This window comes from Podarcis tiliguerta, assembly GCF_965153285.1.
Source record: "Podarcis tiliguerta genome assembly, chromosome: 12".
Lineage (NCBI taxonomy): Eukaryota > Metazoa > Chordata > Lepidosauria > Squamata > Lacertidae > Podarcis > Podarcis tiliguerta.
In genome coordinates, this window is record NC_139545.1 from 15312937 (window position 1) to 15457115 (window position 144179).

The 144179-nt window shown below is 44.9% G+C and overlaps 3 protein-coding genes and 1 long non-coding RNA gene across 10 annotated transcripts in view; 2 read left to right on the forward strand and 2 right to left on the reverse strand.

Moving 5' to 3' along the window:
- The first annotated feature begins 14472 nt into the window (after positions 1-14472).
- On the forward strand, positions 14473-69711 carry ZNRF2 (zinc and ring finger 2). Of its 3 annotated transcripts, none has more exons than XM_083405205.1 (5): positions 14487-15374; positions 42028-42123; positions 60224-60329; positions 61279-61361; positions 64989-69711. In XM_083405205.1, exons 1-4 carry the CDS (start codon positions 14924-14926, stop codon positions 61334-61336), a joined length of 711 nt encoding a protein of 236 aa, XP_083261331.1. In that variant the 5' UTR covers positions 14487-14923; the 3' UTR covers positions 61337-61361; positions 64989-69711. The 3 variants fall into 3 exon arrangements, with proteins under 3 accessions (XP_083261332.1, XP_083261331.1, XP_083261330.1); XM_083405204.1 differs by having other exon boundaries at positions 14489-15374; positions 61279-61357; XM_083405206.1 differs by lacking the exons at positions 61279-61361; positions 64989-69711 and adding an exon at positions 55445-55517 and having other exon boundaries at positions 14473-15374.
- A 24614-nt stretch (positions 69712-94325) lies between these two features.
- NOD1 (nucleotide binding oligomerization domain containing 1) lies at positions 94326-135101 on the reverse strand. 5 transcript variants are annotated; one of them, XM_083404693.1, is made up of 12 exons: positions 134420-135101; positions 127893-128232; positions 122990-123164; positions 119219-121022; positions 117829-117912; positions 116270-116353; positions 114460-114543; positions 113519-113602; positions 107480-107563; positions 99742-99825; positions 97624-97707; positions 94326-94569 (listed from the first exon to the last, which is right to left on the reverse strand). In XM_083404693.1, exons 2-12 carry the CDS (start codon positions 128106-128108, stop codon positions 94497-94499), a joined length of 2856 nt encoding a protein of 951 aa, XP_083260819.1. In that variant the 5' UTR covers positions 128109-128232; positions 134420-135101; the 3' UTR covers positions 94326-94496. The 5 variants fall into 5 exon arrangements, with proteins under 5 accessions (XP_083260819.1, XP_083260821.1, XP_083260823.1 ...); XM_083404695.1 differs by having other exon boundaries at positions 134322-134840; XM_083404697.1 differs by having other exon boundaries at positions 119219-121018; positions 134420-134688.
- On the forward strand, positions 134814-137212 carry LOC310660557. Its single transcript, XR_014503511.1, has 2 exons — positions 134814-134933; positions 136788-137212. It is a non-coding gene; the product is annotated as an uncharacterized lncRNA (long non-coding RNA).
- The window catches only part of GGCT (gamma-glutamylcyclotransferase), a gene marked incomplete at its 5' end in the record, with an annotated part of 10441 nt that continues 2815 nt past the window's right edge, over positions 136554-144179 (reverse strand). Inside the window, 2 exons of the mRNA XM_083405219.1 lie at positions 136554-136721; positions 141930-142065. Coding sequence (XP_083261345.1) covers positions 136575-136721; positions 141930-142065 — 283 coding nt within the window. The 3' untranslated portion in view covers positions 136554-136574. The remainder of the gene's footprint in view (positions 136722-141929; positions 142066-144179) is intronic.

Below are 144179 nucleotides of genomic sequence, written 5' to 3' on the forward strand. Positions count from 1 at the left end.
CAAAACTGAACTGAAGGATTCAGCCAGCCTGCTTATATAGAGCTCCGCTACATCGCAACAGTAACCGCTTTCTGTAACTATCCAATCACTGAACGTCACTTTCAATCCCTTATTTGCATATGTGGACCTGAGTGAAAACTATCTACAGTACCCCCCTGCTGTCCCAGGGTGAAAACTTCAGTACATAACAGAATCAGCACTGGAATTAACAGAACTGAACCCATTCACACAACTGAGTGTGAGGTGACTAATTTTCCACTTGGACTCACAGCCTGTCTGAAAGCTAGTCCAGAGGAGCATTAGGTTTATGTGCTTCCTCTCCTCTCTTTTCTTCTGGTGCAGCTCCAAGGAGATCGCTTTGCCCAGCATTGTCCGCAGCAGGACAAATGGTGGCTAATTTAAACTATGGTTTGTTCAAACAAGGGACGCGGGTGGCGCTGTGGGCTAAACCACAGAGCCTAGGACTTGCTGATCAGAAGGTTGGCGGTTCGAATCCCCGCGACAGGGTGAGCTCCCGTTGCTCAGTCCCTGCTCCTGCCAACCTAGCAGTTCAAAAGCACATCAAAGTGCAAGTAGATAAATAGGTACCGCTCTGGCGGGAAGGTAAATGGCGTTTCCATGCGCTGCTCTGGTTCGCCAGAAGCGGCTTAGTCATGCCGACCACATGACCTGGAAGCTGTACGCCGGCTCCCTCGGCCAGTAAAGTGAGATGAGCGCCACAAGCCCAGAGTCGTCCATGACTGGACCTAATGGTCAGGGGTCCCTTTACCTTTACCTTGTTCAAACAAGCCAAGAACAAGCCACGGTTTAAAATCCTAGCTTGTTTGAACAAACCATTCTTTAACATCTAAACAAACCACTGTTCCCTGTGCAGAAAATGAAGAAGGAACTGGAGATAGTTTAAAATGGAAGCAGGTGCTTCTGCTCTCCCCCTCACAGCTGCACCAGGGAAGAGGGTGTGGAGGAGTAGGTTCATGGATGTAAAATCCCTGCATGCAGGGCTGGCCCGTCCCAGTTTGCTGCCTGAGGTGAGACAGGAAGGTGCTGCATTCCCCCATCGCCACCCCCTGCCTCGCTTACTGAGGTTATGCTGCAGCGGGTTCTGTCAAGATCCAATACATTTCCAAGCACAGTTCAAAGTGTTGGTGTTGACCTTTAAAGCCCTAAACGGCCTCGGCCCAGTATACCTGAAGGAGCGTCTCCACCCCCATCGGTCAGCCGAGGTCCAGTGCCGAGGGCCTTCTGGCGGTTCCTTCACTGCGAGAAGCAAAGCTACAGGGAACCACGCAGAGGGCCTTCTCGGTAGTGGCGCCTGCCCTGTGGAATGCCCTCCCACTAGATGTCAAAGAGATAAACATTTAGAAGACATACCTGACATTTAGAAGACACCTGACATTTAGAAGACATCTGAAGGCAGCCCTGTTCAGGGAAGTTTTTAATGTGTGACATTTTAATGTATTTTAATGAAGCTGCCCAGAGTGGATGGGGAGACCCAGCCAGATGGGCGGGGTATAAATAATATATTATTATTATTATTATTATTATTATTATTATTATTATTATTATTATCTTGCTGGAAGCCACTGCCACCCCGCAGCCCCAGTGTATAGAATGGGACAAATCAGTCACAATTAAGTTACATCTACAGTGGTACCTCGGGTTACATACGCTTCAGGTTACAGACTCCGCTAACCCAGAAATAGTGCTTCAGGTTAAGAACTTTGCTTCAGGATGAGAACAGAAATCGTGCTCCGGCGGCATGGCAGCAGCAGGAGGCCCCATTAGCTAAAGTGGTGCTTCAGGTTAAAAACTGTTTCAGGTTAAGTACAGACCTCCGGAACGAATTAAGTACTTAACCCGAGGTACCACTGTAATTGCATTCAATGGGACAGCTAAAGCATGACTAACTTCCTCGAAATCCACATCCCCTCCAACATTACTCCGTTGAAAATAGGGACATATTATTATTATTATTATTATTATTATTATTATTATACCCCACCCATCTGACTGGGTTGCCCCAACCACTCTGGGCAGCTTCCAACATATATTAAAATCATCATAAAACATTTAACATTCCCTATACAGGACCACCTTCAGATGGCTTGGTCTTCATATAACTCCATACCATCTGACATTTCTCCAATGAAAATAGGGACGTCCTAAGGAAAAGCGGGACACTCTGGGATCAAATTAGAAACCGGGACGGCTTCTGTAAATCCGGGACTGTCCCTGGAAAATAGAGGCACTGGGAGGGTCTGGATCTAGCCCAGTGTACAGTGGCGTAGCGTGGGGGGTGCAGGGGGGGCTGGCCACACCGGGCACAACATCTGGGGGTTAGGGTTAGGGGGCGCAAATCCACGGGTTAGGGGGCGCAAATTACTTGCCTTGCCCCGGGTGCTGACAACCCACGCTACGCCACTGCCAGTGTATTATCCTCCCCAAGCTACATTTTTATGCACTTTACCTGTGAGTGATTCTGTCTTAGTGTGCTTAACCTATGTTATATGAAACTGGGACTAAAATAGCAGGTTGGCTTTCTCTTTCTCATGTGGTTGAGCGTGAGCTCAAGCTCACTGAATTCTGGTTGTATTTCTGAACAGCATAGCATACAGTTAAACAGAAAGATGCTGCTGTAGCATTCGCTTCCTTTTTTTGCTTCCACAAAATATATGTAGAATATATGGTTATTGTGGCCAGAAAAAACATATTCAAAGAATCGGCTCATAAACAAGGTTCCTACCATAAAATAATGGGAAACAAACTATTGGATTATGCTATTATGTCTAAATTGAAAAGCTACGTGAGACAGAAAGGAGGAACAGAGAGGAGGCAAATGTAGAAAACTGGTTACTTCTTAATTAATTGTTAGAGGACCAGAGGACAAATTTCAGTAGATGTTACACAGTAAGTCAATGTACTATGATTTATTTTGCAATTCTGCATACGGTCACAAATATAGTAATATTAAATCTTGTATATGCGAGTACAGTACTATATATAATAAAAATCCAATTTTAAAAAGAAGGGATGTAGGGACAATAACTCAGTGGCTCTGCTTTCCCCACCTTCCCTCTATGTCAATGAGTAAATGAGAAGACTACTGAATTAACCCAGCTATTGCCTTTGTCTCCAACGGTGGCTGGGAAGGTAATTTACCAGCTATTCTTTCTGAAATCCGAATGTGTAACTCGCCAAACCTATTATCACTAGGTGTCAGTGTGGAGTAATTTATTGCTCCCCTTTCTCAAGGGGAAAAAACCCATTTTCTGTATTTGCTAGAACGCTAGACTGGTCTAGGTGGTCTGCTGCAGAAATATCTCTCTCTCTCTCTCTCTCTCTCTCTCTTCCAACAAGCACTCTCTATTTACTATACTAGTTACCCATATACCTAATCCATTCTAAACACTTTTCTCTCCTAGGACATCACAGCCCACGTTGGAGAGAATAATATGCATGTATTAATGAAAGTTTCCTCAAACACACATTACAGACTTTCACAATTGGAAATTGAAATATACTCGGAGTCAAGAGTGGATTTCATGCTCTTTATTCAGCTCATAGCGGTGAGGAGGAATGGAAGTTCCCCCAGAATGTCTGCTTTATATACATTATTTACACAATGGGCCCCACGTGATTGGCTAATTCCGGGGTTCTCCTGTAGGCCAATCAGGCTGTGGATTCACTTCCATCTGGAGCTGGATTGGGTGGCTCCTGCAGACCAATCATACCGCTGCATTGTTCTAGGACCAATCAGACTGCTGCATTTGGATCCCATTCAGCTTGGTACATAACACATTCTAAACACTTTTCTCTCCTAGGACATCACAACCCACGTTGGAGGGAATAATATACATGTATTAATGAAAATTTCTTCAAACACACATTACAGACTTTCACAATTGGAAATAAAAATGATATAAATCCTAAATGGATCCCCTTTTCATATACCTTAAGGGGGGGATTAGATTTCTGCTGACCCCCCCCCCCAATTCATCTGCAGCCCTCTGCAATATACCTCACATCATTCCCAAGGACCCCCAACCTCTAGGAAGAGATTGGGAGGGAGGGACTTTAATGGGAAAGGGGATGCAGGAAAGCCCCATTCTGTGAACCTCCATAGTCCCTAAAATGACTGGTGTCTGCATAAAGATGTTATGGGAAAGAAGAGTTTGAAGAAGAAGAAGAGTTTGGATTTGATATCCCGCTTTATCACTACCCTAAGGAGTCTCAAAGCGGCTAACATTCTCCTTTCCCTTCCTCCCCCCACAACAAACACTCTGTTGAGGTGAGTGGGGCTGAGAGACTTCAGAGAAGTGTGACTGGCCCAAGGTCACCCAGCAGCTGCATGTGGAGGAGCGGAGACGCGAACCCGGTTCCCCAGATTACAAGTCTACCGCTCTTAACCACCACACCACGCTGGCTCTTACATTGTCACATTGATTTAAAAGGAAATAATATTCAGACAAGTGTGCTTAGCCTTAGGATCATGACTTGCAGAGCAATCCTAACCCTGGTGGGGCACGATGAACTGGCATCAGTGGCGTAGCGTGGGGGGTGCAGGGGGGGTCGGCCGCACCGGGCACAACATCTGGGGGGGCACGCTCGCACTCGCAGCTCTCTGCCCCTACCTGGCTCACTCACTCACTCACTCTCACTGCAGTGCTGGCTGTGCGAATCCGATCCGAGCCGCAGGGTCGCCGGCCACTGTGGAGGGGAGGGTGCTAGGCGTGCGGTGCGGTGCGGAGAGAGAGCAAGGGACGATCTGGGGGAGGGACAGTGCAGCGGGGGGGGGGCGCAAATTACTTGCCTTGCCCCGGGTGCTGACAACCCACGCTACGCCACTGACTGGCATAGCCACTGCCGGATACACAGCTCTGGCCAGGATGGAAAGCAAGCAAACCCCAGTCTGTGCTGCACTAGTATTGAGCTGGGGCAGTGATCAGGCCTGATCATGTCAAGTAACAGCACTGGGGCTGGCGCTGGTTCCAACGGATATGAGGCAGGTTTTGCCCCTCCTTGCCCCATTTTGTAGCTTTCCATGGCAAAAGATTCCTGCCCTGGAGAGGGTTGGATTAGACAACCCTCGTGGTCCGTTTCAATTCTACGATTCTATGATTCTTTGACTCTCACTGGCAATACTTCTGCCCCTGTGGGGCAGATCAGGGGTCTGCATTGAGCCTTAAAGGTTCTGCTATAACAAGTCAATATGCTCAGATTGTGAATGAACTAACCTGAGATGCTGCTTTGCAGAGAATTCTGTTTAACCATAAAGCTCATCCACTGATTCAGTTTCTCTGTTGCTTGGGTGCTGATTTGAGTTTCATTTTTTGAAAAAAGTGACTAAGAAGTGTAATATTGTATAATACATAAGTACAGTGGTACCTCGGGTTACAGACGCTTCAGGTTACATTCGTTTCAGGTTACAAACTCCGCTAACCCAGAAATATTACCTCAGGTTAAGAACTTTGCTTCAGGATGAGAACAGAAATATGCTCCAGCGGCAGCGGGAGGCCCCATTAGCTAAAGTGGTACCTCAGGTTAAGAACAGTTTCAGGTTAAGAATGGACCTCCGGAACTAATTAAGTACTTAACTTGAGGTACCACTGTAAATAGCAAAAAGCAGTGCAGTCAAATATCTCACTTCCCTTATTTTTTGTCTCTCAAGCAGTATCTTAAGCATAGCTGTCAACTTTTCTTGCGAGGAATCCTAATCAGAATAAGGGAATTTCCCTTTAAAAAATGGAAAAGTTGACAGCTATGGTCTTAAGAGTGATATTTGGTCTCATAGCTTGCCTGAAAGTTTTGGCTATGTCAGTGCTGACAACTAGAAAGCTCACCAGACGGCCTGGGGCAAATTATTAACACAACCCACCATACCGGATTGCTGTAAAAACAAATAAGATAAGCTTGCATTGTAAACCCACCTTGATCCCTTGGGCATGGGAGCAGGGAAGGGAGGGTAGATGTTTTGCTCACATTCCTTTCTTGCTTTTACTCTTTCGTTCTCCGTTTTTGGAGGGGGGGGCGTGTTGTAGGAAGTGAATAGAAAAGGCACAACCGTTTTGTCCCTGGATACTGGAAATAGCCCTCAATGTTCCCTTTATCAAACAGCGCATTTCTGAAACCTTACTCAGCATGGTGAAGGTTAGGCATTTTACACAACCAAAGCTGAGATTCTCAGGAAGGCAAATTGCTGTGCCCTGTGCTGAATTAATCGTCATAGTCCCCCCCCCCTCCCCTTTTATTTCTCTTTTCCTGGAACCTGCCCGAAAAGGTCTGTCTGAGGTCACTGCACTTTTTATAGAACGGGAACTAATCCAGAGTGCGCCAGTTAGACTGGTGACTGGGAGCGGCCGCCAGGACCATATAACACCAGTCCTAAAGGATCTACATTGGCTCCCAGTACGTTTCCGAGCACAATTCAAAGTGTTGCTGCTGGCCTTTAAAGCCCTAAACGGCCTTGGTCCAGTATACCTGAAGAGCATCTCCACGTCCATCAATCAGCCCAGACACTGAGGTCCACCTCTGAGGGCCTTCTGGCGGTTCCCTCGCTGCGAGAAGCAAAGTTACAGGGAACCAGGCAGAGGGTCTTGGTAGTGGCGCCCACCCTGTGGAACGCCCTCCCATCAGGTGTCAAGGACTATACAACTTTTAGAAGACATCTGAAGGCAGTTTTTAATATTTGATGTTATATGATGTTTTTATATGTTGGGCGGGGTATAAATAATAACATTACAGTGGTACCTCGGGTTACATATGCTTCAGGTTACATACGCTTCAGGTTACAGACTCCGCTAACCCAGAAATAGTACCTCGGGTTAAGAACGTTGCTTCAGGATGAGAACAGAAATCGTGCAGCAGGAGGCACCATTAGCTAAAGTGGTGCTTCAGGTTAAGAACAGTTTCAGGTTAAGAACGGACCTCTTTGGTCCAGTCACTGTCTCTCAGATGAACCTACCTCAAAGGATTATTGTGAATATAAAATGGAGAGTGCGACAATTGTGAACACCACCTTGATCTCTTTGCAGAAAAAGAGGGGCTATAAATGTAATCAAACAACAACAACAGATGGAGTAGGAAAAGTTGGGAGTGTGGCCTTGTCAGTTTTCAGGGCACAACACTTAATGCTGAATGTATTAAGAGCCCTTCTTGCAGGTTTGATCTATTATTTTACTTGTCAGACTGCTATTACCCAATAATTGCATTGCTGTTTTTTACACAAAAATGTAATATTCCACAAGCTGCTATGCTCAAAGAGCCACATGGACAGCATTCTACAGCTCTTAATGATACGGTTGCAGAAGAGCTTGTCAACAGCAGGGACATGAACAAATTGGCTAAACATACGTTCAAAACTCTTGGAACAAGGACCCCTCCTTTGGATTCTGATAAGAGGGTAGAATAACATTTGACAATAATGCTTTGCATACCCTCCAAGTGTCCCTATTTTCCAGGGACGGTCCCAGGTTTAAACAAGTGGTGATCGACTTCTGTCCTCTCTCCCATGCTTTTCAACATCTACATGCAGCCGCTGGGAGAGATCATCAGGGGGTTTGGGCTGGGTGTTCACCAGTATGTGGATGATACCCAGCTCTACCTCTCTTTCAAATCAGAATCAGTGAAGGCAGTGAAGGTCCTGTGTGAGTGTCTAGAGGATGGATGGTGCCTAACAGATTGAGATTGAATCCTGACAAGACAGAAGTACTGTTTGGGGGGACAGGAGGCGGGCAGGTGTGAAGGATTCCCTGGTCCTGAATGGGGTAACTGTGCCCCTGAAGGAGCAGGTGCGCAGCCTGGGAGTCATTCTGGACTCACAGCTGTCCATGGAGGCACAGGTCAAATCTGTGTCCAGGGCAGCTGTTTACCAGCTCCATCTGGTACGGTACGTAGGCTGAGATCCTATCTGCCTGCGGACTGCCTCGCCAGAGTGGTGCATGTTCTGGTTATCTCCCGCTTGGACTACTGCAATGCGCTCTACGTGGGGCTACAACTAATCCAGAACGCGGCAGCTAGACTGGTGACTGTGAGCGGCTGCCAAAACCACATAGCACCGGTCTTGAAAGACCTACATTGGCTCCCAGTACGTTTCCAAGCACAATTCAAAGTGTTGGTGCTGACCTTTAAAGCCCTAAACGGTCTTGGTCCAGTATATCTGAAGGAGCGTCTCCACCCCCATCGTTCTACCCAGACACTGAGGTCCAGCACCGAGGGCCTTCTGGCGGTTCCCTCACTGTGAGAAGCCAAGTTACAGGGAACCAGGCAGAGGGCGTTCTCAGTAGTGGCGCCCACCCTGTGGAACGCTCTCCCATCAGATGTCAAAGAGAACAACAACTACAGTACCAGACTTTTAGAAGACATCTGAAGGCAGCCATGTTTAGGGAAGCTTTTAATGTTTGATGTATTACAGTATTTTAATATTTTTCTGGAAGCCGTCCATGGGTGGGGTATAAATAAATTATTATTATTATTATTATTATTATCATTATCATCATCATCATCATCATCATCATTATGGGTTGATGGCGCCTGTGCACATGCGCACGGGCGCTCCTCTGACCTGGATGTGCGCCGGAAATAGCAGGAGTGCCAGAAATAGCATGTGTGCACGGGCACTCCTCCTACCTGGAAAAGTTAATGTCACTCCTCCTATCTGTGACATTAACATCTGAGAGTGCTGGAGGTGAAATAGTTAAACAACTCTGGGGTTGCGGCGCTCATCCCGCTTTATTGGCCGAGGGAGCCGGCGTACAGCTTCCGGGTCATGTGGCCGGCATGACTAAGCCACTTCTGGCGAACCAGAAAAGCGCACAGAAACGCCGTTTACCTTCCCGCTACAGTGGTACCTATTTATCTACTTGCACATGACGTGCTTTCGAACTGCTAGGTTGGCAGGAGCAGGGACCGAGCAACGGGAGCTCACCCCATCACAGGGATTCAAACCTCTGACCTTCTGATCAGCAAGTCCTAGGCTCTGTGGTTTAACCCACAGCGCCACCCGCAGCTGAAAGGGAATTGGATCTGTCATGTGTGTCTCTGCTCTTTGCCACCCATGTCCTGCCCATGACTCTGCCATGTCTCCCCCTTTCCATCACAGTATCTTCGCCAGTTAAACCACTGTGCCAGCGGACTAATTCTGCAGTCACATCTGGGGTGTGGTGAGGCTTCCACTGATTCTCACGGCAGCCCAGCTGGTGGATCCTTAGTATAGGACCGGGCCTTAATGATAAAGCAAACCTCTTCTTTTCCAGCATGTGATAAATTCAATTGGAATTGAAGCAGCTTAGTCCTACCCATTTTATTGAGAATGAAGCGCTTGAAGAACACACAGAGTGTCTTGGGTTATCCTGATGATTCAAGATAAAGCATCATGTTCTGTTGCCTTTTGCTTTGACAGAATATAATTACCTCCTTCCCCAGGAAATTAGGAGAGTCAAAGAATAAAAAAAGATTTTCCAAAGAACTGTTAATTTTACAAGTAAATCATGAATACACGCTCAAGGAAGAAGAAAGAGTGGAAAATGGCTTACACCTACATTTTAGAAGAATTTGTGACTTTAGCTTAATAAAAATAGTTCCAATTGGGACAAAGCAGTAACCTGGCTCACAGCTTGGGCCTTCTACTTTGTACCAGAAGATACTAAAGGGCACGGCAAGTAATTTTTTAATTTTTATTATTAATAATTTATTTACAACATAGTTCACAACACTCATACACACAAAGAAACCCACCGCCATTGAAAATACAATCATCAAAATGAAACTCCTATCCCCTCACACTAAGAAAACACAACACAAAAATAAAAGACTTCCTTTATCCTGTAAATGGCCTCCTCATTTACTTCTTGTATACTGTCTCTTTTATATGTGATTATTACAATTTTTCCTAGTTATGATTTAAAAAACCGCAAAGTCTCCTGTAGAAATTAATTGAAACAAGTCCAGGTGTATATTTTGGGGCACTGTATGGTAAAATGGGACGCGGGTGGCGCTGTGGGTAAAACCTCAGTGCCTAGGACTTGCCGATCGCATGGTCGGTGGTTCGAATCCCTGCGGCGGGATGAGCTCCCGTCGTTCGGTCCCAGCTCCTGCCCACCTAGCAGTTCGAAAGCACCCCTAAGTGCAAGTAGATAAACAGGTACCGCTTTATAGCGGGAAGGTAAACAATTGGCACAAATTCTTTTTTCCAATTTCTGGCAATTAAGGTCCTTGGGGCGTGGCAAGTAATTGATTTAGTGTTGCAGATGGCAAACTCAAAGGAACATGGCAGGCAAGTTGGTAGCACTTTCATGAAATGGAAACCAAAACCAGGGGCATTACTATAACCAAGGACCATATATGCAGAATGCAGTGGCTGTTCTTTCTTTTGCAATGGGACATATTTTCGCAAATACAGTTTGTTCACATTGCCATAGGAACATAGATAATAACTTACTCAATTACTGTGTCTCAGAGGTCTCCAATAAAGTTTTTATATTCGTCTAAACGCTGCAGGATAAAGCATGAAAGATGCTCAATGTCTTTGAAAACCAGACTTGTGTAAAAAGGCAGCTCTACCCCCTTCATCTTGCTGAATTTTCCATTTCAGGGGATGTAATTTGGGTTTTGCTATACAGCTAGCTAATATGAAAGTGCAGCCTTTAATTTTTAATTAACTTATGCAATAACTTCCACCATGACTCAAACACCCATTATCAAGCTTTAAAACTGAAATGTCATTCTCCCAATAGGATAACTTTGCAGATCATTTCTTTGCCATGCTTTTGAGACGTCTATCTCGAAGACAAATTTTGTTCAGTGTCGTTCGGCATATATACAGTACTGTACAAAAATGTAAGCATAAGAAGCTACAAAAGAGTTGCAGCAGCTGAAGCTAGGATTTCCTAGTGAATGAACAAACTCTGAACCCACAAACAGTGCAATCCTATAGATATTAGCTTAGGTTCACTGGATTTCCTGTTCCCAGGTAAGCACAAATAGGATGGGAGTCTTGCTAGCGCAAAACTTCTTGCTTATACCTCAGGGATAGATCCTAGATTGGTTTTTGGGATTCAGTACACTGGAAAGTCTTGCAGTTTCTCTTAAATTAATTCTCTTAAATTAACACCGCCATCCCATTGGAAGTAAGGCCAGTTTGTGCTAATGGTGCACAATTTTTGCTGCATGCTGTACAGATATTCAGTGTGTTTGGTCCAGTGGCGTAGCGTGGGTTGTCAGCACCCGGGGCAAGGCAAGTAATTTGCGCCCCCTAACCCGTGGATTTGCGCCCCCTAACCCCCAGATGTTGCGCCCGGTGCGGCCGGCCCCCCCTACACCCCCCACGCTACGCCACTGGTTTGGTCTTTTACAGCCACCAGCAGACCTGGTGAGGCTGTTGGGAAGTGACCACGCCTAGTGAGCTTAGGGAGACATGGCCACGTTGTTATGGTTTCCTTCTCATCCTCTTCCCTTGCAAAGGCATTGTGGACACTTAAGCATTACAGTTGCACAGATACTTAAAAGGTAAAGGTAAAGGGACCCCTGACCATTAGGTCCAGTCGCGGACGACTCTGGGGTTGCGGCGCTCATCTCACTTTATTGGCCAAGGGAGCCAGCGTACAGCTTCCGGGTCATGTGGCCAGCATGACTAAGCCGCTTCTGGCGAACCAGAGCAGCGCACGGAAACGCCGTTTACCTTCCCGCCAGAGCGGTACCTATTTATCTACTTGCACTTTGACATGCTTTCAAACTGCTAGGCTGGCAGGAGCAGGGGCAGAGCAACGGGAGCTCACCCCGCTGCGGGGATTCAAACTGCCAACCTTCTGATCGGCAAGTCCTAGGCTCTGTGGTTTAACCCACAGCGCCACCCGCGTCCCTGCACAGATACTTAGCACCCATCAAAACTGAGAAGCATCTTAGTTCAGAATTGCTTCTACGTCGTACCTTGGTTGTCGAACACCTTGCTACTCAGACGTTTTGGCTCCTGAACACCGCAAACCAGGAAGTGAGTGTTCCAGTTTGCAAATGTTTTTGGGAAGCCAAACGTCCGACGCGGCTTCTGATTGAGTGCAGGAGGCTCCTACAGCCAATTAGAAGTCGCGCCTTAGTTTTCGAACCGTTCCGGGAGTCGAATGGACTCCCAGAACGGATTAAGGAATTAGGAGCGTCAGAAATAAATGGCATGAGCATGCACAGAGTGCACTTCCCTGACCAAATATGTTTGACGATTCCAGAACATCCATTGCTGGCCAAAAAGAAATGTGTGTCCCACGATGCCTTTGAGGAAGCGGCTGGGAATCGTGAGTGGGCTACTGCTATTGTACTCATGCCCTGCTTGTGGACTTCCTCATAGCCTCCTGGTTCTCCACTGTGAGACGAGACATAGACCTGACAGACACAGACCTGATAGACACAGTCTGATCCAACAGGGCAATTCTCATGTTTCTGTGTTCAGATATGTAATTAGGGTTTCCAGAGCGAGACTCCAAGCAGGCTTGAACTGCAGCACTTTGAGAAATCCAGCAGCGGTGTATACCTATCACACCTGGCAACGGTTTGTCACATGCTCAGCCCACCCTTCACCCAACAGCTCAAACCTGTTCAGTGGTTTTGGCGAAGATACAGCAAACCAGCCCAAGGTCACCCTGCGGGGGCCAACCCAAGCTCTGCAATGTAACCACAACCCCTCCCCTCCCTCATACCAGTAAATACTTAATTACCACTACGTAAACCTGCTGTTTAAGAGTTGTCAACTTCTCCCCCACCCCACCCCACTTTCTCTACCTTTAACAGTTAGTTGCCTGAAAGACAGATACTTTGACTGTGAGCCCTGGAAGATCTGCTCCCTGCCTTACGGGCTTTTTCCCCACCTGGCTTGGGAGGGCAGGTCCCTGACTCCAGCCACAAAAAAGAAGGCTTCTGAACAGACTCTTGGCCTGTTGTTATGGCTACTATTGATATTGATCTTTTGTAACTTTATTTCAGCTCTTCTTATAAATTATGTGGAAATTGTTCAGTTTGGCTGAACAATTTGATGTATGTTTCAATTTGGTTGTGTGCATTTTGATGTTTCTTTTACTGCTGTGAGATGAGCATTGCTGTCAACCTTCCCTTTGTTTGTGGGAAATTCCCATATTCCCAGCACCGTTTCCCGCTACTTCCCGCTGCTATCCCGATTGTTAGATATCCCATAGATTGTCCCCAGGACTGGTGAGGCTGCTGATCCCTTATTTTCGAGGCTGCTGATCCCTTATTTTCAAATCTGAAAGTTGACAGCTATGGAGATGAGCGCCACAACCCCAGAGTTGTCCGTGACTGGACCTAATGGTCAGGGGTCCCTTTACCTTTACTTTACCTTTGGTTATGTTTGTATTTATGTGATTCCCACCCCCCGCTGCAAGTCTCCTTGAGCATGGGTTGAATACAAATAAAATGATGCATACAAATAAAATGATGTATGTAAGTATGTATGCCAGGGGTGCCAACTCTAATCAAATATTGGGGGGGGGGGAGACAAATAAGCCCTGCCCGTGCTGCATAATTGATCACATGACAGGGAACACACCCACAATTTGAACGACAATGTCCATCAACCTGGAGGAGGGCCCTCACATATTTTATTGGGAGGGGAGCAAAGGGACCTCAGCCCCCTAGGAGCTGGCTTTTATGTATACAGTGGTACCTCAGGTTAAGTACTTAATTCGTTCTGGAGGTCCGTACTTAACCTGAAACTGTTCTTAACCTGAAGCACCACTTTAGCTAATGGGGCCTCCTGCTGCTGCCGTGCCGCTGGAGCCCGATTTCTGTTCTCATCCTGAAGCAAAGTACTTGACCTGAAGCACTATTTCTGGGTTGAGTCTGTAACCTGAAGCGTATGTAACCTGAGGTACCACTGTATATTCCAGGGGTGCCAACTTGAACCAAATATTGGGGGGGGGGGGCAGGTAAGCCCCGCCCTGCATAATTGATCACATGACAGGGAACACACCCACAATTTGAATGACAATGTCCATCAACTTGGTGGGGCAGCCCCCTCAAATTGGGAGCGGGGAGCAAAGGATCCCCTAGGAATTGGCTCCTAGGTAGATATGCTAAGCATCTCTCCCCCCCCCCCCCATTTTATTGGGAGTTACTGAGTGGTTTTTGTTTTTATTTCGATTGTGTGTTTGTGTCCAGATTTTATCCTGTGAACCAGCGGGTGTAGGGCAGTATAATAATAATGATGATGATGATGATGATGATGATGATGATGATGAATTTGAGTACACGTCTGTGGCGGGAAAACCCACGTCGGGAAGATGACGTCCTCCTCAGCTCCGGCAGGCCAACCAGCGGGCCCAGCCGCCCTGGCGGCCCCTCAGAAGCGGGCGGCGCCTGTCACCTCCCGGCGCTGAACGGAGGCAGGAGGCGGAGCGGGAGGCGGCGGCCCTCGAGCCTCTCTCCCGCCCCCTTCCCATGATGGCGGCGCGGCGGCGGCGGCGGCGGCCGGGCCAGCTAGCGAGGGAGGCGCGGCTGCGCAGAGGTGCCGCCCCCCTCGCCTCACACTTGAGCGAGCGCGCGAGCGGCCTCTGAGGGGAGCGACGGGCCGCCGCCGCTGCTGCCGCCTCTTTCCTCACACGACGACCACCGCGGCAGCGACGATGGCGGGAGCGGCGGGGCCGAGGGCTTGGGCAGCGGCTGCGTTCCCTGGCAGAGCGGTCCTGGCTTCCCCGTCGTCCTCTCCCTCGCCTGTCGTTCTTCTGAGGGACTCGCCGCGGCGGAGGCAGCGCCGCCTCAGCGCCGGGCCCGCCCGCTGAAAGCCGCGGCGGCTCTTCTCCCTCAGCTGCCGGGTCCGGGGAAAGAAGGAGCGAGGGCGGCGCGCTTTCGCCTACCCCGCCCCGCGCGGGGAAGCAGCCGAGCCTGAGAGGAACCCCAGGCAGACGGCGACGGCGAGGAAAGGCGGGCCATGGGCGCCAAGCAGAGCGGCCCGGCCGCCGCCAATGGCCGGACCCGGGCTTACTCCGGGGGGGACTTGCCTTCCAGTAGCGGCGTCGGCGGCGCCAACGGGCGGCCGGCAGGCGGCGCGGCGAGGTACACGCACCTGGCCCCGGGAGGGCAGCACCACGCGGGGCCCGGCGGCTCGGCCAGCGGAGCGGCGGTGGCGTCGGCGGCGCCCCGGAGCAGGTCTCTAGGCGGGCCGGGCGCGTCCGGGGCTCGCGCGGCTCATTCTGCCTTCAACATCCCCAACAGCAGCGGCCTCTACGGCTCGCAGGACTCGGTCAGCAGCACCCCCGAGGAAGGGGGCAGGGCCGCGGCCGGAGGAGGAGGCGGCGGTGCTGGAGGAGGACACGGCAGCGGCGGGCCCCGGCTCGTCATCGGCTCGCTGCCCGCCCACCTCTCGCCTCACCTGTTCGGAGGTAAAGAGAACGCGGGGGAATGGCACACGTGTGGATGGGTGGATGCGTGAAAGAGAGGAGCGGAAAGGGGAGCAGCGGCGGCGGCCGGGGGTCGGTAGAGCGCGAGGCTCTGAAGGAGATCAGCGTCGAGGGTTCGAGCACATAGATGTTTGCATTGCAAAGGGGGTTGGGCTGGATGACCCCCGAGGTCCCTTCCGACTCCTACGATTCTTACAAAATGAGAGTTGACAGGATCGTAGAGTTGGACTGGACCCTGAGGATCAACTAGTCCAGTGCAGGAATATGCAGCTGCCCCTTACCGGATCGAACCTGCACCATGGATGTAGCCAGGATTTTTTTTTGGGGGGGGGCACCTTTGTTAGGAATGCCAGAACCTCAGTTAGTTAAGGATTTTTTCTTGATTTGGGGGAGCAGCTGCCCCCCCCCCCATGTTTGCAACCTTGGCTTCTCAGCACCATGCTCTAACCAACTGAGCTAGTGCTTAGTCTAGACCAGTGGTTCCCAACAGTTTTTTGGCCATGCCCCTCCTAAGCATCTCTAAAATCCTGATGCCCCCCCCCCCCATATAATTCTTATTATTCTAAAAGTGAACTCCCATTCACGTGGAGGAAGCCTAAAAGGCCATTCACTGTTAATAACTCATTCTCAAATTGCCTCCCGGTGGGGCGTGTGCCCCATGTTGCGAACCAAGATTCTAGAGCGACATTTCTCACCCACCCATGCCGAAATGTGCTTGATTTTTGAGGGTGGGGGACTGCTAGTTTGGTGACTGTTAGTTAGGGCTTCCTCTGACTTTGTGCTTGCTGTTTTGACTGTACATCTTCTCTCTAAACGTCGCTGGTGGTAGAGCCACCCTACCCACATGTGTGTTGTAGTGGATAAAGTGCTGAACCATGGACACCCATGTTGAAATCCTTGCTCAGCCATGAAGCTCGCTGGGTGACCTTGGGCTAGCCACTGACTCACCACCTGACCTACCACGCAGGGTTGTTGTGAGGAGGAAATGGAGAGGGGGGGAAACCACCTTGAGTTCTTGGGAGGAAAGGTGGTATATAAATGTAACTGTCATAGGATTGTAGAGTTGGAAGGGTCATTTAGTCCAACCACCTACAATGCCGGAATCTCAACCGAAGCATCCATGACAGATGGTTACCCAGCCTCTGCTTAGAAACTTCCAAGGAAGTTCACCACCTCCTGAGTGAGTCTGTCCCACTGTTGAACAGCTCTTACTGTCAGAAAGATCTTCCTTTATTCTAAAGTGAATCCGTTGGTTGGAGTTCCCAGCCTCCTAAGCAGAATAAAACAAGCTTACTCCCATCTTCCATGTGACAGCCCTTTAGATACTGGAAGGTGGTCACCTCTGTCTCCTCTTTATCATGTAAATGTATACAGAGGAGTTGTAAGTCCACTTGACAAGCAGTAGCAAGGTTTCTATTGTGGGGGGGATAAGGCTGCTGCTGGTTCCATATATGGTTTGGGATAAAACCCACAGAAGTCAGTAGGGCTTGCTTCCTGTTAAGTTTGGCCAGGTTTGCTGACTTAACAGCAGCACAGCTCTATGCATGTCTGCTCTGAAGTTTCACTGAGTTGAGAGAGACTCGCCCCCCAAGTAGGTGTGCCTAGGATTGCAGTTTAAGACAGTAATCCTTCGCATACATAGTAGGGAGCAAGGTCCATGGAATTTACTTCTCAGCAGATGTGTGGAGGGTTGTTTGTGTTCTCACCTAATGGCAAGGTGCTTTGCATGGATTTTGCTTGCTAACTTCATCTGAAGAATGCTGCAAAGTTTCACTGTTTCATCGACTGATTTTCTCCTTTTTGTGCTTCACATATAACACAGTGTTACAAGGGTGGCAGGTGGGCAGGGGTGTATCTCACAGATTTTTGCTGCTTCCTGCTTCTTTGAAGTAATTACTGAGAAGTTTTTTCTTAAATTCAGCAGATTAGGAAAATTCTTTTGCTCTCTGACCAGTGTGTGTCTTCTGCTTTGTTGGTTTGGATTTTAAAATGCCCTTGAAACAGGAACTGGAAAAACTAACTTTCAGCACTATACAATACCGCAAGTATTTATTTGGCCCACAACTTCAATAGCTGTTAGTAGTTCTATAATATTTCCTGCCAACTATTTATATAATTAGGGCTTAATTGGATAATGTATTTGCACATCCATGCAGTGTATTTAAATCTGACCAAAGTCTCTATTTAGATGCTGATGCAAGAATAGAAGCAGTTTGTTTCTAATTTTATGTTAATGAATTTGGAGGGTGTTTACAATTTTTTATTTTAAAAGGTTTTATTGGAGTTGCAGCAGATTTGAAACAAAGTTTCTGTTCATCGGCAAAAACATTCAGATGGGGTAAGAGCAGTTCTAGTAACAAAAGTTGTACACAGATCTAATTCTGTAGTGTAATTATATAGAAGTGTAAACTATTGAAAAGCGGGTAAAATTGAAGATAGTGAAAGATAAAAACTAATTGTGCCATTTTACAACAAAATCTTATGTGCATATATACGGTACTTGGAATGAAATCCAATTGAGTTCACTAGGAATTCAGCTTAAAAATAATATTGGTTTTTAAAATTTACAAGGTAGCTTGTTATAATTAATATGACATTAATAAGAATAGGGCAAATTTTGGTTCCGAATTCATGCAGAAATACTGCATTTTCTTGCAGCCCTATCTTTATAACAGTTCACCTAGCCTGGGGGTGGGTAACATGTTGAACCAATCTCTATTTGGTTGTGTCTCTCGCTTTTAATGGTGCTGACCTGTGTGAGGTCTCTAAAACCATAATTGTGTGTTGAGGAGTCTGTGAGAAGCCTGTATGATAGCAGTCTTCTGTAGGCTTGCATAGGAGAAGCAGCAAGGTGCTTGTTTCATCTTGTGAGCAAATAGGATGATGTAAAATTCATGAGACATCCTTTTCAAAACTGTGGGGTTCCTAGGATAAATGATGGTAGGTGCAACGGGCTGGGTCAGTGTTGCAGCTATGTTTTAGGAAATACCTCTGATCAACATCTTAATGTCCAGAATGCTTTCTCTTTTTTTTAGAAAGAGAAAATATATAACCAGAAAATTAATAATATAATATAATACTTAACCCACCAAAATTGGGCAATCTGCATAGGTAGGCAGTCTTGCTCTGTGCAGTGAGCTGCTTCGTATTGCAGTGCTTTGAGTTTCAAGGTTTCCCTTCTAATAAAACTTTGGAATGTAATTCTGTACATGTATATGCAGACGTGCCATTTAATTCAATAGGACTTACTCTCAGGTAAGAGGTATAGGACTGCAGACTGAGGGTTGCTTATTTTAATGTAGTATATCCTGTGCTTTCCCTGTATGCATAAAATAAACGATAAACATGTAAGAGTTTCAATCAGCAGCTTTTATGCTTCTTAGCTATAAATATAACTGTTTTCTTGTAGTTTTCTGGTGAATTGAACTGCTTTAATGATGTGTAAATAACTGCTTCTTAGGATATCTTGTTACTGGAGATATCCTTATTTTAAAGCTTTTGATAAGTGGAATAGGATTGTTCAAAAGTAGATCGGATGAAAAGCCTTTTCAACATCTGCTGACCACATACATGTGACATAGTTATTCAATAGATAGATTATAACGTTGGCTGCCTGGCTGTATGAAGACAAGCAATTTAGAATTCCACTTGCGACTGTGGTGGTACATGAAGGCTCCAATCTGATACTTAGGAATAGAATTCAAAGAAGAAGTCACATTGAACTGAATGGGGCTTCTGAAGCAACGTGCTTAGGATCTTACTGTAAGCCTAAGTTTGAAGGAGCAGTTTTATACAAACCCTTCTATAATAAAGTGATAAGTGTGTAACTCGTATTAGAGTGTTTGTGTCAGATTATTATTTTCTGCATTGAGTAAAATTTCTATAATTTTCCTCAATGTGTGTGGAGCAGTTTTGCCATGGAGGATTCCCCATTTCGAGGGATGAGTGTGTGGATGTTTGTTTTTAAATTTGAGCTGGGAATGGAAGGGGGAGAGGGCACTACTTCTGACTACTTAGAATCAGCAGTATCTTGTATCAAGGGAAGTTGTAGTGCTTTCCTGCATATTCACAGGTATTGTGATTACTGTATGAGTATAATTGTGCAAGTACCACAAGCATATGCTCATGCTTTGTATGGAACTTCACATCTTGCAATTTAGATGTTACTGCACCCATGTGAGCACTCTGAAAAGCAGTTCCTTTTTGTGGAAACAGTAGCATTTTAATGAAACTGGTGCCCTAGTACCAACATTTTTACAATAGCATAGCAGTGCCTATCCCCTGCAAGGGAGTAAGAATGAAATAGGCCTTTAAGCCTTCCTTAAAGAGAGCAAATAATTGAAGTTATGCAGGGCTTTTGGAAGAAATAGAATTGGAAAATTTTCTAATGCCCCAAAGAAAGATCTAATTTAACATGCTTATTTTACTTGTATTTTATCAACAAAAGCTACAAAGTTTGAAACTGCTAAGCTTTCCTAAAATTTATTTGCAGTTGGCATCTATTCATTGTTGCTATTGAATATAAGAATCAGAAAATTTTCCACAGAAAAGGTAAAGGACTGGAAAAAGTTTTCACTCCACCCCACTCCACATCACAGAAAAAATAGAATAGAACTGCAAGTTTTCCCAAAAAGTTTTAATTGAGTTCTTATTCCAAAAAAATAGTAGGATTTTAACTTTTTATTCTAATTAAACTGTACCTTTAGTAAACTTTTGTTCCCTTCTGTAAAGGAGATGTGAAAGAATCATAATGGGAATAATGCATTTTACACTTGTTCTGAATGGGAGCATTAACCTATGGAATAATTTTCATCAGTTTGCAAAATAAATCAGCACCTTATATCTCTCATTCTTTGGGAACAATATGATAAAAACATTTTGTACTTTCAGTAAGTCAGAGGGCACAAGAGTGCTCTTTTAGTTAAGGTTCTGTCATCATAAGCCTCAACATTCTATTGCTCATAAAAATGACATCTTGATGTAATAACTTGAAACTTGACATATAGGGAATACCTGGTGAAGTGTACAAATGTGCCAAGGTTAAAACAGATCCAATAAAAATTTCCAGAGGTACAGCAAGTTTAAAGGTGCTGCAAACTGACAACTTACTGTTTACTCCAATTTTCAAATAGGCATATCATTTCTTTCCAATTTTGGTGAAAACTGCTGACATTCAGGGCACTGAGGGAAGCACACTATTTCATTGGTTTGGTCAGGTTATTAAGCTTTTCCTGCTCCATTAAACCTATGGCAGCAACTGCTGGCAAAGTTACAGTGCATGCTGAGATCAATTCTGAAGTGATTCACCCCACCAGACTTCAGTGTTTGCAAACGGAGTGGTCTAGTGGATGCTATGTGCAATGCCTATTCTTTTATTTGTGGAGTGTGGCAAGGTGGTGCAGTGGTTAGACTGTAGTACACAAGGGAGAGACTTCCTGGCTTGCTGGAGCTGCTGGACATGTTCATGATTCTTTCCCGGTTTTTAGCATATAACTGCAGGGATGGTGACTATGGCACTGTATCTCTCTGAGATGCATGCCATGCCATTCATTGTGGGTTAAACCACAGAGCCTAGGGCTTGCTGATCGGAAGGTGGGCTGTTCCACGGGGCGAGCTCCTGTTGCTGGGTCCCTGCTCCTGCCCACCTAGCAGTTTGAAAGCACATCAAAGTGCAAGTAGATATATAGGTACCACTCCAGCGGGAAGGTAAACGCCAGAAGCAGCTTAGTCATGCTGGCCACATGACCCGGATGCTGCACGCCGGCTCCCTCAGCCAGTAAAGCGAGATGAGCGCCGCGACCCCAGAGTCGTCCGCGACTGGACCTAACGGTCAGGGGTCTCTTTACCTTTAGAGCAGAATGAAGGCAGAAAGGGCAGCACAAAGTTTCAGGTCTCCAGGTTTGCTTTCCAGGTGGTGGGAGAAGGAAATGGAGGGATCATTGCCTTACACTGCCTTTCTGCAATGTAAGAGCTCTCATTCCCACCCTATGTTTATGTAGGGGTAGGACAAGAAAGTATGGATTGGGGGCCCATTGCTGCCTTTCTGAAGGCATAAATGCAGTGTGGGCCCTGTTCACTGTTTCCTTCCACTGTGGTGGGGAAAACATGTGAAGGTCTTACACTTGGGCCTTACACTGACAAGCTCTGATGCTCCATAAGGTGATACAGGATGAGGACAATGTGGAGCATCTTTGCTGGTCGCAGGCACTCGCACCTTCCCCCTTTGGATTTCGGCCAAAAAGACCAAGAAGTGGTGTGTGCATGGAGACTAAGTTGTAAGCAAGCAAGCACAGTTCTTGACATTGCCCATCATCATTGATTATTATGGAGCAAGTCTGTTAAAGCATTGGCCTTATCTTCCAATTTACCAGCTTTTTGGGGCTCGGCCAGTGTCAGATACATTTAACTCTGGGTTTAAACTGACATATTTTTGAATGACATTAAGGGCCTGTATCCTATGCTGTTCAGAAGAGCTTCACCTTTCTCTCGACTTGTCTCTGTGTGCCCCCCAGATTTTTGGGAGGGAGAATTCTTGCTGAGCAAGCAGATGTCACAACATTGTACATTGGATTCTACCCTGCATCTTTTGCTTTAATAATTGCTTTGGGTTTGTGCTACAGGGTACCGAACAGTAATGTGCTTTTCAGCAGAGGACTGCAGCTTTAGAAATTTCATTTTCTTTAAAATGGAAATGGCACTTGATAATTCAGACTTGAGTTTTTCTTATTTTTGTGTCATTCCCTACATTACCTTTGCACTACAATGTAAATAAGCAGTGTTGTAATTTTAATCACAGGATTTTATTGTACTGCTTGTTTTTTACACATGAGCTTGCATATGGTAATAAAATTTGTCTTGGTGGTGAGTGAGTTGGAGGGCTGCTTTTAACTCACCCAAGCTTGACTAGGTGGGGCTCCCAGCAGTTGCCTTGCGTACCCTGAACATACTTCTGGTACATATTGTTTTGCAAGCTGGATTCTTAAATTAAGTGTTCTTCTTCTTATTTTTTAAAAAGGCATTGTGAGACTTGGACTTTGATTCGCATTGCAGCATTAAGTAAAAGATTTGCTAATTAGACAGTTAACTTAAGTTGCTTATAGGGGTTGGTGCTGAATTAATTGTTCCTGCAGTTAATGTTGAGTTTGACTGCAGTTAATTTGTGGTTTACTTTCTGTAATTACTGTATAAGAAAAATATTTAAAAACCAATATTTAAGCCTATATGTAATTGAAACTATGATATGAGTAGCTACAATTATTTTCATGATATACAGGGGTTTTTAAAAATATAAACCGTACAATTATAAACCGTACAATTTTTCTTGTAACTTTATTTCTGCCTTGCCATGTTCTAAGACTTTAGGAGGATAACTACAGCAATATTTTAAAATGTGACTATTTCAAGTCTCCAAATGATTTGAGTTTTAAGTTGGTGGAGGAATCAAGCAAGATAGTATTCAAATTATAGCAGTGATCCAAAGCATTGCGGAAAGTGTGGTGCGTTCCCCCCCACCTTTTAAAATTGAATTAAAAAAGGCAAAATAGACATGCTTGCACTAAGGGAGGAATTATTCTTGTTGACTTGGGGGAGAGTGTGATGTCTTCTTCACCTCCTCCTTGTTCCTATAAAGGGCAGCATGGCAACAGTGGCTAGATTCCCACTCAGTCCTAAAACTTGCTTAATTACACTGGATAATGCTGAACCAGTCCACTATCTTTCAGCTTACTATACCTTGCAGAGCTGTTGGATAAAATAGGGGGCAATATATATGCTGCCTAGAGCTCCTTGGAGGAAAGGAAGGATATAAATTTAATAAGTTATTTTAAAACAAAACGAGTTAATATTTTTCCTTTATTAAAATAGTCTTGATTTCATACATTGAGAGTGCTACTGTAGAAAGAGCTCCAGATGGATTTTGTCATATTGACTATACTGGCTCTCATTCTAAGTGGGTTTGGCAGATCTGTTAAAAGATCTGTTAAGGTAACACTTTTCTCCTTTCACCAAATTTCCTGTTCTTCTCTTCCCCCTTAAAAAAATACCCATGGGTGCTAAAACTGCTTATTTCAAAAACTAAAAATCCTAGGAGGTGGAGACAGAAGCACTCCTAAAATATTTTTAAATTTTATCTAATGGGATTTGAGTTACTTGGCAGTGCAGATATTTCGAGAAGTTAGAAGTCAACTACTTTCATCCCAATCAGAAGAAATACAGGTGCCTATTTATGAGTGTGGAAAAAGTCATGGAGATGTTAGATTCTTCCCCAGTGGTTGCCATACAGGTGGTTGGGTTCATGTATGTGTAGGTATTACCTTCTGTGTTGGCCTAGAGTCTAAATTAGAGAAGAGTTCTAACAGAGTGGCAGCTTTGGGGAAATGCAAAAACCTCATATGCTTGCCCTAGAGCATAAAAAGCACATTTTCAGTTCTGGTGTCCTCTCTGTGGAATCAGCCCTGCTCCGCCCTTGTATTAAGGCAAGCAATAACACTGAAATCATTTCTGTCCTTGCCAAAAACTCACTTATTTTTTCAAGCCTTTGCTGGCCATTTAATACCAGTTTGTTAATGTCATGTCTGCCCTGGCCAATTGGCTGCTTTTTTGGTATTGTTTTTTTTAAACTGTTCACTGCCTTGTGATTTCAAATGAAATGTTGTATATAGAATACACAAACACAAACGGATGTTGACACTATGTGTTTGTCTCTATTCCTGTCTTTTATTATATGAAATGAAAATAATAGAATACATAAATTAGGCTTTTCTATAGGCTTGACAACCATATGTCAGGAGTGCTCTGATGGTGTTTCCTGCTTGGCAGGGGGTTGGACTCGATGGCCCTTGTGGTCTCTTCCAACTCTATGATTCTATGGTTCTATAAATGCTGTTTCAGACAGCAAAATCACAATTTAAGATGGCAGCAAATGCTATCATACATACCTTGATCTAAAGAATGGAAGAATCCCTACCTACTCTCAAAAGCCTACAGAAGTGAGTGTAACAATTTTGCCAGCAGGACTCACACTAATTTAAGAAATGGAGATGCAGGGAGAAAGCATATACCTGTCTTTATGTGTGCCTGTTTGTTCCCTGTGAGCGATGAATGAAGGTCCTTGTTGGAGCTAGGAGTGCCACTTCCTTTATACTCAAATTTTAGGCTTCCTTTCTACTCGTTTGGTCAAGTCATGCCAATGGAGAGGGGAAGTGGAGACCTTGTGATAAGCAGCTAGTTTATCTCAGAATTCCCTGCCTGCTTTTCACCTCATCCATCTTGCAAATTAAGTGTTTGAATGAAAGTCATCCTAGTGGGCTGTGGCTGGACTGGCTGTCTTGTGTCTTCTCTCTGCCTGACCATTTCCTAGATGGGCCTCCATTTGCAAAACAAGAAATATCCTTCAACAAAGACTTAAGTTTGGAAATAAGTTGTGTGAGGAAGAGGTTTTATGCGCCTCCTTGCGAGTTTTCACACCAGTGTACTTGCCTATGTAGGAGACACTAATTCTCAGATGTTCAAGAAAAATCCTGCAATCTTTTAAAGTTGAAATGTTCCAGGATATTGTTCTGAGAACTCAAGACAGACCAATGAAGAAAAGGAGTGGAGCTGAAATTAAATTATTTAAATAGATAAGCAGATGTGTTAGGAATTCAAATAGATAAGACTATTTGTGGTAGAAAGGAAAGAGACAGGACCTTAGTTTTTAACTATGTAAGAATTTTATTTTTGCAATTGGCCTGGCTGTTTAAAGGCACAATTACATACCTAAATCCTAATAAGTGAATTTATATTTTGTGAATATGTTATGTTTTAAAAAACATTGTGTATAGGGTGGAGTGGGACTGGAAACATGAAGGCCATGAAACCATTGTTCATTTTTGACATCTGGAGTTCCTGATAAATTCTTTAAAATTAGGTTTTTTCCCTATTTAATGTTACTCCTTAAGACATGGTTGAAGACCCAAGCTAAATTCCTTTTAAGTACATTTTTTTATCTCGCTTGACATAAATTAGAATAATTCCCACAAAATTGTAGTTCATGAAAGAGCATTTAGCCTAATTTATGTCCAAAGTGCTTCATATTTTGCCTGTCGCTGCTTTCAGCATATGCTCAATATGCTGTGCAGTTCTGAGTCACTATTTTTACAATACTGTATTTAAAGTTATTTTTTTCCTTCTATGGAAGCTTCTGTTGGAGACAATTAATTGAGTTGCTTTGGGGAACTGTACTCCCAAACCATCAAATAGTAGATCATTGTCTCTGCACAAGAAAATCTGTTTCTAGTAAAAAATGATGTAATGAAAATATTAATATGGGCATGCTTAGGTTTCTGTGGGCTCCTAAAACCTGTAAGACCTCACACTGTTGTCAGAAGCTTTCCTTAAATTAGTAAACGTTTGTGCCATTTACTTAAGCACATCATTGTATGTTTGAGAAAAGCTAAAGTAAACCTGGTTTGTAACCTGAATTGAAGCACTGCTGCTGAAACCAGTATTTCTGGAAAAGACAGGAAATGTACTGGAAAATACTCTGGGGTGTGGGAGCTTTGATCCTGGGTTCCTCTTGTGTCAGATAGAAACTATTGCACCATATTTGAGTGCTTCATCTCTCCTGTCATCTTAGAAATGGACTTGCTTGGGAGTGGTTCTCTTCTTTCTTCCAAATGCAGCCCAGATACCTATTAAGTCTTGAATAGTTCAGTGTAAATAGGCTTCGGAGGGGTAGGAGCTGAACTTCCTTAAGGCCTTATTCACATGTTTTATAGGGTCCTCAAAACAGTAGTTATTATGATTATAACTGTCGTTAACATCAGTCTCTCTGAAGTTTCCATCAATTTCTCTAGGTTTAAGATGCTTTTGCAGGGACCACTTTTATCCTTCACTGAGTTGTTAAACTCTTTTGTTTTAATATTGATCCTTCTGGGCTTTTGTTCTTACACCGGTAAAGAAGTATCAATTAAAAGAACTGTTCTCATACAACTTTCTGTCCTGGTGTGCACTCTTCTTAGACTAGTAAGAAAGAAGGATAGGTGTAGTTTAGGAGCCAAGAACTAATGTACCCATCTTTCTTTGTCTGCTGCTGTGGCTGATAGACTGCCAATGCCCATTTTGTGTTTCTGCTTCTTTCATATCTACTTTCTCCATACATACTGATCCCCATGCTGAAAAAGGGCAATAAGGCAGACTATCTATCCTACTGAGTTGTAGCAAAACTCCATGGATGTTGGAGACAGGGTGAGAGAGTTAGCTTTGGTCTCTATAATCAGCAGTGTTGCTTCCTATCACTCTGTAGTAAGAAGGAGAAGTTTCTAATTTCAGAACCCAACATTTTTGCTATGTCCTGGCCGAAGGGAATCCTGCACACAGATCCTCCTCTCCCATTCTGGTATCTACCTTCATCGGGAACTGAAGTAAATATCATAAATAGTGTGCTATATTTCAAACAGTTTGAATTCCTCCATGTGGATAAGGCAGAACATCATGTGCATACTTTCCGGTTACAACCTCTTTAACTGGTTCTTCACAGTACAGTAGGTCCGCAACTTATGCTTCTTTTTCTTACATAATCACAGCTTTAGATGAATCACAAATAAATACATAGTAAAGGGGAGGGAGACCTTAGCTTATCGGGCTCTGGAGGCTCTCGCAAGATATTGCGGGGCCATCTGAAGGGTTTTCATTCACAGACACAGCTTTTTAAGCCATGTGCCTTGCCTACGGGGCTCTCAAGTGGTAGTACAAGGCCCTCGTGGGGCCGTCCGAGACGTTGTGAGATCTCAAATGGCGGGGGCGGATCCTGGGTTCATTCTGACTTTGCATGCTTTTGCCTTTGTGGACTCCCGGATATAACCCCAGTGCTCTCCAGGTGTTGTTGGACTGAAGCTCCTGTTAGCTCCATCCAGCATGGTCCAGTGGGTTAAGGATGGTGGGAGATACATGGTCCAACAACATCTGGGTCCCCCCATGATGGGGTGGTTGGTCTGCAGATTGAACTTGCAAGTCTTCTAAGCACCCTTGCAGCTATATTATGAGGAAGTCACTGTGGGCACTTCCTGGCTGTGTGTTTATGCATGGAATGTGGCAGAGGATAAGGATTGTGGAACGCATTCTGCATCTTGGGTTACCAGAGACCTAATGGTAATGAAACAAATTGGATGATAAGTAGAGTGCAGGATGTAGAAGATGTGCTGCAAAACTGACTGAACATGAGTGAGAACACAGAGTCGTGCCTACTGCATAACAGTGTAGATGGTGAAGAACACCCACTTTTCTGCTTTCTTTGCATCCTCAGTGGAATTCTGTTCTGTTTTTTTTTTTTTTTTTTTTTTGGTATTCTTTGGGGTCTGCTTACTTCTGATCCAGGCAGTGGAATTCTAGATCCTGTAGGATCCTGCTGTTAAATGTTTGCAAGACAATTTGAGGACTGCCCTTGAGGCTGACCCAGAAGCTGCAGTTATTGCAAAATGTGATGGCTCGACTGCTCACTGGAGTGGAATATCACCATCATATTACGCTACTGCTGAAAGAATTGCACTGGCTGCCATTTAGCTACCAGGCTATTCAAGGTGGCAACATTGGTGTACAAAGCCCTGTACAGCCTGGTACCAGAATATCTAAAAGATTATTTCATCCCCTACATACTCAACCTATCACTGTGTTCTGCAGGAGAGGGCATCCTTCAGCTATCATCCTTATCAAGAGGTCCATTTTGCACAATGTCTGAATCAGGCCTTTAGTGTGGGCACACCTACCTTCCCATTCTATATCAGACAGGTGATATGTCTCTTTGGTGCCTGCAAAATACATTCCTCTTTCAATAAAGCTTAAAAAACACCCCAGTTGGCATCTCTCTTGGATTTGAATTGATTTTATGTATGTGCTATTTCTAGTTCAATCTGTTTTGAATATGTCATACTGCCCTGCAAATTGCTGCTGAATGCCTCATGGGAAATGAGTAAAAAAAATGAAATAATAAGGATTTGGCTCTATGACATTGTCAGTGTGGTTTCCCTTTATGCCTGGATAATGTGTAAAATGATCCATTATAAGAAAACTTTTTTTTTTAAAGCCAAACACAACAAAATAAGAATGTGTCATGTGCAAGAGAGTAAAGGATTAAGATGTGTGTTCTGATACAAGGGTTTGTCAGCATTAAGAGAAGAACTGCTTATTAAAATCTGCTGAAGGGCAGTACCACAGAAGTATTGAAGTAATTGCTTTTGCTAATGACTAAAATGAAAAGGAGAATAAATTTCTTCCTTGAGGATGTTTCATTTTGGGGGAGAGTTAAATATTTTTCCTACTGTGAACAAGAGCAGACATAACTTCTTTGCAACCTTCAGCCCACCTTTCCCTCCAGGGCCACGAAGCATTTCATTCCTCTACCATTTGCTTTGGTTGTGTCAGTCAAGATACTGAACGCCCAAGATTTGTGTTAGGGCTTCTGTGCTATCTATTTCATGACAACCACAATACCAGCTAGATTATTAAAAGTTCTGGTTACCGATATCATTAACTTTTTTTAAAAATTGTGCACCTGGTGCTGTCTTCTCATCACATCGAAACCAAGGGAGGTGTATAACAGAACTGCTTTATTTCAAGAGAATGCCGTGAAACGTCTGAGTCGAGTTCCAGTCAGTAATAGAAGGATGCATTGTCATTTTCCAGAATACTTAAGTCCATAGAGACAAATCAAAAGAAAACTGAAAGTTTAATTTGTACAACTAGGAAAGTAAGGGAGGAAGCTGAAGCACTGGAAGTTGGTGCATGCAAGCTATTGATATATATTTCTATCTGTCATGGCAGGAAGAATGAAAGCTGTCAAAAAGAGTGGTATCACATACAGCAGTGGTGTCCAAAATTTTTTCAAAGAGGGCCAGATTTGATGAAGCGAAGGGCCGTGAGGGCCGACCAAGGGGCCAACCTTTTTTTAGGATTGAAGTTGTTGAGGGTTTTTAAAGGATTTTACCCCAGGAGAAAAACTGCAACAGGGGCTGGATTAAACCGACCGGCAGGCCAGATTAGGCCTCCAAAACGGACTTTGGACATGCCTGACATACAGGGACTATATCTCCAGATGGCATAGAATCCCTGCCGTGAAACAATGGTGCTGGACTGCTGTTTACATCTTATGGAAGCTAGGAGTGAATCGCTTATTCGGATTGCCGTAGAAAGCATCCTAAATGCATTTGAAAGCATGGCAATTGGCGCAGATGGTCAGATGCAATCTAAAAAAAGTCACCACTTTTTTTGGCATAAGGCGGAATAGCAAAGCAGAATAGTTGACTACAGTACATGGAAGTTCCTTGTGTTTACACCTACAGAGACTACAATAAAGCTGAAGCGTAAATAATGCTAACCTCGGTTTGCTTCTGTTTATGGAGGAAGCTGTGTAACCTTGCTGAATTTCTTATTCTACACTTTGTAAACCTGGAGATGATCTCCATTCATGTTCTGTTTTTCAAGCTTCATGAGTAAAATCCTCCCTAATTAAAATTACTGCTTTTGAAGGCTGACTTGGCATGATTCAGAATGGTGAGGTTTGTCCCTGTGCAATCCCTGCCTCTTTAAAGCACTCTCAATCTTATCTATACAAAACCTTACAGGGAAAAATGCAGACGTAATTTAAAAAATAAAATTATTATACTGAATTTATATAGCTGCCCCTTAACAGTTTTGCTCTTCATTAGTTTGTTCATTTTTGTAGGTCTTGTACTGAATACATTTTCTTATTGTGTACTCTGGGGGGCGGGGGGGGGGGAATCATCTTGTTGTTAAAACATATATACCCGAATGGTATGGAGAAATTGCACATATGCAACATTCTGGCCTGTCATTTTTTTGATTGAGGGGCATTGCTTTTCAAAATCTTTTTCCTGCAGAAGCCCTCTTCTAATCCTACAAGTGCCCTGCCCTTTTCATTTCATGCCTCCGCATGTTGACAAGGGAGTAACAAATAGTTTATACCACTGAAATTACATTTGGCTAAGATTTCTTTTAGGCAAAAATTTTGCAGCACAAAATATTTCTCATGCAAAATGCAGCACTGGAAGAAAAAGTGAACCCTGACACAACTCAAGGGACAAGTGCTGACTCACTCTTTCTCTTCTCTCTCTCTCTCTTACCACTGAAGTTCATGCGTTCAAAGTCCAGTGGGGTTTACTGATCCGTAGAGCATAAACAGAAGGTGGAAAGCAGTCAGTAAAGCACATCCTTAACCTGTAAGTCTTTAACTTTGTTTCGCAAGGAGTGCATCAGTTTTTTATACTACTGGCCTCACTGCGTATTTGCATTGATGCTTTTCCAATAATACTGCTGTGCCGGTTCCACCTATGTTTATAAATAGTTACTGTAGGGAATGACTAGATAAAGCAGGTGTTCTGTTCCTGCATTTCAGATACTTGTGGTTGATTGAAATATGTATGCTAGTTATTGGCCAGAAAGTCTGTAGCTGCAGGCACTGATGGAGACTGGCATGGGATGTGTGTTCCAGAAGCTGATTGTTTCATTGTATGCGATGAGAGGTGGTTTTGAGACTTCATGACCAAATCGTACCTTGGAAGTCAAACGGAATCCATTCCGGAAGTCCGTTTGACTTCCAAAACATTTGGAAACCAAAGCTTCTGATTGGCTGCAAGATGCTTTTAGCTGCTTGGAAGCAGGTGACCTAGCAAGGTTTGTGGGGTTTTTTTTGGCAGTTTTGTTGTTGTTGTTAGAATTAATATACCACCCTATACCCGGAGGTCTTAGGGCCAGTTCACAGAAGAGAGATAATTTCCCATTGGAAAGACTCCAAAGGACTCTGGTTATTTCATGGTCGGGTTGCTAGCTCCTGAAAGCACAAAATCTTGCTAATTCTATGTTCCACTTGCTTACATTAGTTAAACTGGTCACTTTACCAGGCAGACAGAACATTCAACAATATCAAGTGGAATACTTTAAGAGGTGGAGAGGTGCCCCACTTAATGTCCCTTCTCCCCCCTAAAAAGTTGTGACATGGAACTTTTCTGGTTGTCTTACACTTTAATAGGAAAATACTGGAATATATATGCAGAATACACACACACACACACACACACACACACACACACAGGGAATATATCAATATATATTTTGAGATGAATTTTTAAAACCTGCACTTTGAGTCTACATTGGCTTACAAGGTGTTTTGTGTGTGTTTGTTCTGCTGCCCCACCCCCCCATATAGCCTACTTGGCACTGAAATCAAAGCCAAGAAAACATATTGTCACTGCACCTAGAGCAATTGCTATACTATATGCTTCACCAACACAGATTTCTTCTTTTCAGTTTCAGTGAAATATGTTCGCTGCTTTTTGCAACCAGGTACCAGGGAACAAGGTATCATCACTTCCACTGGCCTTGTTATTAGCAGTGTTTTCTAAGGCCCATTTGACTTCACTCTCCAGGATGTCTGGCTCAAGGTTGCTGACTGATTCTGAAACCCCTTGAATGCCAAGCATAAGATTTTATCACTGAGGATTACGTGTGCTTGTCCTTCATAACAAGCTGCAGTAAGTTTGTGTGTCAACAAGGTACAAAATGTATTGTTCAAAATGGGCCCCAATAAATTTAGTCTCAAACGATTGTTATTGAAGATTGCATTTGCATCGGGTACCTGATGCTGTTTTCCTGCTTAGCATATGCCTTTAGCTCAGCAACAACCACAATATGGAGTAGGCCTTATTTGCATTTTGGCCCTGCTTCATTCAAAACTCCTTTACTCTGTGTTGTGCTTTACATATTCTGCACCAACGCACGTAACAAAATAGTGAATGTAAAGAGGTCAAGTGCTGCATTTTGTAGCTACTTCGTACCTTTGCTGATATAAAATGAAACGTGCTAGCCTAAGGGCCAGCCTTACCATTAGTCATAGTGAGGCAATTACCAGTGTGCACAAAAATACAGGGCCAATCACCTGAACTCCTTGGCTATTCGCTTCTGTTAAAGATCAGAACTATGTGTGCCACGAGCTTGTCATGCACTCTCTAAGCTAGCCTGCTTCCCTTGGGTACACTGAAGGATGCTGTCCCATTGCCAGTGTTGAATCAAGATTCAGCTGCCAGCCCAGTCAGCTTCTGTCCATGGAATGGAAGGGGCAGCTTCGTTCTTTGACTCAGGCAACCAAATGTTTTAGGCCAGCCCTGTGCAGCCAGACTGTTCTACTGCATGTAGTAATGAAGTTACGTGGGATAACATTTCTTAAGAAATAAAGGTATAATGCTAAATACATTTTCAAGTGACCTTGGTTCTCTTTTATTTCTGAATAATAACTTTCAGCAGAGTTTTGTGGTACCTTAAAACTAACAATTCCCCCCCCCCCGGTGTAAGCATTCATGGATTAGGGTCAATTTCATCAGACAAATATTTTGTTTGCTGCTGCAGACAAATAGAGCAGCCCCTCTGGTAAATAAATACAGTACTTTACCAACTTTCACTAGCGTATGTTTTTTCTTTGTTGTGTTAGCTAAAACTTGCTGCGGGCTCTGACAGTTCCGTTTACTCTTTCCCTTTAGCGATCAAACTTGGTACAAAAACAACTGCTATCAGTGGAGATGCTTGATTCTTAACTGTCAGTTTTACTGTTGTTTGTTACAACTTACTTAAAAATAATCTATGTAGTGCTTGGTTGTAAGGGAACCTTAAAGTGGTTTACACAAAATACAAAATGAAACATTAAAATCATCAATAGACATTCAAAAGATGATTAAAATCAATAGTAACTGAAAAGAAATAAAACGCATGAAACTTATAAATGTCTTCGATTTAAGCAAGGGCCAAAAAAAGAAAAGGAAAATACTGCAAAGGGGCTGCTTTCTGGGTGGAATGGGAGGAAACTGGTGGAAAAGCACTGTTAGGCCGATTTGTTCATTAGTTAGGGAGCTGTTTCCTAATAGGCTCGAGTAATGTGAGATCTGATTATCTGTAAGAGGAGCCATTTGGTGTGGGACCAGACAGTGGAGAAGAAGCTTCCATGCCATCCTGGTAATACATGATACAGCTGTTCTTCCTTTACTCACCAGATAGAGAGTGGAAGTTGGCACTCTGTTGACTGTGCAGTGCAAATGGATGGATGTGCATCTTACCTTGTGTAGATGGCTTTTTCTCAGGTAACCCCATCATCCCCCCCCCTTTTGCCCCCTTTTTCTTCCGCAAGGTTCTTTCTTTAGAGACATCAGCATTGCCCTGACCCTCTGTTTCTGCTCTTGTTTCTAGGCAGCATACTGATGGACCATCTGTTTTTTGTTTGAGAACTATCCCCCCCCCCTTGTATGACAGCTGTGGCTTTATGGTTAGACTGGCTTTTAGATACCTCACATTAAAGTAGATAACACATCTATTTTAGATACCAATATGGACCTTTGGGTAATTAAAGAATATTGATTTGAATTACAAATAATTGGCAAGAAGGAGTGGGAAAGAATTGCATTATCACCTGTCTCACCTGTGTGATCAGCTTTGAAATATTGTGTTTTGATTCAACTTTAAAACTAAGGTTAAAGTTCTTGTTTAACCTACTCTATTGTTGTTGTTGCTGGCACCTGTCTCGAGAGACTATGGATCACTCCTCCGGGGTGGGAAGTCAAAACTCTGGAGAATCACAGCGGCTGTTGTGACTGCAGAGACTCATAACTTGTAACTGATGTGTCTCACATTATTTTTGCTGTATTAGCAGCACTGAAGTGACCCCTTTGGGCCGCAAGCCTTGACAGTGTGTATGGAGGTCTGGGGCTGCCTAGAAGACAGGACGCCCCCCCCCCCCCTCAGCCTTGCTAATGTAGAAAAGAAAGCAGAGCAATACATTTGGCACCAGCTTGGCAACTATTGAAAAGGCTAACCCTGGAACCAGTGGATTGTAACAACTATCACCCAGGTGCAAATACATCCTTCCTGAGGAAGGGATTGAAAGAGTTGTGGCAGAACAACTGCAGACATACCTGCACGAGACTGCCTGTCTGGATCCATGCCAGTTTGGGTTCAGGCCTGGGTTTGGGATCAAATCTGCTTCGGTCACTCTGATGGATGACCTTTATAGAGAGAAGGATAGTGGGAGTGCAATCCTGATCCTTCTGCTCAATCTCTCAACTGTCTTTGATACCATGGTTGAAAACGGTATCCTTTTGGACTGACTGTGGGGTGGATATTGGTCTCATGGTGCTATGTTGGTTCCATTGCTAGCTGAAGGATCATGAACAAAGTGTAGCATTGGGATACAGCTCTTCGGCCCCTTGATGTTTGCGCTCTGAGGTGTCGCAGGGCACTATTTTGTCCCCAATGCTATTCAACATCTGTATGAAGTCATTGGGAGCAGCCATGAGGAGCTTTGGAGCCAGGTATCAGCAGTATGCTGATGATACCCAACTCTACTTATCCATTTCATCTGAATCAGGAGAGGCTGGATTACTGTAACACACTTTTTGTGGGATTTCCCTTGTATCTGGTCCATAGACTGCAACTAGTACAGAATGCATTAGCTCCTCACAGGAGCAAATTACAGACAACATGTTACTCTACTGCTGAGAGAACTGCACTGGTTGCCAATTTGCTATCAAGCCAATTCCAAGGCTCCTTTGTGAATTCGCAAAGCCCTGAACAACTTAGGCATAAAGTACCACCTGATCTCTTGTACTCCACCTCAGTCACGGAGATCTTCTGGGGCTTTTCCATGACCTGGAAGTTTAGTTGGCCTTTGTAATGGTTCTAGGGGTTTCTCGTGCGTAAGCAAACACCTGGCTGGATTGCCTGAGTGAACCTTCTCTGTCCGGACAGCCACTCACCCGTGGCTCTCTCAATCGCTGGCAGAATCCATCAGTGGGCGTTTCTTAAACTTCTTCCAGCAAAGAAGCTCTTTGACGCCTAGTCTCCTCCTACTCTCTCTGCGCGAAAGCCTTCTGCGCAAGGAGGGCGTAGGCAGCAGAGGACCTCTACTCTCCCCGCTGGTCCCCGGCAAGGAGTCATGGGACTGCCTCGCCGCTTCCCCCATCTGCCCCCCTTCTCCACTGGTGCTACGCTGATCCTCTTCCCCAGAAGGTGGGCCGCCTCTCCCAATCCCGGGACGCTCTCCAGAATCCCTCTGGATTTTGCTCTCTCCCTCCGGCACTGATGGCAGTTCCCTGACAGCCTTCATTAGGAACCAATCCTAATGTGGCAGATCCTTTTTCGACAGGTTTTCACAATATGATTTTTTTCTTTTTAACCAACAGTATCTGTTGCATTTTGATTGATGTTTTTAATATGTTCATTGATTGTTATTTTTTGTATTTTATGTTGTAAGCTGCCTTCATATATTTTATGAGTAGTCATAGTCAAAATTCAGCACGTTCCCTTCTAAACCAGAATTTGCAAACCCACTAAACAGTAGTTTCACATTTTTGTTAAGAAGCGAGTCTGGATGCTATTAATCATTTTTAGCATTGGTGCAGGTGTAAGATTAAACTACGGTTGAATTGGACAAGGGGAGGAATTGCATGTTCCTGAGCATGATTTCTAACTCACAAACCCAAGTCTGCAGGAGCTAGCACTATTTCTGCACTAGGCCCGAAGCAAAAAGTTGCATCAGAACCTGACCTTCACATTTATCTAACGGAAATTTCCATCACATATGTATGTATTACATTCTGACTTTTTTGTCATTGATAAGGTTTTCCTTTCTTTCTTTATTGCTGCTGTGTTCCTCCAGGAACCATTAGCTACTGGTAAGTATTTCAATTAAATCAGATTTTACAAAGTTTTGCCTAGTGAGGACATTAGAGCCTCGCTGACTTCAGTGAAAACTTTGTATCCGATGGACATGTCTGTTACCTTGAGTGCTTTCTCAGATAGTTGCTATTACCCAGTTGAAGAAATTGTTGGAAGTAAGAATAATCAGGACACTGAAGTCTGTGTTTGGACTTCATGGTAGACCTTGGTTTATTGTGAAGGGAACAAGCAACACTGAGCTTTGGGCTTGCATGCTCCCCCATCCCCTCTCCTCCTTCAGTTCATCTTGGTGTCTATTAGGAGAAGAGATTGGAAGCTTTTGCTTCCATTTTTGATTAACTTCAGTTTAGTGTGTGTGTGTGTGTGTGTGTGTGTGTGTGTGTGTATATATATATATATATATATATATATATATATATATATGGAAACAGTACAAACAGTATTGTGAGCAGCTTAAATTATGCAAACTGTAGCTGAAGCTGTGGCAGAAATGGAAGGCTGTGCTATTTGTGTCAAGCTTTTCATAGTGAAAGGGGATGTTCTGCTTGATTCTCAGTAACAGTTTTCAAAGTACTTTTAAAACTATTTGTAGGGTGTGTTCACAACCAGCGTGTTCCCCCCGTGGGATAGCAAAGCCAGTAACAGTGCATCCTAACTCATCTTTCTTTACCCCATATGCAGTGCAAAAGAAGCCAGTCTAGGCTATTGATAGAAAATTCTTGGCAAGCAAAGAGAGATAAAAATAGTAATTAATCCCTGAAGTCTCAAGCATCTCCATGTGTATAGTGTGTTTGTATGCTTTTCTCCTTTAGCATCCGACTGAAGGAAGTGATTTATTGTGGATTTTTAATCCCTGTGGCACTTTGGTGAATACCGGTGGCATGTTATGTGGTGAAGGCTGCAGTTACTTGTGTTTGAAATTGCACAAATGGCTTTACTTTCTCAATTAAGCTCAACATCTTGTATTTTATTCTGTGAACCACCCTGAGATCTTGTGACGAAGGGTGGTATATAAATTTAATAAATAAGAATGAAATAAGAATACTAACATAAACCTACTGAGTGCCTGATCATCGCCATTAAACTTATTACATTCTTTTTTGTATTGCCGCTTAATAAGCTTCTGGGTAAAGAGAGCAAATGGAGGTTATTAGGACGATCTGAAAACAAGATGTAGCCCATCTGTTGAGAAGGCCTGCACTTATATAATGCAAAACCATGGTTTGTTCAAGCCATAGTTTAACAAACCACAAGTTAACCATGAGTCAAACAATGACTTTTCCCTCCATTTGCTTTATAGCTGCTTTCCAGATGCCGTTATGGCTTGATGAACATTTGGGCTGGGATAGGCAACTGTCAGGGGACTAGGGCTTGCCGATCGAAAGGTCGCGGTTCGAATCCCTGCGGCGGGGTGCGCTCCTGTCGTTCGATCCCAGCGCCTGCCAACCTAGCAGTTCGAAAGCACTCCCGGGTGCAAGTAGATAAATAGGGACCGCTTACTAGCGGGAAGGCAAACGGCGTTTCCGTGTGCGGCTCTGGCTCGCCAGAGCAGCGATGTCACGCTGGCCACGTGACCCGGAAGTGTCTTCGGACAGCGCTGGCCCCCGGCCTCTTGAGTGAGATGGGCGCACAACCCTAGAGTCTGTCAAGACTGGCCCGTATGGGCAGGGGTACCTTTACCTTTACCTTTAGGCAACTGTCAGATGGCTGTTGCGGTTGCTCGAGAGTAATCAGCCAGGACTCCAACCTGTCTTTTACAGGCTTTATTTTGGTGCAAACTATTTACAGTGGAGAGCCCCAAAGCTCATGTCTGGCTCAATCGCTAGCAGAATCTGGGAGTCGTCATCTTTTGGACCTCCCCCAACATAAGAGTTTCATTACCCCCAGCCTTCTCCTTCCCTCTTTGCGACTGAGACAACTGCGTAGGATGGGCGATGGCAAGGGTGTGTTTCCCTCCTGTCCGGCTTGCCCAGGAGCGGTGTTAAGGCTCCCACCAGCATCCTCTGGTCCTTGCACCTCTTCCCCACCAGAGGTGGGGCTTTCCTCCTCCCTGGAAGAGGAACTGCTTCGCAAGATTTTCGGAGGCTCCCTGTAACACAACTGCCCTTCTATTCCTCGCCTCTGAGCCTACGGCAGTTCCCTGACAGCAATTAACAGTGGTTAAGGAAGAATGCTGTGTTAACTTGGCTTGTAAAACAGCAAACGGTGGCTCCAGAAAATGGTTTGTTGGCAATAAGCAAACTTCAGTTAAGCTGCTGTGCTCGGCTTGCATATAATGCTAAGCCACAGTATGGTTTAGTGGCTTAGTGTTTTTGTGAAAACCAGGCCATTCTTGCAAGTTTTTAGTTGTGTAAGTAGGAACAACCACCTTTATAAACCACTTGGAGGTTTTATTCACAGTTAAGCAGCATACAGATTTTGTTAAATTAAAATAAAATGCTGCAATACATTCCTCAAAACTAGCTGTGACACTCTGCTCTCATCAGGTGTGCTCTGAACCAAATGAACCTTTGAAAACCAAGGGGTGAAATTTGAAGCTGAGTTTTTGAAGCAGCTAATGGGTCTGTTTGTGTGCGCGCGCACATGCCTGATCTCACTTTAACCATCTTCTGGTTTTTGGGTGAGCAGGATACACTGCTCTATATACCCCTCTTCTTCTTCTTTTCTCTATAAGGGTTAAACCTTCTCTTTTTAAATGAAAACTAAATTATCTAAATCGCCTGTGTAACTTTATCTAGAAGGCTTTTGTTTTATTGAAGGTACAGGATGACCATATTCACACGTAATGCTAAGCCATACTACTGGCTCCAGGAGGAAGAATGTGCCCGCTTTCCTCCTCCTGGGCCCCTTTAGCTCAGTGTGGCGTGGCAGGTTTGGCTCTGTGTGTTATCCAAACCCAGGGTTGTGCTTGAACTCTCTCCCTAATCACAATCTGTACCCAAGGTTTGTTTTTGGCTTCGCTGCCAAGATGCACTGCCTCTCCCCAAATGAACTGACTCAGACCCTGCAATCATCACCTGAGGCCCTTCTTCGTACGCCTCCTCTGAGAGAGGTCCGGATGGTGGCAGCACGAGCATGGGCCTTTTTGGTGGTGGCTCCCTGTTTTGGAATGCTCTCCCCAGTGAGGCTCGCCTGGCGCCTTCATTATATATCTTTAGGTGCCTGGCAAAAACATTCCTCTTCTCTCAGGCCTTTGACTATCTATGGCCTTTTAAACTGTGTGTTCACAAGTTATTGTTTTTGTTTATTATTATGATGTGTATTTTTGTGGTTTTATATTGTAAGCTACCATGTGATCCTTGGATGATGGGTTGTATAGAAATTTAACTGATGATGTTGATGATGATAGGACCAGGGATTAGCAAAAGTGTTGCAAGTTCCTCTCTGGGCTTAGCACATTTTCAGTAAGCCTACAGTTGTCAGCATGTAATAAATACTACTTCCCACTTTGAGTTTTGTTTGTATATTGCTTTGTTCTCATTCTGGTTCTGTTCCTGTTACTAGTATAGAATAAGTATACTGGTCAAGTGATGTTCCTCTTTTGACAAGAAGGCTTTCTGGATTTGTTGGTTAGGCAAGGGGGCTGTTCACTTAAAGGAAATGTTGCCTTATTCTACCAGTTTTCAGATTAGGCATTCAGAAGACTTTGCCAATGTACACCTTCCTGCCCTATGTATCTTATGTGCCTGCTTGGTTTTTTCAAAATGAAAAATACACTTCCCTCTTTATTACATTGGACAAAATTGTGGGAGTTATTTTCATAAGCTAAACTAGAACAAAACTAGACGTCAATTCAAAACATCACGGAGCTGGGTTCAGGAGATACTCAGGGGTCATTCTCTGCCATTTTTCACACATCATATCCCCCCCGCCCCACAATACAGAACTTATATCATTGTATCATCATATCTGAACTACAACACAAGTAGATCAAAAAGCTATTGCAAGAACGTCCATGAATGTTCCCTTCAGCCAGGGATGGGGGAACATGTGGCCCTTCAGAGGTTGTCAAACCCCAATGAGCCCCAGCCAGCAGGACCAAAGGTCAGAGATGATGGGAGTTGTAGTCCGGCAACATCTAAAGGGCCCCAGGTTGCCCCGGCATCTTGCACTTTTTGTGTAAAATAAAATGCTCGTTTCTTCTTTTTCCTTCATGAAAAGTGGATTTGTTTAGAGTTCAGTAGCATGTTGCCTGAAACAAAATTAATTCCGGAGTAGTATTTTACTGTCTCTCATCCTGGTTTGTACTTCGTAGTTTCCTTGACCTCATGCAGCGACTTAAAACGGAGGTTTTGCCTTGATTGCCGGATTTATCTCAAACTGTAGCTTACCATGACCATGCAAACATGCTGACTTCCAGCAGAAGCTTGTACTCATCTAAAATATTCTCTGGTCCTTTTAATGCTAACAAGATGTAAGTGTAAAATCACAATTGTTGGTTGGATGGTTTGTTTTTTAAATACGGTTTATTCCATTATTTTGTTTGATAATGGGGTTTGCCATGGTATCTAGACTTACAGTAACATTGCCATATCAATAATGCAGGATCATAGTATTTAACTTCTTTTCTATTTCTATGGCAAATGTGTTTTCTGTGGATCTCCAAGTTAGTATTTCTGATTTAACAGGAGAGGGGGAGCAATGGTGAATTACATCTATTCCAATATTGGGGTTGTCAGACTTTTCTTGAACTTTTGTGTAACATTCAAAACAGCCTAATCTGGTGGACAGAAAGTCTTAAGCATATAGAAATATTTACATCTTCATAAAAATAGTTAGCATTTATTGGACATCTCACAAGTTTTAATTTGTGCATTTTTAATGTAAAAGTGGAGCTGTCTGTCTCATATTCATTTTATAAAGCCAGAAGAGGTTATTACTTGCTGATATTGTTCTTAAACAAAGCTAAGATTATCAGAAGTGAAGTATACAACAGATGCTGTACTGGAAATCAGACACCACAATTCACTGTGCAATTGTGGTCATGCAGATGTCTAGCCTCTCTGACCTAGTTTCATGCAAAACTGATTTAATCCTTCCTAGTCCTAATTATGGGGTTGCTAGTATGTGACAGGGATAGAGAGATTCCTATATATGTAGGGTAAGGTCACAACAAGGATTTTCAGAGACCACATTGTGATGAACTGGTTCCTTGGGCAGAGTCGTAGCTATGGGGCGTCTAGCTGGGTTTTTTACCCCTGATGAAGCCGCCAGAAGAGGGCCATTGATGCTCCCAACCTGTGTGTGTGTGTGTGTGTGTGTGTGTGTGTGCGCGCGCGCAAATGTGCATGGAGGGGTACCAAACTGGGTTTTTGACCCGTGTAAAATAAAGCCTAGTTTTGTCCCTGCCTTGGGCAATGTGAATCTGCAGCTATATAGTCCAGCTTTACATGAATCTTGATTCATTCTCTCTCACATTGGAAGTGAATATTGGCTAGGTTGCCATCTCTTGTCGTAGGCCACTACCAGATTTCACAAGGTGAAGTTTTGATTTAATTCTCCCTATTGAGATAAGAAATATCAGTGTCATATACAGTTCTCTTCTCTTGTCCATATTTATGTCATTTCCTCTGAACTGAGAATGTCCTTCTTGACTCTCAGTGTTTCTCATTGTCAGTGCAGTGCGATTTATTTTGAACTGACAGCCAACTTAGTCTAGCCCAGAACTGAACTGCTTCCACACACTCTCTTTTCCCAGTTTGTATCAAAATGAATTTGCAAGCAATAGAGTATGCCTGCATCATTAACTTGTGTTAAGCGCAAAGCACCTGTCCTCTAAAGCAGTGTTGTCCTTTAATACCTGTGTATAATGACACTTCTATAAACCAAAGAAATATTTTGATTTACATATCATGAAAAGATGAGCTCTACAAAAGTTGTCACACTTCTCAATATTTTTCTCTCCTTTTTTTCTTTTTTGCTTTAGGATTCAAGTGCCCTGTTTGTTCCAAGTTTGTCTCTTCAGATGAAATGGATTTACATCTTGTGATGTGTTTGACAAAACCAAGGATAACCTACAATGGTAAGAAAGTAAGCTAATTACTGCTTGTAGTACGTAACTGAATTAAGATCAGCTGTGAACTAAGTTGATACAATTATTTAAACCAGCAAATACAAAGAACTATTTACTAATGCTTACTTGACACTGATAAAAACCTCACATTTCTGCTGACCCATTCTGTTAATTATTTCATCCATTTCATTTCTAGTCTGCCCTTGATGCCTCTCTTAAATGTTTTTGTTTTCATTTCATTCTTCAAGAGCCATAATCATTCTAGTTGGGAAACTAGTTGGGATACAATTATTGTTTGGACATAAAATCTTGGTATTTCAGTCATGCAAGTCAGTCTTTTCTAGTTTCCTGACTTTTTGGTGTTGTCTGAATGGGGCACAAAAATATCTCCTTCCTCTGGAGTAGAGTACTGAAAATGAAAATTGGTTATATCAGAAATCCTGGAAATAATTGACCATCAAGGCTAAAACAAAAAGTTGTGTCAATATAGCAGGTCATTGAAGAGCAGATACATTTGTGGGTCACAAACAGCAGATTTAAGCTAGTAAACCAGGAGTTGGTGGTTCTGTCTGTTTTGTTCCCAGATTCTTTTATCCAGATGCACACTTACTTAACTTCTCGTAAGAGTACAGAAATAATATAATTAACAAATAATATTTCAGCACTGAGCAATCCTGAGCAAATCCTGAGCAAAACATTGGGTTCAGATACACCCGTCTCCTTTTGCCCTCTTTCTCCTGTGTGGCCAGAAGAACAACTTCTACTGAGTTTACTTTCAATTTAAAAGGATCTCTTCGTAATGTTATTTGGAAACCAGGAATCCTGGTTTAATACAAACAGTAGTTGCCAAACAATATAACTTGCATCACCCATGGTTTGAATTTGGTTTGCTTAGGAATTAATCATTGCTTTAAACTAGGATTCCTTGTTCACATAACGCCAAGTTGAGAATATTTGGAAATAAAAGTAAGCACTACGGAAGTCTTTCTTGTGGCTGTGTGGAAGGAATAAGGGGGGCTATGTGAGCCCAATGCTTGCTTGGGTTCAGTGTGTCTCATCCATATAATGTGAAACTGTGGTTTAGCATTCTGTGTGATCCAGTGAGTCCTATTGTATGTACTTTTTACTTTCTGTGGTCAGACATTGGGTCCCTATCTTTTCCTTAAAACTACAATGTGGAGAAGTGTGTAGGCTTGAGGGGTATACTATATAGATACAGGAATATTTCTGTTGCATAGAACATGGGTTAGAACACGTGACAAGTGGTTCCTTTTTATAACATCTGAAGTTCTCAGACCACACAAAATGTTGTGTTTTAGTTAAGTATTATATGTTTGTTTAATTTTGGGATACTTTCTGTTGTAATGTACATAAAGGTTTTTACTTATATTTGATAGTTTTCTAACATGCTGGTCCATCTGTGCAATTCATTCTCTCCCACAACTATAAAATTTCCATATTTTCCACTACACTCAGTGATGTTTGCAGCCTTTTACAACTATGCTAAGATAATGTCTCGGGTCTCTTGCTGTCTTGCCCAGTATGTAAAACATGCTATTTTACAGGGTTTAAAAATTATTATTCCGTTGGTGAAGGCATTTAGTCTAGAGAGAGCCTTGTCCTATTTGACTCTTTGAGAACTGTTGTGATCTTTTTAGATGGTTAGATATTAAATAAGCCATTGTGTAACGTGGATTTTAAAACAGATTAGAAATGTAAAGCTATTACAGTAAGGAAGTTTGTAAAGCTACTGTACAACCACAATAGTGTTTAGTATGATATTCTTAGAAGACAGATCAAACCTGTTGGTGCTAGCAGTTCACGCAGAACACCAGCCGTATCTATTTAGCCTCATTGTTGCCCCATGTGAAGTATAAAGCCACACTGGGAAGAAGTTATCCACCTCTGCTGCTGTTGATTGCAAGGGAAGATGGACAAAGCAGCCTTTTCTAAGGAAGATTGCGACTTAGCTTTTTGTGCATATAGCCAGGCATCTACAAATACATGTGTGGATTCATAATACATCTTTCCAATGTCGAATGCTTCAAGCAGAGAAGCAGTGCTATCAAATCTCATTAGCACTGAGGGTTGGAGAAGGTTAAAAAATGGCACAAATCCATAAGGCTCTTTTATTTCCTTTTTTTGTGCCACACTGCAAATGAGAGGAATCCTGTCTCTTCCCCAAGCTCTCTGCGCATCCTGGAGGAGCTGGGATGGGGAAAGATTTGTGGGCAACCACACACCCAGGCTGGCTCATAAGCCCAGACTATCTTGGTCAATTGTTGCATGTAACCACCTCATTATTGCACTAACATACCTGATAAGAAATCTGAGAAATTAGGAGGGTGCTTCATGTATCTTCACCACCCTGGAGGATGATTTGAACAACTGGGTTACTGAGTAGCTGCACATCATGGAAAGTTTCTACCTGGTCCTCCATATCCCCCAGTCTCAGAGCCTGAAGCATGACACTTGCTACAAGGTATATTGTGCTGAAACTTTGGTTTCAGACTGCTTCTCTTCTTTCTTTTCCTTGTTCCTCACAAAAAATATGACCCTGAAAATGACCTTTACTTAGCAATATGGAAAGACTGTAGCCCAGCTTCCACTCAACATCAAAAACAATGGTTTCATGATCCACTGTGTTCTATGAACAGGCAGCTGATCGCTGCCCCTTAAAGTGGCGATTCAGATGTCAAGTAATGATACCAGTAATAAGGTTCCCTATTTGGAGAATGCGCCCCCCTTGCTTGCTTATTATACTGTGTGTAGCTATAATCTGTATAGCTTGTGCAATTCTCAAGAGTTTTCTACTTGCATATTACCCTTCTGATATGCCTACCTTGTGCTATTTCTGGCTTCTGAGGTAATGGCCTTTTAACTACAGCCTGGTGCTGAGGAGTTAAAACTATTAGTGATCCACTCGGTACTGAAGAGATGGAATAGAGGGCAGGAATAGCTTTTCATTTCTACTCTGTTTGAGACGCTGGTGTATAGTTGTGCTGAATTTCATTTTCTTTAAATGACACGGTGGTTATACTCTCTGCAATTTTTTTTTTTAAAGTCAGTACTCAGAAATGCTGAGCTCCATGACCCTCATAAATAATAGAAATTGAGCATGTGTGCATAGTTTTTCTTGATTTACATAATTGTTTCTACTGTTGCAAATCAAAGGAGGGGCTAACACTGCAGCCCAGCACACTGAGTCCTTCCCAGTCAGTTTTCTTCATTCTGAGATTTTAGCTGGCACACTTTGCTACATTTTCTAAAGTTCTAGAAACTTTTAATTTTTTTTAAAGAAAAAGCTGCGATTTGCAGGAAGCTGCTTTCTGCACACTCTACCACATTGTAGAATTGCACCATATGGAGTCCTGACTGAGGGTGCGACACACATGTAGTAGTAATTCAATTGGAGGCATTCCTTCCTTCTTCAGGCCTATATTTAATTTTATTTCCTGATAGTGGGGAGTGCCCAGTGCTGCCCAGGAATTTTTCAAAAGCAAAAAATATTGGAGACCAGCATCCAAGTATCTTTAAAAGCTGCTGTCCCCACCTTGGGAACCCTTGTACTTAGTTGGTGATGCCGTCTAAAGATGTGTCCGAAATGACAAGAGAATGAACAGACAGACAAACCACTTTCCAAAATCCTTAGTAGATGACATACTAATGTTGTACCGTGCAGTGATGACCCACAAAGGGTTAGAGCCCCCAGAAGACTACATAGGCTCCTGGGAAGGTTTGCATAATGCACATCATATTGTGCTGGTTTGGATGATGTTTTCCACATAGAACCTAGGTCCTACTAACTAATGATTGCCCTAAAAAGTAGAGAATTGGCCGGATGATTGCCATTATCTAGGATTTTGAAATGGATTATTCAGAGGAGAAACTGTCTTCTGAACTCTGGAGCGGATAGTTACCTTTTTGTGCCTTACTGAAAGCTGTTTCAGTCTCTGTCTAAGCGCTATCTCAAGCAGCTCTGTCGTGGTGGTCTCTTGCCTTACTGTAGTAAATGTGCTTGAGCATGATATGCTATACAGCATGACAGAAAACAGCACAAAACTCAAAAGAGAAAGCTCTAGGGCAGCTTGCTGTCTTGTTCAATTTGGAATGTTAATTCACTCACAGGCAAGGATTCAAGGTTATAAAAACCTGAGCACTGTGCTTTGTACCCCTGCAAGTGAAGGTCCGATGTTCATACACCAAATGTTGGCAGTCCAGGAATCACAAAATGTTGTACTTTATCCTTTGACTTGGAATAATACATTATTATTATTATTATTATCATTATTATTATTATTATTACCCTGCCCAACTGGCTGGGTTTCCCTAGCCACTCTGGGCGGCTTCCAACAAAATATTGAAATACAGTGATCTGTTAAACTTTAAAGGCTTCCCTAAACAGGGCTGCCTTCAGATGTCTTCTAAAAGTCTGGTAGGGCATTTCACAGGGCAGGTGCCACTACTGAGGCACTCTGCCTGGTTCCCTGTAACTTGGCTTCTCGCAGCGAGGGAACTGCCAGAAGGCCCTTGGCGCTGGACCTCAGTGTCCTGGCAGAATGATGGGAGTGGAGATGTTCCTTCAGGTATACTGGACCGAGGCCGTTTAGGGCTTTAAAGGTCAGCACCAACACTTTGAATTGTGCTCGGAAACGTACTGGAAGCCAATGTAGATCTTTCAAGACCGGTGTTATGTGGTCTTGGTGGCCGCTCCCAGCCACCAGTCTAGCTGCCGCATTCTGGATTAGTTGTAGTTTCCGGGTCACCTTCAAAGGTAGCCCCACATAGAGCGCATTGCAGTAATCCAAGCGAGAGATAACTAGAGCATGCACCACTCTGGCGAGACAGTCCGTGGACAGATAGGGTCTCAGCCTGCGTACCAGATGGAGCTGGTAAATAGCTGCCCTGGACACAGAATTGACCTGTGCCTCCATGGACAGCCGTGAGTCCAAAATTACTCCCAGGCTGCACACCTGCTCCTTCAGGGGCACAGTTACCCCATTCAGGACCAGGGAGTCCTCCACACCTGCCCGCCTCCTGTCCCTCAAAAACAGTACTTCTGTCTTGTCAGGATTCAGCCTCAATCTGTTAGCCGCCATCCATCCTCCAACCGCCTCCAGACACTCACACAGGGACTTTACCGCCTTCACTGGTTCTGATTTGAAAGAGAGGTAGAGCTGGGTATCATCCGCATACTGATGAACACCCAACCCAAACCCCCTGATGATCTCTCCCAGCAGCTGCATGTAGATGTTGAAAAGCATGGGAGAGAGGACAGAACCCTGAGGCACCCCACAAGTGAGAGCCCAGGGGGCTGAACACTCATCCCCCCCACTTTCTGAACACGGCCCAGGAGGAAGGAGCGGAACCACTGTATAACAGTGCCCCCAGCTCCCAGCCCCTCTAGACGGTCCAGAAGGATGTTATGGTCGATGGTATCAAAAGCCACAACAGATCCAGCAGAACTAGGAAACAGCTCTCACCTTTGTCCCTAGCCCGCCGGAGATCATCGACCAGTGCGACCAAGGCAGTTTCAGTCCCATGATGAGGCCTGAATCCCGACTGGAAGGGATCCAAATGGTCTGCTTCTTCTAGGCGTGCCTGGAGTTGTTCAGCACCCACTCGCTCAGTCACCTTGCCCAAGAATGGAAGATTTGAGACTGGGTGATAGTTAGCCATATTGGCAGCATCTAAAGATGGTTTTTTGAGAAGCGGTTTGATAACCGCCTCTTTCAGCGGGTCTGGGAAGGCTCCCTCACAGAGAGAAGCATTCACCACCCTGCGAAGCCCATCACCCAGCTAGCTTTTATAAGCCAGGATGGGCAAGGATCAAGGAGACAGGTGGTTGGTTTCACTCGTCTACTGCCCCTATTGCCCAACTTCAGAACATGCACTCAGAGAACTAGGTCTTCCCAGTAGGACGCCTGGTGCAAACTAATGACTTCCTAAAAATCTCTGCAACCCCCCCCCCCAAGGCATGGGTTGCTGTGCGTAAGAAAAACCTGGTAGATAAGCAGCGGCAAGGACAGGCCCATCTGCTTCATCCAACCTAATCTCTGTTACACATGTCAGGTCAAGTCCTCCATCCATGGTCAAGTCATGGATGGCAGTAGCCTTATGAATCATTGACCTGGCATTGCACAGCAGCACCTTCAGGTCATGTGGGTATCCCTTGCTGATTCCAGTATCCGTCTGGACAAGACCAGACCCGGAGTAAGGGATAGTCCTCAAATAACGACTAAACCTGCCTCCTCGGTAATGACATGGTCTCGTCTTAGCGTAACTCCTCCTCCTACCCATGATCACTGAGATCAGTTGTCCCAGTTGGAACCTATTTTGATGGGCAATGTGAACAACAGGGCCTATTCTGAGCAGCACCTCATGCACACACAAATCAAGCAAAATAACAGTTGCAATTCTGGATCATTGGTGCTGGAGAAATGTTATATATACTTAGGCAGCAGCATCCATATTTTGGAGCCAATATCATCCATTTAGAGTCAAGCTCTCTGAAGACAGAACAAACGTTCTGAACTTACTGGCACTAGCACAACATTTTTAGGAATCTGAGCAACTAGGTGCCTAGGAGATTTCTTCGGGTGCCTCATCTGCTGTCTTGCAATTAGTTGAGTCCTTGGAAAGGCATTACACATGCTATAAACAACCTGAATGAAACTCTGCATTTTGCATTTTATAAATTTATATTTTGTAAGATGGAGCATGGTTGGGTTCTGCTGCAATTGGGAGCTTTGGGGTGCTTTGTTTTCATGCCAGATGCAAACCTTAGGTTAGGATGGTCTAAAATGTACACATGCAGTCGTGCATTCCACATGCTCTTAAAATATGCTGAGAGAAAGAAGTGGATCCAAATACAAGATTAATTTAACAAGGTTTGAATGTCACTACTTCTATTTCTTTTAAAGCTGTCACATGGGTAAATGCAACTGATTTAAGTTAGCTGCAGACTCTGACCCATTATTTTCTGCTTTGACTGTACTTGAGTTTCTTATCAGAGCCATTAGGCTTAGTTTGGTTTTCCTTTCTCATTATCCAGTTGATTGTGGTTTGAGGACCCTATCCCCGTGTAGTGGAATGAAAACACAAGGACACGTGATATAAGGTTAATGGGCAAGAAAAGGCCACAACTTTATTGATTACAGCAAGTGAAAAGGTATTGGCTTAGGCATTGGATTACGTCAGCTGACTCCACCCCCTCAGAGAGGGGTGAGTCTAAAACAAGGGGGGTTTATTCACCAGTAGGTGGAGCCTGTTGATGCTAATCCAACTATAGGCTCTCCCCTGATGTCACCGAGGGTCGTGCCATGGCCTCCCTCCAAGCAGGCATCGGACAGAATACACAACCGCCAGATTCCTTTAACGGAATACCCAAAATTGAAGGCATAGGCGATGGCCACACCTAGCCCTTCGACACACCACACCACATTATTCCAATGCCTAACCTACCCACCAATACCACGAAAGTTGTGACGATTGCTACGAGGTAGGCGAAAAAACCAAAAAGCCTAATGCCAAATGGAAAAATTCCTACCAGGCCCCCCAGACAACCAGGGCAACCAACCTAAGGTCCATAGCAAGGCCAAAAGAAAACTGAGACCCTGAGCTCTAAGGGAGTGGGGGGTGGGTGACTCGCGACGGGACGACAAAAAGTGAGGCCAGAAGGCTGGTGCCGCAGCAATTTAGGCTGCTAAACACGACCCCTTGCAGGCACCTGGTTCGGTGCCTGCCCGTGGGCGTGGGCATGGGCGCCAGCCAGGTGAGTGGGAGGCAGGGGGCTAACGCCCCCTGCTTGAGGCAGAGTCTGGCTCCCGACCACAACCACTCCCCTCTCTTGCAGGAAGAGAGTCTTTGTCTTGTTGCTGTTCTGCCCTTCACAAGATCCATTCTTTGAAATTTTCCTGTTTCTGTTTTCATATAACAGTATCTAATCTCTAGACTCTAAGGCAGACTTCAGCCATCATGCAGACTAAATTACAGTATTACAAATATGTAATTGGGCGATACTGCATATTCGTTATTTGGGTGAGTCACCCTGACCTTGCTGCCCTGCTTTCCAGTGACACTTGCTTCTTCCACTGTTTGCTAACCCTAGTTTCTTGTCTTGCAGTGTCTTCTATAGTAACTCTTAGATTTGATTTCACCATAATCATGTAACCAGTTTTTAAAATTGCACCTTTATAGGGTGATATTCAACTATGTTTTATTCGGAGATGTTTCTACATCTACACAACAAAAGCCAGAGTAGCTGGTCTGCTCTGTTAAGACTATTCCACGCAGGAATAGTAAAACAGTTGTATTAGAATTAACTGAAAAACCACAAGCTTGCACAAGTACATTGTGGTTTTGGTTGGTACCAGTAAAGCTTTTGATTTACTAACCCTAGGTAGAATCCCACACATTAAGCAAATAATAAGCCCTTGAGCAAATGTTTTACTTTTGCCATTAACAGAAATGCTTCTGCCATTGGAATTGATAATCTCACAAATACGAATGAGTTGCTAAGAAAGGTATGCAAAAAGTCACTAAAAACAGTTCAGAGAAAAAAGGGTGTGGAGCTTTTGCATGTGTAGATTTACAATACAGTATGCGTTTATTTTCTTATGAGAAATGCACAAGGATTGTTTTCTGTACCTCGTGATTCTGTTGGATAAGAACTACCTGGAATGTCCTACACTTAATCAGTTTCTAACTTTAAAGGTCATTCCGAGGATGTCATAAATTGTGTCTGCAACTGCTGCAGTCTTATGACTGCTAGGAACTGTACCTGAGGGCAAACCCTGAGCCTTTATCTTTCACTATGTTTATGGAGCGATTTTATTTGATTGACCATATAAGCATCTCACAAGAGACCACAATTATTTTGTTGATGTAGCTCTTTGAATCAATAAAAGCAGTTTTCTTTTTCAGGGTTTCTCTGTCCTTATGACTGTATTTTGTAGGTTTGCAGTTCTTGTACCTTACATTGCAGCCCTATGTATGTCTGCTCAGAAATCTGCTTAATGGGGCTTACTCCCAGTTAAGTGTGTATCAGATTACAGCTTTAATCAACATTAGTCATAATTGGAGCAGACCTATTGAAAGCAATAGGTTTAAGTTTAGGTCTGTTGCTTTCAAAGGGTCTAGGCTGAGTGTGAGTTTTTGGTATACTGTTAGCTAAAGTGTTTTGGTGTTTTTTAAAAAATAAATAAATCCTAAAGCTGTAATTGATCTCTCACAATGTGGATTTTGTTTGAAATGTGATGTGGTATGAGTCAGTAGCAAAGGAAATTCTGGACTTCAGCATTTTCTGCAACAGCTTAGACACCAGATAGGGTTGCAATTTATGCCTGCCTCAGTCTTTTCCAGGGTTGCGACTCTGTGACAGAGTTACGCATACTGGAATGATCTTTTCTATTTCAGATGAAAATATAGTACTATTAATTTATACCTATTTTTGTTTTTAAAATCCATTTTTATTGCAGGAAGTGGTGTGTATGTGTTGCTGGTTTGATTATGTTAAAATCCAAGCAGGAATTTCTGAACTATTGAGAAGGATTTTTGATTGGAAAATGCTTGCTGTGCCAAGACGGAGAATTGTGACATTGTTTAACATTGTAGCTTATTTCATACAGTGTTGACTGTTTACATTTTTTACACTGGAAACACCCAGTGTTTCCATAATTTGTATAACAGTGTCATCTTACTTACAGGGGTTTAAGCTAATGTGTTAATCTTACCTTTGAAATGCTTATATAAGGGCATCCTGTTGAGGAATTATGAACAAAATGTCAGGCTGAGAGATATGGTGGAATATAGAACCTAACATCCACAATAACAATGGAAGAGGTGCCTAAACAGTTGTGTACACATGCAACTCAACTGGAGTGGTCTCCTAATGGCTGGGGCTATGCAGGTTTTTACCATAGCAAGTCTACATTCAAATACTTCAGAACTTGCAGGATTACATCTATTCCTATTGGTCCCCATTTTCAACAAAACAACTTAAAAGGGGAAGCTCCATTGTGAAATTTTTAAACTACAGTGGTACCTCTAGTTACAAACTAAATTCATTCTGGAGGTCCATTCTTAACTTGAAATGGTTCTTAACTAGAGGCATGCTTTCGCTAATGGGGCCTCTTGCCACTGCGCCGCCAGCACACGATTTCTGTTCTCATACTGGGGCAAAGTTCTCAACTCGAGGTAACTCTTCCAGGTTAGCGGAGTTTGTAACCTGAAGTGTTTGTAACCTGAGGTGTTTGTAACTTGAGGTACCACTGTATAATGCATTAACAACTTTTTTGTGGCACCTTACGTTTTACTTGGGTGGCAAGTAGCATTCATTTTCCTCTTCTAGGTCTGCCCTGTAGTAGATTTATTTCTGGATACAACTCTGTGGAACTTCTATTTCACTGGATGGGTATTGCAGACTGAAACACCTGGTGTCAATCCTTTAGTTGTGAGTCAGAACAGAGGCAGTTCTACACAAAAACATGTAGATATATATAGTTGTCAGTAGGTTTCCAACAGAGGGTACTTATGTCCATAATGTTTTTCCACCGTAGTGTCTAGAAAATTACTTGTTAATAAACTGGTCCGGGCTCACAACAATGGTGAGTTGAATTCCTAGTAGAATTTCCCAAGTGTTTCCTTTCCATTAGTCAATCTGAGCCTGGACTAGTTCATTCAATGGGACACTCTGGTGCTACTGCTTTCGTTTTATTTAATCACCTTCAGCACAAATACCTTAAGGTGATATACAAAATACAATAAAAACAACACAAGCAAATCCTAAGCAGCCAGAGAGCTGTCCATCTAGCTGCAAAGCTTCCTTGAACAAGAATATATTCAATAGCTTCCAGAAAGTACAGTGTGTGTTTGTCATATAACGTGACAGGAATACCGCTCTACAAAACTGGTGTAGCCTGCTCCAAGTTACTGTGGAGTGGGCTTCTGATATCTTTGGAACTTGAAGGAGAAGCTCTTCCGAAGTCAGCAGCGACCCACTTAGTATATATGGCATGAGGTTGTCTCTCAAGTAACCTGGTCCTGAGTTGTAAAGGATCTTACAGTGGCAATGCCTTGAATTTGATCCAGTAGCGGAGTGGCAGTCGGTGAAAATCCTACAAGCCAGGTTTTATGTCCTGGCAGCAGTTTACCCCCGCAAGCCTCCATATTCTGCAACAGATGAAGCAGAGTCCAGACCAAGGGGAGCCCCCCATGTACCCCCATTTGTTGGAAACCTACTTATTACCACACACACACATTCTACTACTGCAATTACTCAGTATTCCCCCATATATTGAGGAGCCCCACACCTGGCTGTGAGGGACATGGCTGTCATGGACATTGGGGGTAGGACTGGACTAGCTAGCATGGATCCCTTGTGCATGTTTTCAGTGCTTTTGGTTTCCTGTAAACACCCCTAAAAGTCTTCTCTCTAGGAGGATCAGATCACCCACCCGTGTCAGTATCTTAGTGGTTAGGACTCTGAACGTGGGTGCTGCCTTAGCTTCTGCCTTCGTAGCTACTTCCCCTCACAGATGCATATTGACTTGGTTTCCGTGCAACGCTAAATGAAACCATGACTTGGTGCAGGCTCCCAGAGAGGAGATTGTGGCTCGCAGCTGCTTTGTTCTTCCTCTGGTCTCGCTGCTCTGAACCAAGCCACAGTTTGGTTTAGTGCATTGTCTGAACCCAGGCACCTGATTTGTCTTGCTCCAGGCAAGCCACAAGTTGTAAACCAAGAACAAATCTTGGCTACAGCTCATGACAAATCACTAGCCTGGGCTCAGATGACATGCTAAGCCAAACCTTGGTGTAACTCTCACAGTGAAGACAGCTATGACACCTGAGGGCTTAACAGTGCCTACCAAGTGACAGTGAAGAGGGGTTATTTCAAACTACAAAAGCTTGTTCTGCAAGTACACTGGTTTGTCTATAAGGTGCTAGAACTGTTTTGCCCTGAATCAGCCCAGTGATGTGTGTAGCTCAGTACTGTCTAACATGGCTGGCCCTCCAAGGTCTAAGGTAGAGACATTATTCAGACCTGCCTGGACCCTTAATTGGAGATGCTAAGGCTTGAATTTTGGTCTTCATGTACGCAAACCATTTTTCTTTTGTGAAGTGCTTTAGTGCTTTATTTGTTGAGGTCTAAAACTTTCAGGGCAGTCATATGTCTTTTCTATTGGTATTCCCATCTTCATCATGCCTCTTGCTCTGTGTAAGCACTCAGAATGGGTAAACATCCTAAGAACAATGATTACATGCAGCATTGGCCACCTCCTAGAGTCCACCCTACTCTGCTCTCCATGTGTTTGCTGTAAATGTCTACTTTGGATGTGTGCTTATAGAGCCCCTCAAATGAAAACGTAAGATCCTAACTTAGGGTCATTTGATTGAAAGGCAAGAATAAATAACACCCTATTTTGGGAGGTACGGTTCTACAGGTACACATGCCAACAAAGAGAGGTTGAGGCAAGCATGACCGTATTAACTCATCACAATCCCTTGACTTACCGGGAAGAAAATGCATTGTTAACAGCCATATTGAAGTCTTGCTAAATGTGTAAAAATAAAACTACAGACAGGTTTGAAGCTTGTCCTTCGTTAAGAGTAAAATCAAAACATCCAGAGCTTCTTGCCATAGCTTGGTTGGGGACAGAATGCTGCTGAATGCCAGTTGTTGGAAATTTCAGGAGGAGAGAGTGTTCTTTAGCTTGGGTCCTGCTTGTGGGCTTCCGATAGGTATTAATTTGGCACTCTGAGAACTGGCTGCCGGACTGGAAGTGCCATTTGCCTGTTGCAGCAGGCTCTTCTTAGATTCTTCCGTATGTTATAACTTTCATTAGGCTATGCCACTTGCATTGTTTTACAATTGACTAATGTATCAGATTTTAAGATTGGTTTGATCATTGTCAAATTATATTTGTATGAAATCGACTTGACATACAAGATGTTTGCTTAATTTACCAGTATCAGTGACTGCAGTACATAATTAAAAACAACAACAACAAGCTTTCTCACTAATTTTACACACACTTTATTAAGTTTCTCTCTTTTCTTTGCATGCAATAGAGTTCTGCTTTGAGGACTTAAGCACTTGAGTCCATTGTTGCTTGCCCTGGCATGTAAAATAAGCACAAAGGAGATGAAGTTTTTTTTGGGGGGGGGGTGTCAAAATGTCAGGCACTTAAAAAACATCTACATGTTATGGAAATTAGAAGTATCTCTGCAACTTAGGGCAACTGTCACTGGCCAAGGAATAGCATTTTATTCTCGGCGGCTTCTGTACTATTACTAAAATAAAATCTATTATCACTCTTGATTTTTCTAGGGGAGTGCACATTGTGTGCTGCTTTTGTGATGGTCTGCTATCATTGAGGGTTCAAGAACAAAAAAGTATTCAGGTAACATGCCTGATCTTTCATCAGTCAAGTTGTAGTGCTTGTCTGTCTCTCTCCTTCCCTCCCCCTTTCCGCCCCCATTTCCACTGAAACAGATGAATTGTTTTGGATGCTTCGTCTGAATGGCAAATATTTCTGTTATGGAGCAGAGCATGGAATCCTGTTGGATGCTTTCATTAAAACCAATATATATTGCAGATAACAGGCTTTTGTTTTGCTGTCTGCTTTACTCATGCTGCCTTGACCTACATTAGTATAGACGTTTACTAAGAAGAGCTTTTTATTTTGCATTTTGGGTGCATGAAAGCTACTGATTCCAGACTTGATATAAATGTCTACAGAAGCACCTAGTATATTGAGTTCACTGACGCACAAGCAGCATTTAATTGATTGGCCTTTAAGTAGCTATCTCCTTTTCTCCAGTGGTAAAATCTTTACATACCCAACTACTAAATATCAAAGCATATAATAAGTTATGTCTAACTAGCCTCCACTGTAAGCAGCTGAACCTGAAGTTGGTTTAAGCAAGGCCAGGTCAGATGTAGGAGAGAACTCTGGGGCTTCTATTTCTTTATCATAGATCTTGCTAAGCAAGGGTGTGACTAATGCTGTCTGCACAGTCTGGGTTGCCTTGTGGCAGCAGGTAGTGATATCATGGCAGTTATGGAAACCTCCACAGCAGTACAAATTGGTTTGCTCCAAGGTTCATGTACGACTTTGTTCTCTCTGTGTGTCATGTTCTCTTTGCATTTATCATGCCACACTGGTGATAAACCAGGGATGATTGGGTTGGGCTCAGAATCTGGCATTGATTCACTCCAAGCAGTTGCTTAGGGTATAGTTTCTCTGTACGTCAATGTTACGGTGACAGCATTTGCTATGCAGAAGAGGAGACTGAGGAGAGCCTTGTGGTATGTGAGTCTTAGTTTATCTGGCCGCCGTGGAGACGGTAGAGTAGACTTGTGGAAATGGCTCTTTGTGGGAAAGTCTGTAAATGCATTAGGTGCTTACATCAATTTGATCTGAAACGAGACTTGAATTTTAAAGATGCTTCTAAAAATTATGCCTTCATAACAGTGGATTGTGCAAGCTCAAAGCCTGCCAGGATGAGGCTCAGAGGTGATTGGGGATTGGACAGAAAATTCAGCATCTTTTATCTTGTGAACAGCCCTGGGATCTTGTGATGTAGGGCGACATATACGGTATTTTTTGCTCTATAAGACTCACTTTTTCCCTCCTAAAAAGTAAGGGGAAATGTGTGTGCGTCTTATGGAGCGAATGCAGGCTGCGCAGCTATCCTAGAAGCCAGAACAGCAAGAGGGATTGCTGTTTCCACTGCGCAGTGATCCCTCTTGCTGTTCTGGCTTCTGAGATTCAGAATATTTTTTTTCTTGTTTTCCTCCTCCAAAAACTAGGTCCGTCTTGTGGCCTGGTGCCTCTTATAGAGCGAAAAATACGGTAAATTAGATAAATAAATATTTAGAGAAGATGCCTTTAAAGTGCCAAGTGAATCAATCGTTAAAACAAAGTGAGCTTCTTCATAGTGTAGGCATAAGACACTTAGGCCTCGCTGTCCAAGCCAATCAGGTTTCCCTTGGTTTTTAAGTATCCCACAAAAGCTTGGAGTTCATACCCTGCCAACTGGCTGGATTGCGATAATTTTAGATCATGGCTGAGTGCAAGGGGGTGGGGAAACTTTTTGACCTGGTGGACCAGATTTTTATCTGTCTCCATCACCACAGTCCAACTTTGCCAGGCCAATAGCCAAACAACTGGCTGTTGGGTGCTTGGGAAATGCTGTGCAAAGCACATGGCAAGCTCTGTGTTTCCCAAGAGTTGAGCAAAGGGCCAGAAAAGCTGCTTTCTGCAGGGATCAGCTGCACAATCCAGTTTCCCCATGGGAAGTTAGATTGCGCAGCCATTCCAGCCACATCTGTACCCATGAGCATGATGGGCGTGGTTTTAGGAAAACAGCTTAGTTGGCCAATTTGGGATGTAGGCCAAATTTGGCCTGCGGTCTGGAGGTTCCTCACCCCTGCTTTAGTGTTAGATGAGTTCGGACCAGCACAAGTGAACTGCCAGGGTTGTGTGCTCCTTCTCCTGTAGGGCCAGGGTTACTTTGGCAGAGTTTAGTTATGCTTTAATTAACCCCAGCCTTACTGTGTATTCAAACAAATAATCTAATTACAGTTGTACCTTGGAAGTCGAATGGAATCCGTTCCGGAAGTCCGTTCGACTTCCAAAACGTTCGGAAACCAAAGCACAGCTTCTGATTGGCTGCAGGAAGCTCCTGCAGCCAATCGGAAGCCTCAGAAGCCCCGTTGGACATTTGGCTTCCAAAAATAGTTCACAAACCGGAACAGTCACTTCGGTGTTTGCGATGTTCGGAAGCCAAAACATTCGAGTACTAAGCTTTTCGAAAACCAAGATACGACTGTGTTGTAATAAGCTAACTTGGTTTCAAGTTGGCATAGTATGAAACTTACCAACGTGTATGTTTAAACCAGGATCCTACCAACTAAAACGAAACACTACCAAAATTATTATCTTAGCTATTTGGGAAGAGGAGTACAGAATGGAGCATGTAAGCCCAGTGCTTGGCTCGGGCCCATTCAGGCATGTTGACATAGTGCTAAATTGTGGTTTAGTGTTACATGTGAATGCAATCCATGTTTTAATTATTGACTAGAAACAGGAGGTTCATAAAACCATGCCAGTATAGGTAGAAATTGCTTCTTATAAACTGGGGACATTTTAATTTGACCAGCTTCTGCGAATTCTTCATACTGTGGAAATAGGAGGATCTGTTACCTTTCATGTAGCATACTGAAATTGCCTGAAAAGTATTTCATAAAGATTTCGCAGGAACAAATAAGAATTTGTTTCAAGCCCTAGTTCTGTGGAGAGAATTAGCAATTCTGATTTTTCCTTACTGATTTGTATCTCAACACAGAGAGATCAGTTTATAGTAAATCTTGACATTAATTCAAAGGATTCATCACAGAATTGTTGTCGCATTGGTATTACAGCTTTGTCACCTACAAAAATATCCCCGTTTGGGGGATCATTGTCTCCACTACTAGTAGTAAATTACTAAGCAAATGCTCAATTTGGGTGGGAGGAACCCCTTCTTGGCTGTTTTTGTCTGGTCAAATAGAGAGCATGCTTGAAAGGTTATTCAGTTGAATGAATAACTTACAAACTTTTTACTCTTTCATTAGTTAAGAAGTTGTAAACTTCTAGTTTCTGCTTCTTCAGTGGAAGAAAACCATTTAAGGTATCTATGTGCCATCATTCATAACCTACGTTGAAATTAAATTATGGCGTGTTGTCACATGCCTTTGGTTTTACACCATCAGAACTCATTTTCACTCCACAAAAAGAGATGCCTCCAAATTCTGGAGCTGGTTTTGAACTTATAATCAAGTGGAAATGGACATGGATTGCAAGGGGAAAGGGAGGGTCACACTGGTTCTGGAATATCCTTGTTATTTAGATATGGCAGGCATAGATTTAGCCATCCCTAGCTTGCAAAGGCAGAAGGCAAGGCCAATCCACTTCTTGTAAGAGACAGTTTCTAGGTGCAGCATACATGGATAGGCACTCAGCACAATTTAATCCAAAATTGGCAATGCTGTGCAGAATTTAAACCTCTTTCACATTCATCAGCTGCTTCGAAAGCCTGGCAGGTGGTGCCCGTGGAACACTGCTTTCCAGGTTCAGCGCAGGAGTAGTGGTTGGCTCTGGCAAACCTCTGCCAGTTTGAGCGAACTCTGGTGAGGTAAAGCTGCAGAAATCAAGCGCATGGGCTTATTCTGCAGAAATTCTGCCTCAGGTTTTGTCCAACCCTATGCCATCTGGAAACCATATTGCACAACTTGCAATCTGGAAGCGAATGGGTGTATCTAGTGTTGATGTTTAATTACTTTTTATGATCACCACTTCAGCAGTAGGGATGTACAGAATCTAGTATGTCAGAGGTGCTTCTTTCCCATGTTCAGGCTTCAGGTGATAAAGGTCTCTGCTCCGTAAGGAGGTATATACTATAAATATTGATCTTTGAATTATGGGGAAGGCTGAGAGAGCATTTATATTATTTTCTGTCTATATCTGAGTTGAAATATATTTTATACCATCATAAATAACTCATTTTCCAAGTGTGGATCCTTAGTAGCCAAGTGGGTACCATCAATTTAGAACACGAAGGTTGGTAGGCTTGGGGAGAAACCCCCAAGCAACACCCCCCCCACACACACAAAAAGGCTTTGGAAGAAATCCCTAAGAGGTGGAAAACCCCAAAAGAGCCTGTGAGGACCAAGCATGCTTAGTGGTCACAGAATGCTGTCTAACTGTTCAAGGGTGGAAAACTGGGAGAGCGTGGGATGCATTGGAGTTTACTGGAAGAGGGCATGGCTGGCTGGCTGACTGGCTGGAAAGCTTTGATGCAGGTCTTCCTTGTTGTTTTCTATCTGCACAAGCATGTGAGGTATTGTAATCTTCAGCCCTACATTCCAGTAGCTTGTTTCACAACAGTATTCCATTAGACTAAATCAAACCACAGTATGATTTGATTTTGTGACTGTTAACTTCATTGAATGTTAAACGTGATAGATCTCATCTTCCTTGCCATTTCTTTAAAGGATATTGTCAATACTGGGAATGAAATATATGTTTTTTTTGTCTCTGTTGTGTTTTGCCTGTGTCTGTAGAGGATGTGCTGAGTAAAGATGCTGGGGAGTGTGCAATATGCCTGGAAGAGCTGCAGCAAGGGGATACAATAGCACGATTGCCTTGTCTATGCATATATCATAAAGGGTAAGTACACGCGAAACAGAATTCAGCAGCTGGGACTTGGAATCATAGAATTGTGGAGTTGGCAGGGACCCAAAGTGTCATCTAGTTCAACCCCCTGCAAGGCAGGACGCTCAACTAAAGTATCCATGACAGGTGGCCATCCAGCCTCTGCTTAGAAACCTCTAAGGAAGGCGAGTCCACAACCTCCTGGGAGGAATCTGTTCCACTTAACCATTCTAATAATTCACTGAAATAATTTTAATAGATTTGCATTTAAAAATGAGATTTGACAAGGTGGAATTTCTAGAGCTTATCCCCTCAGCATATTTACTTTTCCTCTTAATTGTTTTTCTTTGGAAATCTTACTTCATAGTATGCAAGGACCCTCAAAAAGACGCCTTTACTGAGGTTTTCCAATACAGTGGTGCCCTGCAAGACGAATGCCTCGCAAGATGGAAAACCCGCTAGACGAAAGGGTTTTCCGTTTTGGAGGTGCTTCGCAAAACGAATTTGCTATGGGCTTGCTTCGCAAGACGAAAATGTCTTGCGAGTTCCTGCTATTTTTTTTCGCTCCCCACCCCCTTTTTCTAAGGCACTAAGCTGCTAATAGCCTTTTAGCAGCTAATCTGCTAATCCCTTTAAGCCTTTAATAGCCGCTAATAGCGCTAATCCGCTAATGGGGTTGCTTCGCAAGACGAAAAAACCGCTAGACGAAGAGACTCGCGGAACGGATTCTTTTCGTCTTGCGAGGCACCACTGTATATAGCTTTTTGATTGATTAATCAGTTACAAGTCTGTTAACCATTTCTGAATGATTGCCCTAGTTAACATGATACTTTCATTATAAAGAAAGCATTTACTTGAAGAAGAAAAAATTCTGTTTCCGTGGAGCTGACTGATAAGCAAACTTCTCTTTGTGTTTCAGCTGCAGTAAAGAAATAATTCTTCTCTCTGTCTCTCTCTCTCATAGATGCATAGACGAATGGTTTGAAGTAAACAGATCTTGTCCTGAACATCCCTCAGATTAACGTCAGAGTTTCCTGTTTTGTGTAGGTAACTACTGTCATATAGGTTGCTGTCCCCAAAGACCAATCTATAAAGCTGAGTAGCTTTCAATATCTGGCTGTAGCACAACATGAGTTCTAGTGCTCCAATAACCTTTTGCTCCAGCTACTTTTCTTAATGGTACATTGGCACAATAACTTCTGGGATTGGACGGAGTTGTTAAATGTATTTGATTCTTGCATATGCTAGAGACTTCAGAACATCGATCCTGTCACTGATGATGGGGATGAATGCTGAATCCTTGCAGCCTGAACCATCTGCTCCTTACTCTTGCCATGGGGATTTTTGTGTCGAGAAATTCCTGCCTTAACCCGATAAACCACCTTTGTTACTACTTTAGGCTTAGGGCCCTCGTATTTACGGGACCGCCTCTCTTGGTATGCACCGCAGAGGACCCTAAGGTCCATGAATAACCATAGTTTAGAGGGCCCTAAGGAAGTCAGACTATCCTCAGCCAGGGCCTTTTCGGTGATGGCTCCGACCTGGTGGAATGCTCTGTCCCATGAGACTAGGGCCCTACAGGATTTAACCTCCTTTTGCTGGGCCTGTAAGACAGAGCTATTCCGCCTGGCCTTTAATTTGAATTCAGCCTGATCTTTTCCTTCTCTTCCCTCCCCCTCCTCTTTTATGAAGATTACCCACTCTGGGACCCCACAGCTAATTCTCCCCTGGCCTCCTCGCTGGCCCAAGTAGGACTAATTCAGCCAGCTAGCCCTGGTGACTAATGTTTATTGGATGGATTTTCCCCAAATTGATTTTTGAACTTCAAATTTTATTGTCATTCATGCTTTTATACTGTATTTTATGCTGCTTCTATGTCATATTATAATTAAGTGTTTTAAATTTGTTGTTAGCCACCCTGAGCCCGGTATTCTAAACCGGTAAGGGCGGGGTATAAATAAAAAATTATTATTATTATTATTATTATTATTATTATTATTATTAATCCAATTCTGCTGGAGCCATCTTACCATTCTGGGCAGCAGTGCAGGCCCAAGACATTTTGCTGCCTGAAGTGGCATGTAAATAAATGGCGGCCCTGCTATGGCAAACACTTTATAAAGGCATTATCTGCACCATTCAGACACCAGTTCTTACCCTGTGTGTTCCCAGATGTAGCACTTAGCATCTTAGTGCCTAATGCTTGGTAATGACAGTGGTAGGCTCTTTTCACCAGGCATTAAGCAATGTGGAACAGGACAGTCTGGCTTGCCCTTTGTAGACCAGCAATTGGTGCCATTTGAGATGCTCTTTAAAGAGTTGTCTCTTAGCATATTCAGTTCTGACTTGCTGGAACTAGACATGTTACTATTCAGTAACATCTTTTTCATGACTTTATCCCCACAAGGAAAAAATATTGTGTGTCATATTTCAGGCATATTTTTTTAAAACTTGAAAACCACAACTGTGATAGAGCAGGGTGGAAGGGGCAGCAATACTTTCTAAACTTCGTATTTTTAAATGCCTGTTGGCATTTCTGTCAAGTTATTTCAGTTGGCGCACAATACAGATAACTCCTTTAGGCTCGCAGGTACCAGGAAGGCTTTCCTCTCTACACGCACCCTGAACAACAGCCCTCACAAAATTGCTCTTGAAGCTTGATTAATTTTTCAGAAATGGATTTTTTGTGTCCCACAATGAATGTCTGTTTAATGGAAATGTATAATGAAAAGTCTCACTGTGCCCATAGTGTTACTCATATGGTCTCTTGATTGTTAATCATCATAGCCTTGATCAAAGAAGGCCCTTTCTTTTTCCTTCCCTGCCCCCTTTTTACTATTTACCAGGTTTCATCTACTATTTCTGCATTCTTCAGTCATTTTAGAAACCACAATACAGATGTGGTGGGAGTGGGGAGGAGTTGTGGCACTGAATGATGGGTACTGCCATTTAAAAATACCGTATTTTTTGCCCCATAGGGTGCACTGGCCCATAGGGCACACCTAGGGTTTTTTTGGGGGGGGGGGAGGACAAAGAAAAAAATTTATTTCCCCCCCCCCTAGGCCTGAGCTTCCCCCGACCCCAGCCCCCAGAACAGGCTGCTATCCGCAAGCCTAGGGAACCCGGCGGGAAGTCGTGCCGGTCTCCCCAGGCTTGCGGATATCTGCCCGAAGTCGCGCAGCTCTCCCACGGCTTGCGGACCTCAGCGTGCCCCAGGCTTTGGGATGCAGGCAGCTCTCCGCAAGCCGTGGGACTTCGCGCCAGACTCTCACAGCTTGCAGATAGCTTCCTGACCCCTCTCATTTTCCAGGCTTCAGCGAAAGCCTGCATTCGCACCATAGGAGACACACACACACATTTCCCCTTCATTTTTGGAGGGGGAAAAGTGCGTCCTATAGGGCGAAAAATATGGTACTCCCTGAGCCTCAAGCCATTTCTGTTGTTAACAAGTTAATACAGTATTGAAATACTAGTGCATTGTGATAAAAGGTGGCTCAATTCACACATAATGCTATGCCAAACTATGGTTTGGCATGAACAAGCAAGCATGCAGGTGCATGTTTAGAAAATCACAGCCTCTTTGCTCTTCAGCCAGTCCTGCTGCTGCTGTACTTCCAGAAGCTGAACCATGGTTTGGCTTAGCTATATGTGCAAGCCCAGGCTTGTAGCTGGTTTGTTTGGAGCAAGACCAGCTACAAGCCTGGGCTTGCACATATAGCTAAGCCAAACCATGGTTCAGCTTCTGGAAGCCAAGAGCTAACTCTGATTACAGCTTGTGGTTTGCTTGGACCAAGACAAACCACAAGCCTGGGCTCACATATAGCACTAAGATGGCAACTGCAGGATCAGTAGGAGGGACAAATTTTCTAAATTTGCAACAACTCACTTGGGCATATTTGGCTTGGCATTGCTTGCAGAGCAGGTTTCTCTCCTGCTTAGGTAGTCCAAGAACAAAAGAAGTTTTCACGCCCAAATGAGTTATGGAGCTCACTACTTTTTGGCCAAGCCCAGATACATCATATGGGCGCTGAGAAAATGGTGGGCAATAGTGGGGAGAATTTGCGTGGCTGCTTCCTTCTTATTTCTCCTTCCTCCTGCCATCATATGAAACGCAGAAGGGTTTGGCTTCCTGCTGCTCTGTACAGTGGTACCTCAGGTTACATACGCTTCAGGTTACATACACTTCAGGCTACAGACTCCGCTAACCCAGAAATAGTCCCTCCTGAACTTTGCTTCAGGATGAGAACAGAAATCGTGCTCCGGCGGCGCGGTGGCAGCAGGAGGCCCCCTTAGCTAAAGTGGTGCTTCAGGTTAAGAACAGTTTCAGGTTAAGAACGGACCTCCAGAACAAATTAAGTACTTAACCTGAGGTACCACTGTATGTGGGACGGGGTAGCACATCTTGGTGGTAAATTATGGGAAATGCCAAGGAGAAAAGTATTCCTTCTCAAAATCCCCAATACACCACTATTACAGGATAAATACAAGTGAATCGTTTTCTCAGTATCAGCTGGTTCTTATGGCTGTTTATACACACAAGGGCAATTTATTTTTAAGTGGTGTCCAGAGAGACTCATACTCCCCCCCCCCCCCGAAAAAACCCCAAACTGCTGTTTATAGAACACACTCCATTTCCAAGAAAGTTAACTTCCTTCTCTGTGAATTTCTTTCTAGTCTCTCACACTGATCATCACGTGTAAAGGATTTGGCGTTCCATCTTCAGATGCCGACGTGAGACTGGACTTCTGTTCACTTTGTACTGGAAAGTTAAGAGGGAGATGGAACACGACACGGGACAAGTGATGCGAAGCTGGAAGCTCAGTGTACCGACACTCAGCTTAAAGGAGACACAGGGATTCTTGAAAATGCTGCACATCCTGGAAAAGTCCTCTTCCCACAGACTTTACGGACAACATTTTGTATCTACAGGCCAAAGTTACTAACTTTCATTTTAATTTTAATTTTTTTTAAAAAAAGAAAACTGTCTACAGAAGCAGTTTGTTCTCATGTTCTTTCTTGAATGGAAGCAGTGTGCTCCGGATCAAGATTCTGGGACATTGTACAAGGAAAATGCCATTTTGGAGTTGGAATCCGCCTCACTCCCACTGTGTACCAGGAGCTTGGGATTGGGGGTAAAGGCAATCTATGAAGTACATACAGTTAAGCGGTGTGAACTTCCTCATGAAATTTTGCACCCTTTCTGCTGTTCACATTTTTTCTGTGAAAGAATGCAACATTCCTTGACTTAGGATTTTTATTTTTTAAGTAAAGCTTTGCCAGAGTGCAGCCCAAAGAGCAAAATGTAATCAAGGCAGATCATTAATTGACGTCGTTGATCAGGCTATAGAGTTAATTGAAATCCGCATACTGTGTTCATTTACTAAAATTCACCTTTACTGCTTGTGGATATCAACGCAGCAGCAAAACTTAAAAAAGAAAAGAGAGAGAGAGCATAATTTAGCAGCTATGCAATATTTTTTAAAATAAATTATAGGGAAATAAGAATTACCATCTCAAGTGCTGCCAGTTAAGGTAATTTAACGGGTATTTTTTAAACATGTTTCAGGTAGTTATTTTCTTGTACTACTTTAATCTCCAGGCTGTTTCTCTCTAGCTGAGTAGTCACAAAGGTGGGCAAAGTGATACATTTCATGGGGATGGGGACCTGGATTGACATTTGTCTGGTTTTTTTAATTATTATTATTCAAGGTTGTCTCAGTGGCAGATCATAGTAGTTCATGTTCAGTGCTGTTAGCCAGGCTTTTGACAGTAGCTATAATTCTGTACCCAATTGCTCATCCTTCATCCCATTGATATAAATGGGTTTAAACATACATAACTGTGAGCATACATTTGAAGGAACCACCTATATTTCTTGAACCGATAAAACTTTACACTACTGTGGCTTACCATAAATTGAAAAATGAGGGGTATGGGATAGGGTAGGGAAGAAGCTCACTAAGTAAAATTGTGAGCTGTTAAGAATATATCTGTTTCCACACAAAAAAAGGGACCCGTTTTGGAAGCTGTTAAAAGTACCTTGTAAAGTTTGTAACAAAAGCGTTGAATAAAGGTGATTGAAAGTTTTCACATGTTTATATAGCAAAAAATAAGATGTATTTCACATTATTTTGTTCTTAAGAATTAAATTATGCTTCTGTTCAGACTCCCCCTCCCCACCCAAAAAAGTGGCAAATGGAGAAGGGTTAAGTAGCCCACTTCTATGTCTGCCCTGCAAATGTCTCCCTCACCCCACCTTGCAAGGCAACCTGTCTTTGCCACCCAATACCTACTTCTGTCAAATGAAAGGAAGCAATATGGTGGTTTCTTGTAGCTTTAGGATATTGGATAGAGAGAAAAGAGTTTTATTAGCCTGTAGGCAGCCTGTTACTCCTTCCTGGTATCTCAAGTTCTTTTTACCTTCTGACAGTAAAGACTTGCATTCATTGGCTTTAAATTATGTCTCCATCTCATGTAACAGCACTGTGTCGTACCGTTCAGGGACTTTCCCTCCCTTGAACTTAAATCAGATCTTCTGCTGCAGCTGCTGGGATTCAATGATTTTTTTTTCAGGGATCATTACTGCTGGTACCAGACACTGAGGTTGGGACAATATAAGCAAGGCAGTAATTTAAATGTAAATGTACTTGTGATTTTCTGCACTAACTTATCGTTCTCCACCTTGCCAGTGTCCTGTTGGTACTTTACATTTTTGGATGTACATGTAACACTGGTATACAGGAGCTCTTAGGAGGAAGAGTTAATCAATATGCCTATTCATATATCAGGGAGCCAGGATTGGCTGTGACTCTTGAGTAACCTGGAGTTTGATTCCATGTAATTTGTAAATGGCCCTGGAATGTGAATATTTCAGACAGGGCATTTTTCAGTCGGGTTTCTTCACGTGTCTATTAATTGAAGTACCTTTTTCCATTGAGGCCTCAAAAGCTTTTATTCCATTCCTTACAAAAAAGTAGGTGGGTCCAGAAATATATGTTTATATTGCTTGCTTTACTCCAGTACACTTAAGAAAAGAAAAGGAAGAAACGTGTCTTTTACTGTCATTTATTCCCTTGGCTGGTTTTGAGCCAGAGTGGGATTTTCCAGATACGATTTTGCTTTGTCAAGCAGACATGCTGGTATGGAAAGTCCCCACTCTGCATTGCCAATGAGCTAATCTCAGTGCTGATCTTCTTGATAGCATAACTTGCTATTTATACTTCCTTGTCTTAGACTTTAAGCTTCAAATCTCTTTCCTCCTTACTTCCTCCTTCTAAGTCATTGCACACTGCAGTCTTGAGCCTTATTCTGCCCTGCCTCTTTTATTTGAGCAAACTCTTTTGTTGACCTCAATTAGCACTCCATTATACAGATCTCGACAGAGGAGGAGCTTTTTCAATCATTTTGGCCCAACCACTTCCTTGTGTCCAGTAGTAGCAGCTTTCTTTTGATGGCTCTGGCTTCTGATCCATCCCTGTGCAATGAAACTGAGAAGCTCCAAAGTGCAGCCAGCCAGGTTCGTTTCTTAAGTACGGTGTCTGCTCTGTGTTCTGCTGGATATATTGAAAAGACAGAAGTGCATTGTTCTCAATTAACTCAGTCAGGAGGCCAAATTTGTGGTTGCAGTTCAGAAGCAAAACAATGTAAGTTGCTGCTGTTGGAAAATTCTCAGGCTGCTGGAAGGCATTCTCTAGAGTACATTGGTATGTTTCGTGCCACAGTGGTGGAAACTGCAAAAGTAATACAAAGCAGTGCTAAAGACTCAAAGCTGCCCATGTGTCCAGCATTTATTTGGAAAATTGGCTTGCTTTTGGTACTACTTTTTGTGTCTCTGAGTTGCAAATAGGCAAGAATCCCTATCTGTTTGAAAGAAATGGCATCAATGTTGTGCAGACTTTGCTTGCTGTCAGTCTAGTTCTTTATATATGTGGCATCTGTTTAAATGTTTCAGAAGTTGCTTCAGCAAAGATTTTGCTTTGCATTCCAGCCTGCAAACATGAATAGCCAGATTAGTTGGCTACAATATTAGTTGACTGATTGATGGAGGTAAATGTTAGATCTACTGGAACAAACGTTAAGCAGAGATGCAGAGGGTTATGGGTGCTGTTGCTCATTTTTGAGGCTATTTTTGGTTCTGGAGTGTGATAGGGGGAAAAGGGAAATATTTTAAAGATGGCCTTCTAATAAGTTGAGGCTTTTTAAATGAAGTAGTTGGTTACTTTGCACTTCCCTAAAACATCTCAAAAGATACCCAATACTGAATTTTCCACGTATCCAGATTCTGTGGATTTATCATTCAGAAGGCATCAAACAACTAGGCGTATGGAGTGAATCCTCATTGAATCCTTAAACCTTAGGCAAAACATTTGCACTTTTTCTCTTTTAAGTATTGTCAGTGGCAAACTATTGTTCATGCAAGCTGCAAAAAGTGGCTCCTTCACAAATTGTATGGTCTGCGGTTTCAAACTGAAAACCTTCAGGGAATCCTTTTTCTGTTGTCTCTCCCCCCCCCCCCCCCTTTTCTTTGCCACCAAGGAGCCACTGTGCCTTGGAAAGAATTTTGAAAGAGTGTATTAAGACAGTTCACATGAGGTACTGGCCAGTCTCGTCGGGCCTCACCACACCTGCTGACGAACTGAGGGAATGTCCTCTAACACACCCAGAACTTCATGGTAGGCCAGGATTTATAGTGGGTGGTAACAGTGTCTGAACAGAAAACTTCTCTGCCCTTATCTTCTCATTGTAGAACATCTAACAGACTTCCCAGTATTTTCTGAAGCATAGCATGCAAACCACCAGGATAAGTGATGCACTCATTAAGCAGGGACTGAAATATTTTATTTTGATGTATGAAGCAAGATTGCACCATCTCCCCAGCTTTGAGAAGATAGAAGAATAATTTGAAGAATGGCCAGGGAGGAACTAAGCAGTTAGAAGGCGCATTTGAGGATAGTTAAGTTGGAAGGCTATGTTTTTACGAAGCAACGATTCAGGACTATCTCTACTGACCAAGAGTGTGTGCTCTTCAAACCATTAGGTTCACGCTATGAATCAGCTGTTTGGACTAACTCATTTCCACAACACGTTAGATGGAACTGTGAGCAGGACGCAGCTTAACGTTTGGTAGTGGCAGTGGGCAAGAAGTCTTCCTTCCTTACCCTGCTAATATACCAGAATGCAATTAGCGACGTCTAATGTAACACGTTTGTAACTTTTTTAATTGAGCTTGTATGCTTGGGGAAATGAGGATTTTTTAAAAGGTTCATCGTGTACTTGGTCTGCCGGTAAATGATCATTGATTCCACCACCCCTTTTTTAACTGATCTAGGTTGTATGTTTTAACATTCCATTTGTGTAAAATAATGTACAAGAAGTTAATAAAAAAAATTGAAGCACACTTTCCATTATGACTGGGTGTCTTCTGGGCTTTTTAAAACAGGAAACTGAACTCTCTGATTTTCTGTTGTGTTTCTGGATTTTCGCTGTTAGAAAAACACGTAATGAAGGAAAAGTGGGGTGTATCTTCAACTGCGCCCTAGTTCATTCTGGTCCCTATTCACCAGCTGCTATGGGGCAATGGCTTAGTTATAATTACGATTATTATTTATTAAATTTGTATACCTCCCTATACTGACAGGTCTCAGGGCAGCTCACAACATAAGAGCACAATATAAAAGCACAAAATGCATAATAAAAATAATCCCTCCCCTCGCCAAAACATTTTTAAAGGGCATTGGATGTCAGCCAGCCAAAGCCAAGGTTAAAGAGGAACATTTTTGCCTGGCACTTAGAGATGTATAATGAAGGCAGCAGACAAACCTCCCTGGGGAGAGCATTTCACAAACGGGGAGCCACTGCAGAGAAGACCCTGTTCTCGTGTTGCCAACCTCGGGATCTCTTGTGGAGGAGGAACATGCAGAAGGACCTCAGAAGATGATCTCAGGGTCCCAGTAGGTTCATATGGAGAGATTTGGTCCCTGTAACTACCCTCCATTTCTGCCATCAGTTCCAGGTATTCAAATCCTGCCTTCACCCCATGCCAAGGGCCCACACTGTCTACTCGAGGGGTTGGCAAGGCTTATCAGGCATGGGCCGGATCTCTCCCGCAGAGAACCTCTGTGGGGTGGGCCAGTGCAGCACAACGCCAGAAATCGTGTCTGCGCATGCCCAGATGCCGGAAATCGCACCTGCGCAGAAGCGATTTATGGCGACGCGGACATGCGCAGACGCAATTTCCGGTGTCTGGGCTTGCGCAGAAGCGATTTCCGGAGCCGCGGAAGAGAGTCGCCACACTGCGCCGATTTAGTGCAGCGCATGGGGACTTGCCGAGAGGGCGGTTTGGTTTGGGGGCAGCTCGTGGGCCAGTTAAACGGTCTCTGTGGGCCGTTTCCGGCCCATGGGCCTGGTCTATAGACCCCTGGTCTAGTACCTTTGGGGGACAGCCCTGTATAGGGAAGTTTTTAATGTCTGAAGTTTTGTTGTGTTTTTAATATTCTGTTGAGAGCCGCTCAGAGTGGCTGTGGAAACCCAGCCAGATGGGCAGGGTATAAATAAAATTATTATTATTATTATTATTATTATTATTATTATTATCGTCATTATCATCATCATAGCTCAGTAGTAGAGCACATGCTTTAGCAGTGTAATCCTATGCATGTTAGTGGCTGTGGAAACCCAGTCAGATGGGCAGGGTATAAATTAATAATAATAATAATAATAATAATAATAATAATTGTCATTGTCATTGTCATCATAGCTCAGTAGTAGAGCACATGCTTTAGCAGTGTTTATTAAATCAGTAAGCATTGTGTTTTTAGGATCGCAGCCAACCCTGGATTAAGGCCCCAGATTCACTTCCTAGTGTCTAATTTAAATATATATGAGAGAGAGAGAGAGAGAGAGAGTGCTGGGAAAGAACATGAAGAGGAGTCAGAACAGGTGCTTAGCAACCTGGTCCAACTTGGTAGAAGGCAGTTTGGAACAGAAGACCTTTGCAGTCCCTTCCAACTCTCAATTCTATGTTCTATAATTTTGAATCTGTTCTAAGAAAGGCTCTGCAAACCTTGCGCAGCAGTTTTGCTAGACACCTTCCAAGTTTCCTGACCATAGCTTGCTGCACTAGGCTCTGTTGTCAAGGAGGCAATGTGATCACACAAGAACCGAATCCGATTGGAGCTGGATGGGTGGAGCTAGGAGCTGGCTGGGGATTAGTGAGGAATGTTACACAATCTCCAGTTCATCTGCCTCATCTGTGCCTCTCATCTCTCCCCCGTTGTCTGTCCAAACAGAGTCCTAGCAGAAAATAATTCGTTGAGGAGCGTTCTGTGTGAACGGGGCCAACTCGTTAAGATTCACTCCTTGTCCGTTTGTTAAATGCAAGCCTGCAAATGTTCAGCCTCTGCACCGCTTGAAGAAAGGTAATATGAAAGCTGTCGCAAGGCAACTTAGCATAATTAGAAATTAATTTTTTTAATTGCATTCGGATAAAACAAACCTTTTCGTTTGCTCGACAGGCTGATTTCTGATCTTTAAATTCCCCTCCTTGCTGAAAATGCCACAACCCCACCACAGTTCTTGAGACAATGCAGAGGCAGGGGAGGAACCTATTGCAACAACAGAGAACCATAAAATTGTAGAGTTGGAAGGGATGCATTTGTCCCACACAAAGATGGAACATGTATTGTCGGCACCACACTCCTAACTTCCACAGTTCTAATACTGCATGCATTGAATTCACCTTTATATACTCAAAAGAAAAGTTACCTCTTAGCCTATGGCTACTGTGAAACCTTTTGAAGCTACTAGCTTCCGCTGGCAGCTAACATTATTATTTACTGTATTTTTCGCTCTATAAGACGCACCAGACCACAAGACGCACCTAGTTTTAGGAGGAGGAAAACAAGAAAAAAAATATTCTGAATCTCAGAAGCCAGAACAGCAAGAGGGATCACTGTGCAGTGGAAACCAATCCCTCTTGCTGTTCTGGCTTCTGTGATAGCCACGCAGCCTGCATTCGCTCCATAAGACGCACACCCATTTCCCCTTACTTTTTAGGAGGGAAAAAGTGAGTCTTATAGAGCAAAAAATACGGTATTTATCAAATTTGTATAGGGCATAAGTGGGTGTCTTCTATTGCCACTGGCTATGGTTCCCCATGAAAATCAACTGTGGGCACCCTCTGTAGTCAGGACTTTGCAAAAGGAAATTATTCCGGTCTAGTAGGTGCAGAAGTTCATGTGTGGAATTTAAATGAGCACCTGTGGTCTGCACCATCTCTCTCTCCTTTATGTATTGGCTCTGCCTTCAAATTACGAGGGTTGTGCTTCATTGGTCTAATGTAGTGTACGTGCCTGTAGACTTGCTTAGATATTACATTCCTTATCCCAGGGATGGAACATGGCCTGTTGGCTGGACTTATTCTGCATATAACGGGAAACCAGGGACAGATGAATAATATCGCTCGGGGTGGAGTCAGCCGTAGAGTTTCCTGCCTCCTCTATCAAGCACTGGGAGGGGAAGATCAACAAGCTATCCTTCTAGGCCTGATGGAGTATGGGAGAATCTTGTGTCAACATCATACCTTTCTTTGGTGCAACTTGCCCACCCCTCCTGCCTGCCCTCAAGCAAACTGTGGCATGCAAAACCAAAGAACTTCAAACGGCTTGCAAATTGATGTACAGCAAAAGTGCTCCTGAACAAGCACAGATGTGTCAAAGCCACAAAGGTTTTCTACCCTTTGCTGTTTGTGCGCAGCACTTTGGAACGGCGACCAACCCAGGTTGCACCCTCCGAATTGCGCTGCCCGCTTTTTGTGAATTGGGTGGGACCTGGAGAGGTGGTCAGGTGCTTTACACATCACCTGGGAAGACAGGCAAACTAATGCCAGTGTACGCAGGTGGCACTGTGGGTTAAACCACAGAGCCTAGGACTTGCCGATCAGAAGGTCGGAGGTTTGAATCCCCGCGATGGGGTGAGCTCCCGTTGCTCGGTCCCAGCTCCTGCCCACCTAGCAGTTCTGCCCACCTAGCAGTTTGAAAGCACGTCAAAGTGCAAGTAGATAAATAGGTACCACTCCAGCGGGAAGGTAAATGGCGTTTCCGTGCGCTGCTCTGGTTTGCCAGAAGTGGCTTAGTCATGCTGGCCACATGACCCGGAAGCTGTTCGCCGGCTCCCTTGGCCAATAAAGCGAGATGAGCGCCACAACCCCAGAGTCGGCCACGACTGGACCTAGTGGTCAAGGGTCCCTTTACCTTTTTTTACTGGAAGAAGCAAAGATCACCAGTGTCAAAGGAATGATTCTTCAACAACAACTTCGTTGGACTGGTCATGTTGTGCAGATGCCTGATGATCATCTTCCAAAGGAACTACTCTATTCCGAACTTTAAAATGGTAAGCGTAATGCTGGTGGTCAACAAAAGAGGTTTAAAGACTGTCTCAAGGCAAATCTAAAAAAAAAAGTAGTATAAACATCAACAGCTGGGAAACACTGGCCTGCGAGCACTCCAATTGGAGAACAGCCTTTACCAAAGGTGTCGTGGGCTTTGAAGACACTCAAACTCGGGACGAAAGGGAGTAATGTGCTAAGAGGAAGGCATGCTTGGCAAACCTTCACCGTGATCAACTCCCACCCAGAAACCTATGTCCCCACTGTGGAAGGACCTGTGAATCTAGAACTGGCCTCTACAGTCACTTCCAGACTCATTTTTAAAACTGTGTTTATGGAAGGCAATCTTACTCGGCTACGAGTGCTCGCCAAAAAAGAACCATGTGAATTGTTTGAAGGATATCATATCAGCTTTGGCTGTGCAGCTTAACTATCTTAACTTAACTGTTGTGCGGTTTAACTCCACGCAAAATCAACACTTTATCTCCAGGAACAAACTCCCTCAAGGTAGAATTTCTACCATGAGGGGGTCATGGTATTCTCACCAGACTTTGCCAAGGAAATGTCTGCTGACTCACAAACTTGATCAAACTGATTTACATTTCCAATGACAGGAACGCATTGACTAGACATTCACCAAAAAGTTAACCCTTTAGGGACTGGCGACAACTCTTTTTGCTGCTGAGCTTAAATGCTTTCAAAAAGCAAGATCATTGCCTATAAGGCAAGGTGCAAACATAGCATTTTCATGTACTAAAACTGGCAAGGACCCGTTAAAATCTTTGTTTTCACAATCCACCTGGGCTAGACTGGTTTTTACTGCTTGGCCCCCATAGGGAGATTAGACCCAACCCACAGTTCTGCTACTCCTTAATTGCCCAGCTACTTACAATGGTTGGAGAGTGAGGAGCATGTTGAAGAATGATTAGCTTTGAGCAAGTGGTTTTGAATCTGTCCTAATCCCTCTGTTGGTTACTAAGTAATGGGTAAAAGTGTAGCTGTTTTTCAGTTTTGAGTGTGGAGCAAAGGGGCTTGATGCTTTTTCTCTACAGGGCTACGCAAAGCATTAGGATGGAGAAGAAGAAGAAGAAGAGTTTGGATTTGATATCCCGCCTTTCACTCCCTTTAAGGAGTCTCAAAGCGGCTAACATTCTCCTTTCCCTTCCTCCCCTGCAACAAACACTCTGTGAGGTGAGTGGGGCTGAGAGACTTCAAAGAAGTGTGACTGGCCCAAGGTCACCCAGCAGCTTCATGTGGAGGAGCGGAGACGCGAACCCGGTTCCCCAGATTACAGGACTACCACTCTTAACCACTACACCACACTGGCTGGAGGTGGGGGATGGGGTGCCCTGTGATATGTCTTGGCCACACCACTTCCTGTGCCTCTCTAGGAGACCTCAACTTTAAACTAGCTAGAACTGTTGATTTGCAGGAGATGCCTTGATGTAGTAGATCATAGGAACATAGTGTTGGAAGGGACCCTGAGGATCATCTAGCCCAACCCCCTGCAATGCAGGAATATACAGCTGTCCCATATGGGGATCAAACCTGCAACCTTGGTGTTATCAGCACCATGCTCTAACCAACTGAGCTATCCAGGCTCTGGTACCTCGGGTTACATACACTTCAGGTTACAGACTCCGCTAACCCAGAAATAGTACCCCAGGTTAAGAACTTTGCTTCAGGATAAGAACAGAAATTGTGCTCCGGCGGCGCAGCAGCGGGAGGCCACCATTAGCTAAAGTGGTGCTTCAGGTTAAGAACAGTTTCAGCTTAAGAACGGACCTCTGGAATGAATTAAGTACTTAACCCGAGGTACCACTGTACATGTTTTGTTCCATTTCAGACTTTGGATCAAAGCACAGTGTCTTTCTTCCTGTGACCTGTGTGTGTGTACAGTGGTACCTTGGTTCTCAAACGTCTTGATACTCAGAACAACTTGGAACCCAAACACTGCAAACCTGGAAGAAAGTGTTCCGGTTTGCGAACTTTTTCCGGAAGCCAAACGTGCTCCGTTTTGAGTGTTATGCTTCCAATTTGAGTGTCACACTTCCGTTTTGAGTGTCACACTTCTGTCTGTTTATGCTCTTTTGTTTTGTTTGTGTGACTGTGTGGAACCAGTTCAGCTACTGGTTGGTTGGTTGATTGATTGATTGATTGATTGATTCTGCTTTCATTTCATGGAACAATGCTCTTGTTAGATAGTAAAATCCATGTTAAATTGCTGTTTTAGGGGTTGTCTTTAAAGGTCTGGAACGGATTAATCCATTTTGCGTTACTTTCTATGGGAAAGTGTGCTTTGGTTTTTGAATGCTTTGGTTTCGGAACGGACTTCCGAAACAGATTAAGTTTGAGAACCAAGGTACTGGTGTATGTGACTGGTTCTTTTTGAAGCTCTTTTCTCCCTCCCCTAGCCGATCCCAATGACAGTTGTATCACTTTGCCTTCCTTCCCACCCCAGAGCAAAATGCTCCCGTTTTAGGCTATGCTAGCTGAATTTCTTTAACACAATGTTTCAGAATGACTCCTCTCCCTCCCTCCATCACCCGGGTGAAACAGAAATGCATCAGGCCTGTCGTCATTGCTCCGTTTCCCAGCAAGAAACGCAACTTACAAGTGTGATAAATGGTTGTTTTGTGGGTCTTGACATTTCCTGCCAAGGCAGAATTTCAGAAGCCACATCGCCTCCCTGCCTGTGTGATAGGAGTTCTATCACACAGTTATCAGCACTTTGAGGATCTGTAGCAGGCAATGATCTGCGGTTTGATGGTGAGGTTTGCAGAAGGCTCTCCTCACCAGCAAACGGAATATGGAATCTGCTGACTTGGGTAGCTCTGCATTAACTTGGTAGCTTTATTTTGTTGTTGAATGCTTTCTTCAGAAAAGAAGAAGAAGAAGAAGAAGAAGAAGAGGAGGAGGAGGAGGAGGAGGAGGAGGAGTTTGGATTTGATATCCCGCCTTTCACTCCCTTTAAGGAGTCTCAAAGCGGCTAACATTCTCCTTCCCCTTCCTCCCCCACAACAAACACTCTGTGAGGTGAGTGGGGCTGAGAGACTTCAGAGAAGTGTGACTGGCCCAAGGTCACCCAGCAGCTGCATGTGGAGGAGCAGGGAATCGAACCCGGTTCACCAGATTACGAGACTACTGCTCTTAACCACTACACCACACCGGCTCCCAAAACTGCTCTATGGATTTGTGCGGCATACTGGGTTGGGGTGAAGGAGGAGCTAGTAGTGCAAGTTCTTAAAAGGATTGAGAGGGCATCAAATCAGAGGAAATGTGGGGCATTTATTGTACTTTTGCTCCAAGGAGCTCAAGGTGTCATGTGTGATTTTGACCTATAAAGTCTTAAGGACCGCAATACCTCAAGGACTGCCTCTTTCCATATGAATCAACCCGGACTCTGAGATCATCTTCTAAGGCCCTTCTTTGTGTGCCTCCTCCTCGAGAGGTCCGGAGGGTGGCAAGACGAGAACGAGCCTTCTCTGCAGTGGCTCCCCGTCTGTGGAATGCTCTCCCCAGGGAAGTTTGCCTGGCGCCTTCATTATACACCTTTAGGCGCCAGGCAAAAACAGTATGAAAAAAGCAAGCAGACAAAATGGCGCATGCCATTTCAGTTGATAGAAAACCCTTTAAAAAGCCAGCAAAATGTATTTCTTCTACAACCTGCAACAGTAAGGTAAAGGTAAAGGGACCCCTGACCGTTAGGTCCAGTCGTGGCCGACTCTGGGGTTGCGGTGCTCATCTTGCTTTATTGGCCGAGGGAGCCAGCATGACTAAGCCACTTCTGGCGAACCAGAGCAGCGCACGGAAACCAGGCCTTTGGTTGATCTCTTTGACATCCTATACCCTTTTAATATGTGGCTCTTTTCTGGCTGGATGTTATTGGGTTGTTGTTTTTATTCTGGTTATATATGTTGTGATCTTTTCTGTGAACCACGCTGAGAACTCTGGGTATAGGGTGGTATATAAACTTAATAATAATAATAATAATAATAATAATAGCCCTCCCGTTCCCTGGTTCCTCACAACAACCCTCTATGATACAATAGGCTGAGAAAGTATGACTGGCCCAAGGTCAGTCCCTCTGTGTGAGCTTCATGTCTGAGATCAGAATTTGAACTTTGATCTCCTGATCCTAGTCTAACATTAACTACTGCTACATGCTGACTGTGTACTATGTTTGGAGACCATGTCCAGGGAATCTAGCCAAATGCAAAACTTGACCCTTAGAAACTCCCTGTATTTTACTGCTTGCCAACCTTGGGTCTCCGAATGTTGTTGGACTCCAACTCCCATCATCCGCATCCGGCTTAGCCCAAAGGTCAGGGATGATGGGAGTTGTAGTTCAGCAACACCCGGAAACACAAGGTTGAAGAACATTTGTTTTGACGGCTTGTTTCAGTTCCCAGTTTTAGCCATCACCAAAGACCAAGCTAAGGTTAGAACAACAATGCATACGTTTGGAGGTCTGTAATACAGTCAAGAGTGATTTGCTTAATACATTCACTTGGAACAACAAATGCTAGTACAAATGTGGCAACTTCCCTCACCCAAACAGTATGAAAAAAGCAAGCAGACAAAATGGCGCATGCCATTTCAGTTGATAGAAAACCCTTTAAAAAGCCAGCAAAATGTATTTCTTCTACAACCTGCAACAGTAAGGTAAAGGTAAAGGGACCCCTGACCATTAGGTCCAGGCGTGGCCAACTCTGGGGTTGCGGCGCTCATCTCGCTTTATTGGCTGAGGGAGCCAGCATGACTAAGCTGCTTCTGGTAAACCAGAGCAGCGCACGGAAACGCCGTTTACCTTCCCGCTGGAGCGGTACCTATTTATCTACTTGCACTTTGACGTGCTTTCGAACTGCTAGGTTGGCAGGAGCTGGGACTCAGCAACGGGAGCACACCCCGTCGCGGGGATTCGAACCGCCGACCTTCTGATCAGCAAGTCCTAGGCTCTGTGGTTTAACCCACAGCGCCACCTGCGTCCCTACAAAGTTGGCAGCTTCCCTCACCCAAACGGTATGAAAAAAGCAAGCAGACCAAAAATGGCGCATGCCATTTCAGTCGATAGAAAACCCTTTAAAAAGCCAGCAAAATGTTTTTCTTCTACAACCTGCAACAGTAGATAAAGAGATATAACAGAAGTGTAAATTTTAACGGGATTTTGGACGACCTACGCTCTTAACACAGAAGACTGACGAGTACGTTCCCTTCTTCAGTTATACTATTGATCTTCCAAGCCTGGCTTACACCTGAGTAAACTGTATTTAGGAGTGACCGGACATTTTACAGATATTTATTTGCTTGCTTTTTTAAAAAATATAACACATTTTTATACATTTATTTATTTCAGGTCCAGGATAGTTTACAAGCTCGGTATCAAATCTCTCTGGATAAATATGTCATAAATTCTGGTTTAAACCCCTCCTTAAGCCCTTGGCAGAAGTCACAATTAGATTAAAGCAAGCACGTGGGGGGGGGGATGAGTATGTTAGCCGCCCCCCCCCCACCTGTCACTTTATGAATGGCAGAGATCTGAAGAGGGGAGCATTGGTGGAGGTTCCCTGCATGCTTTATTGCACTGATTTTTTTACCCAGTTCTAAAATGTGTGCATAGATGGGGGGAAGTGGAGAGTCTCCGTGGTTTTTGCTGGCTCCCCAGTTCAGACCTTCCACAGGAATGGTGATAGGTGACCTGATGCACTCAATTTCACTGCCCTCGCCTCTTATGTGTTAACTTTAACCCAGTTTAATGCTTTAAAAGGACTTTAGCCTAATCACGGTCACTCTGAAGGGACACATTTGGCAGTATCTAGATTTCTGCAGCTTTTGAATTATGGTGCTGGAGGAGACTCTTGAGAGTCCCATGGACTGCAAGAAGATCGAACCTCTCCATTCTGAAGGAAATCAACCCTGAGTGCTCACTGGAAGGACAGATCCTGAAGCTGAGGCTCCAATACTTTGGCCACCTCATGAGAAGAGAAGACTCACTGGAAAAGACCCTGATGTTGGGAAAGATGGAGGGCACAAGGAGAAGGGGATGACAGAGGACGAGATGGCTGGACAGTGTTCTCGAAGCTACCAGCATGGGTCTGACCAAACTGTGGGAGGCAGTGGAAGACAGGAGTGCCTGGCGTGCTCTGGTCCATGGGGTCACGAAGAGTCGGACACGACTAAACGACTAAACAACAACAACAGATTTCTGGAGCAGGCTCATTATGTGTCATTGCCAAAGCGTAAAGGGTCCTTTGCAAACTTAGTACGGCTTGTTCCAAGAAACACTTTTTTAAGAAACAAAAATAATTCAGATGCTTTAACTTTTACAGTTGTACCTTGGATCTCGAACGCTTTGGCTTCCGAACAAATTGACTCCCGAACGATCGAAACCCAGAAGTGAGTGTTCCAGTTTTCGAACGTTCTTTTGGAAGCTGAAAGTTCAACGGGGCTTCCACAGCTTCTGACTGGCTGCAGGAGCTTCCTGCAGCCAATCAGAAGCTGCACTTTTGTTTTGGAACGTTTTGGAAGTCAAACAGACTTCCAGAACGGATTCTGTTCGACTTCCAAGGTACAACTGTACAATCAATGTAAAAAATGTACATAGCCATAGGACACAATGGGGTTTGTCTGTAATTCCATTTCTGTGGACAGATAGTGGGCATTCTCTGATAGATGCAGAACAAAGAGACATTTGGTCTTTCAATATGGAATTGCTCTCTGTGTCTCTTATTAAAACAAATATTCTGATGTCTGAAATAAGCATGCTTCTCAATTCCTGTTTTCTTTATGCTACAGATTTAATTGATTACATACTGACTGACTATCCCTGGGGTTTGAAATAATAAAAGCAGCTTCACTTTAACTTTTTTTTAAAGATCTTGCTGGGCCCAGCGTCAATGCCTGGCTCAAGATAAAGGTTTGTAGATTCACGTGCCAATGAAAAGACAACCCAATTCCAGCAGGAGACGATTGCATGATTGCATTCTTTGCTCAGTTCTCTTTGAGATCATATTCCCTTGGCTCAGGATATTCTGGCCTTTTTGTTTACAGAGGCTTTCCTATATAGAAGGGGCTTGCTCTTAAAAAATTAAAATAGAATAGAAAGGTCATAATCATGCGCTCCACTGCAGTGCAGTTTGAGAATAGCCTTGCTGGGCAGATTAGGTATTCTCATGGATGATATGTTATCTACCCTGTCTGCTCTTCTGCTTTGTGCCGGAGTCAAAATCCATTTGCAAAGTACAACTTCCTCTTCTTGGATTGCAGCCCACCACTCATCCCCACACGGATCAATGTTTGGATCTTGGCCTGTTTCCTCTGAGGGAGCTAGGGCTGTCGTTTTTTTTGCCTGGCCTATTATGGATCCTAGGGACGCGGGTGGCACTGTGGGTTAAAGCCTCAGTGCCTAGGGCTTGCCGATCGAAAGGTCGCGGTTCGAATCCCCGCGGCGGGGTGCGCTCCCGTTGTTCGGTCCCAGCGCCTGCCAACCTAGCAGTTCGAAAGCACCTCCGGGTGCAAGTAGATAAATAGGGACCGCTTCCTAGCGGGAAGGTAAACGGCGTTTCCGTGTGCGGCTCTGGCTCGCCAAAACAGCAATGTCACGCTGGCCATGTGACCAGGAAGTGTCTCCGGACAGCGCTGGCCCCCGGCCTTTTGAGTGAGATGGGCGCACAACCCTAGAGTCTGTCAAGACTGGCCCGTACGGGCAGGGGTACCTTTACCTTTACTATTATGGATCCATGTGTGACAGCACAATTTATGAATCTGAATCAACGCAGAGTAGCCCGAGCGATTGTAGATGCCAAGGAAAAGTGGCAGCAAGAGGAAAGAATGTCCCTAAACGCTTCATACTGAACTTTCAAATCCATCCATACCTAGTAAATCAGATTTTTGAAGAATCCTACAGTGTGGTAGGAGACCTCTGTTGTAAACAAAAACCTGCCCTTTTCCCTTATGGGGTATCCAAGAGCCCTTACGTAGGTTCCCTATTGGTAGGAGAAAATAACAGTGGACAACCAGAGAATACTGAGAAGCAAAGCAGCTAGTAAGCTTGATCTTTATTGATCTGTTGCAACAGGGTCCTCACTCACCACACACAGGAGGGAGGAGGAACCCAGAACAATGGCACGCAAGGCCTTATATAGACATTCCCTGCCCTGGAGCTCAAGATCACCCCTCCATACATCATACATACATCACAGAAGGGGTGTAACCTAAGACCACCCTCCAGATACATCACACCTACATCACAGAAAAGGCGGTCTACAACAGAAATTTGAATGTTGTTTTGCTCCTGTCGTCCTTTATCTCCTGTCTGGCAGGTTACTTGACTGGATACCCTGGGGAGCCTGGCCAGTCTTTTGTTCCTGGGCCATTTCACAGGCTCACACCCTATTCATATCTTAAATATGCCCTTAAGACAGGATTTGTGAGGAAAGAGACAATGGGGAGGTTTCCCACTTTGACCTTGCAGAGATAACATTTGCTCAGTTTAGGAATCAAAATGGTTCCAAGTCGGTCTTCCTGTGCTGATCTATGCAGGTGCTTGGTTGGTACACTTATGAACATTTAACATATATCTAAGACCTCAAAATTCCTATCACACCTCAAAGCCATCTAGTCTACATGAAACTTAGCACACTGGCCAGGTTTACATGTAACACTAAACCAAGGTTTAGTACACCTGTTAACCTACGTCTGTTGTTGGGATCAAACTCCTGACTTCTCTCAGCATTGACCATGCTGGCTGGCTGGGAGTCCCAAGAATATCTGAAGTACCACAGGACAATACCAAATACATATCCATCTTTAGAGATTTCTCTGAATCGCCAGACTTCCCACCCTCCCCTCCATGGGTCTTATTGTCAACATTTTCAACTGCATATTATTTCATAATCCATATTTTCTGTCTCTCCATATTGTCCATAATATTTGTTACATTACAGGTGTTATTAAAGGTAAAGGTACCCCTGCCCGTATGGGCCAGTCTTGACAGACTTTAGGGTTGTGCGCCCATCTCACTTAAGAGGCCAAGGGCCAGCGCTGTCCGCAGACACTTCCGGGTCACGTGGCCAGCATGACAAGCTGCATCTGGCGAGCCAGAGCCGCACACGGAAACGCCGTTTACCTTCCCGCTAGTAAGCGGTCCCTATTTATCTACTTGCACCCGGGGGTGCTTTCGAACTGCTAGGTTGGCAGGCACTGGGAACGAACAACGGGAGCGCACCCCGCCGCAGGGATTCGAACCGCCGACCTTTCGATCGGCAAGCCCTAGGCGCTGAGGCTTTTACCCACAGCGCCACCTGCGTCCCACAGGTGTTATTAGAATCCTGCTAATGTTTTCATCTCCTTACAGTGGTCTCCTAAATACATTATAATTCCCCCCCCCCAATTCTTTATTGAAGTTTTTGTCTTCTTGGTTCCTGAGTTTTCCAGTTAGTTTTGCCATTTTGGTGTACTCCAACAGCTTAGTTTGCCATTCCTCTCTAGTAGGCACTTTGTCTTCTTTCCATCGCTGGACTAATAGCATCCGTGTGGCTGTTGTTGCACACATAAAAAGTCTTTTCTGCTCCTTTGGGATATTGGTACCTACAATTCCTAATAAAAATCTTCTGGCAACATGGCTTCCCTCAATGAATCCTGGGAACTGTAGCTTACTAAGGGTGCTGGGAATTGTAGCTCTGCAAGGGGTAAACTACAGATCCTTGCCTCGTGATGGAATCGGTGCAGAGGCCAAATACTAGGTAAAGGGACCCCTGACCATTAGGTCCAGTCGTGACAGACTCTGGGGTTGCGGCGCTCATCTCACTCTATAGGCCGAGGGAGCTGGCATACAGCTTCCGGGTCATGTGGCCAGCATGACTAAGTCGCTTCTGGCGAACCAGAGCAGCGCACAGAAACGCCGTTTACCTTCCCGCTGGAGCGGTACCTATTTATCTACTTGCACTTTGAGGTGCTTTCGAACTGCTAGGTTGGCAGGAGTAGGGACTGAGCAACGGGAGCTCACCCCGTTGCGGGGATTCGAACCGCCGACCTTCTGATCGGTAAGTCCTAGGCTCTGTGGTTTAACCCACAGCGCCACCCGCATCCCATTGGCCAAATGCTAACCCTTAGTTATTATGCTGTTTGGGCATAGGAGTTCAAAGGGCATTGTATTAAATTGCTCCCACATTTGTTTTGAAATGAGGTTGCTGCGTAATGCAGGGTCTTCTCACACGGAAGGACTTTTATGTTTGTTGGGGAAGATACTGGGAGGGTATGTGAGAGACTATAATCATAGAATCATAGAATCATAGAGTTGGAAGAGACCACAAGGGCCATCGAGTCCAACCCCCTGCCAAGCAGGAAACACCATCAGAGCACTCCTGACATATGGTTGTCAAGCCTCTGCTTAAAGACCTCCAAAGAAGGAGACTCCACCACACTCCTTGGCAGCAAATTCCACTGTCGAACAGCTCTTGCTGTCAGGAAGTTCTTCCTAATGTTTAGGTGGAATCTTCTTTCTTGTAGTTTGGATCCATTGCTCCGTGTCCGCTTCTCTGGAGCAGCAGAAAACAACCTTTCTCCCTCCTCTATGTGACATCCTTTTATATATTTGAACATGGCTATCATATCACCCCTTAACCTCCTCTTCTCCAGGCTAATCGAACCTGCCTGCCTGATTGCGGAAAGTGTTTTGAACCCGGTGTGTTCCAACCTGAGAAGAATGATGCTTTACTGCGGACTAGGCTGACAAATACTTTAAAAGGCACATCCCACTGGGCAGGATTCCTTAACCTTTCACCACACAGCTTTCTTGCTTAGTCTGTGCTGCAGACATGCTTCGAACGACTCATCCACCAATTTGGACTTCTGCGCCGCACCTTATCGCTTTTTTGTGTTTCTTTCTGTTTGGGGTTGGACCTTCAAACAGCAACGGTTCAATAGATCTTGCTGTCTGAGTCTAAGGACCTTGCGCCAAGCTATCAGCGAGGTCCGGAACTTGTCACCTAGCCTGCAGCTTCGGCTGCCAGGTTCAAGGCTGGAAGAAGCTAAAGTGTAAATATTGCCAGGGCAAAGCACAGAAATCTCCCTGGGCAGGCAGCTATCTTCTGACAGCTAGTAGATGGAGCCCTCTAGCAATAGGTTCTCAAAGCAGTACTTCATCATTGCCTCTTAAATGAGTAATGCAGGAGAAGATGGACTTTTTTCTCTCTCTACAGGGATACTGCAAGATGAGTTCCTGGTACGCTTGAGGAATCTGGCACACAGCAGAATGTTGCATTTAATTAATAGACCTTGGATGTGCAGAGTCCAGGCATTAATACATTTTTTGCCTGTGAAGATACAGATCGTATTAGGCTGTTCTTTTGCCCCGGTACAAATGAGGGCACAAACTGCACTACCAGCACTTTAACGGGCAAGGAAAATGAAATAACCAGCTCTCTTCTCATTGGAAAAAAGCTTCCCTTACTTGCAAGCAATTCTGACTTGCCCTAAGCTATAAAGCATGTAGCTCTTTGCTGGCTTAAATTATTTACTGTGTGTAAATTGCATTCAGGTAGCCAAACGCATTCGGGTATATGAGAAAGAAGGCAGGATAAAGCTTTTCTTCTGTGTCCCCAGAGGATGCCCTGTTCCTGTCCTCCACCTGTAACGTTTGATGCCATTTGCGACGTGGAACTTCCTGAGTTGCACGGAAAGCAGCTGATGCTGCTGTTGGTGTCGAAGCTCCACACATGGAGGAAGGTGTCAGTGGCAAGCTGTACTAGGCATCACTGCCAGGACATCATGCAGGGGGCGAAAAGCAGGGAGATGAGTGACTTTCGTTCTCTGGGAGCTCTGCAAACAAGGCTTTCAAGACTTCCCTACGGTAACCCAGGTCTTTGCCAGGCACCAGAAAGAAGCACACCTTCCTGGAGAAAAAGTTCCGTGGGTAGGGAGGGTGCCATCACCAAGAAGGCCCTGTCCCCAGTCACCATCTTTCTTACTTCAGAAGGTAAAGGGTAAAGGAGCCCTGGACGGTTAAGTCCAGTCAAAGGCGACTCTGGGGTTGCTGCGCTCATCTCACTTTCAGGCTGACGGAGCCGGCATACAGCTTCTGGGTCATTAGGCCAGAATGACTAAGCCGCTCCTGGCGAACCAGAGCAGCGCACGGAAACGCCGTTTACCTTCCCACCAGAGCAGTACCTATTTATCTACTTGCACTTTGATGTGCTAGTCGGTCACGACTGGACCTAATGGTCAGGGGTCCCTTTACCTTTACGTCCGAAAAGCTTCAGGTTCCCCACCGTTGCTTTAAAGGGATGCCCCACCAGTGCTTATTTTTATTTGCCCAGGCCTTTGGAAGTTATTGTTTCAGTGAGGCTTCTTTTGGTTTTTTTGTATTTTGAACGTGGTCATGTAGCATCAACTATTCCATCAGCAGAAGGTTGGAGAGAGAGGGAGAGAAAGAGAGAGAGGAATATGGCTGAGTCTTTTCATCAGCTCAGCAACTTTTATCTCTTCCTCCCCTTGCACTCTTTTCATTCCAGCCGATCTTTACAAGAATCCTGTAATTAAGAACCAGCGCCTGAGTTCACATCTTTCCTCCTCCCCCCACAATCCTCTTTCCTTTTGAGCTGCTTTTTTACACTGTACCGCTGACTATAAGCAGGGACTTGTCTTGTAAGCTGCTCTGAAAATTCTCGCCCCCCCCCCCCCAGTTAAGAAGCAGGGTTATTTTAAAAAAAAGCTTCCAATGAATAAATATTTCATGCTGGGTTGTTTTGGTGTCTTGTTTAGATTTAATGCTCTGCTGTACTAATGGTTTTTCTTTAATGGTGTCACGGTCCACTGGTGGGTTGGTATTTAGATCTGAGCTGCAATTCAACTAAAGAAATTTCTTGATGGGACTGGGAACAAGTCCATTAACTTCGCATGACAATAGTACAGATAGTTTTTGGGTTACGACGTGATTAGAGAATTATCCGCCTTGTTTAAAACCCCAACCGCAGTGTTTATTTGCAGAGAACACGGCTACATTGCAGCCTGTGATAGTTTTTCTTCAAATCCCCTGCATGCCTCTTTTAGAGTCATATTCATCTCACGTGTCTTTGTTTCTAAGGAAGGATGCTACTTGCAGTCGTGGGGGGTGGGGGTGGGGCTTGCTTGGGGAATCTCTCCAAACAGCCCCTCCTCCTCAGCTTTTACTGACTATCGGAGAGACTAACTCAGTAGCAGTCTGTTATGTATTGAGTTGAATAGGATCCAAAATGCAGCATTCTGAGTGGTCCTAGAACAATAGGATTCAGAATGCAGCAGTCTGATTGGTCCTAGAACAATGCAGCAATATGACTGGTCTGCAGGAGCCACCCAATCCGGCTCCAGATGGAAGTGAAACCACAACCTGATTGGCCTACAGGAGAATTCCGGAATTAGCCAATCACGCGCAGCCCATTGTGTAAATAATGTATATAAAGCAGATACTTTGAGGGCACTATCATCCCTCCTCACCACTATGAGCTGAATAAAGAGAATGAAATCCACTCTCGACTCTGAGTATATTTCACAGTCCTTGGGTCATCTTCCATTTGTCTTAAGCCCTGCTGCCTTCGTGCCCCGTTCTATTTTTTCATCTCTGATTCAGCAAATGCTTGCTGGCCAGCCAATTAACTTTTATCAAAACACAGCCCTCTAGGGTTCAACCCCGTCAAAGGTTCAGGAAAATCCTTGCTCAAAATATATGCACGGGCTGGGTCTGCAAACAAGCCATAGGGGGCAAACATCATCTTTAAACTGCGCCAGGGCGTAACAAAGCCCCTTCTCCCTTGCGAAATGTTCCTAGGAGGCTGTGATCTGTGTTATAGGAATTTTGAGGTCTCAAATATAGAATAAATATTCATAAATGCACACATATCTAAATATATGTACCATGTGTGAAATATACAATGGTACCTCGGGTTAAGTACTTAATTCGTTCCGGAGGTCTGTTCTTAACCTGAAACTGTTCTTAACCTGAAGCACCACTTTAGCTAAAGGGGCCTCCTGCTGCCACTGTGCCGCTGGAGCACGATTTCTGTTCTCATCCTGAAGCAAAGTTTTTAACCCGAGGTACTATTTCTGGGTTAGCGGAGTCTGTAACCTGAAGCATATGTAACCTGAAGCGTATGTAATCCGAGGTACCACTGTACTCGGAGTCGAGAGTGGTCCCAGGGGAAAGAAAACATCTCTGGTAGGGAAAGGGTTAAGCATGCTCTTGCTCCCCACCCCCCAGCTAAGGTGTGTACACACTGTACCTTTAAAGATCATTCTTCCCCTCAGAGAATTCTGGGTACTGTAGTTCAGAGGAGCACTTCGAAGCAACCCTTAACAAACCATAGCACCCATAATTTATTGAGGGAAACAGTATGCTCTGAATGCCATTTAAAGGTCTAGCGCAAATCGCCCCCAACTTGTTTTGCAGTGGATAAGAAACTACTGTGCATTTGGATATGTACACTGAGTTTAATGTGCGTCGTTTGAGTCCTTTGTTTCACATAAGCGCACATGGAAAAGTATTCATTGTTCTTGTTGCCACGAGGAACTCGGTCGTCATGCAGGCAACCCAGCAGCCTTTATGTTGCTTCCTGTCAGCACAGCCTGTCCAGGTTTGTCTTGATAAGGAAAAATCCTGAGGTGTGGATTTACTTCGCTGCCCAGCTCGACTCCCCGCAAGTCTCTCTGGTCAGCAAAAGAAAGAGACTCCAGCCAAGTTAAAGAAGCAAATAGCAGTCTGTAGACCTGATCTTATATCTGGCACTGTGGGTTAAACCACAGAGCCTAGGACTTGCTGATCAGAAGGTCGGTGGTTTGAATCCCTGCAACAGGGTGAGCTCCCGTTGCTCAGTCCCTGCTCCTGCCAACCTAGCCGTTCGAAAGCACGTCAAAGTGCAAGTAGATAAATAGGTACCACTCTGGCAGGAAGGTAAATGGCGTTTCCGTGCGCCGCTCTGGTTCGCCAGAAGCGGCTTAGTCATGCTGGCCACATGACCCGGAAGCTGTACGCCAGCTCCCTCGGCTAATAAAGCGAGATGAGCGCCGCAACCCCAGAGTCGGTCACAACTGGACCTAATGGTCAGGGGTCCCTTTACCTTTAAACAAAAATTGCCCTTTTCCCTTATGGGGTATCCAAGAGCCCATAGAGAGTCCTTACATAGGTTCCCTATTGGTAGGAGAAAATAACAGAGGCCAACCAAAGAATATTGAGAAGCAAAACAGCTAGTAAGCTTGATCTTTATTGATCTGTTGCAACAGGGTGCTCCCCTCATCTGCAGGAGAGAGGAGGAACCCAGAAAAATGGCATGCAAGGCCTTATAAAGACTTTTGAAATTGCCACCCTGTAGATCCAGAAACATCATACATACATCACATCATGTACATACATCACACCTACATCACAGAAAAGGCGGTCTACAACAGAAATTTGAATGCTGTTTTACTCCTGTCATTGTTTATCTCCTGTCTGGCAGGTTACTTGATTGGATTGCCTGGGGAGCCTGGCCATTCTTTTGTAGTGATAAATATTTAGTTCCTGGGCCAGGTCACAGGCTCACACCCTATTCATATCTTAAATGTGCCCTTAAGACAGGATTTGTGAGGAAAGAGAGAATGGGGAGGTTTCCCACTTTGACCTTGCAGAGAAAACATTTGCTCAGTTTAGGAATCAAAATGGTTCCAAGTCGGTCTTCCTGTGCTGATCTATGCAGGTGCTTGGTTGGTGCACTTATGAACATTACCATATATCTAAGACCATAAAATCCCTATCACAGTTGCAACAAGGTTCAAACACACAAAGAGTGGGAAGCTCTGAGTATGGGGTTGCGTGAACCTTTAAGACCTCTCCCCATTTCCCATAATACATTTTTCAACAGCATCATCAATACATCACAGATATGTCACAAAGCAGGGGTGCCTGCCATGTAGAAACATGAGCCCATCACCCACCCCTGTCAATAACCCTACAGACACTTTTTAACACATCCCCCTAGCTGCAAGGCTTTCCTGCGCTCCTCCTCTGAAGGTATCAGGATTCAATCCACCATCCAGATGGATTTCTGCCTGAGGTATGTGCTGCCCTTGGTCGCCTCCTGCCTCCTATTGTGAGGCTAAGTTCACACCTTGTGGAGGGGCAAGGAGTATGTGACCTTATGCCTGAGGGATTATGGAGGCAGGAGGAGCCCTTCCAGAGGAGTCATTAGCCGTGGAACCAAGGAAACTGGTCAAACCGTTGAATTTTGGTGATTATTTGATTCTATATTGGATAGTCAGAGGAAACAGTACGATATAGGGTATCCACTTATAGCTACAATTTTATACTCTGTTTTTCTGAGCCTCTTTGCTGTTGTGTGTGTATGGTGCCTGGCCTTAGTTAGAGGCTGTGGTGATTTTTGGGGAGTCATTTAAGTGCCCCCCATTCCTGGTTTTAACAGTCTCCACCTGCCTGACACCTGACACCAGACATCAGAAACAGCATCAGGTGTGTGTGGGGGGGAAACAGCTGCTTGGGCCAAACTGGGACCTTGTTGTTGTTGTTTAGTCGTTTAGTCGTGTCCGACTCTTCGTGACCCCATGGACCAGCGCACGCCAGGCACTCCTGTCTTCCACTGCCTCCCGCAGCTTGGTCAAACTCATGCTGGTAGCTTCGAGACACTGTCCAACCATCTCGTCCTCTGTCGTCCCCTTCTCCTTGTGCCCTCCATCTTTCCCAACATCAGGGTCTTTTCCAGGGAGTCTTCTCTTCTCATGAGGTGGCCAAAGTATTGGAGCCTCAGCTTCAGGATCTGTCCTTCCAGTGAGCACTCAGGGCTGATTTCCTTCAGAATGGAGAGGTTTGATCTTCTTGCAGTCCATGGGACTCTCAAGGGTCTCCTCCAGCACCATAATTCAAAAGCATCAATTATTCGGCGATCAGCCTTCTTTATGGTCCAGCTCTCACTTCCATACATCACTACTGGGAAAACCGTAGCTTTGACTATACGGACCTTTGTTGGCAAGGTGATGTCTCTGCCTATGAGCCAGAGCTTCCCCAGCCCTGTTCTAGTAATATGGATATTTCTGACTCTTCAATGTAGGATTCATTGTATGTGGTGAACAGGGCCGCCCCACCCATGAGGCAAGATGAGGTAACTGCCTCAGGCTGCAAGGTCCACTGTGGCAGCAGATCCCAATGTAGATCCTTCTTCCCCTGCTTGTTCCCAACATAGATTTTCTTTCGCCCCTTCTTACCTGGCAGGGAGGGGAAAGCCATTTAGGGATCTGCCTCAGGTGGCAAAATGTCTTGGGCGGGCCCTGGCGGTGAATGCTTTTACAGTCGTACCTTGAAAGCCGAACGCCTTGTGAGTTGAACGTTTTCGCTCCTGAATGCTGCAAACCCAGAAGTGATTGTTCCGGTTTGTGAACGTTCATTGGAAGCCAAACATCTGATGCGGCTTCCGATTGGCTGCAGGAATCTCCTGCAGCCAATCGGAAGCCTCGCCTTGGTTGCCGAATGTTTTGGAAGACAAGCGCACTTCTGGAATGGATTCTGTTCGGCTTCCAAGGTATGACTGTATTTTTAATTGTAGCGCTTTGCTTCTTTGTTGCTTGCCTCCCTGGGCCATTTGGGGACGAAGAGTGAGATAGTAACATAACTGCTGGTAGTGATATTTGCGTCCAGATTCCTTCCTCACCATCCCTAGTTGAGCGGTAAACTCCAAAGATGTCTCCCATTTTGACGATGTTGTTTCAAAGCTCCGCTGCTTTGGACAAGCATTTTGAGGGCCACCTTATGCTGCTGTGCATTTGCTGCCCACTTCAGCCCACACAATCTGGAACCAAAACAGCAGCAGCTAAACCCGCCAGCAAGTTCCTTTGAACGACGCCATCAAGCTTGGGTTCGATCTGACACAGTTTCTGGCACGGCTAGAAACCGAAGCCAAACCGGTCAGCTTCACCTTAAAGTCCTTAAAGGTGAATTTATTAACAGAGTCGCTTACCTCCGTGGAAAGTGCTTTTCAGCAAATTACTGATCCCTGTGACGTACCAGTCTATTTTAGCTTGGAACGTAAACCTATTTTTATTTCCAGAGACCTGAATTCTGGCGAACAAGGTCCCATTGTAGGCTGCCAAGCTCCATTCATTGGGGAAGGCCTATTCCCCCCGTGTCGTTGTGCCAAGATGCCAGGCTCTTTGAGACGATTAAAGGGGTCCAGCTGTATTTTCCAAGAAGCACAGTTTAGACGGAGCTGGTGAAATGACCACAGAATTTTTAAATAGATCGCTCAAGCTCTCCACTCCCCAATGACCTGGGAGAGCTTGGTGTTCCTCTTTTAAAAGCTAAAGCGTTATTTTAACTCCAGATTGATTTAGCTCTTATCTAGACCAGGTTTTGACATGGTTGGGCTCTGGCTGAAATCATCAAGCGCACAGAACATGTGGTGGACATGCAAGATAACAAAAGCATTCTGGGAAATGATGTATAATGAGTTGAAAAAAAATGTTTAAAATAACTTTTGTGAAAAAATCAGCTTTTTAGACGCAGAGATACCAAAAGAGCAGAAATGATTATCTATGTGATGACAGCAGCACAGATACTAATGGCCTAGAAACGAAAGACTGATGAAGATGATGGGCTATGCCGAAATGGCGAAAACGACCGAGAAAATCAGAAACCAGGAAGATACTTTAATAAGGAATGGGAAAAAATTACAATTTACGTAAGAGAACACTGTAAACAACTAAAAACTTTGGCAGGATTTGAGTAACGCTTTTAATGCATTAAAAACTAAGGAGGAAGTTGCCCAGTCTCAAACGCCTCTGCATAAACTCAGTTGCTCTTTTGCTTGGCCCCCAAGGGTATGGCTGCACTACTTATAATACGACCAAGGACCCGGCTTGCTTCTAAACCGACCTGTTTGCTGAGCCTTCGCCCCGATTTGTTTGCACAAAGTCTGCAGGGAGGTGATATGACTGTCACTGTTTGTGGAGCCTTGATCCTGATTTGCTGGCGCCATGTTTGCAGGACACCATCTGTTTCGTTCTGATCTGTTTGCAAGTAGAGCACAGACGAAGGCAACCGCCACCCCCCCCCCCATAACCCAAGCTGCCTTCCAGGTATTTTGGACTACAGTTCCCATCAGCCCCAGCGAGCCCACCTGGAGAGCACCAACTTGGGAAAGGCTGGGACTAAGGCACTAATGCAAAGCCTTCATCTCCTGTTTCCTGCTGAGCGAGACTATGGAGGTAGCAAGGTATAAAAGTAAAGGTAAAGGACCCCTGGACGGTTAAGTCCAGTCAAAGGCGACTATGGGGTTGTGGCGCTTTCAGGCTGAGGGAGCTGGCATTTGTCCACAGACAGCTTTCCGGGTCATGTGGCCAGCATGACTAAACCGCTTCTGGCACAATGGGATGGAAACCAGAGCGCACAGAAACACTGTTTACCTTCCCGTCATTGTGGTACCTATTTATCTACTTGCACTGGCGTGCTTTCAAACTGCTAGGTTGGCAGGAGCTGGGACAGAGCAACGGGAGCTCACCCCGTCGTGGGGATTTGAACCGCCGACCTTCCGATCAGCAAGCCCAAGAGGCTCCGTGGTTTAGACCACAGCACTCCCTGCACCCCAGGAGGTGGCAAGCAATGACAGGCACACACAGCACTCGCTCGCTAGAGGTTTGTTGGCATGGCGTGAGGGGTTTCTGCCAGCCAAAGTGGAGCTTCCGCCTAGCCCTATAGCATGGTGTTTGTCTCCTCTCTCTCGCCCTCCCACTTTCCTGTCTCTCTGCAGACTGGACTCTCGACCCCTTCGGCCAAAGATCACGAACAGATCACACACAAGTCAAGGCTGATGAAGTCTCAAAAAAATGGTGTCATTGCAGACAGAGCAGAAAGGAACTGAAAATAGAAAAATCGAAAATAGAACCATAGAACTGTTAAGCTGGAAGGGACCACGAGGGCCATCAAGTCCAACCCCCAGCGATGAACATGGGGCTCAAACACATGACCTTGAGGTTAAGATTCTCATCCTTTACTGAGTGAGCTATCCCAGACTTGGATGAATGATAGTCACTTGCTCAACTGCCAGGTGAGATTGCTCTTAGCTTGTGCATGTCCTACATACTTTTTTTTAACCACATCGGTTCATAAATCTCTCTTTCTCTTTCACACACACACACAGAATTTTTAGCATCTAGGTACATAATAAAGTGGGACGCAGGTGGCGCTGTGGGTTAAACCACAGAGCCTAGGACTAGGTCAGCGGTTCGAATCCCAGCGACGGGGTGAGCTCCCGTTGCTCGGTCCCTGCTCCTGCCCACCTAGCAGTTCGAAAGCACATCAAGTGCAAGTAGATAAATAGGTACCACTCCGGCGGGAAGGTAAACGGCGTTTCCGTGCGCTGCTCTGTTTCGCCAGAAACGGCTTAGTCATGCTGGCCACATGACCCGGAAGCTGTACCCCGGCTCCCTCGGCCAATAAAGCGAGATGAGCGCCGCAGCCCCAGTGTCAGCCATGACTGGACCTAATGGTCAGGGGTCCCTTTACCTTTGCATAATAAAGTAAGCACAAACGCTTGTGTCGGTTGATGCACGATTCCCCCTTTGAAGTAGGGTGCAAATGGTTAGTTATTAAGGCAACAACTACCGTCAAGCCTCTGTTACAAGATGTAAAAACAGCACCAAGGAGATATTTTATTTTTTTAAAGCACAATGTAAGGCACACGTCTTCCACCCTCGAGTCAACTGGGCATCGCATTTGGGCTTCAGCAACCACTGTTCCAAAGGCCTGGCATCTCGACAGCCGTCCAACCTGATCTCTCCCCCCCATCTCAAAAGAAAACGAGCCTCCTTTCATCTTCAAACGTTTTCGCATCCTCTTGGCTTATTAGGTTTCCATTTAAGCTGTTGGAGGTGGAAAGAGGGAGGGGGGAGAAAGAGAAATTAAAATAAAGCAGCTGTTTCTGCAGGTCCTCTCGCTCTCTTTCCTTTGGCGCTCTTCCTATAGCCTGTTTGTTTTGGGACGAACGGCGCAAGGTAGTCCTGGTTTCTGACGAGGACGTGAAATTTCCACCTAGAGAAATCCAAGAGCTTTTCATCTCTTGGGAATGCTTAGCCCGTAGTAGGCAATACTAAAACATATTGAATGTCACACACATCCCTTTAGATCACAAGATATAAGTTAAGGCTCTCTTCTTTCTGCTGCAAGAATTTCACCTAGTTGATGTGCTCTGGGCTCAGCAGAACAGGGCAGATATCGAAGCACAACTATCTGCAAGGATGCCTTCCTCCACATCTACCTACTTGTGCTCTGAGGCCAGGAGGTGAGACCCTCCTGGTGGTCCTTTCTCAGGATGAGGCCTCGGAAATGGCCTCTTCAGTAGTGGCTTCTTTAAGACATAGAACTCCCTCCCTACTAAAATGCCCCTGGCCCCATCTCTGTACAATTCTAAGTGGCTTGTTAAGACCAGTGTTTGAAACTCCCGTTGCCCTAGGTGTATTTTGCGACAGGGAATTTCATCAGCGCAAGGAGCTTCTGACCTCTGGGTGCAATACTACGCCTAAGATTTCGGGTTAAAACTGAAAGAGTGCGAGGAAAGGAGGACCTTTTTCTGCCTCCCCACTTCCAGCTACTCTCTGAAGACTGGAGACCCTCTTAAGAATATTAGGGGAGTGGGCAGGGGAAGGACTAGAACAGGGTCTGCAATCTTTAAGACAAAAAGAGCCACTTGGACCCATTTCCGAAGAAAAAAAAACCTGGGAGCCGCAAAACTCGTCATTATAAAAATAACTTTTTTGTCACTTTTTTTTTCTTTGTTTGACCCCTCAGAATTACTCCTCCTCATAGAAATAAATGTTAAATTAACAAGTTACCTTTTTGTGTGTGTGTGTTCTTCACTCCCCTTCAAAACAGTGACCAGCGTACATGCCCTCTCCCTTTAAATGCAGTGACCAGCGTACATGCCCCTTACAATGTAGCGGGCGGGCGGGCGGGAAGGTGACTAACGCACGCACCGCCCCCATGTGACGTCACAGCCAGTACTGCGCCCGCCACAGTGGGGAGTGTCGGGGTGCACAATGCGCCTCCTCCCCTCGCTAGTATCTGCCCCGGAGCCGCGGCAAAGGTGTAAAAGAGCCACATGCGGCTCTGGAGCCGCGGGTTGCAGACCCCTGGACTAGAACATGTGAAAAACCAACATAATACTTCAGCTGCAGTTCTTTCATTTTCATATTCTTGTTATAAAACAGCGTGCCTAGACATTCTGTTGTTGCGCCCATAACCTCAGTTTAAGGTACCATTTATCTCCCAGCTTTCATATCGCGGTTTCTAACACTGGTTAAGATGCATCTGGAGAGACTTGACTGATGCGGCAATTAGTAATTGCTCTTTAGTGATCTGCCACCTGCCTTCAAATATTGTGTGATTTTTATGGATTTACCTGTTTTAGATGGCCCTGGGGCTTATGTAAAGGCAGTACAGTCATATCTCAGAAGCCGAATGGAATCCGTTCTGGATGTCCGTTTGACTTCCAAAACTTTCAGAAACCAAGGCATGGCTTTCGATTGGCTGCAAGAAGCTCCTGCAGCCAATCGGAAGCTGCGGAACCCGTGTCGGAAGTTTCGGTTCCAAAGAACGTTCGCAAACCGGAACACTCACTTCCGGGTTTGCGGTGTTCAGGAGCCAAAACATTTGACTCGCAAGGCGTTCGACTTCCGAGGTACGACTGTATATTAAACTAACGAAATGTACTTTATTTATGAAATGGCTACGGAGACAATCACAGAATTGTACAGTTGAAAAGGACCGTGAGGACCATCAAGTCCAACCCCTGCAAGTGCAGGCATCTTTTTGCCCAGTGTGGGGTTCGAACCCAGAACCCTGAGGTTAAGAGAGGAGCATCTCCTGCACTGAAACGAACGGGGGCTGTGTAAGTCCTACGGCACCGGCTCATAAACCAAGAGGCAAAATTGAGAAACCCTGTTCCTGAGCCAGCTAAAATGTTAACTGTCACTGGGCGTTGGGCCTGAATAACCTGGTCCACAGGTTTCTATGGGACTTGGTTACAACTACTGCTAGCCACATTGAGAAACTCATGATTTACCGTATTTTTCGCTCTATAAGATGCACCAGAAGACAAGACACACCTAGGTTTTGGAGGAGGAAAACAAGAAGAAAAATATTCTGAATCTCAGAAGCCAGAACAGCAAGAGGGATCACTGCGCAGTGAAAGCAGCAATCCCTCTTGCTGTTCTGGCTTCTGGGATAGCTGCGCAGCCTGCATTCGCTCCATAAGACGCACACACATTCCCCCTTACTTTTTAGGAAGGAAAACGTGAGTCATAGAGCAAAAAATACGGTAAATGCCAATTAAAGATGTGGCTAGGCAGCTAAGGTCTAGCCAACTGGTGGCCCATGACTGCATGCAGGGCTCCCAACACGATTCTTCCTGATCTCTGCTATTCCTCCCTTAGTTAGACTGTGAGCACAGGGCAGGATTACTTGCTCCCAACTATCCGAATGATACAGACTCCTGATTTGTGTTTGAAGGATCCCCATGTTCAGAAGTCAAGTTGATTGTGGCGGGAACAGTGGCCCAACTCAGCTCCACAATCTCTCTTGGCACCTTTGCCCTCTTGGCACCAGAAACAGGTGAAATGGATTTGGGCGCGCATTCCATCGCCAAAGCACGAAAATGGCCAAGACGCAAGGCGTTTGCCACTGTGTCATGTGCGAGAACATCCCACACACGTTTTGTTGTACATCAGCAACGGACAGCATGTGGCTCTCTGGATGTTAGGTCCCAGCTCTCATCATCATCGGCCATGCTGATGAGACCCAATGAAGTTCAAGGGTCACAGGCTCCCCGTATAACTAGGCAAGATCCTGCACATGTGTCTAAGCAGACAGTTGGAGTGTGACTGCCACACTTTGGAAAGCCGCACAGCCGTCACCCTTACCAGATCTCTTTAATGGCCGTATTGTGCTTGAGAGCATCAGCCAGGCACTTGGCACCTCTGCTGGTAATCTGATTCTGGATAAGCCTAAGAGAGAGAGAGAGAGAGAGAGAGAGAGAGAGAGAGAGAGAGAGAGAGAAAGGAAAGCCCTCAGTGCTGGAGAAAACACTCTCTGTTTGCGCCCGGTCCACAGCGTCCTGCCTGTCACGCACTTGGCTTGGGCACGGTGCGTCTGAAGCGGAAAATCAACACTCCTTTTTGCTGAACAAGGCTGGGGTCTTGCCAGGAACTGGTGGTTTCTGATTTCCATCTGCATGGCTGGCCTGCTTGGCATCAGACAATCCCCCCATAGAAGCGCAGCCAAGAGGCTCCAAGCCTCTTCAGTCTAAAGTGCATGGGCGTCTTTCAGGGTTACTGAGCTTAATTGTATAATTGACCACACAGCTGCTCTCTGATCACAGGAGAGCAGCTGTCTGGGGGATTATTCATGACGGATCCAAAGCGACGGCCGGGGAAGGCAATTCACTGGCCACTTTGGGCTGGCACCGCAAGAGAGGAGGCAGGAAGAGGGGCCAACCATCAAAAATATGTAAAGTCACCTTGGAGTTCAATCTCTCCTGTTTTCCTTTGCCCAGAACACTGCAATTTATTTATTTTTATTTTTTTTAAAAAAAGCTTCAAGACATTTATTTCTTTAGCATTAGTCACTCAAGGGTAATTTGTTATGGAAAAACACAACACACGGACAAAAGGAAATGTCAGCGTTACTGACAATGGGGTAGATCTCTAAACAAACGAAAACCAAGCCTTACATTTTGCTAGTGCTTTGATGGTGGTGATTAAACTAAACACTGTGTACATGGGACATCTGTGTCCAGGGCAGCTGTCTACCAGCTCCATCTGCTACGCCAACTGAGACCCTATCTGCCCGTGGACTGTCTCGCCAGAGTGGTGAATACTCTAGTTATCTCCCGCTTGGACTACTGCAATGCGCTCTATGTGGGACTACCTTTGAAGGTGACCCGGAAACTGCAACTAATCCAGAATGCAGCAGCTAGACTGGTGACAGAGAGTGGCTGCTGAGACCATATAACACTGGACCTGAAAGACCTACATTGGCTCTTAGTACATTTCCAAGCACAATTCAAAGTGTTGGAGCTGACCTTTAAAGCCCTAAACGGCCTCGGTCCTGTATACCCGAAGGCGTGTCTCCACCCCCATTGTTCATCCCGGACACTGAGGTCCAGCGCCGAGGGCCTTCTGGCGGTTCCCTCCCTGCGAGAAGTGAGGTTACAGGGAACCAGGCAAAGGGCCTTCTCGGTGGTGGCGGCCACCCGGTGGAACGCTCTCCCATCAGATGTCAAGGAGATAAAGAACCACACAACTTTTAGAAGACATCTGAAGGCAGCCCTCTATTGGGAAGTTTTTGACGTTTTGACGGTTTGCCACATTTTTATACGTGTCATCTGCATAAAGGTAAAGGTAAAGGTACCCCTGCCCGTACGGGCCAGTCTTGACAGACTCTAGGGTTGTGCGCCCATCTCACTCAAAGAGGCCGGGGGCCAGCGCTGTCCGAAGACACTTCCGGGTCACGTGGCCAGCGTGACATCGCTGCTCTGGCGAGCCAGAGCCGCACACGGAAACGCCGTTTACCTTCCCGCTAGGAAGCGGTCCCTATTTATCTACTTGCACCCGGGAGTGCTTTCGAACTGCTAGGTTGGCAGGCGCTGGGACCGAACAACGGGAGCGCACCCCGCCGCGGGGATTCGAACCACCGACCTTTTGATCGGCAAGCCCTAGGCGCTGAGGCTTTAACCCACAGCGCCACCCGCGTCCCCCGTCATCTGCATAGGAATCCTTCAAAAGTTCAACTGATTCCTCTCCTAGTCACTGGTTCAGCAACCCCTCCCAGGAATTGTGAAGAATGAGGCACTCCAACTTTAGATCAGCATGAATCTGATGCCTCGATGCAAATTAAGGGCTTCCGGTGACCTTTCTGTCAAAAGGAGCCCAAAGCTCAGGGTTGGGTCCTTGTGTAGAAAATGTACAGTGACTGAAATGTGACTCGTAGCCCAAGGCAGTGACTCAAGAGTGCCTTCTCTGCGAGCCAAGACAACTCACCATAGATGACCCAATCGCTTGTTGACCTTTACCATTTCGGCAAAGCATTCGGCTGCTTCGTCATCCAGCTCATTCTTTGTTAGCCTGGTGAGAGAAGCGAACAGGATTTTTATTTTTATTTTTTTCTTTAAAAAAATTTTTTTATATATACACTTTTCAAGTGTATATATTTAACTAATTTTACAATCATTTTGACATTTCAAAACTTGACTTCCTTCCCTCTCTTTCTGCGGTTCCTTCAATTTATTTTTTAATATCTTCTGCATGTCCAAATTAACTTAATGTGCTCATTTATTCATCTTCTTTAAATATATACTCTTATGAAACTGCAAGTTATCAGAATTATCCTGCCAGTGTTTTTATCTCTTTGAAATTTATCTGTAAATTTTCCATAAATCATTACCATTCTTTTATAAAAAGTTTGTTATCTTGATTTCTTATTCTTCCGGTAGGTTTTGCCATTTCTGCATATTCCATAAGTTTTTGTATCAAGTCTTTCTTTGATGGGACTTCTGTTTCTTTCCATTTTGGGGCAAGTAGCATTCTTGCCGCTGTAGTCGCATACAGGACTATGTTTCTATATACAGTGGTACCTTGGGATACATAGGCTTCAGGTTACATACGCTTCAGGTTACAGACTCCGCTAACCCAGAAATAGTGCTTCAGGTTAAGAATTTTGCTTCAGGATGAGAACAGAAATCATGCTCCGGCAGTGCAGCAGCAGCTGGAGGCCCCATTAGCTAAAGTGGTGCTTCAGGTTAAGAACAGTTTCAGGTTAAGAACGGACCTCCAGAACGAATTAAGTACTTAACCTGAGGTACCACTGTAGTTTAGGTAGTTCTGTTGCTATAATTCCCAAAAGAAAAGCTTCTGGGGTATTTTTTTTTTTTTTACAAATGTTATTTTAAACATCCTTTTCATTTTGTTATATATCATTTCCAGTAAGCTTTAACCTTTCTACAAGAACCTTACTAAAAAGAAGCTCCTTTTTTTCAGTCCTGAGACTATATGGCTGTCCTATGGTTTGGGGGGAAAAATGGAATTTCTTCTCTGCCAGCATAGGTGCAATTTTATTAAAGATCCTGGCTAGCCAGGAATGAAATGGAAACTCTGAGATGCAGATGTCTAAAAGGTCTGCCAAGTGGTTGACAGTACAGCCGTTGTGGGCGTCACTGCGTTCAAGCAAACTTACATTTTGCTAAGATTTCAGCATTCGTTTGAAAAAGGGGTGTTTTCTTTAATGCAAGTGAGATGGCGACCCACTCACCCCCACATGCCTAAGGCATTTCCATGAAATCAAGGAAGGGGTTCTGGTTTTGCTTTTTTAAAATAAAAATAAAAATGCTGCCATGGAAAGCATTCATGGGAATGGCTGGTGGAGAGGAGGGCAGCTTGGAAAACTCCCAGCGAGGACAGGAAAATAGGTTTAGCCATTAGGACCATATCAAAACTGGTCTTCCACCATCTCTCCATAGGGATTAAAGGCATTTGTAGCTCAACGCTTGACCAAGCAGCCCCAGGCTGGGTTAATGAAGAATTACTGCCCTTTTTAAGTTAGTCTTTTATTTTATTCTGTAAGCTTGCTATGTATGGCTCTCCCCTTCTTTTGGGGTTAGGAAGGGGAAAGTGGAGCATATATACAGAAGCTACAAATACTCAGGTTGTCCACAAAGCATTTTAACAAGCTCAGGAGGCTTGTTGCTAGCTGCAAATTATTAGTTAGTTAATCAATTAATTGATTAAAATGTTATACCGCCCTTATATAACTACTTGAAAAAAAATGTTTAAAATAACTTTGTTAAAAAAACCCCCAAAAACCTGGAAACTTTTCTATTAGGAATTGTAGGTATCGATATTCCAAAGGAACAGAAAATACTTTTTATGTATGCGATGACAACCGCACAGATGCTACTAGCCCAGAGATGGAAAGAAGGCAAAGTCCCTACCAGAGAGGAATGGCAAACTAAGCTGTTGAACTATGCTGAAATGGCAAAACTGACCGGAAAGCTCAGGAACCAAGAAAGCAAAAACTTCAATAAAGAATTTTACTTTTAACAAAGAATGGGAAACATTTATAACTTATCTGGGAGACCACTGTAAGCAGATGAAAACATTAGCAGGATTCCAAGAGCACTTGTAATGTAGCAAGTACTATGGAGACAATGGAGTGAGATAAAATATGGATTACTGAATAATATGCAGTTAGAATCATAGAGTTGGAAGAGACCACAAGGGCCATCGAGTCCAACCCCCTGCCAAGCAGGAAACACCATCAGAGCACTCCTGACATATGGTTGTCAAGCCACTGCTTAAAGACCTCCAAAGAAGGAGACTCCACCACACTCCTTGGCAGCAAATTCCACTGTCGAACAGCTCTTACTGTTGAAAACGTTGACAATAGGACCAATGGAGGAGGAGGTGAGAATACTTTGTATTGTTATACTCTTATACTTGTCAAGCCAAATAAAAACTATTTAAATACAAATAATTTATCCACATGTCTCAGGGCGGATAAACATCACGCTATTAAAAACGCAAAAGACATAATAAAAATAAAAAAAGAACAACCCTAAAATCCCCTCCCCGACAGATTTCAAAAGGGCATCGTATGTCAATCAGTCCTAAAGGCCTGGTTAAAGAGAAACGTTTTTTTGCCTGGCGCCTAAAGGCGTATAATGAAGGCACCAATTGAATCTCCCTGGGAAATGAAGAAACGAGCTCTCTAAGAGTAGGCAGTGAGTGCTGACAGAAATGAAGACAGGGGAGCCGCTGAGAAACAAGGAGCGGTTGTGATGTAGGATGTGGTACAGGGGTGGACGCAGCAAAAGGTCCCAGATTCGAATCCCAGCATCTCCACTTGGGCTGGGAGAAGCCCCCCTTGCCCAAAACGCGGCAGAGATGCTGTCACTCAGTGTTGGCAATACTGAACTGGGTGGACCAATGGCTTTGATTCAGCACAAGGCAAGTCCTTCTAGGTTCCAATATTCTGGGAGAGCCCTAAAAACGAACCAACCAACCCAAGGGAACGACGACAACAAAGTGCAACTCTGAGGATCACGCATGCCCAGAAGCTACAGAATGTCGAGCTTTAGCTAGAAATGGAAAAAAAACTGCGGGGAGATGGAATGGCACAGCCTGCAAGAGGGCTGGCTGGCACAACAGAAGCACTCCCCTTGGGACGTGGGAATAAACTGCAACACTTTGTTTCAGGTCCTGTTTCTTTTTTCATAATCTTAATCAAATTTTCTATTTTACATTTCAGAATATTCATTCATAAGCCACCGTAAAATATCAATGACTTCCCTTCTCCTCTTTCCATGGTTCATTTTGCATAGCATAAATCCCTGCATATTTTAGATAAACTAAACTATTGCGTATTCCATTATTGCATCCCTCAAAACCTACTGACACTGTTGAATTTATCTTAACGCTGCCCATGTTTTCAAATATATACAATATCCCCCCATATATTCAATAAACGTTTTCCAATCTTCTTTGAACGTATATTCTTCTTGTTCTCTTATTCTACATGTTAGGTCCACAAGCTGTGCATATTCCATCAGTTTAAGTTGCCATTCTTCTTTAGTTGGGACCTCGCTTGTTTTCCATTCTTGGGCTAACAAAACACGGACCACTGTAGTGGCATGCAGAAATAACCTTTTTCGACACCTGGGAATTTCCGTCTGAATTATCCCCAACAAAAAGGATTCTGGGTTTTTTTGGAAAAGTACTTTTAAACATTTTTTTTCAATTCATAATAAATTATTTCCCAATACTCTTTTACCCTTTTACAAGTCCACCACGTACCCTCCATCTCATTGCATCTCCAGCACTTATCCAATTCAGTCTTATACATCTTAGCAAGTCTAGGTAAATGTAAAGGGACCCCTGACCTTTAGGTCCAGTCGTGGCCGATTCTGGGGTTGCGGCGCTCATCTCGCTTTACTGGCTGAGGGAGCCGGCGTACAGCTTCCGGGTCATGTGGCCAGCATGACTAAGCCGCTTCTGGCAAACCAGAGCAGTGCACGGAACCACCGTTTACCTTCCTGCCGGAGCGGTACCTATTTATCTACTTGCACTTTGATGTGCTTTCGAACTGCTAGGTTGGCAGGAGCAGGGACCGAGCAACGGGAGCTCACCCCGTCACGGGGATTTGAACCGCCAACCTTCTGATTGGCAAGTCCTAGGCTCTGTGGTTTAACCCACAGCGCCACCCGCGTCCCATCTTGGAGTTAAATACCACCTGTAAATCATTTTCAGGTAGTTCTCATTCCTTGAAGCTGTAAACTTCAGATCGCTCTTCCAAAGTTTCCCTCCTGAGATTAAAATCTATATCATGTCCTATATCTATTGCTCGGTTCACCCACTATGTCGATCCCTTGACGAATTATCAACACAAGTAGAATTGTAGAGTCCGAAGGGACCCCAAGAGTCATCTAGTCAAGTCTGCTCAGAGGGTACGTTCTAGCAGGTCCTGTTTCTTGTCCCTCAAATCCATGTTCCCCGAAGGATCCCTTCTCTGAGCAGCCACACTTCTAACAGTCTGCCTGTCTCCCTTGTTTGCGGAGATAGCATCATGGCTGCCCATAGTTTCCCTAGGCTCTCTTTTCAGGGCAATGCAGCCTAGGACAAAGGACGCTCTGGTGCTGTTCCTTCAACCCAAGCTCTTCACGGTTCAAGCCATCGACAGCGTCGCGGCCTGACATCTTGCATCAGATCCCAGGCACCACTTGGGACACGATCCAAAGTTGCCTCCCCTTTACTGTCAAGGCTGGGACTGGCTGTTCCAAAAGCACAATAATTTATTGTCTCCAGAAAAGCGCTTGTTGTGATCAGCCAGGCATTGTGAGAACGATGGTGGAACAAGAGAGGGCTTGGCTTTCCAGTGCGTCAGGTGGAGTGTTTAATGTCCCTGCTTCAAAACCGGTTCAAAGGCGCAGGAGGGAGAATGTCTGGGGCACAAATGAGTCGCAAGATATTTCTTACGATAATTACGGGGTGTCTTACAGGTGTGCCACAAATGGCCGTGCGAATGCACCTGGCTAATGCTAGATCGTTCGCTGCTTGCTGATGTTTGCTGTCATCTGTGCTGGGATTTCTTTTAAATGAAGAGTGGAATAACAAATAAAAAAGAAGTGCTACAAAAGCTCCATTGGTCTGCCCTGTATGTTAACACAATGGGATAAAGACTCATCTACCTGGATAACTCGGTTTGGGAGGAAGAAATGTCTCTTGCTCTCCACTGAAGATCCCTCTTTCCTCCAGGGATCTGTAATTTAGGGTTTAGAAATCTAGCTATACACCGCTCCAGCACTTTTTCTCTCTAGCCTTCCATCCCTTTCCACATTCACCGTATTTTTCGCTCTATAGGACGCACCCGACCATAGGAGGCACCTAGTTTTAGAGGGAGAACAAGGAAAAAATATTCTCTCCCTCTCTGCACAGCGCCCCTTCAACGAAGCGGCAAGAGAAACGGAGCCCCTTCCATTTCTCCTCCCGCTTCGCTGAAGGGGTGCTGAGCAGAGAGGGAAAGCTACGCAGCACCTCTCCAGCGAAGCCAGGAGAGCAAGAGGGATCTGTGCGCACCGACCCCTCTCCCTCTCCAGGCTTCAGCGAAAGCAACACGAAGCCTCCGGAGTGCAGCGGGAACGCTCCCACTGCGCTTCGGAGGCTTCGCGTTGCTATCGCTGAAGCCCTGGAGCCTGCATTCGCTCCATAAGACGCACACACATTTCCCCTTAATTTTTGGAGGGGGAAAAGTGTGTCTTATAGAGCGAAAAAGACGGTACGTCTCTCACCGTACGCTCCCGAGTTCATTTTGGATTCATTTAATCATCAGATTTAGTCAACTTAATCAGCTGCTTTTAATAGCGGGGGATACTTAAAAGTGTTTTCTTTTTAAAAACTTGCTGCTGCTTCCTGGGGTTGGATGTGGTCTCAGCTCTGACGCTGGTTCTTGCTAGCTCAGACATTCTTGGGCTGCTAGAACAACCCCACAGGGTCTTATCAGCAGAAGGCAGAAGCGACGGCAAAGACGTTCAGAAGCCAATGGCTGCCGCTGTGGAAGTGCTCTTAAGGAGGACATGGAACCAAGAATTGAAACCATATGAATGTGGAGGTTGGGGTGGAGAATTACTCTCCCAAAACTACTCGGAACACACTGAAATGTTAGGAAAACCATGGTGCATTAAAAACCACACACACACACACACACACACACACACCACGGCTCAGGACCACAGTACCTCAAGGACCGCCTCTTTCCATGTGAACCTATCCGGACCCTGAGATCACCTTCTGAGGCCCTTCTTCATGTGCCTCCTCCTTGAGAGGTCCGGAGGGTGGCAACACAAGAACAGGGTCTTCTCTGCAGTGGCTCCCCATCTGTGGAATGGTCTCCCCAGGGAAGTTTGCCTGGTGCCTTCATTATATACCTTTAGGCACCAGGCAAAAACATTCCTTTTTAACCAGGCCTTTGGTTGATCTGATTGACATCCTATGCCATTTTAAAATGTGGGGGGTTTGGGGGGGGGGCTACTGGGTTGTTGCTTTCATTTTCATTATGTACAGTGGAACCTCGGTTGTGAAACGCTTCAGAAGTCAAACGTTTTGGCTTTCAAACACCATAACCCGGAAGTGAATGCTTCCGTTTCTGAATGCGCCTCAGAAGTCAAACAGCTTCTGAGGCAAGTTTCTCCATTTTTTCAAGGGATTTTGCCGACCAGCAATTACACCTCGGTTGTCGAACGTTTCAGAAGTTGAATGGTCTTCTGGAACGGATTACGTTTGACAACCGAGGTTCCACCGTATTTTGTGGTTTTATATCTTGATTTTATTCTGTGAGCCGCCCTGAGACCTCCGGATATAGGGCGGTATATAAATTCAATCAATCAATCAATCAATCAATCAATCAATATTTGGTCAGATTCTCAGGCCCTTCAGAGCTCAGCAACATGGCAGTGGGAGGAGATACTGGCTTTTCTATTTCACAAGTACGGAGCTGTTGGATCACCACCACTTCCTGGTTGGGATACATTAGCTTGGCCGTCTTGCTGTGAGAAAACACACCCTTCCAACAGGACCACGGCTCACGCTACAAGGAAAAGGGAGGTGATCTCCGAATGCAAAATTCAACCTATCCGGCTGCAGCAGAGGGAGATAGGGAAAACAGGGCCGCTGTTTCCGTTCCAGCTGGTCATCGTAAGAGCTACGTCATAACTCGGGGGTGGAGAACATGTGGACCTCTGGGTGTCGTTCGACTGCGACACCCAACAGCCCCTGTTGGCGTGGCCAGCGATAAAGAGGAGTTGCCCCCGACCACGGCTGGAGCGCCACCTTGTGTTTCAGCCTAGATGTAACTTTCTAAGGGTTTGCTTGTTTTCCTCTTCCCTCCTCAAACCTCTTTCCTTTTGTGTCGTCTTTTCGATTATCAGCCTGGAGGGGAGGGGCCGCTATTGGTCTCACGCAATAGGGTAAAAATGCCCCAAACAAAATCCAAAGAGTTTCCTGCTGTGGTTTCTTTGTTCTCCTCACTGCATTCCTTGGCCTCTTCTGTGCTCAAAGTGAGCCTTCCAGTTCCCTCATGCACAGAAATCCGCCACTCCAACCTAGGCCTAGTCGGGAATTTGGTATGGACTGTGAGAGGTGCACCCGCCATGTAAAATCCATGTCCCCTCTCCTTTTAAGGAGAGGCGAGCCCCGCGAAGCTGCCCCCATTCCCAGAATCTGCCATCCTTACCAAAATATGTTCACAGTGCTGTTGTGCTTCATGGCTTCTGCGATGCTTTTCCCCCCTTCGGTGGTGATGCCGTTAAATGCAAGACTGCGAAGCAAAAGACAGGAGGGGAGATATTTAAAAGATGCACATGCACACGAACACAAAACAGTGGCAAATGTTTTCTTTCGACAACCTCGCATTTGGACGAGGCTTTGCAGGACCAGACAGTATACAAACGACGATTCACTTGGACGTGCCACAGATAAGAGTGCATAGGACCTTCTTCCTTCAGTTTCATACAGTAGTGTCATAAGGGGAGGACACTGGGGGCAAGGACCCTCTCAGCACTCCCCCCAACCACAGTAGGACTAACTTAGCCTATGTCAGACCCACGAAATGCCCTTATTTTCCAGGGACAGTCGCCCCAGTTTCTGATTTGATCCTGGAATGTCCCGCTTTACCTTAGGACAGGGGTCTGCAACCAGTGGCTCTGGAGCCGCATGTGGCTCTTTTACACCTTTGGCGCAGCTCCGGGGCGGATACTAGAGAGGGGAGGAGGTGCATTGTGCACCCCAACACTCCCCACTGTGGCGGGTGCTCTACTGGCTGTGATGTCGCATGGGGGCGGTGCGTGCGTTAGTCACGCACCGTCCCGATGTCACCTTCCCGCCCGCTACATTGTAAGGGGCATGTACGCTGGTCACTGCATTGAAAGGGGGCATGTACGCTGGTCACTTTTGAAGGGGAGTGAAGAACACACACACACACAAAAGGTAACTTGTTAATTTAACGTTTATTTCTAAGAGGAGGAGTAATTCTGAGGGGTCAAACAAATAATAAAAAAGTGACAAAAAAGTTATTTTTATAATGACGAGTTTTGCGGCTCCCAGTTTTTTTTATTTCGGAAACAGGTCCAAGTGGCTCTTTTTGTCTTAAAGGTTGCAGACCCCTGCCTTAGGACATCCCTATTTTCATTGGAGAAATGTTGGAGGGTATGGACTTATCCGCCCCCCCCCCCCGAGCCATCTGAAGGCAGCCCTGTACAGTGGTACCTCGGGTTAAGTACTTAATTTGTTCCGGAGGTCCGTTCTTAACCTGAAACGGTTCTTAATCTGAGGTACCACTTTAGTTAATGGGGCCTCCCGCTGCCGCCGCCGCTGCACGATTTCTGTTATCATCCTGAGGTAAAATTCTTAACCCGAGGTACTATTTCTGGGTTAGCGGAGTCTGTAACCTGAAGCATATGTAACCCGAGGTGCCACTGTGTAGGGAAGGGTTTTTTTTGAAATGCTTTTAATGTTCACTATGTTTTTGCATATGTTGGAAACCGCCCAGAGTTGCTGGGGCAACCCAGTCAGATGGGCGGGGTATAAAGAGTAAAATTATTATTATTATTTGTTAATTTGAATAGGTCGTCCCTATTTTCATCAGAGATATGTTGGAGGGTATGTATTTTGAAGTCAATGAGAAACCATTTTGAGATTAGCAATAAGGAAAATGCAGAGAAGGTGAAGAAGAAGAAGAGAACAAACACACACACAAACAAACCACATTCGCAATGCCTAGATATCTGCCCCAAAGACTTCCTTCCTGAAACTAGGCATTAACGGTCGCATAACTAGAGAACGTTTCCGTGCCGCCCGACAGCCTTGCTCTGCCAACGGAGGAAATGTTTGCAGGCACGGAAAGCCCCACCCCGCGATAATTGGGTCCGGAAATTCTTCCGAGTAAAATTTGAAGCGTTTTGAGTGACAACTCTGGATAATGAAGCCGATTAGGAAAGCTGTTCGTTTTGGTCAGAATCCAAAAAGCAGAGCAGCTATTTCCACACGTCTCAGAGCGGTCCGTCATCCCCCCCCCCCCCGCTCTTAGATTTCTCACATTTTTTCCCCTTGCACCTGTATCTGGTGTGTGGGCGTTTCAACAGCCGTTTGTGCCATGGCACGAAGGGCTGCTCCTCTTCAAAGTGCGGTGAGGGAGGGAAAATCATTTTGGGCTCAAGCAAGCCTTGGGGTGCTCACTGCATACCAGCCTCCCCGGCTCTCTCTCTTCTCCTGCCCCTCCTCTTCAAATGTAGATCCGTCGACGTTATTCCCAGAGGTATCAACACTGTTAAGATCCTTCCAAAACAGAAACTTCCACTTTGATTCTTCTTCTTCTGCTTCTTCTTCTTCTTCTTCTTCTTCTTCTTCTTCTTCTTCTTCTTCTTCGCTGTCGTAGGTAGCTCAAGGTGTCTTGGTTGTTCCAAGTGCCCCAAAACAATGAGCTTTGTCTCTCTCGCTCAAAGACAGCAATGTGAACAGCTAGTACAGCCGTACTTTAGTTGCCGAACGCCTTGGAACTCGTACGTTTCGGCTCTCAAACGATCAAAACCCGGAAGTGAGTGTTAATAATAATAATAATTTATTATTTATACCCCGCCCATCTGGCTGAGTCTCCCCAGCCACTCTGGGCAGCTCCCAATCAAATGTTAAAAACAATACAGCATTAAATATTAAAAACTTCCCTAAACAGGGCTGCCTTCAGATGTCTTTTAAAGATAGGATAACTGCTTATTTCCTTCACATCTGAAGGGAGGGCGTTCCACAGGGCAGGGGCCACTACCGAGAAGCCCCTCCGTCTGGTTCCCTGTAACCTCACTTCTCGCAATGAGGGAACCGCCAGAAGGCCCTCAGAGCTGGACCTCAGTGTCCGGGCAGAACGATGGGGGTGGAGACGCTCCTTCAGGTATACAGGACCGAGGCCGTTTAGAGTGTTCCGGTTTTCAAACTGTTTTCAGAAGCCGAACGTCCAGCGCGGCTTCCGGCTGAGTGTAGGAAGCTCCTGCAGCCAATCGGAACTCACGCCTTGGTTTTTGAGCCATTTCGGGAGTCGAACGGGCTCCCGGAGAGCATTCTGTTTGAGAACCAAGGTACAACTGCACCTCAACAGGGGGATAAATGATGCCCCATGGAGACAGCAAAATGGAAGGGTGGGAGGCAGGTTGGGCTTGCAGTGGCAACCAAAAACTCGAGCTTGGAAGGGAAGCAGGAAAACCTGCAGGAAGCAGGAAACCATGTGAGTTTCCTCCTCAAATGGGTGTCTTAAATGGAAGCGAGGAAGGAATTGAGGCTTGCAGAATCTGTGCTGTAACCGTTTCCTAGTGAGACCTGTAAGCATTTTTGGTCTTCAGGGAGCAATGAAATCAAGAAATGGCTTCTGACACTTAGAATCATAGAATCATAGAGTTGGAATAGACTACAAGGGCCATCGAGTCCAACCCCCTGCCAAGCAGGAAACACCATCAGAGCACTCCTGACATATGGTTGTCAAGCCTCTGCTTAAAGACCTCCAAAGAAGGAGACTCCACCACAGTCCTTGGCAGCAAATTCCACTGTCGAACAGCTCTAACTGTCAGGAAGTTCTTCCTAATGTTTAGGTGGAATCTTCTTTCTTGTAGTTTGGATCCATTGCTCCGTGTCCGCTTCTCTGGAGCAGCAGAAAAGAACCTTTCTCCCTCCTCTATGTGACATCCTTTTATATATTTGAACATGGCTATCATATCACCCCTTCACCTCCTCTTCTCCAGGCTAAACATGCCCAGCTCCCTTAGCCATTCCTCATAAGGCATCGTTTCCAGGCCTTTGACCATTTTGGTTGCCCTCCTCTGGACACGTTCCAGTTTGTCAGTGTCCTTCTTGAACTGTGGTGCCCAGAACTGGACACAGTACTCCAGGTGAGGTCTGACCAGAGCAGAATACAGTGGCACTATTACTTCCCTTGATCTAGATGCTATACTCCTATTGATGCAGCCTAGAATTGCATTGGCCTCTCATTTTTTTTGCCCAAGTGCAATACTTTACATTTCTCCCTGTTAAAATTTATCTTGTTTGTTTTTGCCCAGTTCTCTAATCTGTCAAGGTCGTTTTGAAGTGTGATCCTGTCCTCTGGGGTGTTAGCCACCCCTCCCAGTTTTGTGTCATCTGCAAATTTGATCAGGATGCCCTTGAGTCCATCATCCAACTTCTCCGTTTCAAAATGGAGTTTGCGAGGTGGCACTGAGAGAGGTATTCCTGTTTTACAACTCTGGCACTCGAGGCCACTCGCATAAGGCCCTGGCTCCGATGCAGGTGGATTCCCTGTGCGCAATCCCGCAAGGCCACTCTTACACTCGCTCTGCTCAAGCCTGGCTTGGAAGAAGACGGCTCGAAAGTGCTTCCCATCAGGTCCCTTAGGTGAACCCAAATGACATTTCTGGGGAGGTTTCACAAAGCAAGCTCAGAACTGGGATGCTGGCTAGGTCGGCTGCCCTCACTGAGCCTCCAATGGCTGCTGCCTGTATAGACAAGCAAGGAGCCAATCAGGTAAAGTGTTACTGCGGAGCGTGGACAACTGGAAAGGGCCTTTTCGGTGACAGCCCCCTAGTTATGGATTCCCTCCCAAGAGAGCTTAGATGAGCACCATCACCCCTGAGTTTTCTCAGGCAGGCAGTGAAAATGTTTTCCTTCCATCTGGCTTCTAATTCAATGCTGGGTATTTCAACTGGACAAGGCCTTGGATTTTAAGCTTTTGAAAACTTTTTTATTCCACCTGGCTTCGAATTCAACGCTGGATGTTTTGACTGCACAAAGCCTTAGATTTTACGCTTTTGAAAACATTTTTTCCCCCAATTGGCTTCTAATTCAACATTGGACACTTCAACTGTGCAACGTCTTGGATTTTAAGCTTTTACTGTGTATTTATTATTATGATTATTATTTGGCCAAAACTAGCCAGCAAGGATCACTGGTGAGTTCAACAGAGATTTCCAAACACAAAAGACTCAACATTTTCTCTGGTTCTAAGCTGTTTCACACATTCGGCATGGGGAGACATGGGTCTGCCATGGTTTGTACATCCAGAAAGAACTAGAAATAATTATGGCTTCCTTGTATGATATTTTATTTTTGCATAAATGTGTGTTGTTGTTGTTTTGTATTCAGACGTTTGTGTGCAGGTGGAGCACTCTAAAAAAAAATGCGCTGCAAGAAGCAGCCCTCTTGTCTCACCCAACTAAACAGACTTTTGAGATTTTCACTTGATGAAATCCAGTAAAGTCTGCCATCTTGTGGGAGAAGAAAAACGGCCATTCTCCTCAGCAGAGAATCGTCAAGGTTTGTTTGTTAGATGAAAGAAAAGTGATTGACACGCTTTTTCTTTTTCCCTTAAGGAAAATTGTGTTTTAAAAGCATCTCTCTGAATTCTGAGCAGCTGCCAACGCCAATTTTATTTTTTAATGCTTTTTACAGCCAAATATGGACTGACAAATGCTGTTTTGGTACTGTAACGCCACCATTTAAGACATCAATCATCCTTGATTTTTTAAAAGGTCTTTGCTCTAAATTAGGCTCCCCGGTTCTCTGCCAACAATCTATTGGTATTGCTCAACAACAACAGACTCGGAGGATAACTCAGTTGCTGCCCAAGACAGATCCTGACAACAACCGACTCCATTTACCTAGGCTTAGAATGGGGGTCAGCAAACTTTTTCAGCAGGGGGCCAGTCCACTGTCCCTCAGACCTTGTGGGGGGCCAGACTATATTTTGAAGGGGGGGAAATGAACAAATTCCTATGCCCCACAAATAACCCAGAGATGCATTTTAAATAAAAGGGCACATTCTACTCCTGTAAAAACACACAGATTCCTGGACTCTCTGTGGGCCGGATTTAGAAGGCGATTGGGCCAGATCTGGCTCCTGAGCCATAGTTTGCCTACCCATGGCCTAGAGTGTGGCCACCCTTTGAATTTCCCACAATGCCTCTGTCCAAGCATCCCTGTGGGGCATTGTGGGAAATTAAAAGGATGGCCGGGTCCAGTCACCTGAGGCGGATATCAGTTGTGGGGCTCAGGCCCCGGCACCTATCCCAGGATGCTGGATGGTTGACTCCAGCCTCACCAGCCCCATTTAACAATTCTAAGGTGCCCCATTGTTCTGAAATGGGGGGGGGGGGGCTTGCTCCTCTGACATGAGGATAATCCTTCATGATATGGGTCGTCTGAAGAGTCTAAGCCGTTGTTCCCTGCTCACATATGGTCTTACCTGACGTTTGTTATAGAGGGGTGATTCTGCAGTGCTTCTGCAAAGGCTTTGGCACCTTCGTCTCCAACCTGATTACCCCACATCCTGTCAAAAAGAAAGAGATGGGGCATATTATTATTATTATTATTATTATTACCAGTGTTTTTTTATTTTTTAATATTTTTTAGGGATACTCTCATTTTGACTCAAGAAACAAATCGCCATTTTATAGTTCAAACTAGGAAAAATAAATACAGTAAATAGACAAAGATTCCCAAAACGTTTAGGGGTATGTGTACCCCTGCGTCCCCCCAGAAAATAAGCACTGATTATTACTATTACTATCATTCACCAGTAGGTCTCTGGACAGGTTAGCTCAGTTGCCCTTTTAAAATATGGGGTTGTGTGTGTGTGTATGGGGGGGGGGGGGGACTATTGAGTTGTTGTTTTATTAAGTATTTTGTGGTTTTATCTCTTGATTTTATTCTGTGAACTGCCCTGAGACCCCCGGGTATAGGGGGGTATATAAATTCAAGAAATAATAAATAAACTGAATTAATTAAACTTGCATTAAAAGGTAAAGGTAAAGGGATCCCGACCATTAGGTCCAGTCATGGCCGACTCTGGGGTTGCGGCGCTCATCTCACTTTATTGGCTTCCGGGTCATGTGGCCAGCATGACTAAGCCACTTCTGGCGAACCAGAGCAGTGCACGGAAACGCCGTTTACCTTCCCGCCGGAGTGGTACCTATTTATCTACTTGCACTTTGACGTGCTTTCGAACTGCTAGGTTGGCAGGAGCAGGGACCGAGCAACGGGAGCTCACCCCGTCACGGGGATTCGAACCGCCGGCCTTCTGATCGGCAAGTCCTAGGCTCGTCAAACTGTCACTCAGTGTCCAAGATCCTTTGTGGCAGGGTACCCCAATTATTAAAAACCAAGAACAAAAGTGATCCAACTTACCCAATTTCATACATTGTTTTACTCTTCCGGATGGCATCAGCGAGACATTTCCCTCCCTCTGTGGTTATTCTGTTTGATCCTATTCTGCAAAGAAATACCATGTGGGTAGGTTTTTGTTTTTTGTTTTGCCAGAAATCAAGTCAACAATGCCATGGAATTCCTTCAGTGGTTTCTTTCTTCACTTCTAGAAAGAAAATCAGATTCACTTGTGTTTGCTGTTTTGTAACCGGAATGTCTCTCGTTGGAACAGGTATTAATGAATCGGTTCCAACAAAGGGATACTTCGCTGAATGCTTTATGAAGCAACATAATAAGCAGATTAAAGAATTTTTGGTTGCCCAATTATCTGCCTTTGGGATCCTCATATTTAAATAAGTGTGCATATTTTAAAACCTCCACAGGGCTAGAGATACTCTAAAGAAAATGTGAGTTAATTTAAGGTAAGACTGGAAAGATGCAGGAGAAATGGTTTTGAGGAGATACGGAAGGTGAGTTTGTAGAATTTGTACTGTTTAAACGGAAAGGGGTCAAACCATCGCAAGAGGTGTTGAAATTTGAGGAGGCTGGATAGTTACAATGGAATGGTCTTGGTGGTGGCTGCACATTTTTTTTCTTATTTATGTATGATTATTACTTTGTCAAAATAAAATATAATAATAATAATAATAATAATAATAATAATAATAATAATAAGCTACTGTGTACTCTTAAAAGGCCATCTTCAATATTTTATTTTTCTTTCTCTTTCACTCTTATGCACCAGCCTCACAATCAGCTTTACGTAGTGTGTCCTTAACTGTCAGCCAATTAAAATGAAGATCTGATTAAAATTGGCTTAATAATAATAATAATAATAATAATAATAATAAATTTTTATTTATACCCCGCCCTCCCCAGCCAAGGCCGGCTCAGGGCGGCTAACAAGCAATAATAAAAGCAAGTTGAATGAATACAACTTAAAAACAAGATTAAAATACAACATTAAAACATTGAAACATTAAAATGCAGCCTCATCACAGGAGAAAGGAAAAAAGAAAGAGGAGGAGGGTATCAAATTGACAGTTAAATTTACGACTTAAATTTACTAAAGTTACATTAACCCTATTCACGCGGACAACTGCCTATGACAGAGAGAGATAGATCACTCCGAAGCAGAGAAGCAGAACTCTCTCTATGCTGCGAGAGGCGAGCTCCTACCCCTGAACTCTGCCAGCTGGTTGTTATGGGAACAACTGTTTAGAAACTGGTGTCTGAGGTTTGATTTTGATTTTCCTCTTCCCTCCGTGTCCCCTTTTCCTTGCGTGTTGTGTCTTTTTAGATTGTAAGCCTGTGAGGAGGTACTGCCTTGTTTTGACTGCATGTAAGCTGCCCTGGAAGCCTTTTTTGGCTGAACAACAGGGTACAAATGTCCTAAATGCATAATAATAATAATAATAATAATAATAATAATAATAGCTATCCATGCAGAAGCTTCACTAAGAAAAATGATCTTTCCCTCTATCTTTCAAGCTTGATTTTTCTTTTTAAATTGTTTATTTGGTTTTCAAATCCAAGCTTTACAATCACATATCCAATATATAACGTAAAAACAAGATTCCAGGGAATCTCCTGGACTGCCCTCCTCCCCTTTGCAGGGCCTTTTGCTAACCATTTCCTCTTGCATCTTTTATAATCATCCAAATCTTTTACAGCTCCATTATCTCCAAGATTCACCATTAAACTACAAGTGTTATTCCAGTCCTGCTTATATCTTTCAAGCTTTCGCTGCACTGAGAAACACGGTAGAGAGGGGGGTGTTAGAAATACATACTTAACATATATGAGGCTTGGACATTCCTCAATCAGTCTTGCAACATACTTGGCTCCAACGTCGGTAATCTGGTTGTTGTACAAGCTGTGGGGCGGTGGGGGAAATAATAAAAAAAGGAACCGGTGTTTAGATTTGTAACTTTTTAACAGCTAAACCACAGAGCCTAGGACTTGCCGATCAGAAGGTCGGCGGTTCAAATCCCCGCAACGGGGTGTGCTCCAGTTGCTCAGTCCCTGCTCCTGCCAACCTAGCAGTTCGAAAGCACGTCAAAGTGCAAGTAGATAAATAGGTACCGCTCCAGCGGGAAGGTAAACGGCGTTTCTGCTCTAGTTCGCCGGAAGCAGCTTAGTCATGCTGGCCACATGACCCGGAAGCTGTACGCCGGCTCCCTCGGCCAATAAAGCGAGATGAGCGCCGCAACCCCAGAGTTGGTCACGACTGGACCTAATGGTCAGGGGTCCCTTTACCTTTACTTTACCTAACAGCTACAAACCGGGTAGGGTTATTATATCAGATGCATGGGATCTGATTCCCTCCCCCCTACAAAAAACCCCCACTACAACTCATTTAGGGTCAGAGACCTGCTTATTTTGTACGAGAACCTGTGCAAAAGTTCAAGAAGGAGGTTTGCAGTTTGCTTTAAGGCTCCAGTTGCCTCAATTCTGCAAAGCATGTTCTGTATTGTTCTGTATGCGCATTGCTTGCTGGATGGGAAAATATGGATCCTTATCAGTTGCACATTCTAGAGAGGCTTTGAATGGAATGCGCATGCCAATGTCTATTATTCCAGCCTGCCAACACCCACCGCCTTCTTGTGCAATTCATGGAAAATTAACACCATCTTTACCTGTACCTAGACCTGGCTTAGAGCCAGCGTGTGATAAGACAGAGAAATAAACATTTCACTGCACAGCTGAAATACTGTGCCCACTCATTCGGGAACAAGACCCACTGACAACTGCAAGATGACCCAGACTGTACAAAATCATAGAATCATAGAATTATAGAGTTGGAAGAGACCACAAGGGCCATCGAGTCCAACCCCCTGCCAAGCAGGAAACTTATTCCTGTATGCGACTACAGCGGTAAGAAAGTCACTTGCCCCAAAATGGAAAGAAGAAGTCCCAGCCAAAGAAGAATGGATACAAAAACTTATGGAATACGCAGAAATGGCGAAACTTACCGGAAAAATAAGAAATCAAGAAAACAAACTTTGGTATTAAAAAAAGGAAGTGGTTTATGGAATATTTACGGACAAATTGTAAACCGATAAGAACATTGGCAGGATTTAAATTATTGAAATGTATAAACCTGAAAACCAAAAAATAAAATTTGTTGTTTTTTTAAAAAAAGACAACTGCTCGGTGGAAAATGAGTGGGAGCTGGATCCAAATGCCTTTCCTTTCTTTCCGCCTGGGGCCAACACTGATGAGGGAGCGACAAGGCAATTTGGTGCAAGGCAGAGTCGCACATGAACACACAATGTTCACGAGGCTCCCTTCAGACATCGGGACCAGCCCTGAACGTGACAGCTATCCGAGCTCCTCATTCATACGTACCCCAAATAACTCACAATTCTGTATTTGGACATCTCGTCGTAAAGCACTCTGACTCCTTGGTCTGTGATCTGGTTAACGCTTAACCTGAAAAAAATAAAAGGGGCAGGCAGTAGAAAATAAATGGCGCATTGAGATACATCAGGGGGAAAAGTAGTCGGACAATCCTCCTTTTAATAGGCACCGAAATGTGCTCTTTAGATTCTGTTGCAGCATCAAAGAAATAGAACAAAACATACGTTTAGAGAAGATTGGGAAATGTTTATTGAATGTATGGGAAGGAATCGTGTACACTTGAAAACGTTGGCAGCCTTAAGATAAATTCAACAGTGTAAATAAGTTTTGATGGATGTAGTAATGGAATCCTGAATGGTTTGGTTTACCTAAAATATGCAGGGATTTATGATATGCAAAATGAACCATGGTAAGAGAGGAAGGGAAGTCACTGATCTTTTAAGGATGTTTAAATAAATTGCAAAACAGAAAATCTAATAAAAATTATTAAAAACAACTCCATGGAAAACGGGGTGGGAAGCTGACAAAAATAACAGAAAAGACGGAACTGGGTTTTGACTGCGAATGCTGAAACTTAATAAAATAAGTTTTTTTTAAAAGGAAAGAGAAGAAAGGAAGAGAGCATGATGAACCTTGCTGTTTGTTTCCCCTCCTACAAACCGTGTCTTATACAGTGGTACCTCAGTTTTTGAACGTAATCTGTTCCGGAAGACTGTTCGACTTTCGAAATGTTCGGAAACTGAGGCGCAAAGGGCGGTCTGCAAATTCAATAGAGAAAATTGGGGGGGGGACTCACTGGAAGCATTTATTTCTTCTGGTTTTTGGCGATCGAAAACCGAAACGTTCGAAAACCAAGGTACTAAAACCAAGTATGTTTCCGAGCACAATTCAAAGTGTTGGTGCTGACCTTTAAAGCCCTAAACGGCCTTGGTCCAGCATATCTGAAGGAGCGTCTCCACCCCTATCATTCTACCCAGACACTGAGGTCCAGCACCGAGGGCCTTCTGGCGGTTCCCTCATTGCGAGAAGCCAAGTTACAGGGAACCAGACAGAGGGCCTTCTCGGTAGTGGCGCCTTCCCTGTGGAACACCCTCCCATCAGATGTCAAAGAGAACAACAACTACCAGACTTTTAGAAGACATCTGAAGGCAGCCCTGTTTAGGGAAGCTTTTAATGTTTGATGTACTACAGTATTTTAATTTTTTTGGAAGCCGCCCAGAGTGGCTGGGGAAGCCCAGCCAGATGAGTGGGGAATAAATAATTTTATTATTATTATTATTATTATTATTATTATTATTATTATTATTATCATTACCACCACTGTTATCAGAGATGGGCTGATGACCTTTGAGAGCAGACAACAAGCCCAGGAACTTACCGAAGTACCGCCAGCCTACTGAAACAAGGCATGAGCTGCTTTATCCCATAATCGTTGATGTTGTTGTTGTCCAAGTCCAGGGCCAGGCGCTTCCGGAAATGATGCATGGTGAACGAGATGGCGCTGCAGTCGGCGGAGTAGACGTTGCAGTAGGTGAGCTTGATGTAGTTGGCGCCCATGCCCTTGGCCACCCCCATGCCCACCTTCTCGCTCTGAGTCTCGTAGATGCACCTCAACATCCATACGAAATTGGGCATCACTTGAATCTGCCGGTATTCCTTCAGCCTGGCCCGCGTTAGCCCCTTCAGGTGGGACTTCATGCTTTCAAAGAAATAGGTGAGGAGCACCTTCCTCTTCTTCTTAAGGGACGCGGGAGAAACCAAGTGCTGCAGGAGCTTCTGCTTCGACTTGGACAGCAAGCCGCAGAGGAAGAGGTTGGTGAAGTGGAAGTGCTCGTTGTTCCGGAAAGGGTCCTCTCCCGTCGGGCGGTGCTTCTTCAGCCAAGCCATCGAGAAGCAAGAACGTAGGGCGGCGTCCGAGGTGGAGCATTCGGCAAAAAACCGGAGCAGATCTTTGGCGCTCGCCTTCTCGTCGGTGACCAGATGCAAAGCGGTGAAGAAGGACTGCAAGGTCAAGTGCAGGAACTCGTAGGAAACTTGGTCTCCGCGGCCACCGTAGTCAGGAACCGCCCTGAGGAAACCCAGTTGCAGCTCCTGCTCAGAGAGGTTGGCGAGGACTTCCTCTTGCTCAAAGACAAAGAGAGATTTCTGCATGGCCGCGTGGGCCACTCTGCTCAGAGCAAACAGCGTCTCTTTGTTGGACCTGTAGGTCTCCACTTGGCTCCTGTTGTTCTTCTTCAGCAAGCTGGTCTTCTGGATCCGGTTGAGGTGGACTTCGGTCATGAGCAAGAAAATATCGGTCAAGGTCATGGTGAAATCCGGGAGCTCGTGGCTGTCGAAGGCCGAGTGGAAGTGGTCAAAGCATTTGAAGATAATCCAACAGAACAAAGGCACTAAGCAGAGACTGCTCAGATTTGGGTTGGCTTCTAGTTGGTTCAGGACTAAGGCCCTGCACCCTTCGTCTTTGAAGAACATTTTCGTGTATTCTTTCAGGTTACTGCTGGAAAACCCTCGGAGATGAACCTTCTTCCGGACAATGTTCCGATGAACATCTGTCCCTGTCCTGGCAGTCAGGACTTTCTGAGATCCCTTCAGAAGTTTCCCACTGAGGAGACCCACCAACAAAGCCAGCGGGTGGATCGATTCAGTGGGGGAGCAGATCTCTGGGACGCTGTTGAGGTCAAAGTCAGAATGGATCTCATCAAAGCCGTCGAAGGTGAACAGAACCGTGTGAGGGAACTTCACAATGAAGTCAAAGACCTCTTCAGGGTCCTGGTCTGGGAAACAGTTGTACTTGAACAGGAGATCTTTCAAGCATATGGCTTCGTCTTGTTTGAAGCAGCTGAACATCCGGCATCGGAAACGAAAGAAGAATTTGGCCCCTACGTCGAGTTTGCCCTTGGACCAGAGGTTTTGCATCTTCTGCAAGAGAATGGACTTCCCAATCCCTGCATCACCAAAGATATAGATCACCTCTCCAGCTTCATTGATCAGACCAACGTTGACATCAAGCAGGTCCTCCAAGCTATTCACGTTGCTGAGTTTCTCGTTGTTGTCCTTGATAAACTCCATGATGTTGGAGGAATAAATCTCCTCAAGCAACATGTCCTCCTTCTGGGCATACGACATGATGAACTTTGTGTCTCGGCCCAATTCATCTTTAAGTTTCTGACGGTACCTGCTAACTAAAGGTAGCATTGGTTATGACGAAGAGAAATTCTAGCACAAGCGAGCCAGCATGAAGAGATACTTCATACAAAATCAGTACCAAAAAAAAGCAGTGTGGCGTAGTGGTTAGATGATGGACTAGGACCTGGGAGATCAGGGTTCGAATCTCCGCTCAGCCATAAAGTTCACTGTGTGACCTTGGGCCCGTCACTCACTCACTCTCAGCCTAACCAACCTTAGTGTTGTAATGCACAGGGGGAGAATTCTGTATCTTGAGCTCTTTGGGGAAAAGTTGGGATATAAATGTAACCACCACCACAATTCTGCTGGATTCTATAAGGGTTTGGGCTTGTGTTTGCCTACAGCAGTGGTGTCCAAACTTTTCTCAAAGAGGGCCACATTAGATGAAGTGAATGGCTGAACAAAACTGTGAACCTTTTTTTTAGGATTGAAGTTGTTGAGGATTTTACCCCGGGAAATAAAACGGCCACAGGGGCCGAATTAGGCCCCCAAAACGGATTTTGGACATGCCTGGCCTACAGCAAAGTCACCTCTGACCCTGAGAGCACTTTCAAAGTAGCTCGTTTTATGCCATGCGGGTCTGCTGTTCAAAGAAGTGATTTTATTTTTACACATTTCAGCTCCCTAAAGCCTCCCTACAGTACCTCCTTCTCAGTTTTGTCTTCCAGCGGCTTCTGACACCAGAAATGTGCAGCAAGCCTTTGTGACAACATACACGATATATTTGAAGTAGCCATGAGATCGGCTTTCCCCAACTTGGAGCCATGCAGGGATGTTGGTATTCAGCTTCCATCGGTCCCAAGCAGGACAGCCAGACCAGTGGCGTAGCGTGGGTTGTCAGCACCCGGGGCAAGGCAAGTAATTTGCGCCCCCTAACCCGTGGATTTGCGCCCCCTAACCCCCAGATGTTGCGCCCGGTGCGGCCGGCCCCCCCTGCACCCCCCACGCTACGCCACTGAGCCAGACTGGTTGGGACTGATAGGAGTTGTGATCCAACAACCTCTTAGTGGAGGCGCAGGTCAATTCTGTGTCCAGGGCAGCTGTCTACCTGCTCCATCTGGTACACTAGCTGAGACCCTACCTGCCCGCAGACTTTCTCGCCAGAGTGGTGCATGCTCTGGTTATCTCCCGCTTGGATTACTACGTGGGGCTACCTTTGAAGGTGACCGGGAAATTACAACTAATCCAAAATGCGGCAGCTAGACTGGTGACTTGGAGTCCTGAAAGACCTACATTGGCTCCCAGTACGTTTCCGAGCACAATTCAAAGTGTCAGTGCTGACCTTTAAAGCCCTAAACGGCCTCAGCCCAGTATACCTGAAGGAGCGTCTCCACCCCCATCGTTCTGCCCGGACACTGAGATCCAGCTCTGAGGGCCTTCTGGTGGTTCTCTCCCTGCGAGAAGTGAGGGTGCAGGGACCCAGGCAGAGGGCCTTCTCAGTAGTGGCGCCTGCCCTGTGGAACGCCCTCCCATCAGATGTCAAAGACGTAAACACCTATCTGACTTTTATAGACATCTGAAGGCAACCCTGTTTAGGGAAGTCTTTAACGTTTGATGTTTTATCCTGTTTTTAATATTTTGCTGGGAGCCGCCCAGAGTAGCTGGAGAAACCCAGCCAGATTGGCAGGGTACAAATAATAAGTTATTATAATATTATTATTATTATTATTAGGAGGAGGAGCAGGTTTGAGGAGGCTGCATTAGATACTCTGCTAGAGCTCCTACATTTCATGCACAGAGGAACAAGCCACCAGCTTCAGGCTGGGTAAATGCGAAAAGCAGGATGCAATCTGCAAATGTAGTCTGTTTATGGGAAGCGTACCCTGAGAAAATCACCCTGCTAACCTTCATTATTTATTTCTCCTGGAAAAAGCGTTTCACCAACATTGAAGCAATGAATGATGGGATTACCCAGACAAGCTTTTTCTACAGGAAATGAATCTTCCAAAAGCAGACATCCTACCTGGGTCGGTATTTTCAACGGGCTTATTACCAACGACCTCTGATGGGCGAAACCCAATCTCTTCTAGCCACGGTTGCAGCTCGTAATAAGCATCTGCAACTTGCTGCAGGATATAGACGCAGTATTCCGCCACTTCTTCTCCTTTGCTCTGCGCGAGATCCAAAATTTTGCGGACCTGCGGAAAGATCAGATGAGACGTCAGAGATCTCCAGAGGCAGCAGATTAATAGCTACTCTCAAGCACTCCAGTGGGGCAACACACCATCTGCCTGCCTCTTTGCAGAACCAAGAACAACGTCCCAATGTTGCATTTTTTCATGCATGCATGGTGTTTAATGGAGCTGCGGCTACACCACCACGTCGTGCTAAATTCCAATCGCACCAGCTGCAACTAGAGGGACACTATCTGGCGTGACACAACAGCAGGCATCATTCAACATGTTACTGTCAGGAGCTCAGCCTACACTCGAGTAGGACCCTGGCAGAGACACATGCCTGACTGGCATGTTCTCTCCCTCCTGGTCTTCCTTCAAAAGCTTTCTTCTGCCCGAACATCACAGTGACCGATGCCAACAGACATCAGCACACTTAGGGATCCGCAGAGTCTTTGCAGCTTGTGTAACAGACCTTAGCATTTTGGCTAATCTACGTTTATTTACATATAAACACACACGGAGCACTGCAACATGGCTCCCTCTCTCTCTAGCATCAGACAGCAAAGAGAATGAACAAAGGACAATAGTCCAACTTCACGGAACACAGTAACACAAACATCCTGTCTCCGTCACGTCCCACTTTGTGGAGTCAAAACATATATTGTCATGTGATAGACAAAAACCCCATGACTGCAATCATGGAGCAGGAATTCTAACAGTTACCACCCTCCCGCTTTATGTGAATTTCTGTTTCCCCATGATTCACCCATGAAACTGGCGGGAAAGAATCATATGTTGCGGGATACCGCCCCAACTTTCAGCCCACGTTTTTGCGGGTTAAATGGGGGTGCAATCAGATTTTCTCTCTCTCAAAAAGCAGACATGAGTACTGAACTTCCACTGGGGTCCACTCGGTCTCGAAAAGTGGCGTTTACGTCGTGTGAAAGGTCATATAAAATGTGACCCTTATCAGGTAAGGAAAACTCTTAATCTCAGGGTTGTGGGTTCGAGCCTCAAATTGAGCAAAAGGATACCTGAATTGCAGGGGGTTGAACCAGATTACCTTCATAGTCCCTTACAACTCTATGATTCGATGATCATGCAAAGGGAATGACGCGCTGTCTGAATGCAACCTGAGTGAATTCTCAGTTTTATGGTTTAGGGATCCCACAACTTCATTCTTGTGACATGAGGAAAATGACCCTCCAGATGTTTTTGCCCAAACATCGACCCAACTACCACCATACAAACAAACACGCCAAACTCTGAATCCCAGGAATACGATTCAGCTAATCGGCTCCCCAAATGCGAACACTTTCAGAGAAACCGTGGTTAGATTTGGCAACGGACCACTTGTCTCGCCACATTGGTTTGAACACAAGCTAAAGGGCATAAATGCAAAATAAAAAAATTCCTTCCGGTAGCACCTTAGAGACCAACTACGTTTGTTATTGTTATGAGCTTTCGTGTGCATGCACACTTCTTCAGATACACTGACACAGAAGTCACCAGACCCTTCTATATAGGGAGAGTGTGGGGAGGGTATTACTCAGAAGAGTGGTGGGAATGGGTGATTGGCTGATAGGTGTGGTAAACCTGTTGCCGACTGTTAATGACTGCAGGAAAAAGCAAGGGGTGAGATGGCTAGAAATAGCTTTATCATGTACAGTATAATGAGGTAAGAATCCAATGTCTCTATTCAGACCAGGTCTCTCCATGGTTTTAAGTTTGGTAATAAGTTGCAGTTCAGCAATTTCTCTTTCCAGTCTATTTCTGAAATTCTTTTGTAATAAGACAGCTACTTGAGATCTTGTATAGAATGTCCTGGGAGACTGAAGTGTTCTCCTACTGGTTTCTCTGTCTTGTGATCAGAAAGTCGGCAGTTTGAATCCCCACGACGGGGTGTGCTCCCATTGCTGGGTCTCAGTTCCTGCCAACCTAGCAGTTCAAAAGCACATCAAGTGCAAGTAGATAAATAGGTACCGCTCCGGCGGTAAGGTAAACGTTGTTTCCGTGCGCTGCTCTGGTTTGCCAGAAGTGGCTTAGTCATGCTGGCCACATGACCCGGAAGCTGTACTCCGGCTCCCTCGGCCAATAAAGCGAGATGAGCGCCGCAACCCCAGAGTCATCTGTGACTGGACCTAACGGTCAGGGGTCCCTTTATCTTTACCTTTATCCTTTGACATAGGGTTTGGCCTGTTTGTCCAATATAGAGAGCTGAAGGGCACTGTTGGTATTTGACGGCATGCACAATGTTAGAAGATGAGCAGTTAAATAGTCCTGCACATGAAAGCTCATACCAATAACAAACTTAGTTGGTCTCTAAGGTGCTACTGGAAGGAAATTTTTTATTTTGTTTCGACTACGGCAGAGCAACATGACTACCTACCAGTAACTAAAACTATGGAAGGCATAAATGTATTTCAACAAACACAGCAGGAGTCATTTTGAGCCTCGAGAATCGGCACCCTGAAGAATCTCTGAGTACACAAAACACCCTGACCGACCACAGTGAGGGAATGAAATTTCAAATGTTGAATAACTGGTTCCTTAAGCCCATCAGCCAGAGGCTGCAGAAAACTAACAATTATTAACTGGAGAAACAGAATTAACTCCCGAGGCTGGAGGAAGGGTCAGTTATGGCCAGAAGTACAGGTTTTCTCTCCCTTACTGTTTAGGAAAAAAACCCCACATAAAGAATCTTTGCCTTACTGGGATGTTGCCAGGAGGGGACTATTATTCGCATGGGCTATGGCTCTGTCAATTGGGACAAATGAGCACAGAACCACAACAGGGAGAAGTCCAGGGTCCACATGAATACAGGCCCATCTTACTTTTTGTACTGATCTTAGTATGTTGTACGGGACGCGGGTGGCGCTGTGGGTTAAACCACAGAGCCTAGGACTTGCTGATCAGAAGGTCGGCGGTTTGAATTCCCATGACGGGGTGAGCTCCCGTTGCTCAGTCCCTGCTCCTGCCAACCTAGCAGTTCAAAAGCACGTCAAAGTGCAAGTAGATAAATAGGTACCGCTCTGGCGGGAAGGTAAACAGTGTTTCCGTGCGCTGCTTTGGTTCGCCAGAAGCGGCTTAGTCATGCTGGCCCCATGACCCGGAAGCTGTACGCCGGCTCCCTCAGCCAATAAAGCGAGATGAGCGCCGCAACCCCAGAGTCGGTCACGACTGGACCTGATGGTCAGGGGTCCCTTTACCTTTTAGTATGTTGTACTACAGAGACGAGGAAACTTTTTTGGCTCCATGGGCCAGATCTTTATCAGGATTGGCCTTGTGGGCAAAATCTGCTGCGCCACATGATGTCACTGTGATGTCATGCGGTTGTCAGGCGATTGCCACGCCCACCTGTCCGAATCCTTTGTGGGCTTCCCGGGCGCTCGGCTGCCACTGGGGGAAGTCGGAGGGAAGAAGGCGCCCTTTATTTTGCTTCACGGGGGATAGATAAAAGGGAGACATCCTCTCCTCCTTCTCAACGCAGCAGAAATTGGCGGCGGAGAAGCGGGAACAAAGCAATTGGAGGAAGCCTTTGCAGTCGTCCCCCTGTTTTTGCACCCCCCAATGTCAGAGGTGCAAAGGGGAAATGAAGGGAGGAGTGCAGAGGGCTTGAAAAGAGCAGTGCTGGGGTGAAGATGAATCATCGTCTAACCCAGGGGGCAGCAAACGTTTTCAGCAGGGGGGCAGTCCACTGTCCCTCAGACCTTGTGGGGGGCCAGAAAATATTTTGGGGAGAAAAATGAACGAATTCCTATGCCCTACAAATAACCCAGAGATGCATTTTAATAATAATAATAATAATAATAATAATAATAATAATAATAATAATAATAATTTATACCCCGCCCTCCCTGGCCAGAGCCGGACTCAGGGTGGCTAACACCAATAAAATCACAGTAAAAACATAATAGGGGGGAAAGGGGGGGGGGAGGGAAAAAAACCAATTTAAAATATAGCCTCATTTTAAAGTAGCTGATAAATCAAGACCATAAAGGGAGGGAAACATAAGGGTGAGACCAAGTCCAAACCAAAGGCCAGGCGGAACAGCTCTGTCTTGCAGACCCTGCGGGAAGATGTCAAGTCCCGCAAGGCCCAAGTCTCTTGTTACAGAGCGTTCCACCACGTCGGGGCCAGTACTGAGAAGGCCCTGGCCCTAGTTGAGACCAATCTAACCTCCTTGAGGCTTGGGACCTTCAAAGTGTTGTTATTTGTGGATCTTAAGGTCCTCTGCGGGGCATACCAGGAGAGGCCGTCCCGTAGGTACGTGGGTCCTAGCCCGCATTTTAAATAAAAGGACACATTCTGCTCATGTAAAAACACACTGGGACAGGCCAGATTGAGAAGGCAATTGGGCCGCATCCGACCCCCGGGCCTTAGTTTGCCTACCCCTGGTCTAACCTCTCTGCTGACAAATCCGAACGAACACTCACAGAATAGTCAACCTCCTCTAATCTCCTTGCCATCGAATCCGAATACAGTGGTACCTCGGGTTAAGTACTTAATTCATTCCGGAGGTCCGTTCTTAACCTGAAACTGTTCTTAACCTGAAGCACCACTTTAGCTAATGGGGCCTCCTGCTGCCGCCGCGACGCCGGAGCATGATTTCTGTTCTCATCCTGAAGCAAAGTTCTTAATCCGAGGTACTATTTCTGGGTTAGCAGAGTCTGTAACCTGAAGCGTATGTAACCTGAAGCGTATGTAACCAGAGGTACCACTGTACAAGTCTGAAATGGATGCAGATACCTTGTCCGCTTGCGTAGGATATTGCGCTGCAATCTCAGCATCCTCGGTAGAGAAATATTCATTCTTGATCAAGTTGTCAATCAAACACTGGGTATTACGGACTTTGCCAACCAACAGCTCTCGGTGCACTTTCAGCAAATTAACGAAGGACGGCGGACGGGCCGCCGAAGGGCCTTGTTGAAGAATCTCTCCATTACCAGTGGGCTGAGCTTCCATCGTGAAGAGAGTAAGAGGCTGCTTCTTCCAAACTCATCTTTGGAAAGCGGCAGAGGTGCGGTGTAAAGTGGCCCCGGCCGCCGGCTCCATGCAAGAGGAACGGTTCTGCTCGGCTTTGCTGGATCTGCAAAGAGAGGAGCACGCAAACATCCATTAAGCTGTAGGGCGACTCAGAGGAAATGTCACGGAGTCACATGAGCTAATTGGAAATTGTGGTTTTATTATTGGTTTTTATTTATTAAGTCTGGGTACCACCCTTCGCTTGTAGATCTCAGAGCAGTTCACGACATGAAATCACAATATTAATAAACACAAAATACATGATAAAAATAAGAACAAAAGCTTTCTTATATCTTTTGGATTATCTACAATTTTCTCTTCTATATTTACGTATTAAATTTGTATCTTGTTTCTTCTTTAGCTGCCATGCCAGCAATTTACCTGGTCTGTTAGCAAATTTGAAGTTTTTCCAGGAGATTCCTTGTTTTTATGATTTATGGCTGATATATCTCTCTAAAATTTTAAGTTGAAAAACCAAATGAACAAATGTATTTTAGAAAGAACAAAAGCAAGCCAATAATCTCCCTCTCCCACAACACAATTAAAAGGACATTGAATGGCAATCAGCCTGGTTGAAGAGGAATGTTTTCGCCTCGTAACCATGTGTATAACAAAGGCGCCAGGCGAACTTCCCTGGGGAGAGCATTCCACAGACGGGGAGCCACTGCAGAGGAGGCCCTGTTCTCGTGCTGCCTCCCTCCACACCTCTTGAGGAGGAGGCACACCTCAGGACCTCAGAAGATGATCTCAGGGTCCGGGTAGATTCATATGGAAAGAGGTGGTCCTTGAGGTGCTGTGGTCCTGAGCCATTTCAAGCTTTATAGATCGAAACCAACACTTTGAATTGGGCCCGGAAACTAACTGGCAGCCAGTGCAGTCGGACCAGGATCGGTACAACATGCTCAAACCATCTTGCTCCAGGTTGGTAGCCCAGTTCTGCACTAGCTGAAGTTTCCAAGCCGTCTTCAGAGGCAGCCCTACGGATCACCCACGGCAGTAATCTAACCTAGAGGTTACCAGAGCGTTCTGACCGCCCCACACGTTGGAAGGCACAAATAGTAGGAAGCAAGAAGAATTACCGACAATTGAAGAATGGAGGATGAGGTTAATGGACTATGCAGAACTAGAAAAACTAACAGGAAGAATTCGAAACCGGCGGGACCAGAAATTCACAGAAGACTGGAGTAAATTTACGGACTATTTGAAAAGCATTTGTGAAGATCAGACGATGTTTGTAGGTTTGCAAGAAGTTCTGTGAGGAGTATTGTTGGAAGTACAGTGGTACCCCGCAAGACGAATGCCTCGGAAGACGAAAACTCGCTAGATGAAAGGTTTTTCGTTTTCTGAGGTGCTTCGCAAGACGGATTTTCCTAAGGGCTTGCTTCGCTAGACGAAACGGCCCTGCCTCTCGTGTCATGGCGACGGTCACTGCACGCATGCACGCTCGCTTCCCCGCTCCTCCGGCTCCCTCCCACCTTCCTGCTGACGGTTAGTGCCTCGCGCCGCTGCCCACCCCCCTCGCACGCTCCCCTCAGAGAGCCGTTGCCGCCAGCGCCTCTCTCTCCCTGGAGTCGCGCTCCTGAGCCCCGCCGCCCTCCAGCAGCCGCGTCGCACGGTGGCCACAAGGCGCGGGTGAGTCTGACGTACCGGCTGCGGCAGCTGTCCTGCTTCTCCCCGCCACTCCCCGCCGTTGTTAGTGTTTAAATGCAGTGGTGCTTTGCAATACAAAAAAACTCGCACAACGAAAAAACTCGCGGAACGAATTAATTTCGTCTTGCGAGGCACCACTGTATTGCAAAAACAGGTAAGGGGAAGGATAATTTGTTAAGAGACTTTAAGGCAATGTAAAGCTAAGAAATGTATAAGAAGTAGATAAAATGGTGGATTATCAGAGGTGCTCGGGCCATCGGTTTATGTCTTTGGTGGGTGCGGTGGAGACTGCAAGCAGAATTCAATTCCTGGCATCTCCAGGTTGGTCTGGGAAGAAGGATGGCTGCCCAAGACCCTGAAGAATTTCTGCCATTCTGAGATAGATGGACCAATGGGCAACTCAGCAGAAAGCCACTTCCTTTATTTCTCAAGAGGGCTGGGATCCCGGAAAGTATCTTCCCCCCCACGCACACACACACATCCAAGGCTTGCAACATCGTTTGGAAGTAACCCAGCTATTGAATTACCACCACGCACGCTCTCTCTGCAAAAGCACCCAGGTGATTCAGCCTCGGAGAGCATATAAAAAGTCCTCTGTGGCTTAGCTAGAGCAGAATTTTCGGCACAAAACATCGGCTAATATGGTCGACTGATAATTGACTGGTACGTAGATTAGCAAGAGTACAATATATCTAAATAGCAGCCTGATTACACGAAGCTCCCATAATATTTATTTAAATCTGTGCCTAACATTTAACGATTTGAGAATTGTACTTTCGAAGCCATATTATGCATACTTCTGAGAGGCTTTTTATCTGTTTGAAAATCACTCCCAAATTATTGTTTTCCTAGCCACTCTTGAGAATTACAGGCGACAGCTGTTGGGTTTTTTGATTCTTTAAAAAACAGATTCAAAAGCTGAAAACATATTTGTGTTTCTATAGTTATAATCTCTGAGATAATGAAGGTGATATTAAAAGAGATGCACCCTTCCATATATGTAAACTCAGGCATAATGATACTTTAAAGAGATGAGAAGACTGTTATTAACTCTGTTTTAGTTGTTTTAAGATATACAATAGCAATAAAAGCATATTTATTACAGATGTGTTTGCAGGCCTGGGCTCCTTTGGGACAAAGGGTGGGATATAAACACATAAAGAAATAAAAAAAATGAATACAGTTCATTCTAAATGCAGGATCGATGCCTCGATACCATTATGAACTCAAATAATCATTAATGATAAGTCAAACGGCTGTCTGGAGGGACGCTTGATAAACACACACATGTTGAATGGAAGTAAATTTGCTTTCACTTTGGAATAAAAATTTTAAGCACTCTTGAAAAGAGAAAGCCTCTGCACTGAAAGTTTCAAATACAGTGGTACCTTGGGTTAAGTGCTTAATTCGTTCCGGAGGTCTGTTCTTAACCTGAAACTGTTCTTAACCTGAAGCACCACTTTTGCTAAAGGGGCCTCCCGCTGCTGCACAATTTCTGCTCTCATCCTGAAGCAAAGTTCTTAACCCAAGGTACTATTTCTGGGTTAGCGGAGTCTGTAACCTGAAGCGTATGTAACCCGAGGCACCACTGTAAAAAAAATTATTTCCGAGTGGTGAACAGGAAATCGTTCCTGGCAAAGAGATAGGTAAAAATGGTAGGTTCTTCAAGTGATCAGAATTCACGGTTGAAATCCTTCCATTTGTTGTTGTTGTTGTTGTTGTTTAGTCGTGTCCGACTCTTCGTGACCCCATGGACCAGAGCACGCCAGGCACTCCTGTCTTCCACTGCCTCCCGCAGTTTGGTCAAACTCATGCTGGTAGCTTCGAGAACACTGTCCAACCATCTCGTCCTCTGTTGTCCCCTTCTCCTTGTGCTCTCCATCTTTCCCAACATCAGGGTCTTTTCCAGGGAGTTTTCTCTTCTCATGAGGTGGCCAAAGTACTGGAGCCTCAGCTTCACGATCTGTCCTTCCAGTGAGCACTCAGGGCTGATTTCCTTCAGAATGGAGAGGTTTGATCTTCTTGCAGTCCATGGGACTCTCAAGAGTCTCCTCCAGCACCATAATTCAAAAGCATCAATTCTCGGCTAGAGCTTCTGGCCTAAAATGTGGCTCACATGTTTGAGCTGCAAGAATTGCTCAACACCAGGATGTCACAAATTCCTGAGACAAGGGAGTGTCTCTCCCTGAAGAAACTAGAAACTCTGGGATTGCAGTTCAGGAGCATGGCCGAAATCCAGAGCACAATAAACGAACCAAAAAACAAGCAAACACACAAATAAGCAAAACCAGGTATTACTACTTATGCCAATGCAACTATTAAAAATTCCGAACCTATTACACCTATTAATGTTTTTCCTACAACTGGATAAAATCAAGGGATAAAATCAAGGGATCTATTGAACTCAATGGATTTGAATGCTGGAGAGAGAAAAATAAAAAACTAGATTAAGGGGTTGGGGAAGTCAGGCATGAAAAATTGCTCAATATCTCAGATAATTTTCTCAGCTATGTGCAGAATTTAACACATGAAATCCCAGATGTTTTCCCAGTTTCCTGGTGAAAACTTTATTTCCCCCCCCCCCACCACCACCAAACCTTCCTACACCTGCGCAGCATTAGGGAACTTTCACGTACGACCTGTTAAGATTTCCTCCCCAAGGAGCCAAGGATGGCAAACGTTAATTAACAATTAAAACTCCTAAAAGCAATTCCGATCCAGATGCAAGCTGGGAAAGGTCTCTTCTTAGAAGGCTTCCTGGAAGAGGGAAGTCGTCAACAGATGTGGGGAAAATAACAATGTTCATAGGGAGGGAATTCCAAAAGGCAGTTGCCACAAGACACCGATTTTGGGGCAGGACAGACCTCCTGAGAAGGGGGCTTCTGCAAGGAGGTTATTTTAGGTATCGGGTCCCAAACTGTATAGGGCTTTTTGCACACCAAAACCAGCACATCGAAATCAGCCTAAGTTCACTGCGAGTGAGAGAAATTATTTCTGTCTTGCCAGAGTGGTGCATGCTCTAGCTATTTCCCGCTTGGACTACTGCAATGCACTCTACGTGGGGTTACCTTTGAAGGTGACCCGGAAACTACAACTAATCCAAAATGCAGCAGCTACACTGGTGATTAGGAGTGGCCGCTGAGACCACATAACACTGGTCCTGAAAGACCTACATTGGCTCCCAGTACGTTTCCAAGCACAATTCAAAGTGTCGGTGCTGACCTTTAAAGCCCTAAACGGCTTCGGTCCAGTATACCTGAAGGAGCATCTCCACTCCCATTGTTCAGCCCGGACACTGAGGTCCAGCTCTGAGGGCCTTATGGCAGTTCCCTCCCTGCGAGAAGTTAGGTTGCAGGGACCCAAGCAGAGGGCCTTCTAAGTGGTGGCGCCCACCCTGTGGAACGCCCTCTCATCAGATGTCAAGGAAATAAACATCTATCTGACTTGTAGAAGACATCTGAAGGCAGCCAAGTGTCTAGGACTACAAGGGGCTGATGAGAACTATAGTTTAAAACACCTGCCAACCGCCAGTTTGGGAAAAGCTGGCATAGACCAGACTGTAACTCAGGACCCCGGCTTGACCCCATGTGTTCATACGATGCAAGTCCAATACTCTTATATTTTACAGCACACGGGGCCTGCAAAATATCTTTCAAAAATAAGGGTGCAGACCAGGCTTCCTGCACCCAGCACTCGCTCATGTTGCCCACACGAATTTTGGGACATTTTGCACCGAACGCAAATTAATAATTATAGTATTTTAAAATCACAGGCACACATCTCTTTTCGACCGGCAAGTCGTCACTCTCTCTTCTATTCAATAGACTGTGAATGGGAAGCAGGGCAGAAGTTTCTAGAGTCGGGCACCCAAAACACTTCTTTCCGGGGAAGAGGCTAGTCCTCATTATCTCAACTCTCTCGTTTTATTTATATGCCGCTTAATTTTTTAGGCAAAGGCCCAAGCCGTTTACATGAAACGGTATAAAAATATTCGTGGAAAAATAGCAACAAACACAGTCCATGGTAGACATAGTAATAAAATGGCTGAAATATAAATGAAGTACGATTTTAAATCTACAGATTTTGAAAAAAAGGGGGCAAAATAAAATCACATGGTTTGGATAGGCTTGCCTAAACAACAACAAACAAGTTTTTGGCAGGTCCTATAAGCAGCAGAACGAAGGCGCATGCTGCTGCCAATGCAACGAAGTGTCTAACCACAATCCATCTGCTTCTCTCTGCTGGGGGCCTCTGCCAATTAACGCCAATTAACTGCCAATGAAAGCAGCACCCAAGGAGACCCCTGCCTCTTAGCCGGCACCCACAAATGGCCTTCAATCCTGCAGCATTTCAGTGTTTTTAGGTGGCATGCAATGATGCCCTCTTTTAACAAGGAATCCTAGATTTGCAGAGTTGGAAGGGAACCCCCGGGGTCATCTAGTCCAACCCCCTGCAACGCAGCAAACAAACAGGCAGTTAAAAAAAACAACCAAATAAACAAACTTGCATCCTCTGGCACGATCCTCCAATTCTAGGATGGAGCAGGGAAGGTCTCTTGAGCCACAGGCCAGTCGGGGGGGGGGGCAGGAGAAAACACCCACCCCCAGGATCAGCTCCGCCCCATGGCCGGGTTCAGAAGCGCGTTTCTGCCGGGCTCGACTTGGCCATCCCTGCCCGCAGCTTGCAGGATGCTGGAGTCGTCCGCGGCTGTGTTTCCTAGTGGGGAGAGATCCTCTTTCCCCCTCACCAATCCTGGCCTTTTTCGCGGGGGTGGGGTGTGGATCTCTCGCCCTCCTCTGGCTGCTCTCCAGCCCCCCACGCCCGCCGCCTCCTCCTCGGTCGAAAACTTTCCAACTGAGCGCCGGAAGCGTACCCGCGGCTGGATCACGGGAGAAAGGGAGGCGGAGAAAGGAAAAGTGAAAGTGAGGGGAGGAGGAAGGAGGCGGGCGCCTCCCCCGCGCGGCTCGCCGAAAGTGAGAGCGGGCGCTGCGGGGGCTTCTCTTGCCGCCCCCTCCGCGGGATCCCGAGCCGATCGCGCCAGATCCCAGCCTGCCCCGCCCAGCTAAGGGGACGCAGGCGCCGCCCTCCTCCGGAGACGTCTCAAGGGGCTGGAAGGTGCGCTTTGGGCAAGCCGGAGGCGGTAGCAGAACGGGATCTGGAGAGCAAAGGATCCCCGTTCCTCGGGTCCCGAACGGAGCAAGATCTCCCGGGCTGTATCACGGGATCCCGAGAGGTCTTTGATCCTCGTGATTTGGAGGGCTGGTTGGGCCAATTTCCCCTGCATAGAATCGCAGGCTTGGCCACGAGGAGCATCATCAGCAGGACCAGTGGTCAGGGATGATGGGCATTGTAGTCCCAAAAACAGTTGTTCTTGGACTGTCGTCTTCCCTAGCTAGCAGGACCAGTGGTCAGGGATGATGGGAACTGTACTCCCCAAAACAGCTGGAGACCCAAATTTGGGAAACACTGATGTAGTCCAGCCTCCTGGCATGCAAGCATCTTTCACCCAACATGCAGCTTGAACCCAAGACCCTAAGATCAAGAGTCTCACGCACTGCCTATTGAGCTATGTAGAGGATCTTGGAAAGATCTCTCATAAATTGAAAGCATCTCAAGGGCAGAGCTCAAATTAAAAAAATAATAATTCTCATACAGCTATTGAAGCCCATGGTCACTCAGTGTGCCAGAGGTATATGCAAATGTCTGGCTCATTTAGGACTAGGTAGAACCTTTTAGTCACAGAAATGATGAACCACACCAGTGCAGAATAAGTTTGTTTTTACGAATCTTTGTTTGTAAAGGGAATCTTGCTATGATTTAATACTTCATTATCCTTTTGTGCTATGAACTTTTGCCCTTCTATGCCGTTACATTTTAGGGTTTAAATAAAGAGTACTTATCACATTCAAGTGTTCATTTAAAAAGAAAACACCACTTCAAATATATATTTATAGATTTGCCCAAGTAAGGCCACTGTTTTAGTGGATGAAACATTTTAAATTAAGCTCGGAATGACTGAAGTGTGCACTCCTACTGAACAGCGCCGTACCTTTTAGGTTCTTTTTTCCTTTCCCAAACTCAGCATCTTGGTTATCCACAATGCTACCATTGCACTCACATCAACATGTTTGATGTGACAAGATGGGGGGAGTTCAAAGATCTGCATGGGGTAATTAAAACAGTGGGAAATGTACGAGGCCAGAAACTCCTCTTCTCCTCCTACTCCAAAATAAATTAGTACAAAATCTCTGTGGTGAAACGGGTGGGTTTTTGGGAAACCAGCTTTTTTTATTATAAAAATAAATAAAAGAGAGGTGGATTTGCAAGAAAGACAGACAGTGCCAGCTCTGTGTGATATTTTTGATGACAGACCGAGCTGGTATGCAGACACCCTCGTCAATTAAAGCAAATTGTGTGATCCCTCTTCAGTCAGGCTTTGCAGTGTTTGCCATGGAGATAGAAAACAAAGCAAAAAATCAATCCGGAATAAATACAGTTAATATTGCTGTTGTGTATTAGAAGCACAACTTAATCAAGCACCACCTTAAATGGCATTTCTTAATCAAGGATGCACCCAAGAGCTTTTTGTTTTCATTTTTGGATGCAATCCTATACCATCCTAGATGGAAGTATCATTGAATTCAATGGGGCTCACAACTGAGCAGACATGCATAGGATTTCACAAAATAAGAGAGGTACTCAAATAAAACAATGATCAAGAGAAACCAAAGCAGGTGATTCTAAAACGTTTCTTTATTATTTCGTTATCTCATTTTCGCTGAGGGCAGCTTCAATTTCATCAAAAACCGGCACAGGTCCTGCATAGTCATTCGTCTGTATAGAGTCTAATTTCTTCTGGTAGTCCACTGGCAAACCGTTCTGCTTTGCACCCATACAAATGACCTACGAAGAACCACATTAAATGAGGATTTAAAGTGCCAGTATTATTTATGTATGCCACTACTACAGCCCGTGTTTTGTTAGCCCAAAAATGCAAAACGAGCGAGGTCCCAACTAAAGAAGAATGGCAACTTAAGCTGATGGAATATGCGCCTAACTGATGGAATGTGGACCTAACATATAGAATAAGAGAACAAGAAGAACATACGTTTAAAGAAGATTGGAAAATGTTTATTGGATATACGGGGGGAAATTGTGTACACTTGAAAACGTTGGCAGCATTAAGATAAATTCAACAGTGTCAATAAGTTTTGATGGATGTAATAACGGAATACTGAATGGTTTAGTTTATGTAAAATATGCAGGGATTTATGATATGCAAAATGAACCATGGAAAGCGAAGAAGGGAAGTCACTCATATTTTAAGGATGTTTAAATGAGTATTCTAAATTGTAAAACAAAAAATTTAATAAAATTTGTATATAAAAAAAAAAGTGGCAGTGTTTGATTCCACAAGAAGAAGAGAAGAAGAGTTTGGATTTGATATCCCGCCTTTCACTCCCTTTAAGGAGTCTCAAAGCGGCTCACATTCTCCTTTCCCTTCCTCCCCCACAACAAACACTCTGTGAGGTGAGTGGGGCTGAGAGACTTCACAGAAGTGTGACTGGCCCAGGGTCACCCAGCAGCTGCATGTGGAGGAGCCACACAAATAACCAGGGAAAGGGATGATGAGAATATGTTAGCACTGGTTCACACATTCCCGCACAAAACTCCATTTCTGTGTACTGGATGATTGGCAGGTGAGTGTGTAATTTGATTCAAACGGGCAGCTGATGGGTGGGCATTCAACTCAGTTTCACTCGGAATAGATCCAGTGATCTATTCAACCGAATAAAAATCAGTTGTACAACACCCAATCAAAACATTTCCCTTGCGGTTTAAGATCAAGCCCATTCACACTTACAAACCACAGCCTGACAAGACATGGGAGGATATGGCTATCGCCACGCCAGAGGACCCTCAGGAAAGGACTGGGTGAGCTCACACCCGTTTTTCCCAGTTGCCTCCTCTCCCTGCAGCACTTCCCAAACTTTCCCTGAGGATCCACGGATCCCAGGAGAGGCTTTTTAAAGGGCACTGGAGGGGCTGTTTACATCTTCAGAATCTGGTCCTAGTTAAAGGTAAAGGGACCCCTGACCGTTAGGTTTACTGGCCAAGGGAGCCGGCGTACAGCTTCCGGGTCATGTGGCCAGGACTAAGCTGCTTTTGGCGAACCAGAGCAGTGCACGGAAACGCCGTTTACCTTCCCTCCGGAGTGGTACCTATTTATCGACTTGCACTTTGATGTGCTTTCGAACTGCTAGGTTAGCAGGAGCAGGGACCAAGCAACGGGAGCTCACCCCGCCGCGGGGATGCGAACCGCCGACCTTCTGATTGGCAAGCCCTAGGCCATGGGTAGGCAAACTAATGCCTGGGGGCCGGATCCGGCCCAATCGCCTTCTAAATCTGGCCCACGGAAGGTCCGGGAATCAGCGTGTTTTTACATGAGTAGAATGTGCCCTTTTATTTAAAATGCATCTCTGGGGTATTTGCGGGGCCTGCCTGGTGTTTTTACATGAGTAGAATGTGTGCTTTTATTTAAAATGCATCTCTGGGTTATTTGTGGGGCATAGGAATCCATTCATTCCCCCCCCCCCAAAAAAATATATTCTGGTCCCCCACAAGATCTGAGGGACAGTGGACCGGCCCCCTGCTGAAAATGTTTGCTGACTCCTGCCCTAGGGGCTGTGGTTTAGACCACAGCGCCACCCGCATCCCGGATCCTACTTCGGAAGCAGCAAAATAAAGCAGAAATGCTCATTCTATGACTTGATTTCCTGAAACTGAAAACATGTGCCCTGCCCCTAAGATTGGCAAGGCAACACTTGTGGGAGCCGACAAAGGTGAGAGATGGGCAGATTACTTATTTCTCTCTACATCTAATGAGAAAGGGGTTGAGGGCAGTTATCTGTACAGGGATACAAATCTGATTGTCTTAATTATCCAAAAATTGGATAATTAAAAAATAATAATAACCAGGAAGTATAGTATATCAGTTTTTATTTGGGTAACAGTTTTGGCGTCCAACAGCAGCTGAAAACTACTGTGTTATGGGCTGCATGTGCCATTAAATGTCTGCCAAGCTACTCTTGACATGTAGTAACACGGCCAATGTTGGGAGCCTTAACGGATCTCACAGGTTTGGCAGGTTCAGCTGGTTCTGCATTTGAAACAGACATATGGAGCGTGTTAGTATCACTGGTGGATCATCTCCAGAAGTGCTGGGGGAACACCTCCTCATCCCTATTCCCAGGAGTGGAAAAGTCCACGATAGAAGAGAAGGGAGGTTGCTACTCAAGGGCTGCCCCATGGAAGAAGATGGAGCAAGCTTGTTTTCTCCTGCTCTGGAGGGTAGGACTCGAACCCATGGCTTCAAGTTACAAGAAAGGAGATTCCGACCAAATGACTCAGGAAGAGCTTTCTGGCAGTAAGGAATGAAGCAGTCTCCCTTGGAAGGCTGTGAATGGATTCTCCTTCCTTGGAGGTTTTTAAGCAGAGGTCAGGTGGCCATGTGTCATGGCAATTCCTGCATTGCAGGAAGTTGGGCTAGGGGACCTCTGAGGTCCCTTCCAACTCTATGATACTCTTCCTATCAGACTGGGCAATGCCTCAAGACTGGATCCACCGTTTTTGTGCGCCATCGACAATAATGTTTCAGCAATTAGAATCACAGAATCATAGAGTTGGAAGAGACCACAAGGGCCATCGAGTCCAACCCCCTGCCAAGCAGGAAACACCATCAGAGCACTCCTGACATATGGTAGTCAAGCCTCTGCTTAAAGACCTCCAAAGAAGGAGACTCCACCACACTCCTTGGCAGCAAATTCCACTGTCAAACGGCTCTTACTGTCAGGAAGTTCTTCCTAATGTTTAGGTGGAATCTTCTTTCTTGTAGTTTGGATCCATTGCTCCGTGTCCGCTTCTCTGGAGCAGCAGAAAACAACCTTTCTCCCTCCTCTATGTGACATCCTTTTATATATTTGAACATGGCTATCATATCACCCCTTAACCTCCTCTTCTCCAGGCTAAACATGCCCAGCTCCCTTAGCCGTTCCTCATAAGGCATCGTTTCCAGGCCTTTGACCATTTTGGTTGCCCTCCTCTGGACACGTTCCAGTTTCTCAGTGTCCTTCTTGAACTGTGGTGCCCAGAATTAGGAAGGAGGACCCAGCCGGGGGGGGGGGGGGAGCAACTGGGTGTTCCGAACCATTCTGCACATTCCTTCAATGTTCCCCCAATGCCACAAGAAGAGACTTGTGCCTCCTATGGAGCCAGAACTGCTCTCTACTGCTACCACTGCTTTTAAAGTACAGTGGTACCTCGGGTTACATACACTTCAGGTTACATACGCTTCAGGTTACAGACTCTGCTAACCCAGAAATAGTGCTTCAGGTTAAGAACTTTGCTTCAGGATGAGAACAGAAATCGTGCTCCAGTGGAGCGGCAGCAGCGGGAGGCCCCATTAGCTAAAGTGGTGCTTCAGGTTAAGAACAGTTTCAGGTTAAATACAGACCTCTGGAATGAATTAAGTACTTAACCCAAGGTACCACTGTAGTCATGATCAGCTAGCTGCTGAACAAGGGTATGAGTTTAAGTCGGGCGCTTCCAAGCCAAGCTGGATCTGGGCTCAAGCTGACATGGTTCTTAGATAACCCTCTTAAAGGAGATGTATGACCAGCATCAGACCACGTGCAACAGGGTTAGGAGAGTCTGTCACCTAACCCCTGCAAAGGAGAGGGTGTATCTTCGAAAGACACACTCAAAAGACTGGTGTCTTTTGGCCACCAGTGTGTCTTCGACTACACTGGTGGCCAAAATTGTGGAAACCTTTGGGGGAAAGTGTATTTCCGAGGTTTGATGGCTCACAACACCTGATTGGCTCTCTAAACACTCATGCTCATTGGCTACATTCAAATGAAGGAAAGATACTGCATATCAACCTAAGCAAATTGTGCTTCCTTTTTCTGGTTATTCGGCTATAACTTTTGATAGAATACAGATAATTGAACAAACTGTTGCATTACATTCTTTATTAAATTAACTTTCCATTGATATATAATTTTATGGTATTACTCCAAAACAAAAGTGGTGTTATGAGCCATCAAACCTCAGAAATACACTTTTCCCAAAAGGTGTCCACAATTTTGGCCACTAGTGTATATTTATGGCCATGGCTATATTAAAGGGAGGAAGCTATCACTAAGTCATCAGCCCGACTGATATGATACAAGCAACTTGCCTAACTCAGCAGGCCTATACTGAGCCTGAGTTTGCGCCTTGGTGGAGAAAAGGAGGCAGCACTGATCTGGCTAAAGCACCATATCATGTGGCAATCCCCAAGTGCCGCTATAAAAGCACAACTCACATAACCCTAGTATCAAAGTAGCTAAGCTATTTCTCTTTTCATGTTCCACGGACAGCTTAGTTCTCCCAAAGGGGAGAACTACTAAGCATCATGTAGGCAGGCTTTTATGAATGAGTTTTGAGTGTGCCATCTTCCTTTGTAAAAGTTACAACCGCAGTGCTAAAGGGACAATGGAAGTTACAAGAGCTCAGATATTACAAGATCTTCATAGTATGAAATCACATGTGAAACAATGCCATATATGCATAGCTGTCAACTTACAGATTTGAAAATAAGGGACCAGCAGCCTCGAAAATAAGGGATCAGCAGCCAAAATAACAGATTATCCGGGCACAGGTATGTTCAACTTCTGAGCCCTTCCGAGCCAAAGGCAGAAAGCCCAGCCAGCAGCCAAACGAAGCCTCATCAATAAGGGACAGCGGCGGGACATGGCGCTGGGACAAGGGACTGTCCCGCCAAATAAGGGACGCTTGACACCTATGCATGTATGTAAAATAATTATCAAGGACATGTGTTCATCAGATAAACATGTCATAAAGTGAAGGTACTCGTAATTTCAGCTTGCCGCATTAATTACTTTTGCAGTAATTTAGGGCATGAATTTTATGGAAAACCAATTTTTTACATTTTTTTCACTTGCAGAAAACCTGCACTTACTACTTACTACTACTTACTACTACTACTACTAGTAAACCAGTTTCTCTCTCATCTGCTCATATCTCCTTAGAATCACAAATGAAACTTACCTTTTTATATTGCGGGGAAGGAAGGCCTAAGACATAGTCTGTCATTTGGTAGCTACGACACTTAAGTATTTTCCCTTCTTGAGTCTGGACTGTAACTTCTATTGGGATGTAAATACCTTGTTCAACTCCCTCTTGTCTGAAAGAGAATAAGGAATAACTTTCAGATCAAATAACTAACTTGAGAAAGAAAGTGTAGTAATTTGCTTTCTAAGCAGACTATTCATTTGGCTAGACACCCAGACCATAGACAAGGTAAGTTCATGAAATTTAGGCCGTATCCAGACAGCAGCTTTCTGAGCTCCTGTTCACAAAATTAAGTTAGAACTAAATAAGAGGGCAGGTATAGAGTTGTGTGGCTTTTTACTGAACATTGTTAAGTAATTTCTCTTATGGATTGTGCTACATTACACCATTGGTGCCATAATCTTCTGGCTGAATGGAGTAGGAATTGGCAACACATCTGTACAGCTTTTAAGGGCTTGGAAGCATAAAATGTTATGTACGCAACACTGGCCCTGTTAAAGAGGAAGAGAGACTCTAGTTAACAGTGTTTATTAATAGGGGCAGTTATTTCAAGAAGTGAGTCACAAGGCTGCAGTCGCTACCAATCCCACCCTTGCCAAAAGAAGGAATTGCCACCACGTGCAGACTTTTCACTTCCTTCCCTGATGCTTCTGCCTAGAATATCTGAAGTCATTGGCCAACCCATCAACCACCATGTGATGTGTGCTGTATTAACCCCAAGTTTTTCTCAGAATGTGCTGCCAGTCATGGTCAGTGAGTGCAGTATCACCGATTCATCTGCAAGGTTACTTAACTCTTAATACTTACTAGAATACGTAAGACTGTAAGGGAGTTTCCCTGCCCAGCGAGGAGGAGATCCCTGTTCCGATTGCTGCCACTACGCAGACCAGCATGAGAGAACCCCATTATTCATCTAATTATTATTACCATCCTCTCTTGCGCCCAAAACAGGGCACATTAAAATTAAACCAACATCGTAAGATAAAAAGCACAGCCAAGAAGAAAGAAAACTACGACGACTTAATAAACAGCAGAAAATATTATGCAGGAATACCTAATCTTGAGGGACGCGGGTGGCGCTGTGGGTTAAACCACAGAGCCGATGGCTTGTCGATCAGAAGGCCTGCGGTTCGAATCCCCGCGACGGGGTGAGCTCCCGTTGCTCGGTCCCTGCTCCTGCCAGCCTAGCAGTTTGAAAGCACGAAGTGCAAGTAGATAAATAGGTACCGCTCTGGCGGGAAGGTAAACGGCGTTTCCGTGCACTGCTCTGGTTCGCCAGAAGTGGCTTAGTCATGCTGGCCACATGACCCGGAAGCTGTACGCTGGCTCCCTCGGCCAATAAAGCGAGATGAGTGTCGCAACCCCAGAGTCGGTCACGACTGGACCTAATGGTCAGAGGTCCCTTTACCTTTACTTACCTAATTTTATGTGGGGGGGTCAGTTCCGGGGGAGTATGCATAAAATATGGGTATAGTCAAACCTTTGGAGCTGCCCTCTAGCTAAAGGGTAAGGGAGGAGAGAGAAGGTATCCCCAGCATTCCTACAGCTTGGCGGCAAGGCAGAGAACTTAAAAGCTCTTTTTTGCGCTGTGTAACCCCAAGTGGACCAGGCAGGAAGAGAGCTTTCAAGCTCTTCGCCTTGCTTGGGCCCAGACTTGCACCATTTCAACCAGCCCACATATGGTTGAAACTCAGCAAGTCATAAGAGGGATTATGGCAATACAGTAATAAATAATAATAATAATAATAATAATAAATTTTATTTATACCCCGCCCTCCCCAGCCAAAGCTGGGCTCAGGGCGGCTAACAACAATCAAAACAATCCAACATTCTAAAAACTTTTCACCATAAAATCAATCAAAAACAAATTGATGGCAACCAGCAAGCAAGACCCTGTGCAGATTGCCAGAGGAGGGGGTCAGGCTGCGCCCTGACCAAAGGCCTGGTGGAACAGCTCTGTCTTACAGGCCCTGCGGAAAGATGTCAAGTCCCGCAGGGCCCTAGTCTCTTGTGACAGAGCGTTCCACCAGATTGGTGCCACAGCCGAGAAAGCCCTGGCTCTAGTTGAGGCCAGCCTAACCTCTCTGAGGCCTGGGACCTTCAGGATGTTTTTAATAAAACCATCAAGGTTAGGCACTGGTGTTCAAGCCAAAGCCCCAGGGGACAGGCCATCGTGCACAGCTCTAAACTCCTGCAACAGGTACAGTGGGAACCTCGGTTTTCGAA

Coding starts and splice junctions, on each gene's coding strand:
- ZNRF2 (XM_083405205.1), top strand. CDS start 14,924: ATGGGCGCCAAGCAGAGCGGCCCGGCCGCCGCCAATGGCCGGACCCGG. Junction 42,124..60,223: donor ACCAAGGATAACCTACAATG/GTAAGAAAGTAA, acceptor CTGTGTCTGTAG/AGGATGTGCTGAGTAAAGAT. Junction 60,330..61,278: donor CTATGCATATATCATAAAGG/GTAAGTACACGC, acceptor TCTCTCTCATAG/ATGCATAGACGAATGGTTTG.
- NOD1 (XM_083404693.1), bottom strand. CDS start 128,108: ATGGAAGCTCAGCCCACTGGTAATGGAGAGATTCTTCAACAAGGCCCT. Junction 123,165..127,892: donor ATCCTACGCAAGCGGACAAG/GTATCTGCATCC, acceptor ATCTTTCCGCAG/GTCCGCAAAATTTTGGATCT. Junction 121,023..122,989: donor CGTTGAAAATACCGACCCAG/GTAGGATGTCTG, acceptor TGCTACCTTTAG/TTAGCAGGTACCGTCAGAAA.